This window comes from Choloepus didactylus, chromosome 8 (genome assembly GCF_015220235.1).
Source record: "Choloepus didactylus isolate mChoDid1 chromosome 8, mChoDid1.pri, whole genome shotgun sequence".
In the NCBI taxonomy this organism is placed as follows: Eukaryota; Metazoa; Chordata; class Mammalia; order Pilosa; family Megalonychidae; genus Choloepus; species Choloepus didactylus.
In genome coordinates this window covers 114,136,241-114,258,136 of record NC_051314.1, presented here as the reverse complement: position 1 = coordinate 114,258,136, position 121,896 = coordinate 114,136,241, and the positions used below count along the sequence as shown (strand labels likewise).

The window sequence follows — 121,896 nt, the reverse complement described above, 5'->3', positions numbered from 1 at the left end:
CTAAAAAGCAATATTACAGAGAAAAGTATTTAGGAACATGTGAAGTCAAATACCTTTGGAAACTTTAAAAATTGCTTCACTCCAAATACTTTTAAACTAAGTATAAGCCACATATGTTGAATTTAACTAAGAAATTAATATAATGTCTCATTTAGAGAAGCTAAGGGATTTCTCACATTTCTTGACCTTATTCTCTAAAATACTACCTTTCAAGCCACCTTCTGACAATTATTTCATTATTTCATTTCATTTACATATTTGTTTTCTTTCTTGGCAATAGACATAAGCTTCATGAGGACAGACAACTGGTTCACGTTGTTTACCCCTTTATCCTCAGCTCCTACAATATATGCCTGACACCAGATTGAAAAAGATACATGAATTTCTTCCTAAAGTTAGAACTTTAATTCCCTCCAATCATTATTTAATCTAAAGTTTCCAGTTAGCCAAATGTTATTCTCAATAAAATGGAACTTTTACATTTTCTTGCTTTCACCCATTCTGGTAGCTGAACAATGGTCACATATTTCTTGCAGCTACTCCCATCAAAAGGTAAAGTCTAATCACTGCTTGAATCTGAGCTGGCCTTGTGATTGCTTTAACCAGAAGAATGAGGTGAAAGTGATATTATGTGACTTGCAGGCTCAGGCCTCGGGATACCTTGCAGCTTCCATCCTTGCCCTCTTGGAATGTTTCCACCATACTTTGAAGAAACCCAGAGTAAGATCAGATGGAGAGGGAGAAGTCTAGCTGTCCCAGCTGTGTTAGCCATCTTGGCTGAGCTCCAGTCGTGTGGCTGAGGCCATCTTGGAATTCTTGGCCCTAGTCAAGCCTCTAGCTCAGTGCTCTTCAACAGAATTTTCTGCCATAGTAAAAATGTTAATATATCTAGGATTCTATTATGGGCATACAATCACCGCAAAACATAGCAGTTTGAAACAACAGTCATTTATTTGCTCAAGATTCTGCAATTTGGTTGGACTAAGCTGGGCAGTTCTTCTCCTGTTTTCACCTGGAATTGTTCATGTGGCTCCAGCCTTCTAGAGCTGCTCTTTCCAAAACAGCAGCCACTAGCTACATTTGACTGTTTAAATTTAAATTAATTAAAATTAAATAAAATTTCAAATGCAGTTCCATAGCCATGCTAGCCGCATTTCGAGCTCAAGAGACCTCTGCCTTCCCCATTCTTCTTGCTTTGCCTAGATATCCTCAGGAGCTTTTGGCAGCCACCTTGGGGCCATAAGGCAAGAGAATGCTGGAAAATGAAGCCAAAACTGAGTATATGGAACTGAGAAAAGGAGATAAATTGGGTCCATTAAACCCTGGGTAAAGTCTCTTTTGAAGTCAGATTAACCTGTTCTATTCAGTCAGATGAGCTAACAAATTTCCTAGTTTGCTTAAATCAGTTTGGGTCAGATTCTCTGTGTTTGTAACTGAAGGAATCTTACATACTCCATGCCCCACCTTCAAACTTTTGTAGATGTCTTTTCAACAACTTAAGCATCAGTCTCTTTATATAATGACCCCTTTCTCCTTCAGAAAAATTGTTTACAGTTGCCTTGTTAGTAACTCTCAACAAGGGCCTCTCAACCCCCTGAAGCTCTGTTCTCTCCTGTTTAACTTATGTGGTAGTTATGTTAATTTTATAGATAGGTGTTTGAGAGTATATTTATTCTCATGGAGACTAAAGAAAGATCAGTCTAGCAAAGTTGAAGTAGAAAAGGAAAAAAAGAGCTAAGGTATATAATGTAATTAATAGGCAATTGTCTGCCTACTAACCCTTCTTAGTGTCTCAACGATTTCTCTTTGGCAGAGTCCTAAAAGATGAGTAGATGTTGAAGGACTTAGAAAGTTGGGAGTGAAAGATTATGCTTGAAAAGTCTAATTGGAAATACAGATTTAGGATTCATCACACCCATGTAAAATTAAAAGCAGAAAGATCTGGGCATCCATCATTTGCCTAAGACTTCAGATTCCCAGAGGTTGCAAAGGCAAAATTATTTTCCCTATTCCCCCCAAAAAATACTCCAAACATTTCAGTTCAAATTTATTGAACAAATACTGGTCATTAGCTATATAAAAATCACCATGGACCATACAAAGGTAAATGAAAAATGGTCCTTTCCCAAAAGGAACCTAAAAGTTATCAGAGGAGAGACCTCACTCTCTCTAGAGAGTTTGGCATAGCTAAGGGGAGTCTGGACTAGGGATTTGGTCAGGATGTGAGACACTGTAGTATCTAACAGAAGATCCTGTCCAGGTTGTTTAGGACAATATGATGCCACAAACATGTAGGTGTTGTGAATCCAGAGAGCAAATTCTAAACCTGAGCCAAACATGCAGGGACAAGTGGTAAGCAGGACAGAGTTTCTAGAAATCCAAACCAGGGAAATAACACAGGCTGAATTAGCACAATATACAGGAACTGGCAATGAACAGAGTCTAGGCCAGTGGTTCTCTACCTTGACTGCGTATGAGAACAGTGGTTCTCAGAATTGAGCATGCATCTGAATCACACGGAGGACTTGTAAAACACAAACTGCTTGGCCTCACCTTCTGAGTTTCTAACTCAAGTGGTTTGGGGTGGAACTCAAGAATCTCCATTTCTAAAAAATCCCCAGGTGATGCTGTTTTCACTGTTTGGGGAGACAAAACTTTGAAAGCATTGCATTAGAATAAACGGAAGAGTTTTTAAAAATCCCAATGCTCAAGCAGCATGCCACACCAATTTCATCCAAATCTCTGAAAATGGGACTCAGGCATCAGTATTTTTAAAGTGCTCCAGATGACTCCAGTGTACAGAGAGGGTCAAAAATCACTGATTGGGCTAGACTAAGACCAAAAAGAATTGTTGGGTGTTCTAAATAGGTGGCTAGACCTAAAAAGTACACATACAAATCTATCCTCTGTTTGGGTTTAATTTATTGTTTTGATCTGTAATTTACTAACTTCTGCATAGAACTTGTTATATATATTTGTGAGTACGCACGTGCACACTTGGGTGCCTATGTGGGGGTGTTATTTGTGTGTTGGTATGTACAGAAATTAGTTTTAACATTTTAAAGACCCTAATCAGAGCCCACATTCCGTATGTGACTATTCTAAGTGCTTCAAGTCCCTGCCTGTATCTGGAGTATATTAATTAGCATAAGGGATGTAATAATTTTCACTGGTGAAATGAATGGTATTTCAGGATATGTGCGTTGGCTATACGTATTGTTCAAGCACCTCTATACAAGTTTCTAGCAAGCACAGCTGCCCACAGCATTTGAAATAGCATTCTATGCCTAGGACTCCATTTGGATTCTGTGTCCCCACTCTTAGGGAGACTTCTGTCACCTGATCTGATCAGAAGATTGATTTGATACTGTTGTTGGAACAGTGTCACATCTGAGACAGGTAAACCTTGCATATACCTTTCATGCAAACTACTGGTCAGAATGCCCAAAAGACAGCTGGGACTATACAACTTTTTCAGAGTTTGTATTTTCTCAACTTTTTTAGATCTAATTGAAGTACCATACACTGCACATATTCAAAGTGTGCAATGTGATCAGTTTCAGCATATGTATGTATACCCTCCATTAAACCACCACAATTAAAATAATGTTCCATCACTGTCAAGTTTCCTTGTACTCCTCTGCCTTAATTCATTTCTCCTTCCTTCCCCATCCCCAGGCACCCACTGTTTGCTTCATAGTTTGGCAAGTGTTCATGCCTTTGTTGTGTGTTCAGCCATGAATGCATAGTGGTCTTGTTTTTGTCTTGATCCATCATGGTCACAGAATGACTTTGCCTGATGCCTGTGTGCTGTGAAATTGTTTATGTTCAACAGGAGAACACCCAGGCCTAGCTCTGAGTGCCAGGCCACCTCCTACCTGTCACTTTTCTCAGTTGTGTGGAAGAATAAACCAAGGAATGTAACCTAATCTAGGAAATCAAAGATGGCTTCTCTCAGGAACTGATATTTGAACAAAAGTTTTAAAAGTCAAAAGGTCTTCTGTTACCACAGTCCCAGCAATAGATCTAGCCTTTTCCTCTGTTTACTTCCACTCACCAACACTATTTTTTCCCACATATGAATTATGCCTGGAAAGCATGAGTCAAAGGTGGCTTTCCATACCATTCCCACCTTCCTTAAATGAGACAACCTCACCTGGCTGTGGAGTTTCTATGGGTAGTATCTGTTAAGAGTTGGTGTGAAAAAATAAAATAATAATAATGTCAATTCAATGTCAAGGGTGAGGTAAATGATAAATAATGCTCATACATAAATGGAACCGAAATTTTAAAGATAGCTCAAGATTATTGGGCAGGAAATAAAATAATGTTTCTCTCAAAATTGTGTTTCTGATAGGAAGAATGAAATATTAAAAATGAAAGAATGGGTCTTCAAACTTAGGGAAGAGAATCTGGTAGATACCTGAAGAAAGGGGAGTAAGGCAACATTTTTTTTCTCCCTTATTTCAAAACTTGGTGGTGTAAATGATAAATAGAAATTTCTCCCACAGCAGAATGAATGAACTCTGCAGCAACCCCACCTGATCGAAGTCTTTACATTTCCTGGAATTCCAGTTCTTCAAAAGGTCTTAGGAGTTCGATGAAGATTAAAGGGTTGGGTCAATGGGCTGAATATCTCACATGCTCTTGGGCTGAACAATCGATGATTTAAATAAGAGCCGTACACTATCTGGTAAAATGGAAGCATCCGTCTACACATGGGTAGTGAATCCCCACTGGGAAAAGTGAACCTCCTTCTTAAATCCTGAGAGCCCAGGAGAGAATCTGGACCATTATGCCCTGAGAACCCTGGGGCTTTTCTAACTACTTATGGTCTGGGAATTTTAATTCCCAATGGCATTTTTATTTTAAATATTGAGTGCTGAGGATAGACCACTGTAATGGTAAAATATCCTATACAAGTTATTTTGTATTTTTCTGGCCTTCAAGAGGTAGTACATTAATACTGAAAGAAAGAATATTCTTTTGAAAGAAATAGTCATTTTTGTTACCTTAATTCTAATTCACTTTCAACAAATACTCATTGAAAGCCCCCTACTTTCAAACATTGTATTGGATGCTTTCACATCACTACCATGTAACAATGTAGTGGAATAAATACTTTTATTCCTGTTTTGTTTTTTTTTTTTAAGTTAAGGATCCGTATTCTTCTACATATGACATTTAGGAAAGCACAGTCCTGCTGATGGTGAGAAGCTCAGCATACGAAATAACACAGAAATCTCATGTCTGCCCAAGAGAGACTCTCCAAAGTACATTTACTAGAGATTCAGAAATATTTCAGATTGTTAATTCAGAGATCCAAACATATAAGACCATGCAGTAGATCTCTTTTATAGATATGGAGACTGACTGCAGTTTGCATGCAAATCAATTTCATATGCACATAAAAATGTCTGTATAATTGCAGAGTACCAAATCCAGTGCACAGCATCTAAAAACAAGCCTGATAATGTAGGGGCTAATTACTCTCTAGGATAGAAAAGGGCACAAAGCACCTGGAAATCTAATTTCTTCCCCCTAAAATATACAGCAGTGGGTGCCTAGAAGTTAAGATACTTTTAAATTTCACATTTCACTTATACCATTAAATATTTGCCAACATAGCTTCCACAATCATTTATATTTTAAAAACTTGTAAATTCCACTAATTAAAAAAGAAGCTAGCAATGGAGCAGGCTCGGCAGCAAAGGCACAGGAGAAATTGGCTGACAAAATTGCCACTCAAGTTTCTGTTTTCTTTTATCCACTGCTCTATTGGGTATATTTAAAAGTGAATTAGCTCTGTGTTTCTGTTCTTATAAATAAGTATCTTGTTTTATGTTAAAAAAAAAAGCTGTGGACATTCATTTTGGCTGTTTTATTGCAATGTACAACTAATAGTATATAAGGTACTATTAATTGCTATCGGATGTACCAAACATAAATAAACAGCGAAGCAGGATCAAGACTTTCACCAAATCTGGAAAACAGAGGAACACGACGGTAACCTGCAAAGAGAATCATATCTAATTAGAATGATAAAAATAATCAGTGATGGTCCTGATAGTGCTACTGAGAAAGGAGGTATTAGATTTACTAAGCATATGTGAAACCATGACTTAGTAGTTATGTTTCCATCTTGTATATTAATTTTCCACAAAAATCAAATATTTGCAGTTTCTATTCTGGCTTCCTAATGCCTAACATTGAGCACACAATTTGCGCATCTCCTGTATCAAAGCATGGCATGCTCCAAAATTAGCCACCACCCCTCTGCTACAGGAAAACCCTGTTTCCTAGGAACATCTCAGATGGTATTAGAAAAGTGAACATACGAAGGCAAGATAACTGGGAGCACAGAGAAAATCGCCCAGGCAACACAACTCTGCAACATAAAGTCAACCCCAAAAAGAGTCAAGAAAGGACAGCTTTGAGCTCCCTGTCTCTTTTCCTCAGGCAAGAAAAGAGCAAGTCACTGCTTCTCACTTCTGTTTGATTCCCATCCTTCATTTTCTTTATGGTAGTCATGACTACTCTTTGCTGAAACAGAAGAGCTATGATCCATGTAAAGAAATACTTATACCTGCCAAATTTGACTAATTAGTCTTCCTAGCAATCCCCCACCCCATCCCACCTTCCACATGAGAACATATTTCTATAATTCCACAGAAAGAAAATATAAGCCAATACAAAAAATTTCCTTTATATCCAAATTTCATGGGCAGAGCTTTTTGGTATATTAAATGTGTCTATGATAAACTCAAGTTATATTTAAATGTTAACATGATAATCTTATTTTTAGGAATATTACCTTTGTTCATGCATAGAACTGGTAAAGTATATTGCCCGAGAAATTCATTTCCAGTTAGCGTACCTTGATTTTCAACAACAAATCGTATCAGAGCCAATTCTGGCATGTGAATAATAAATGTGAATGTTTCATTCCATCTTGGACTAAAAGCTGTAATATAAAGGAATGGATAAACTAAAAGAATCAAAGACCATCTCTCTAAGGAAAAATGTATAATATCTGTTTTCCAAAATTTTTCAATATATCATTAATAATAATAATAGCTTCTGTTATTTTATCTTCATTTTATTGAGATATATTCACATACCACGCAGTCATACAAAACAAATCGTACTTTCGATTGTTCACAGTACCATTACATAGTTGTACATTCATCACCTAAATCAATCCCTGACACCTTCATTAGCACACACACAAAAATAACAAGAGTAATAATTAGAGTGAAAAAGAGCAATTGAAGTAAAAAAGAACACTGGGTACTTTTGTCTGTTTGTTTCCTTCCCCTATTTTTCTACTCATCCATCCATAAACTAGACAAAGTGGAGTGTGGTCCTTATGGCTTTCCCAATCCCATTGTCACCCCTCATAAACTACATTTTTATACAACTGTCTTCGAGATTCATGGGTTCTGGGTTGTAGTTTGATAGTTTCAGGTATCCACCACCAGCTACCCCAATTCTTTAGAACCTAAAAAGGGTTGTCTAAAGTGTGCGTAAGAGTGCCCACCAGAGTGACCTCTCGGTTCCTTTTGGAATCTCTCTGCTACTGAAGCTTATTTCATTTCCTTTCACATCCCCCTTTTGGTCAAGAAGATGTTCTCCGTCCCACGATGCCAGGTCTACATTCCTCCCCGGGAGTCATATTCCACGTTGCCAGGGAGATTCACTCCCCTGGGTGTCTGATCCCACGTAGGGGGGAGGGCAGTGATTTCACCTTTCAAGTTGGCTTAGCCAGAGAGAGAGGGCCACATCTGAGCAACAAAGAGGCACTCGGGAGGAGGCTCTTAGGCACAACCATAGGGAGGCCTAGCCTCTCCTTTGCAGCAACCGTCTTCCCAAGGGTAAAACCTATGGTAGAGGGCTCAGCCCATCAAACCACCAGTCCCCTATGTCTGTGGTCATGTTAGCAACCATTGAGGTGGGGTAGGCGAATACCCCTGCATTCTCCACAGGCTCCTCAAGGGGGCACTACATCTTTTTTTTCCTTGTTTTTCTTTTTTTTTTTTTAACTTTCCCTTCTTTTTTAAATCAACTGTATGAAAAAAAAAGTTAAAAAGAAAACAAACATACAATAAAAGAACATTTCAAAGAGACCATAACAAGGGAGTAAGAAAAAGACAACTAACCTAAGATAACTGCTTAACTTCCAACATGTTCCTACTTTACCCCAAGAAAGTTACCTAATATAGCAACATTTCTGTGAACATGTTCCTACTATATCCATCAGAAATTAACAGACCATAGTCATTCCTGGGCATCCCCAGAACATTAAAAAGCTTATCTGTTCTTCTTGGATTATTGTTCCCCCTTCCTTAATTGCTCTCTATTGCTAGTTCCCCTACATTCTACATTATAAGCCATTTGTTTTACATTTTTCAAAGTTCACATTAGTGGTAGCATATAACATTTCTCTTTTTGTGCCTGGCTTATTTCGCTCAGCATTATGTCTTCAAGGTTCATCCATGTTGTCATATGTTTCACCAGATCGTTCCTTCTTACTGCCGCGTAGTATTCCATCGTGTGTATATACCACATTTTATTTATCCACTCATCTGTTGAAGGACATTTGGGTTGTTTCCATCTCTTGGCAATTGTGAATAATGCTGCTATGAACATTGGCATGCAGATATCTGTTCGTGTCACTGCTTTCCGATCTTCCGGGTATATACCGAGAAGTGCAATCGCTGGATCGAATGGTAACTCTATATCTAGTTTTCTAAGGAACTGCCAGACTGACTTCCAGAGTGGCTGAACCATTATACAGTCCCACCAACAATGAATGAGAGTTCCAAATTCTCCACATCCCCTCCAGCATTTGTAGTTTCCTGTTTGTTTAATGGCAGCCATTCTAATCGGTGTTAGATGATATCTCATTGTGGTCTTAATTTGCATCTCTCTAATAGCTAGTGAAGCTGAACATTTTTTCATGTGTTTCTTGGCCATTTGTATTTCCTCTTCAGAGAACTGTCTTTTCATATCTTTTGCCCATTTTATAATTGGGCTCTCTGTACTATTGTCATTGAGTTGTAGGATTTCTTTATATATGCAAGATATCAGTCTTTTGTCAGATACATGGTTTCCAAAAATTTTTTCCCATTGAGTTGGCTGCCTCTTTACCTTTTTGAGAAATTCCTTTGAGGTGCAGAAACTTCTAAGCTTGAGGAGTTCCCATTTATCTATTTTCTCTTTTGTTGCTTGCGCTTTGGGTGTAAAGTCTAGGAAGTGGCCACCTAATACAAGGTCTTGAAGATGTTTTCCTACATTATCTTCTAGGAGTTTTATGGTACTTTCTTTTATATTGAGATCTTTGGTCCATTTTGAGTTAATTTTTGTGTAGGGGGTGAGGTAGGGGTCCTCTTTCATTCTTTTGGATATGGATATCCAACTCTCCCAGCCCCAGTTGTTGAAAAGACCATTATGACTCAGTTCAGTGACTTTGGGGGCCTTATCCAAGATCAGTCAGCCATAGATATGAGGGTCTATCTCTGAATTCTCAATTCAATTCCATTGATCTATATGTCTATCTTTGTGCCAGTACCATGCTGTTTTGGCAACTGTGGCTTTATAATAAGCTTCAAGTCAGGGAGTGTAAGTCCTCCCACTTCGTTTTTCTTTTTTAGAGTGTCTTTAGCAATTCGAGGCATCTTCCCTTTCCAAATAAATTTGATAACTAGCTTTTCCAAGTCTGCAAAGTAGGTTGTTGGAATTTTGATTGGGATTGCATTGAATCTGTAGATGAGTTTGGGTAGAATTGACATCTTAATGACATTTAGTCTTCCTATCCATGAACATGGAAAATTTTTCCATCTTTTAAGGTCCCCTTCTATTTCTTTTAGTAGAGTTATGTAGTTTTCTTTGTATAGGTCTTTTACATCTTTGGTTAAGTTTATTCCTAGGTACTTGATTTTTTTAGTTGCTATTGAAAATGGTATCTTTTTCTTGAGTGTCTCTTCAGTTTGTTCATTTCTAGCATATAGAAACATTACTGACTTATGTGCATTAATCTTGTATCCCGCTACTTTGCTAAATTTGTTTATTAGCTCTAGTAGCTGTATCGTCGATTTCTCAGGGTTTTCCAGATATAAGATCATATCATCTGCAAACAATGACAGTTTTACTTCTTCTTTTCCAATTTGGATGCCTTTTATTTCTTTGTCTTGCCGGATTGCCCTGGCTAGCACTTCCAGCACAATGTTGAATAACAGTGGTGACAGCGGGCATCCTTGTCTTGTTCCTGATCTTAGAGGGAAGGCTTTCAGTCTCTCACCATTGAGTACTATGCTGGCTGTGGGTTTTTCATATATGCTCTTTATCATGTTGAGGAAGTTTCCTTCAATTCCTACCTTTTGAAGTGTTTTTATCAAAAACGGATGTTGGATTTTGTCAAATGCTTTTTCAGCATCTATTGAGATGATCAATTGATTTTTCCCTTTTGACTTGTTAATGTGTTGTAATACATTGATTGATTTTCTTATGTTGAACCATCCTTGCATGCCTGGAATGAACCCCACTTGGTCATGGTGTATGATTTTTTTAATGCGTCTTTGGATTCGATTTGCAAGTATTTTGTTGAGGATTTTGGCATCTATATTCATTAGGGAGATTGGCCGGTAGTTTTCCTTTTTTGTAGCATCTTTGCCTGCTCTGGTATTGTTCTGGTATTAGATTGATGTGAGCTTTATAAAATGAGTTAGGTTGTGTTCCATTTTCTTCAATGTTTTGAAAGAGCTTGAGTAAGATTGGTGTCAGTTCTTTCTGGAAAGTTTGGTAGAATTCCCCTGTGAAGCCATCTGGCCCTGGGCATTTATTTGTGGGAAGCTTTTTGATGACTGATTGGATCTCTTTGCTTGTGATGGGTTGGTTGAGGTCTTCTATTTCTTCTCTGGTCAGCCTAGGTTGTTCATATCTTTCCAGGAAATTGTCCATTTCTTCTACATTATCCAGTTTGTTGCCATACAGTTCTTCATAATATCCTCTTATAATTTTTTTAATTTCTTCAGGATCTGCAGTTATGTCACCTTTTTCATTCATTATTTTGTTTATATGGGTCTTCTCTCTTTTTGATTTTGTCAGTCTAGCTAGGGGCTTGTCAATCTTGTTGATCTTCTCAAAGAACCAACTTTTGGTGATATTTATCCTCTCTATTGTTTTTTTGTTCTCTATGTCATTTATTTCTGCTTTAATCCTTGTTATTTCTTTTCTTCTACTTGGTTTAGGATTGGTTTGCTTTTCATTTTCTAGCTTCTTCAGTTGATCCATTAGTTCTTTGATTTTGGCTCTTTCTTCCTTTTTAATATATGCATTTAGTGCTATAAATTTCCCCCTTAGCACTGCTTTTGCTGCATCCCATAGGTTTTGGTATGTTGCGTTCTCATTTTCATTCGTCTCTATATATTTAGCAATTTCTCTTGCTATTTCTTCGTTAACCCACTGATTGTTTAGGAGTGTGTTGTTTAACCTCCAGGTATTCGTGAATTTTCTAAGTCTCTGATGGTTATTAACTTCTAATTGTATTCCATTGTGGTCAGAGAATGTGCTTTGAATAATTTCAATCTTTTTACATTTATTGAGGCTTGTTTTATGTCCCAGCATATGATCTATTCTGGAGAAAGTCCCGTGAGCACTAGAAAAGTATGTGTATCCTGGTGATTTGGGATGTAATGTCCTGTATATGTCTGTTAAATCTAATTCATTTATCAGATTGTTTAGGTTTTCAATTTCCTTATTGGTCTTGTGTCTGGTTGATCTGTCTATAGGAGAGAGTGATGTGTTGAAGTCTCCCACAATTATTGTGGAAACATCAATTGCTTCCTTTAGTTTTGCCAGTGTTTCTCTCATGTATTTTGTGGCACCTTGATTGGGTACATAGACATTTACGATTGTTATTTCTTCTTGTTGAATTGCCCCTTTTATTAGTAAGTAGTGGCCTTCTTTGTCTCTCAAAACATCCCTGCATTTAAAGTCTATTTTATCTGAGATTAATATTGCTACACCTGCTTTCTTCTGGCTGTAGCTTGCATGAAATATTTTTTTCCATCCTTTCACTTTCAGTTTCTTTGTGTCCCTGTGTCTAAGATGAGTCTCTTGTATGCAACATATTGATGGTTCATTTTTTTTTGATCCATTCTGCGAATCTATATCTTTTAATTGGGGAGTTTAATCCATTTACATTCAACGTTATAACCGTGAAGGCATTTCTTGAATCAGCCATCTTATCCTTTGGTTTATGTTTGTCATATTATTCCCCTCTCTCTATTAATATCCTTTATTGTACCCATACCGAATCTCTTTAGTACTGAACCTTTCTCCAAGTCTCTCTGTCCTTTCTTTGTTTCTCTGTCTGTAGGGCTCCCTTTAGTATCTCCAGTAGGGCAGGTCTCTTGTTAGCAAATTCTCTCAGCATTTGTTTGTCTGTGAAAAATTTAAGCTCTCCCTCAAATTTGAAGGAGAGCTTTGCTGGATAAAGTATTCTTGGCTGGAAATTTTTCTCACTCAGAATTTTAAATATATCGTGCCACTGCCTTCTCACCTCCATGGTGGCTGCTGAGTAGTCACTACTTAGTCTTATGCTGTTTCCTTTGTATGTGGTGAATTGCTTTTCTCTTGCTGCTTTCAGAACTTGCTCCTTCTCTTCTGTGTTTGACAGTGTGATCAGAATATGTCTCGGGGTGGGTTTATTTGGATTTATTCTATTCGGAGTTCGCTAAGCATTTATGATTTGTGTATTTATGTTGTTTAGAAGATTTGGGAAGTTTTCCCCAACAATTTCTTTGAATACTCTTCCTAGACCTTTACCCTTTTCTTCCCCTTCTGGAACACCAATGAGTCTTATATTTGGACGTTTCATATTATCTATCATATCCCTGAGGTACATTTCGATTTTTTCAATTTTTTTTCCCCATTCTTTCTTTTATGCTTTCATTTTCCCTTCTGTCATCTTCGAGGTCACTGATTCGTTGTTCAGCTTCCTCTAGTCTTGTACTATGAGTGTCCAGAATCTTTTTAATTTGGTCAACAGTTTCTTTAATTTCCATAAGATCATCCATTTTTTTATTTAGTCTTGCAGTGTCTTCTTTATGCTCTTCTAGGGTCTTCTTGATATCCTTTGTATCCTGTAATATGGTCTCATTGTTCATCTTTAGTTCTTTGAGTAGCTGCTCTAGGTGGTGTGTCTCTTCTGATCTTCTGAATTGGGTGCTTGGGCTTGGGTTATCCATATCATCTAGTTTTTTCATATGCTTTATAATTTTCTGTTGTTTTTGGCCTCTTGGCATTTGCTGAACTTGATAGGGTTCTTTTAGGATGTGTAGACCAATTGAAGTCCTTATCTCTAATTTATCAGATCTACAGCTTCGTGGAGTACACTTTCTCTAACTAATCAGCAGGTGGCGTCCACGAGCCACCTGTTCTCCACAAGCCAGTTCTCCCCTGCTTAGCCTTTTTGGTGAGTGGGGGAGTGAGTCTTGTGGGGTCCAATTGGTGTACCAAGCTTGCGTGTGTAGTTGGTGTTGCCCGTCCTGTATATGCGGCGTGTTTCTGGGCAGTCAGGGAGGGGGGGGTGGCTCTAACAATCAAATCTCCCTGGTGATCCTAGAGTTTTAAAGCTGCTGCAATAGTCTAATCCTTCAGTTCAGTCCTGCCACAGTTTGTCTCTGCCACTGACCCACAAGTCCTTGGTATTGGCGTATGGCTCCTGAGACTTGCAAGTGGGTCCCTCTTCCAGGCTGTGCAGCCCCTGGTCCTCTGTTGAGGGATGACTGTGCTATGTCACAGGTGAGTGCCGTCCCCCCAGGGTGGTTCTGGGCTGCTGGGCTGTGTAGGGAGGCTCCCAGTCTGCTGAAATGATGGCTGAATGGGGCTTTGTTAATTCACACTGCTCCACCTTCCCAACTCTGGGACAGTCAGCTAAGGTTGCAGGGAAGGCTAATGTCCACGCCCAGTTTTGTGGAGTGTGCCTGTTATTTGAAGCACTTCCGTCACACTGGGTTGTGTGGGGCAGCTCTGGGCTATGGGGCTGGCGATGGGCAGGAGTGTTTCCTGTCCACCAGGATGATGGCTGTGAGCGGACACCCTCCTTTCCTTGGGAAGTTGTGGTGTTTAGTGAAATTTCTCAGCCACTGGATTATTGCCTTTTGTCTCAGAGCTCTCTTAGTTCTGCTCTTGTCTTGACCTGCCCAAATTGCAAGTCTTTGAAGCTTTCTGTATTGGGCTTCTTAGGGTAATTGTTTTAGAAAAAGAAAAAAGGATTTAAAAAAAAAAAAAAAGAAAAGGGCCCTCCTCAGAGATCTAATGGGTTATTGAAATGCTAAGAGACAAAGCAATTAGGGCCATTAAGGAAAGGTCCACAGGGCAGAGAGATCAGCTTTTCTTCGGGATTTGCATATGAGCCTGAGGGCCTGAGCTCTGCCCTTCCCCTTTCTATGTTTACCAGAACTCCAAAAATCCTCTGCTTTTATTTTGGAGTTTTTCGTGCTGTTTTTTTCTATGTCTGTCTCCTCTCTGCTGGGCTGGCTACTTTCAGATTCTCTGGTGTCTGGTCTCAGTCTATCTATGGTTGGAGTTTGGATCAGTAGAATGAGTTTCTGATAAGGGCTGCCACTGCAGTTCTCCCTTCTCCTTCCCGGAGCTGACAGCCCCTCCTCCCACGGGACTGAGCCTGGCAGGGAGGGGCGCGGGTCCCCTGGCCGCAAAAACTTACAGATTTCGCTGATCTCAGCAGTTCCACGTTTTCATGAGTGTTGTATGATGTATGCCCAAAGTCAGATTGCTCTGTGGTGTCCAGTCCACGCAGTTCCTGGCTTTCTACCTACTTTCCTGGTGGAGTAACTAAAACATACAGCTCACCAGTCCGCCATCTTGCCCCCAATAGCTTCTGTTTTAGAGCACTTAAATTTTTAATGCACCCCAAAGAGGAATAGCAGTGTCAACAACAATATTTGCTGGGTATGTACTATGCTGGGCAATGTTATAAGAACTTCACAAAGATTATGTCATTTAATCCTCACAACAACTCCATCGGGATTATTATTATCCCCATTTATAGATAAGAAACTGACCCCAAAGATTTACATGACTCTAGGTTTTCACATTTACAAGCATCAAGTGGTGGAGCAAGGAATCAAGGAAGTCAGATTTCAGAGCAGGAACTTTATTCATAATGCAATCTGACTGAAATGTTTAAACATTTCCTTAACAAAGAAACTGAGACATGAAGAAGGTAAGTCACGTCATTTTTACATACCAGGTCCTGTTATTGGAAGACTCCCATAGATAGTTGCTGAACTGAAAGCTAACCAATGAGTGCTCTAGAGCTGGCTGTTGATCCTTCTTTTGACTATGTTCTCATTTCAAAGTCTAACGGTCTAACGTTGACGAGTAATTTAGGTCTATAGTAAAATAAATCATCCCAAATGACCAATCCCTTGCCAAAAACAAAATCGAATTTGTGTCAAATTGTGACCCAAATCATCCAAAACTTAAAGCATAATTTAATGGAATTAAGAAATTCATCCCCAAATCAAATATATCTTGACTTAATGAAGAATCAAAGGTTTGTAGAGAAATTATATGCACTGTGTTTCACATACAAAGGTAATGCTACATCTGCAATGTCAAAACTTATGTTCTTTGAATTACTTTTCCAGGAGCATTGATGAATTTGTGACTGATTATACTGTGTAACATTTCCTATGATGCCCCTGTGGTCACAAGGACATATTTACTAGATGGCAATACAGGATGCAGTCTATGCCCACGGAAATAGTAAGCAGTCTTGGCTTATGCTGGAATAATGACTGTGCTACCTTGACCTAAGAAGAGAAATAATTCCAAGGAGTACAGGGACAGGTTTAAGAGTCAATTTTTTTATAGACACTGCAAAATGTCTGCAGAAAATTCTTTTAACTGTTTTATGCTTCCTGCTCCACCCCCTACCTTACTACACACACTCTTCTTTTTCTGCCCTCCCTCCCTCCTTTCTCCTGTCCCTCTCCTCTCCACAACACAAAATCATGTATTGATTGTAAGAGAAGTACCAACTGTTAGCTGCCAAAGTAAAATAAAAAGTAAATCAGGACTAAGAGAATGAAAAGATAAGTCACAGACTGGGAGAAAATATTTGCAAAACCCAAATCAGATAAAGGACTTGTATCCAAACTACTCAAAGTACTCTTAAAACTTAACAATAAGAAAACTAGGATTTCAATTATAAAATGGGAAAAAGACCTGAACCAAATGTCACCAAAGAAGATATGCAAATGACAAATAAGCATACTAAATCATATCATGTGCTGTTAGGGAATTGCAAATTAAAACAAGATACCACTACACACCTATTGGAATGGCCAAGATCCAAAATTCTGATGACACAAAATGCTAAAGAGGATGTAGGGCAACAGGAACTTCCATTCATTACAAAATGGTATAGTCACTTTGGAAGAAATTTGGACAATTTCTTACAGAGCTAAGTATAGGCTTACTACACAATCCATATCCTAACTCTACTGTGTCTTTTTCATATAATTCTTCTTACCTAATCTGCATAAATAATATCCCTAAAGATAACTGTTATTGTTATATCCTTGTTTAAAAGCCCTAATTTTTTTCTTTTTTTCAGAAAAAAAGTTCCTACCATCTTAGCATGGCCACACTGACTTTCCTCATATAACTTTCTCATTTTATCTCATGCTAACGTTGTTTAAATACCCTATGTTCCACCCATTTTGAACTTTTTGACTTTTCCTAGCACATTTGAGTTTTGACTTCTCCATGCTTTAATTATCATATTATTCCTTCTGCCAAAATTTCTGTACCCCCAATCTCTGTGAAAATTCTACTCATTCTCCAAGAACCATCTCCAAATTAGCCCCTTTCACAAAAGTTCTTTGTACTTTTCTTAAAGCACTGATCAGAACCTATGTTATAACAGTCCTCCCTGCTTCTCATTTCCCATGTTGATCTGTAAACTATCTACATGGAGTTAGGTGGCGCATACATAATAATAAATCTAATAAACAGTGATCTTAAGTCTCTTGATACTTAGCATCAGGCTTTTAGCATAGCAGTGACTCAGTAATGTTTGATGAAGAAAATTGAATTTCTGTAGGAATTTTCCAGTAAAACCCAAGGATGTAACCAAAAGTCTACCAGGAGCTGGAATCATCTTATCATAAGGGGTGCATTAAATAAATAAAGGTTTTTTGCATATTGCCATAAGGATTCAAGTAAGGGATGGAGGGAACAAGAGGTAGGTTACTGTAAGTTCTCTGGCATCAGCAGTTACTGCACCTTGACACAGCTATTGTAATGTGCCTTCAACCTTAAGGCAGGCCAAACAAATCAGTAAGTAAGCCATCACCAGTACCTTGTCCTATTGATAACCTGGGGTGAGGAAGCAAAAACTTCCCAAATCTTTGTTCCATGCCTAAGAGGCCACACTCGAAGACAGCAGAGGGTGGCAGGTGAGGGTACGGGCAGGGACTGTCGACATTGGAAATCGTCAAACAAGAAAAGAAAAAAAATACTAATAAAACTCCACTTGCTCCTCTGTCAATGCTATTTAGCCCTGGAGCATATTTTCAGCCTCTGAAAGTGAGTCAACTATACTTTGGGAATATCCATTCAAAGAATATTGCAGATTCAAGGTTCATTTCCAAGTCGCCTCTGAGATGATCCTGACTACGGGTCGAACCCAGGAACCTGTACTTTTTTAATTTCTTAGTGACTTCAACCAGAGAGGAAAAAATGACAATGCCAGTAGTGTATGACAGAAGATGTCATGGGATGCTGGAAGACTGAAAATCATGACAAAGTCAATTTTTCCTATATTACCCTTCAGGCAAAAATGACTGGATTATGAATCCAACTATTGTATGAGCAGCTTTCTATGGCATCTTTAGACTGGGTCTAAGCCACAGACTTTTGATCTAAAATAATTCAAGCATTGAGGTAAAAATGTGTAATGTTCTGTGTCAGAAAAATTACAAGTTCTTTATTTTGCACAGGGGCTAGGAGCTAAGTAGATTTGCAGCTGTCAAATGTTTCTTAAATCAATGATATAGGAGATGCATGAAAAGGAAGTAAAAGTGAAAAAAAAGTAATAATTTTGCAGGTCAGATAATTCTGTGTATCTGTCATCTGAAAATATACTTAACATTTTCAATTATTACCGAGTTCTTTTTACTGTATATAACCCTTTAGTAATCTTGAACATAATGCAAAACTTTACCTTATAGACTATGAATATATATAAAAAATATATCAATATATATAATTATTTAAGCTTTCCAACAAGAAGTCTAATAGAAGTTCAATAAAATATGTAGGAACTCACCATTTTTTTTAATTACACGAGTCTGCTGTTTCACTCGATCATTTGGAACACCAAAAATTTCTATTATCACCAGGGTGTCTGCTTTGTTGGTTGATGAGTGATAACTAGGAGGCAACTGGATACCACTGATGAGCTGTGCAAAAGCATTTTGAATACAAGAATTTAGCAGAATATTAAGCTGCATCATCACTTAATTTCAAAATAAAAACATATTTAAAGAAAAGTTGGTAGATCTAAGGCATTCCCCACAAAAATTTAAGCTGGAAAATAATGCAAATTTTAAATTTTAACCCTTTTATCCTCAAGTAGCAGTACATGAATACTGAGAGTATGTCTAAATACATTTTACTGATATGTAATTATAGTGGAATACACATTGTCTAAGGCTTAAGATTCATTAACATATTTTTATTTTAAAAGCAGTAGTTATGAACAACTTTTATTGTACTTCAGGCTGAATTAGTCTGATAATGTGTTATTTTCAAGTTCATGTTATGTATAATATAAAGCAGAAAATTAGAAATAGTATGAACAGTACTCCTAAAATATAAAAACAATAAAAATTCTGTAAAATTTCCTATGATTGCATTTTCTGATAGAATTTATGTTTGAATTATTTATCGTGAGACTTGACATTATTCATTCCTGTCTACATTATCATGAAAAGGAACCTGAGTCTGACAAAATCAGTTACTCCATATGCATATTAGGGACTGAGTATCAGAAAATGGTTAACAAATTAATTAACAATATTTCCATTTAGCCTTTTATCAGCCAAGCTAATTATTGAAGCTAAGACTTGTTTTATTTTAAGGAATAAAGTGAGCACAAAATAACAAAAACTCTATTTGAAATGTACTAATCTCAGAATAAGAAATGGAAGAGATAAGATTAAAAATGCAGTTGTAAAAAATGAGGCATAATTTGAATTTCTGAAGATTATAATACAGAGGAACAAATAAATAAGTTTAAATAAAGAAGAAAGGAAAGAAGAGAAGGAAGGGAGGGGAGGAAGGGGGGAAGGTAAGGTGCAAAAGAGGAAGGGAGGAAAAAAGAGAACAAGAAAATGAAAGAAAAGAAAATAAATCTGTTAATGTGTAACTTTTCCTTTCCTAATTCCACACATTATAGCATTAGTTAGAAATCAGAGTGATAGAACAAATATTTAACAAGTATGGCAAGGATAGTGATCAATCAGAACAGACATCAGTGTAATTAGAAAGAGCATTGGCAATAAACAACTGGTACACTGATACCAGCCCGTAACAGCTGAATATCAGCTCTGCAGGCAATCGACCTTTACCAGCAAGGAGAAGTTCAGTTTTGGTTCCTCTTGTGCCAAAAAACCTTTGTCTGGTTAACAAACCAAATTTAATTTGAGAACTGAAAGAGAATTCAGAAATTACTCCGTCAAATAATTTGCAAACGCTGATTCATAAAGCCCTTCCCAGGGATGCCATGGAAGAAGGGATGTCAAACAGAAAACCTTCAGCAGTCAAGCAGAGTAGCTCTGCTTTCATATATTGGCCTTATGCATAGATTTTGCATTTAAAAGATGTTCCATGGTTTTAAGAAGTTTAAAAATAACTGGCCTAGTCCAAAACTCATGTTGGTGATGACAAACCAGAGACATTGAATGGTTTGAACAGGGGCATAAGAAAACTAAAGATAAAACTAGGCCTCTTGATTCCAATCCAGGCCCTCCGCAATTCTCACCAGCCATAAAGTAATCATAAAGCTCCCTAGAATGATCAATGCAAGGGAGAAAGACTCATATAGCCATGGCATCAGCTTCCTGGGAGAATCATTACCCTGCCTAGTTCATTCCATGCCACTGGAACCACACTCACCACACAGCTCTCCTCAAATACAACATGTGGCATTTGTAAACGTCTGAGCTTACTTCCTTCACTTCCTGAATAACAGAACACATATGTTCACTTTACTATTCACAACAGGAAAAATAAATCATTCATTCATTTAACCTAAATATACTGAGCATACACTTTGTGTCAGGCACTGTGAATGAGGGTTGAACAAAACACAGTTCTTATCCTTAATGAATTTTCAGACAAGTGGAGAAGAAAGTCAAGTACAGCAAGAAAACAATTATAATATAGAGTGAGCAGTAACATAATGTATACATGTATAGGGTTTTATGGGAAAACAGAGGAAAGTTACAGTAGAAGCACAAATAACTCAGCCTGCAAGAAAGCTTCTAAAAAGAGGTGACTTGTGTCTCAAAAAATGACTCAGCTCACAATAAGCCAGTGAAGGATGGAAAGATAGTCTAGTTAGAGGAAATAGCATGTGTGATACGTGGAGGTGTCATCATGGACAGAAAAGTCTCCTAGGTCCACATGATTACAGAACAGGGTGAAAGGTTAGGAGTGGGGAAAGACCGAGCTCTAGAGAAGGTGGCCAAGGCCTGACTGTGAAAGCAAGCAGGAGACACGAACAAGTATCAGGTAGACATGATAAGATCATCTTTGTAGCAAAGCCTCTCCAGTTGAATTGTGGACGATGGACCAGGAGGAGGGAGACAACCTTTGTGAAAACTCTTTAGGAAGCCAAAGGAATAGACCCAATGACTGGTAACACGTTCCTAAAACAGAAAAGCAGCAAATGGGTTCAGACCAAGGGAATAAATAAGAAAGACATTTAGGAGCAGGATCAGAAGAACTTAGAGATAAAGTGAATATGGGAAGTGAGGAGATGCAGAAAAAAGAATGACTCCCAATTTTCTAGCTTGAGCTGATTGAGTGGATTAATACTGCCACTCATGAAATTTAAATAAAATAGCAGAAACAGATTTGACTAGTTTGATGTTTGATGTTTCATATTTTAAGTTTGACAGAACAGTGATTAAATAGGTAGTGATGTTAAGTAGAATGTTAAAAATAGATCCCCTAAATGGGGTCAGATCAGAGATTTGAGCATCATTGATGTATACATGGTGGTTAAAGCCATGAATGTGTATAAAATAACCCAAGGATACTATTTAGTCTGAAAGGAAGTTTAAGAAGAAAGCTTTAGGCAACACAAATATTTTAGGGGGAGATAGAGAAAAAGGAACCCACAAAAGAAAAAGAGAAAGGATATCTTTACAGGTAGGAAAAAAAAGGAAAGAGTACAGTACAGAAGCACAGCAAGGAGATTTATGTGGAGTAGAGAGATCTTACAAAGTGGCTGATTTACCCTTCTTTTCACTAGAACAACCATTAAAAATACCAAAAGGATGCCAAATACAATACATAATAAAGTAAGCTTAAAGGTCAATGCTTCGTTTGCCAGATCATGGAAGGAATGCCAACTAATCAATCTTTGGCTACATCCAGTGTTGTAGGAAATTTCTAACAATCCACAACATGCTCCTACCTTAGAGTCACACAATCTGAAGAGCCAGGAGAAAAGTCACCCACGTAATTCACCGAAGCTTTTTCCTGCAATGACCAGGATCATTTCAGTACCCTTCATCTTTGCTATTCCTTCTTTTGACATGAATTTCTGTAACACTGTTCCCCAAACTCCATTTTCTGCCATGGTTAAGTGGCTAGGGGCTGAGGTGCCTGAGAGTGTTCCCCAAATGATGCTATAAGAGTGGCAGAAGAAGCTGAGCTAAGAAGAGTCATGGGAGAAGCACACTCTGGATGTTTCAGCTTTCCATGTGCTCAGACAGCTGATAATGGGAACAGGAAAGCTCTTATCAGCCAGCAGAACCAGCACAAGGTCATAATGTGAGACAGGATAAAACTGGCCAGGGGCAATAATATGAGCATTTTCCAAACTTCTGGACTATCCAAGATCTCTGGTTCCTGGAGCAATGAGTTAAATGGAAAGAGGAACCAAAGACACCTTACCCATTCCATTTATTTGAAAACAACAGATATAGATACAGTTTAAATAGGATTGTTACAAAAAATAAAATAGGACTGTTCATACTATAAGTGGAAAGAAAAAGCATCTAGGGGTTTTCAAAAGATTCCATGAAATATTGATATTATACAAAATACTTTCTCAGATCATAATGGAATGAAGTTGGAAATAAATAACAGGCAGAAGGCTGGAAAATTCACAAATATGTACTGAGGCTGAGCAATACACTCTTAAACAACCAGTGGGTCAAGGATGAAATTACAAGAGATTTAGTAAATATTCTGAAGGAAATGACAATGAAAACACAACATATCAAAACTTATGGGATGCAGCAAAAATGATGCTGAGAGGGAGATTTATTGCCCTAAATACCTATATTAGAAAATAAGAAAGAGTAAAAATCGAGGGATTAACACCTCACCTGGAAGAACTAGAGTAAGAACAGCAAACTAACCCCAAAGCAAACAGAAGGAAAGAAAAACAAAGATTAGAGCAGAAATATATGAAATTGAGAACATGAAAACAATAGAGAGAATTAAAAAAACAAACAAAAAAAATCCAGAAATGTTTTTTTTCAAGGTGGTTCTTTGAGAAAATCAATAAAATCAGTGGACACCTAGCAAGGCTAACCAGAGAGAGAGAGAGAGAGAGAAAGAAAGGAAGGATGAAAATAAAAAATGGGAAAGGGGATAGAACCACTGACTCCACAGAAATAAGGGAGATAATGAGAGGATACTATGAACAACTATATGCTAACAAACTAGACAACTTAGACAAATGGACAACTTCCTAGAAAAGCATGAACAACCAACATTGACCTGAGAAGGAATAGACAACCTCAACAAACCAATCACAAGTAAAGAGATTGAGTCAGTCATCATTTTTGAAGAAAAGCCCAAGACCAGATGGCTTCACTTGTGAATTCTACAAAGCATTCAAGAAAGAATTAGTACCAATCTTGCTCAAACACTTCAAAAAAAAACTGAAGAGGAGGGAAAGCTACTTAACTTATTCTATGAAGCCAACATCACTCTAATACCAAAATCAGACAAAGATACTACAAAAAAAAGAAAATTATAGACCAATCTCTTTAATGAATATAGATGCAAAAATCCTCAACAAAATACTTGCAAATTGAATCCAGCAGCACATTAAAATAATTATACACCATGACCAAGTGGGATTAATTCCAGGCATGCAGGGCTGGTTCAACACAAGAAAATCAATTAATGTAATACACCACATCAGTAAATCAAAGTGGAAAAATCACATCTCGTTTGATGCAGAAAAGGTAACTGACAAAATTCAACATCCTTCCTTGTTGAAAACACTCAAAAGGATAGGAATAGAAGGGGCCTTCCTCAATATGATAAAGGCAATATATGAAAAATGCACAGCTAACATCATACTCAATGGGGAAAGACTGAAAGCTTTTCCTCTTAGATCAGGAACAAGACAGGGATGTCCACTGTCATCATTGTTATTCAACATTGTGCTGGAAGTTCCAGCTAGAGCAATTAGGCAAGAAAAAGAAATAAAAGGCATCCAAATTGGAAAGGAAGAAGTAAAACTTTCACTGTTTGCAGATGACATGATCCTATATGTAGAAAATCCATAAAAATCTACAGCAAAATTATTAGAGCTTATCAATGAATACAGCAAAATGGCAGGGTACAAGATCAATACACAAAAATCAGTTATGTTCTTATACTTCAGTAATGAGCAATAGAAGGAAATCAGGAAAAAAAATCCATTTACAATAGCAACCAAAAGAATCAGGTATTTAGGAATAAACTTTACCAAGGCCACAAAAGATGTATACACAGAAAACGACAAGAAATTGCTGGAAAAAAAATCAAAAAGGAACAAAAAAGGGGGGGAGTGGAGAACATACCATGTTCATGGATTGGAAGACTAAATATAGTTAAGATGTCAATTCTACCTAAACTTATTTATATATTCAATGCAATACCAATTAAAATCCCAGCAACTGACTTTGCAGAACTAGAAAAAACAATAATCAAATTTATTTGGAAGGGCAAGGTGAACTGAAAAGCCAAAAATATCTTGAGAAAGAGGAATGAAGTGGGAGGTCTCACAATACCTGACTTTAAAGCATATTACGAAACTACAGTTGTCAAAACAGCATGGTACAGGCATAAAGATAGATATATCAAGCTATGGAATTGAATTGGGTGTTCAGAAATAGATTCTCTTGTGTATGGATAATTGATCTTTGATAAGGTGGTCAAGCCATTACAGCTGGGACAGAGCAGCCTCTTCAATAACTGGTGCTTGGAGAACTGGATATCCATATCCAAAAGAATGAAAAAGGAGCCTATCTCACACCTTATACAAAAATTAACTCAAAATGGATCAAGGACCTAAACATTGGAGCTAAGACTATAAAACTTTTAGAAGAAAATGTAAAGAAATATCTTAAAGATCTTGTGATAGGAGGTGGTTTCCTAGACCTTACACCCAAAGTGTGAACAACAAAAAAAGAAATAGATAAATGGGACTCCTCAAAAATTAAACACTTTTGTACATCAAAGAACTTTGTCAGAAAAGTAAAAAGGCTGCCTATGCAATGGGAGACAATATTTGGAAACCACATATCAGATAAGGATTTGATATCCAGAATATACAAAGAAATCCTACAACTCAACAACAGACAAACAATCCAGTTAAAAAATGGGGAAAAGACATGGATGGACACTTTTCTGAAGAGGAAATATGAATGTCTCCAAAACTTATGAAAAGATGCTCAACTTCACTGACTATTAGAGAAATGCAAATCAAAACCACAATGAGATATCATCTCACACCTTCTAGAATGGCCATTATCAAAAAAACATAAAATTACAAATGCTGGAGAAGATATGGAGAAAGAGGCACACTTATTCATTATTGGTGGAAATGTAGAATGGTGCAGCCACTCCGGAAGGCAATTTGGTGGTTCTTCAGCAAACTAGGTATAGAATTGCCTTATGATCCAGCAATTCCATTACTAGGTGTGTAATCAGAAGAACTGAAAGCTAAGACACGAGCAGACATTTGTAGACTGATGTTTATTGTGGCATTATTCATGATTGCCAAGAGATGGAAACAGCCCAACTGTCTATCAGTGGATGAGTGGACAAACTGTGGTATATACACATGATAGAATATTATGCATCTTCAAGAAAGAATAAAGTCACAGAGCATATAACAACATGGCTGAACCTTGAGGACATTATGTTGAGTGAAGTCACCCAAAAACAAAAGTTACAAATACTGTATGGTCTCACTAATATGAACTAACATTAATAAGCAAACTTTGAGAGTTAAAGCTGAGAACCTAAGTTATCAGGAGGTAGAAAGAAGGTAGAGATCAGGCATTTGATGTTGAAGGAGTATAAAATGTTCAATAGGATTGCTTATATAGATCCAGAAATGGATAGCATAATACTATTTGATGGTAGCACAATATTCTGAGTATACTGAATAAAGATGTCTGTAAGTAAAGTTGAAGAGGAAGGCTAGGGACATGTATGACATTAGAAGGAAAGACAGAAGATAAAGAGTGGACTCTATAACTTAGTGAAACCTAGAGCGGTCAATGATGGTGATTAAATGTACAAATATAAGAATGTTTTTACATACGGGAGAACAAATGAATGCCAACTTTGCAAGATGTTGAGAATGGGACAGTATTGGGGACAACATATAATCAATGCAAACTAGAGTCTATATTAACAGTAACATTGTAATATGATTCCATTAATTGTAACAAAGGCAATATACCAAAGCTAAATGTTTATAAGAGGGGTTATGAGGGAGGAGAATGGGATTCTTGGTGGTGGTACTGTTGTCTGATCTTTTTATTGTATTGTATTGTATTTTTATTTTTATTTTATCCTTTTTTATTATTCTTATTTCAATTTTTTTGGAGTAATGAATGTGTTCAAGGGCTGATTGTGGTGATGAATGTACAACTATATGAAGATACTATGAACAATTGCTTGTACACTGTGGATGATTGTATGTATATGAATATATCTCTATAAAATTGCAGTGAAAAATTTACACAGAGGGATACAAGTTCTGGAGAAAATGTGGAAAGAGGGATGTACCTATTCACTGTTAGTGGGGAAGTAGAATGGTGTAGCCAATCTAGAGGGCAGTGTGGTGGTTCCACAGGAAGCTAAGTATGTGGGTGGCATAAGGTCCTGCAACCTCATTATTGTGTATATACTTGAAAGAACTAAGAGCAGGGATACGAATGAACATTTGCACACTGGTGTTTATGGAGGCAATATTCATGATTTGCAGTGGATGGAGGTGGCCTAAGGGCACAACGACTGATGAACAGAATGGTGAACTGTGGTGTATGCATACAATAGAAAATTGAGCAGCTGCAAGAAGGAATGAAGTTGTGAGGCATGCAACTAGGTGAATGGATCTTTTTTTTTTAAATTCAGTTTTATTGATATATATTCACATACCATACAATCAACCACAGTGTACAAATCAAGTGTTCACAAAACCATCATATAGTTGTGCATTCATCATCACCATCAATTTTTGAACATTTTTTTACTCCAAAACAAAAAACAAAAATAAGAATAAAAATAAAAGTAAAAGAAAACACCTATAACATCCCATCCCCTCATCCCACCCTATTTTTCATTTAATTTTTGTCCCAATTTTTCTACTCATCTGTCCATAAACTGGATAAAAGGAGTATGATCCACAAGGTTTTAGGTGAATGGATCTTGAGGACAACATTTTGAGTGAAATAATGTACCCCGACACATCCCAAAGTAATTTGGACAGAGAATAAAAATGTATTTGCAAAGCCCCCTGATGGACTAGGGGAAAATGTGGAAATATTAAACTATCCCACCTGGAGAACTACTGATATTCTCAGAAGCATTGGGGACTACTGATTTATAAGGCCAAACCCTTGATTTTGGGGCCTATCCTTATGAAGCTTGTTACTGCAAAGGAGAGGCTAAGTCTACTTATAATTGTGCCTAAGAGTCTCCCCCAGAAAACTTCTTTTGTTGCTCAGTTACGGCCTCTCTCTCTTAGCCAACTCGGCAGGTAAACCCACTGCCCTCCCCCTACATGGGACATGACTCCCAGGGTTGAGCCTGGACCCGGCATCATGGGACTGAGAAAGTCTTCTTGACCAAAAGGGGGAAGAGGAATGAAAAAAATAAAGTTTTCGTGGCTAAGTGATTTCAAATGGAGTCAAGAGGTCATTCTGGAGGTTATTCTTATGTGTTATATAAATACCCTTTGGAGTTTTTAGTATATTGGAATAGCTAGAAGGAAATATCTGAAACTGTTGAACTGCAACCCAGTAGCCTTGATTTTTAAAGATGATTGTGTAACTATGTAGCTTACACAGTGTAAGTGTGTGATTGAGAAAACCTTGTGGCTCACCCTCCCTTTATCCAGTGTGTGGACAGCTGAATAGAAAATGGGAACAAAAATTAAATGTATAATAGGTGGGTTGGGGGTGGGATTTAGTGGGTATTCTTCTTCACTTGTCTTTTTATTCCTGTTATTATTTTTTTGGAGTAATGAAAATGTTCACAGCTATATGATGGTACTGTGAACAACTGATTGTACACTGAGGATGATTGTATGGTATGTGAATATATCTCAATAAAATGGAGTATTAAAAAAAAAGATTCGGTGACCTTAAAAAAGGGAATAAGCATAGCACTTAGGTTATAGACAAATAAGAAAGAGCTTTTGAGGTATCTATTACTGGAAACAATAAATTTTAAACAACTATTTTTGTTCTCAGTGAAATTATACAAGGATGTTATAAACAAAAAGTGACAGGTGAAAGAATAAAACAATAGCTGGGGATGGGGAATAGTGCTGGGTCTGATACAGACAGAAATAAAAAGGTAGCAATAAGAAATAAATAACATTTAAGGGGAAAAAATTAATAATGCCAGAGAAAAATTCAAATCTACATGAGAATCAGTACAAAATAAAATCAACAACAGACGCTGAATCAGAAACAGAGAACAAATGTTAAAAGACAAAACAAAACAAAACTCTCCCAAAATGCAGAGGAAAAAGGAAAGGGATAAAGTTGACACAAATAGGTAGACATGGAGGACAGACACTGGAGAAAAACACATGGATACTACTTAGAGTTTCTAAATAAGTAAAAGACATTCAGAGACATAATGGGGGAAGTTCCTGAATTGCAAAAGCCTAATTCTGGGGCTTAAAAAAAATAAATAGCTCCCAGAATTTCCAAGTAAAATTCTTTAAAAGGGGAAAGATGCAGAATACCCACAAAGTAAATATTGGGCTGAATTTAGACTCTTCTATCACAGTATTAAATCTCTAGACAGTGGAATAATATAAATAGACCTTTGAGAGGAGAGGTTTTAGCCTCAATATTTCTATTTACAAGCAGGTAATTGTTCATGCAGGAAAACAGAAAGAGATTTTCAGACATGGAAAAACGCTGAAATACTGCCAATCTATAGTGAATGTAAACAGTAAGAGAAATTTTAAAAGCATTAAAGGAAATCAGTGGAACTCAAGATATTAACTTTTAGTACCTAACTTATATTATAAATAAAAAAATTAAAATAATGTTATTTAACATACCCTTATTGTAAGTGTAACTGGATTACTGTCTTTTGGTTTTTCACTTGGATTAAAGTTTGATTTACCATCTCTTAGGAATTGTGGTTTCAAAATATATCCAGAACCACCATTATCCAAAAATTTCCCATTTTGCAGGTCCATAGGCAGACCAGGGGTCTGGAAATTTAAGGCCACTGTGAGAAAAATTATTTCAACATTTTCAGGAAACAGAAGGTAGAGTTAAAGAAAACATACCACTAAACAAGTCACTGAAATCTAATCATGGATTATACATCTTCAAATGTTCTAAGAGCAAGCGCCATTAGCCTAATAGTACATGATTTTTAAACATTTTCCTCTCACCATGTCTATATTAGCATATGAAACTAAATTGCATAGTTTAATCCACAGATTAAATTGTTTGAGTAAAAATCAAAATGGCACACCATACAGATTACAGAATAGCAATGCACATATCATGTGACATTGAAGAATATATGAGAATGTTAAAAATCAATACATCAAATTCTGAATGGAAAAACACTATGTCACAAACATTCAGATCCAAAGAGCTGCTGCTGTCACTTGAGAAGAAAATGGGAAATAGGTAGAACAATAATGGTTATTAAAATATAGAAATACCTCCATATTGACTAATAAATAGCCATGGCATTCACTACCATCCCCTGTCCCCCTAAGCCCCACACCCCATCCTGGGCTTCACACCACCTCTCTCCTCAACCCTATGGCCTTTGCCACAATCCAGAAGCAAATGGGTTAAAGCCTGGAATTTTCAAGTTAGTGCTATTGCTATACCAGCTGTTCAATTTGGAATAGGAAGAGTCTGATAAGGACAGTAGCAAAGCTACACAGTCTCGTTCACTTTCATGACAATGTATGTAGAAGCCAGTATAAAGTACAAAAGAGAAATAACTTGATTTGGAGAGGCCTTTAGAAATCTTTAAAGCAAAAAAACTTAGTCTTCAATATCCTCATACGTCCAATTTTGGTTTCCTTTTGCCTTTTATCCACCATACACACCCTGTACTAACCCCTCAGGAATTTAATCTCCACATCCCCAACCCTTAGATTTACTGTCTGAAAGCCATTTAGGAATGACTTCAATTCTTGAAACCACCATTATTGCCTGGCCAAAAAATCTCATAAGAAACTCCGTTCCAAATCTGTAAAAAAACACAAAAAAACAAAAACACAAAACACCTTATTTTACCTTACTTTGGCAAACAACTTGAGATCTTATGTAACATACCCATTTGACAACCTATGTTCCAAAATTCTTGAGGATTATAATTAGAGGAGTCCGTTCTTGTTGCCTTGGGATATATTCTGGTAATGAACTTCCTGGTGTGAATAATAAATTCGTGGGCTAAGAAAAAAGCCATTAAAACATTGTGAAAGTTTTCAAATAAATTAGACTACTATTTCTATATATTACGTTCAATAATTCTGACGTATTTTCTTTCCAAAAATATTTGTGATTAATGAAAATCTGAGTAAATCTATGCTGCTTCACAGTGTAATTCACTGTTATTGAAGAGTCAATAATAGTTTTTATTATGCATTTATGTATAGTGATAATTCACAATAATTCACTTGAGAATAAAATGGATCAGATAATTAACATTTTTTTCCACTTCCAAAATGATTTCACTTTGATATAAGAATATATAAAATTCCAAATTAAGTGTAACCATTTTTCCAAAGCAGAAGTAGTATCTTTTCCCAATTTTATTCTTTTTTACTTTGATTTTCACAGTAGTACAGAACCACATCTAAGTCATAAAAAGCTATATGATGACAGTCAAATTAATCACGTTGAATATTTCACAGATTCTTAGGGCTGAAAGAGATCTGAAGGTTGTCCAATTCAATTCCCAACCCCTCGCCCCAGAAAGTTCCCCAAGAATTCAATCAATCTCTGCATCCTTTTGTTGAAAGAGAACTCTATACCATATAAGACCTCTGATTATTTCATGGGTCTTCCTTACTGAGATAATGTCTATGTACTTATAGTATATACACATATAGACATACTCACACACTTATATGTCTATTTAAGCTTCTAAACAGATTCCTTATAAGTTTCTACCAACATGTTTTCTATTTAAATGACTCGAGAACCAAAACCAGTTTACCTCCTTTACCTTAGGAGAACCCTTCAAATTTCTGAACAGATATTTTTCTGACCCAGCCCAACACCACATGCCTGTCCTTAGATAAAACATTCTCTGCATCTTAATTTTTCCCATGTACCCAGTGATAAATGTGAATTATCTCTAAGGACCCTTAACATAATATGACTTTGTTACTTTAGAAATAAAATATGTTTTTATTACAAATGCATTTCATATTCATTTTAGAAAAATGAGAAAATCAACTGAGAAAAAATACTACATAATTGTAACAATTGAAATTGTAATAATTGTTACAATTGTGAGAAAGGTACCACATTAATGCAAAGCATTAATAACAGGCAAAACTATGCTTGTGAGGAGGTATACGTTAACTCTATATTTATCAGCATGATTTTTCCCTAAAACCTACTTCTCTAATAAAAAAAATTTTTTTAAGTCACATGTAGTCTCATCACTCTAATAATTAATGGTATCTCTCTTTCCATTCTTTTGTTGTATGTATATAATCATTTTTTAAAAATTGAATCATATTGTTATTCCCTTATACAAATTACCAACATGCAAATCTTTCTATTTGAATAATATTCACCTACTACATTACATTTAAATGACAAAAATTTTTACACATTTGAAAAATTTTGATTTTTCACTATTATAAACAATGATGCCTACTGTGTTAATAATAACAATGAACACCCTTGCAGCTAAACCATTGCTCACATCATCAGTTATGTACTACTGACTTTTGGTGCAAGAAAAACCTTCCACGCACTCTCCAAGACCTGGATGATGCTGTACATCATGACTCTACTCAAAACTACCCAATCCCTTTCCAAATTTTTTGAAAGTGTTTAATATGATCAACATTGAGAGAAATATAATTACATGTGCTATGCTGAGTAGTTCTGTCCTCATGAAAAGCAACTAAAACCATCCAATAGTTTGGAGGACTAGAAGTCTAAAAAGCAGGTCATTCAAACTCTCTTGACCACATGCCAAAGTAAGGAACACTTTTAATATCACAACCCAGCAAATGTATACACATAGACACACAGACACACACATTCACACAACACACAACTGTTTCATAAAACAATACTTATTCTACTACATACAAGACATTCTTCTCTATTCTACTCTAGGCCATTTACTCTACTCAACTCAATTCTACTCTACTCATTATTTTAACAGTAGTCCAGACTTACTTAATTGAATTTTTTTGTTACAACCCGCAGTTTACAAAAACAAACAAACAAGAAAGGCCCTTAAAGTATCCAGGGTCTAGCAGGCAGTTGTGGAAGAGATAAACTAAAGTTAACCTCAAAACCCCTGAGCACTAGTGGCCAGTCCAATGAGGTCAACCAACAAATATATGACAGTCTGCATTTCCAAACAGCCAACAGCTTCTCTCATGTCGATTATAGCTGCCTCTCTTCTTGCCATGGTGTTTCTACATAGGAACACTTATGGTCAATTGCAATGTTTTGAGAAGTGTTTGGAGAGTCCCCAGCTGTTGAGTTCATTGCCTGTCCCTTTTTGGGGGGGATATCCCCCACCATATGAGTCTAAGAAGGCGGTATGGTCCACTTTCCATTTTCTCTCCCAGTCCTTGTTCCATCTTGGGCTCAACCAAACAGAACAAGCCACCTCAGGTTTAGAATCAGAAGACAGTGATGCAGAAACAAGACGCAGCAACAGAATGGTGCCTCCAGAGATGTACGGTGCACACTTTGCTTTCTGGGGGCCTGAACTGGGTGCCGTTTCCTCCCTCTCCAACATGCTAGACATATAGCCCCCAGGTCTAATGAACTTTCAGAGGACTACTGAATCCACAACGTCCACCCCGTCTCCACTGTCACTGCCATAAGCCTTCCTCATCTCCTTCCTGCCTGAAGTCTTGCCCTTAGGCTGCCATCAGAGGCATCTTCCAGAAATACACAGTGCATCATGTGAAGCCTTAGATGTCAGTCTTTCTCCTGCACGCCTTTGCTTCTCTGCCAACCTCTCCAGCTTTGTCACTCATTTTTCTCCCATGGAAATTGCTTATGACAGACAGTCCACCAAAATGTCCATACTGGACATTCTCAATAAAAATTTCTTGACTTAAAGAAGTTAATGATTAAGTTCTGTAAAATCATACTTAATGTAACCTGAGGCATATAACCCACTTTTTACTTAATGTCAAAATATATTGAAATGTTATGACTCCATGGTATTATTGACCAATTTTGACACCTTAGCAGTGAATAAAACTTGTTTAAAAACTTTATCTGTTTGAATCATAAGAATTTACCTCTCAGCTTTAAAAGTTTTCGGGCTCGTGCCTCCCCAATAGAATTATTTTCATTAAATTGCTGATACATCCTTGAATGTTGAAAGGTTCTGAACTTCTCAGCTTTAGTATAAATGACAAGATCAGATAGAGCCAGAGCTATTTTTACCTTCGAGGTCTAAAAATACAATACAGTAATTTTGCATTTTTGCATTAATTGTTTGAAAAATTTCTTTTCCAATAAAGAAAATGTCCTTTCAAATCTATTATTTTAGGTTTTCCATAATATTGTCTTCTCAAAAACTATTTGGGTTAAGTCACCATATTTATTTTTAATGACTATATTATTTAATGCTAATATAAAATAGTCTAAGTCTAAAACCCCATATAATGTAATATGCATTGAGGATGGCAATTATTACTATATCCTTCTCTTCTAAAGATACCAGTTTATCCTCATGACATAGAAATTTAAGAGTATCAATCATGAGTAAGTGTATTTCCATTTTTATCTAATATCTTGGAATAATTTCCATGATATAGTAGACATTTCCTGTTTTACAGCCCAGCATCCGTTTCTTCTACACTTTGGTGAACGTGGGATCCCCAAGTTTTGTTTTAGGGAAACCACTCCTTGTTCATGCTCCATCCATGTGCTTGGGTACAGATCATGCAGATCAGGCCTGGCTAACCATAGTTTTGCATTCCCCTAGCAACAGTAATGGGTTCAAGGCTGTGCACATCACTGATCACAGTCAATGCACAATAAAAAAAATCACTGGGTTTGCTGGGAGATAAACAAGCATTCCACTAGATTTGAACCTGAAAGGATATAATGCTGAAGCTTCTACAACAATCTTGGCAACAACGCAGAAACAGTGTGGCCAACCTTGGGAAGACAGTTGCTGCAAAGGAGAGGCTAGGCCTCCCTATAATTGTGCCTAAGAGCCTCCTCCCGAATGCCTCTTTGTTGCTCAGATGTGGCCCTCTCTCTCTACCTAAGCCAACTTGAAAGGTGAAATCACTGCCCTCCCCGCTACGTGGGATCAGACACCCAGGGGAGTGAATCTCCCTGGCAACGTGGAATATGACTCCCGGGGAGGAATGTAGACCCAGCATCATGGGATGGAGAAAGGAAATGAAATAAGCTTCAGTGGCAGAGAGATTCCAAAAGGAGCCAAGAGGTCACTCTGGTGGGCACTCTTACGCACAATTTAGACAACCCTTTTTAGGTTCTAATGAATTGGGGTAGCTGGTGGTGGATACCTGAAACTATCAAACTACAACCCAGAACCCATGAATCTTGAAGACAATTGTATAAAAATGTGGCTTATGAGAAGGGACAGTGGGATTGGGGGGGCCATGGGGATCACACTCCCATTTGTCTAGTTTGTGGATGGATGAGTGGAAAGGTGGGGGAAGGAAAGAAACAAACAAACAGACAAGGGCGCCCAGTGTTCTTTTTTACTTTAGTTGCTCTTTTTCACTTTAATTATTATTCTGCTTATTTTTGTGTGTGGTAATGAGGGTGTCAGGGATTGATTTTGGTAATGAATGTACAACTATGTAATGGTACTGTGAACAATCAAATGTACGATTTGTTTTGTATGACTGCATGGTATGTGAATATATCTCAATAAAATGAATAAAAAAAAAAAGTGTGGCCAAAACTGGAGACAGAAATAAAATTCTGTTGGTCTTGTTTGAGACACTATGCCAAGTCATGCATGAAATTAGAATTCCTTCCCCTGAAGTTTTCACTTACGTGAGCTGGTTAACTCCCATTTTACTTAAACCACCTAGATTGGTTTTGTGTCACATGCACCCAAACACAACTTTTGTCATGTTGGATGATATGCCCAAAATACTATCAATTATAGAAACTGATTTTCTCATACATCTCTTCCAGAGACCTGATGCCATTCATCTATATACACTGCAGAATGCCTACTATATAAGGGCACATACGAAATGTTTCTCAACCTTAGAGAAAAAAGTTTAAAACAACTAACACAGGAAAAGAGATAAGTTTTTAAATTTCTTTTCCACTGCCAATTTTTCTAAGTATAATTTAAATTATAGACTAATTTTATAAAGAAGAAGATTTTTCTTTCCAAAATATTATTCTGCACCAAGAATATTACAAAACTCTTCAATCACGTATAAGATTTTCATAAAGCATCATCTCACCTTTCTCTTGAAAAGTGTTAATCCACCTGCCTTTTTTGTATCTCCTTCCTTTTCTTGAGTTTCTTTTACCAGAAAAATATCAGATGCATCAGAGTCTTTGTATTCATCCTCCTCCTCTTCTTGTTCTGTTTCTTCTTCTTCGCATTCCCCTACCTGGCCATGTGTATCAGAACCTCTCCTCTCCCGGGTTTCCTTTAAGGTTCCTATTTTTTTGTTTTTAACTAATATTTTGAATTTTAATGCCTACAGAAACAATTTGGTAGAGAGATACAATTACATATTTATGGATAAGTTTGTATCGTAACAGTCATTGTGAAGTGTTTCATCCTATTTTCAATTAGCCCTCAGTAGTAAGGTAAGTGAGAGCCCCATTAGGATAAAGACATCTTTTTTCCATACCCCTTATTCATACCCTAATAGAAACCAGCAATATTATGGCATTGACCAAAATTCACTAAAAAATAAGCCTACTTTGAATAAAACCTACAGTAGCTCCATTTTCTTTTCTTTTTTTTCCCCCACATTCCACAAATAGCCACTTTTCCAAAAATGTGAAATACATGAAAAGCATATATATGTTTAAAATGCCTGCCATGTTGTTGAAGCTGGAATTTTACAACTTCTAGTAGTAAATGCTTCAGGTCATCATTCTCTTACTCACCAGGAAAAAGTAGTAAATGAGTTCAGGTTTATAAAAGTGTCTATCACAGTGTCTGGCATCCAGTATAATTAAATTTAAATTAAACATTTGTACAACCCCCTTCCAATTTCAACTATATTACATTGAAGCATCTTTAACTTAATATTCCCTGCAATCAAAATTAGGAGGATGGCAAAATTGATCATCAGTATCACCCGTTCTAAATCCAAAGCTTTCTGGATCCCTTCTTTCACTTAGCTACCCCTGTCCTTTTAAAAAATTCATTAACAAATATTTAATAAATACACTTAATAAATATTATTTAATAAATATATAATAAACATAATTTAATAAATATATTTATTAAGAACCCAGAGGAAAGGAGTAGAGAGGGAAGAAATGCAACCATTCTCTGTCATATATAGAATAATTAAACTCCTCTCCCACTTAAAAAAAAAAAGTTCTCTCTTTCCTAGCCTTTGCCTGCAGGGCCTGGAGTCAGGGAAGAGCCTGGGGCTGGATTTCAATTGCCCACAGCCATAGCACTGCTAAACTATAGATAATGATGAAATCTGGATTTTGAAGCAAAGTCCTTTCCTTTAAGGAGCATGGACCATCTCTTCCCTTTTGACAGCCTCAGATAGGCATTCAATTTACTGCATTATCTTGGGCCTTCTTTCTTTTACCATGTCCCTCATGTTACTTTCTAGTATGGAGCTTTGCAAAGTATGTTCTGCAACTACATGCATCAAAAGGACCACCTGGGTGACTGTTAAAGGGACAGATTCCAGGGATCTACTTCAAAATTAGGGTATCAGAATCTTTAACTGAGGGGCTGGAACTATGCCTCCTTCACAAGACTCCAGGCAATTATTTTGCACACTTCTACTTCAATGAAAGCTAAATATATGAATGCTAAAGAAAAAAAAAATAGATGTATATATAATAGGAGGAGGGATTCTATTCCTGAAAGCTAAAAATTATTATAATATCCTGAATTAGACCATGACTCTTAGATTTTATCTTGGATGGTTTGTTCCCAGCATTTTGCACAAGTTCTTTAAAATATCCTTTCTATCACAATTAAACACATTTGTCTGTCAGCATTCCTATAAGTAAACAACTCACAGGTTTTCCATTTATTCAGTAATTTACTTTTGTCTGTCTCAATTATAACATGAGCCCTACACTTCTTGTTACTAGTATCACACTTTCATTTTCACATTTTCCACTTATTTAAATGAAATGAGGGAAAATATAAAGAAATAATGGTAAGTTACAAAAATATGGCTAACATATCAAAATGATGGCCTTGTCAAAACAAAACTATTGGTTGTTGGACAATACTATCATGCAAAAGTCAAACGTTCATTTATCACCTGATCAAATTTGGGGTAAGGAGAATGGACCAGCAATGGAAACATGAAGTCATAGAATGAAGAAAGCCTAAAGAATGTGGTGTTACTGAAGAAAATATTTCAAGGAAAGGAAGAAGGGGTCCACAGTATTGATTATTGCTGAGGGAACAAGTCAGATGAAGCCTGAAATAGATGCATTAGGCTTATCAGTAGGAATGGCATGGATAGCCACAGTGAGAGAAGAGCCTGTGCAAGAGGAAGGCTGATTGGGCAGGCTGGGGGGAGATGAGGGGATAGAAATGCAGGCTGTGAGAGGGAAGAATTGAAAAAAAAAAAAAAAGATGTAGCTAGAGAGGACATGAAATCCTGAGCGTAGGGGTCAGGTACTTTTTTAAACCAAATACTTGAGTGTGCTCAAATGAAGATGGAAAGGAGTCAGTAGAGACAGAAATTGAAAAAAAAAAAAAAAAAAGCAGTAGAAAAAAGGGAACCTGCCACCCAAGAGATGAGAGATTAGGTATGGACTCTAATCTGTTTATAGCTAGGATCTTTTCCCTCTTTCTTAGTCTTTTGCCTACAAAACATAACACGTCTTACAACGTAATATTAATTGACTTTAAACTTTGGACTCATGAGGCATGGTACACAACTAAAATGTGGATTTCTACATATATCTCCATATTGTCTCTTTCCCAAAATATATTCACCTAAATGCTCACAGGAACATTTCCTAGGCAACACATTGCAGTGATACATCTTTAAAAACTATCAAAACTAAGCATTTTCATTGATCTTTAATTCCATTTCATGGGCCAATATAATAGGGACATGCTTTTTGTTTTTTCTTAACCAGAACTTCTCAGACCAAAAGTTACCTCTGGTGAAGGCAGTTTGTCTGGAAAATCATCAAGTATATCAGAAAGCAGAGTATCTCCCAAAATAGTCTGCAAATTGTCTGCCATCACTTCTTGTTGGGAGGGGGAGCAGTGATTTTCTAAAGAGAGCACCACTGGGTAGTCAGATGTCTAAAAAATTAATCATTACTAAGGTTATCGATCAGAACTTCTAAATAATTTCAATGCTATTAATATGAGCACTTAATCAATGTTAAAACTTAATTCTAATGGTCAGTAGCTTTGCAAAATAATTATGTATTCTTTAAACTGCAAATACTTTTTGAGTTTGACAAAACAGGACCATTAAATCTGTATAAAAGGAAAACTATTGCTATTTGCACTGGCGTTACAGGCAGCAGCTGAAGCATTCCTACTTGTTTAAATGAATCATGGTATACCATAGAAAGGAATGATGTAGATCCATTTAAAAGGTGGTAGAGCTATATATACTGCTATAGAAAGTTATTTATGATATAGTCTTATGAAGAGAAGCAAGTGGCCAAAGAGTAAGATTCTCTATTTTTTTTTAAGTACATATATATGTTTATGTAGATATTTTAAAATATGAAGATGTTAACACTGGTTAGCTAGGGGAAATTTTAATTCTCTACTTCATAGCTTTCAGTTTTAAGTTCTACAATCAAAATGTATTGCTTTACAATTAGAAACAATGATAAAGATAGTTCCAGTTTTTTATAATAAAGGAGGGGTCTTAAAGTGAAGGTGATTCTTTACAAAGGTATTTTCTGCCTTTTATCACTACTGTAACTTCTCAATTTATCACAAAGTAGAGAAAAAACGTATAGTGGGGTCCTATTCAAACTTTTTTCTTTGATTTGTTTTCATATGTAATTATCAGGACTTAAATTTATCAACTTGTAAGCAAACCAGGGAATTGCAAGGCCTGCTATGTTATCATAGCCCCTGGATCAGAGACATGATATGACGCCTTTTTAAAACGATGACTGTATTAATTGCCTGTGGCTAATGTAACAAATTACCACAAATTTGATGGCTGAACATACCAGAAGTCTCTTCTCTCATAATTCTAGATGCCAGAAGTCCCAAATCAGTTTCATGGGCTGAAATCAAGATGTCAGCTGGAGACTAGAGAAGTGTCTGTTCCTTGCCTCTTCCAGTTTCTGGTGACTGCCAGCATTCCTTGGTTTGTGGCTGCATGGCTACAACTGTGTATCCGTCTCCACATTGCCTTCTCATCTCTGTGTGTATCAAATCGCCCCCTACCTCCCTCTTATAAGAACACATGTGATGGCATCTTGAACCCATCCAGACAATCTAGGATAATCTCCCCATCTCAAGGTCCTTGACTTAATCACATCTGCAAAATCACTTTTTCCAAAAGGGGATTAGAACCTGAGGTTTTGGAAGGTCCTTATTCAGCTACTCTAACAACTTTCCCATCTAGTCACATACATACACACATTGAATCCCTCTCACATCAGCAGATATTTCTAATATATATCATATTTTCCCCAATATAATAAGTGGTTTTGAGAACAGGCAAAGTGATGGCCTACCTAGCAGGTGGATTCCTTGATTAGACCCTGATTTCACTCTTTAGGAAGAGCTCAATATTTTGTCTTCTGTAGTCCTTGACTTCACCCTCTGGAAAGGTCCTCTTATCCATTATCCTCCTTGAATACATCTAAAGCATTGAGGAGACTGCTTTCCTTCAGCGCAAGCAGATTTTGCAGCCCACTCCTTAACCAAGGATTGTTTTAAGTTTCACTCAAAAGTTGGGCTTATGGTTTGCTTGGCATGATAATTCCCTCAAAAACTTAGTGTATTTCTTATATATTTGTTTCCAGTAAGTTGCATGTGCCAATAACTATACCCAAAGTTCTTTACTACTCATAGTTCTCAAGTCTATTTTACTTCATTGCTCCCTCATCTCCATGCCTCTTTCCCAAATTAATAAGAACTATCAAGAGTTCAATCTGATCTTTGCTGCAAAACTGATTTCCCGTGTTCAACTGAGGGGTCTGATTGATGTTTGTTGTGCGAAGCCTTTTTTCATCCTATGTCTTACCCTTTGGAACCTAGAAGCTGTAGGCATTTCCATCCCTGCAAAGCCTTTGTATTTTTAGACTGTCTCTAGTTCCTTTTATTTCCTTAGTTACCCAACCTGAATGACGTTAGGGAGTTAGCTATGTAAACATTTTGGGGAAGAGTATTTCAGATAAAGGGAATAACAAGTACAAAGGCCTTGAGATGTGCAAGCAAAGAGTATGGAGGAGAGAATGGCCAAGTGAAGAAGAGAGAGAGTAGCAAGAGATGCCAGAGTGGTGACAGGAAGCCTGGTCATCTCGGACTGTGCAAGCCATGGAAAGGATTTTAGCTTTTATTTTGAGTGGGATGGCAAGACATTGACAGTTTTGAGAAAGAGAGTGACGTGATCTGACTTACCAAAAAAGTCACTCTTTTGATACGTTGAGATGAATAAAGGGAGAAATGGGTTCATCAGATAAGAGTCCTTTTGAGATCATCACGGTGAGAAGTGATAGTGTTTGGCCAGGACAGCAGCAGTGAATGAGGAGAGGGGTTAAATTCAAGATATATTTTGAAGGTAGAGCCAACAGTATTTACTGAAGAACCACCTGAGGAATTTGAGAGAAGGGGTGGAGGGTTAAAATTGATCATGATGATTTTAGCCTGAGCACATGGACATTGCCATCAACTGCGATGGGGAAGACTGCAGAAGGAGCAGAGTTTGGAGAAAGAGGAATATTTGGAGCTTAAATTTAAGCATGTTAGGTTGAATATGCCTGTTAAATATCCAAGTGGAAATGTCAAATAGGTAGCTATATTTATTGATGTTGAGTTCAAGAGAGAAGTTGGGGCAGAGACACAAATTTAGAAATCAACAGAAATTAGACACCTAAAAGAATCAATACCATAGTATTATATTTCATATTGATAGAATTTTTTCACATTTGATATTTATGTTTTGTGAATATTTAATATTTTATACTCCATTTATAACATGTAAAGGAACAACTGATTTAAAATTGTGATTTTAAGTTTATGTTTACAAATTATGTAATGTATTGAAACACTTAAGAGAACATTAAGTTCATTACATTTGTAAGTTTATTAGATGTACATTATTTAAAATCTCAAATTTTGTTTAAGTGAGACAACTGAAGTACCTACGAAAGTAATCAAATATATTAAATTTACAAAACCAATTTATAATATCTGCAGATACTTCATTTTGTAAATGGAACTAAATATTATTCAAAGCCCTCTTAAAATTGAATGACTGCTAAAACCTGTTCAATTTAAAGAATAGGATTTGTGAGGTGAACTTAGATTCTCCAGGAAGAAGTATATCTTTGAATCCATAACTTTAAAAATTTGAATAATAGTTTTAAAATGGAAAGGAAACTTCTGAACGTTCTTTGCTGTACCACAATTTCTGCTGCCATAGTCACCGAAAATGTTAACACATTTTATGCCTTGAGAGTGAAATAGATAAATATTGGTAAAATATTTACTGTCATCTATACCAGTATTTCTCAAACTTTTTTATCATAATGCATGGTAAGAAATATATTTTACATCGTGACATAGAACATACACATATCACATATGTGTGTTTGTGTGTATATATATGTATATATATATATATATATATATATATATATACACACACATATATGTACACCCTTACTACATGAGGTTAACTTTGATCAGTTGTCCTTTAGCTACACACCACTTTTATTTCTTTCTCAACTAAGAGGTCATGACTCAAAATTTGCAATATCATTGATCAAAACAAAAACCAGGCATTACAGGATTTTAAAGCAAGTAAATTATAATTGATTCCACATAAATAACTACAATTTAACAGACATGCACATACCATGAACGCATATTTGTGTATCACTTGGATAACAGTTTTAAACAGAATCTTGCTGGTGAGTGTGTAGCCATGGTATACAACAGGTTCATTTTGGGCTCCATCCCAGCAGTCGATTTCTAGACAACGGCATCCTTTCACAAGGGCACTACCAAAATTTAAACAAAATAAAGCGTCACTCCTAGATCATTAAACATGTAAACCATTGTGTCAAGACATTCCAAAGACAATTTGTGATTTTGTAATAAATGCATAAATGAGTCCATGATGAAGACAAGATTTGAATCTTGAGATATGAATAACATAAAAAAGAAGGAAGAAGGGAGGGAGGAAGGGCAAACCAACTGTGAGGTCCACAACTCTGCTACTCCGTTCTAGTCAAACGCTCTGTTCTTTACTGCTCTCCAATCAAGGCTTGGTTTACAAGTAAGCAAAGACAACATGGCCACCAAGTTGGCGCTTGGAAATATCCCTACTCCCCACCCAGAAGCCTTTGTTTATGTGGTGTCTCCACTGTTAAAGGCAATACCACTGAAATGAGGTAACACTCAAAGCCTTCTCAGAATAATGAAATGTCTTAATGAAATTTTATCTGATTCTTTCCTCATATCAGGTTTTGGGGGGGTGGAATATGAGGTAGGAAAGGGAGAAAAGAAAATAAAACAGAAAAATCATGACAATACTTGTTCCATGGAGAAGATGTTGGAAGCTAAATAGAGAATCTGATGGCTCTAGAAACAAACTATCTACTTAACCATTTTATGTAAGGCCATCTCTAAATCCCATCCAAATAAGAGCTAAGGAAAGTTAAGATTTATGCACAGGCAGCCTGAATTCCTGAGAATCTATGTCTGCCTGACTCAGCTTCACTAGGAGAAAAGTGTGAAGTGGCTGCCTTAGAATGCAGTTAAGTTCACAGCCTTATCAGGACTGCAGAAAAGATACTTTCTAGTTCTGCTAATATCTAAGACTGGATTAGATTTTTCCACCTATCAAATAAATCTCAGTTTCTTGACCTAGATATAAATTCTAACCCAGGCTCATAAATCAGTGTACCCACTAATTTTAATGGAATTTTCCTTGTTCTTAACTGCAAGAGTGCTGTTGTAGATCTTTGTTAACACAAACTTTTATTACTTAAATTGAGTCAATTGGAGCTAATTGCTTTCAGATTTTTCACTGACTTTAACACAATGAATGCACACAAATAAAGATGCATCAAAACCCTCATCAACAACCCAGAGCAAGTCATTGTATGCCATCATGAAATAGATTATTTTTTGCTACAAAATACCAAGAATTCACCAAAATTTGTAGAAGGCTAGAAATGGTTTTATTAATTTGTGTAGAGGTATATAAAGTCATAAGATGAATATTTTTATTTCATATATAATGTGTATGTGTGTGTATATATATATATTTCATACATGCATACAGTTGTTATGTTGAACTGAACACACCTTTCTTCTCGTCTTATTTTCTATGTGAACCCAGCCTTACGTGGAGCTGTGTGCCAGTCATAGTTCCCATACCCACAAGATGTTGCAGCATTTAGGATTGTGGACTCTGAATCCTGCAAGGCCTAGTTATGCCTTATGCTCTAAGTTCTATCGGAGCAGGAACTGAAATTTCCGTCTTATAAAGAATTTTTCAATTTTAGTAGAGTCTCTAAAAATATTGTGTTCTTATTAGAAAAAGAAAAAATGAGAATTTTATGATGTGGGAAGAAAAGTGGAAGGCAGACAATTGATGTTCATCCCACAATTCAACCTTGGAAGAGATAGAACTGAATCAAAGGAGGGCTTACTTTAAACACCAGGATCTTAGAATTGATGTTCATATATGAGGGAAGAGGGGAAAGAAGTCCCTTACCATACATAGAGATATTTTCCCTTAGAAAATCAAGTTAACACTTATTTTCCAAGAGGTATATTATATACTAGGGCACTTTCGCCTTCCAGAAAACATTTGGCTATGTCTGGAGACATTTTTACTTGCCCTAACTGCAGAGAGGTATGCTACCGGCGTCCAGGAGGTAGAGGCTGCTAAACATTCTCTAGTATACAGGAAAGCTCCCACAACAACAACAAAATGATCTGCTTCAAAATGTCAAGAGTTTGAGAAACCCTGCCCTGAGCTGTAATAACCCGGAGACCGGGGTGCTGTCCCAGCATCAAGCACTTGATACATAGTAACTCTTCCAAACAGAAGCACAGAATTTCAAAATGGACCCTAAGAGCAAATGGAGCTCTTAATTCCAGTTTTTCTTTTGGGATCATACTGAGTCAACTTTTTAGGGAGTTCACTAAAGCATGATTTAGGCAGGAGTGTAGCTGAGAAAAGATAAAGTAATTATGACAGCAAGTCAAGGTGCTGAATTCAGAAAAAAGGGGCTGTATGTTCTCTTGGGAACAACACAGATGAGAAATGGAAGGAATCTGAGGGGATAGGGCAGTAGAGAGGAAGAGAGTTGATGAATCTTGGGGGCTTCACCAAGACAATACGAAAGTATAAAATTAATTAACTAATTGGTTCTTCTTTCAGGTTTTTTGTTTATTTTGTTGTTAAGACCATTTTTGTTTTGTTTTTTTAAATGCATACTGCTTTACTCAGGCATTGTAGCCATGTACTATAATATAAAACTTCAGAGCTTTGCTAGTCCACTTGTCCTTGTGTTGGAATAATGGACCTAGGACACTCTGATAAGGAAATCCTGCCTGGTCCATAAATATTTCCAGGGAGAGTAAGCTGGTCACCTTATTTTAGGCACAAGTCCTAAATTTGGCTGTTTTTATAGAATTCTAACTGAATGTATTTCTTAGATGGTAGATTAATTTATTTAGATTTTAAATTGGATAAGATTCAGTTTGTTTATAAAGCTTGTTAATTGCAATGAAAGGACGTTTGCTTTGCCCTCTCCTTAGTGCATTGTCAGAGTATATTGCCTTGCCCTTATCATTAATATAGAATTTTGTTACTCTAGGGTGCTACAAAAGAATAATCTTGAACTCACAGCTAGAAAGAGAGAAAAAAAAAGAAAATGTTATAAAAACTTGGTTAGGGAAGAAAACTTTTCATGAAGGACAACCTAAGTAGTACTGATTCTTGCTACTCTTGCAGATAGTTTTAATTTTATCCTTAGATGGAGCCAATCTTACAAAACTGCATATTCGGACTACATAGTTTAGTCCCCAGCAAAGATGTTCAAAGTGGATTGCACACTGTCATTATGCAAACTGTATTCAGAGGTGTTCTCTACTGGTGGTGTTGAGGCCTCACTCCACTATTTCACACTGAGTCATCTTTTGAAAAATGAAGAGGGGAAATTTCTCTCCCATTGGGTAAAAAAATGCTCCACTTCTGAGCAACTGTTTTGTTTTATATTGTCATTGTAAATCTTATAACTAACCCTGTTTCTCTCTTGGCTTGGGCTTTAAGAAAGCTTAGAGGTGACTTTCTGGCCCCATTCTAGAAATTGTATAGGACTTTGCAGTATGAAATCCTTACTATTAATTGTATTTCTTCTATTTATCATTAAAACCTTCCTCAAATTCTTCCTATAAACTATCAGTGTATAGAATATCATTTTTATTAATGGTATGTTTCTTTAAATTGTGTATGTTACATTAGTTTTTCTGGTTGAAGTTTAATTTCAGCTGGCAATAAAACTGAGGGGACCTTCATGAATTAAAAGGCTTAATCCTATGGGGCAGGTAATATTTGTTTTCTTCTGTTAAAGGTGAGGAAGTCAAGACACAAAGAGGTTGTATCTGTCACATAACTAAAAAGTGAGGGAAAAGGGAGGAAAGATGAGTGCCAAAGACCAAGAACTTAAAAACTGGATTATAGCACCTCCCACGAGCAGAGAAATTTTGAAAGACTCACATTCTAAGACTATTTCTTCCTCAGGTGGGCTAAAGAAACAGGGGAATAAATACAATTATATTTAAATATAAATTTGCAGTTAGGTAGAGTATTTCTTCAAATTTAAAATTAATTTTCTGTACTTACAAGTAGATCTGTTTTAAATGTATATTTTCTCTCTTTTAAAAAATTAAGATACAAAAGTATGAATAGAAATTTCTACAATTAAATTATGGCTGTAATTTGGGCTGTCTTCATAGTATGCTAAATGGATACATTTCTGAGCTTATGGAATTATTATTTACCTAGATTTTAAATTGGAGAAGTAGCAATGCTTATTCATACTGTTATCATGAGATTACAGGATATTTTTCTATCTATAATTTTTCCTCAAGTAATATTATCAGGACATATGGCTTTATATATCACCTATATGCTGATGACTTCCAATTCTGTTTTTCCAGTCTAGGTATTACTTCTGAATTCCAGAGGCATATACCCAATTGACTATGTGACCTAACCCTCTGATAACTAATTGATATCTCAAGCTAAATATGGGGAACAATGAACTCTCACTTTCGCCTCACACCGTGCAATGTACTCTTAGCATCACCTTCTCAGTCAATGGTAGCAACATACATTTGATCAGGCTAAAAATCTTGATTGTTTTTTTGCCCCGACACCTCTCTTGAAATCAGTACAAAGTATTTTTGGCTCTACCTCCTCCAAATATACTAAATTCAACCACTTATCATCATCTTGAATGCTGTCTCGTAAATCTAATTCACCATCATCACCTGGACTACTACAACATCTTCCCAAATCGTCTTCCACCTCCACTTTTGCCCTGTCAGTTTTTCCTCTACAGTAAAGAGTAAATGAATTTATGACACTCTCCTAAGGAAAACCTCTCCAGTGGCTTCCCAATGTTACTGGAATAAAATTCAGTCTCCTTTCTACAGTCTATAAGACTGTCATAAACTGATCCCACATAACTCTGCAGACTCATCTCCCTTCACCCTCAGTTTGCTTGTTTGTGGTCACACCTGCTGTCTTTCTCTCAGATGAACCTGCCAAGCACTCATTTCTTCCACTTAGTATGATCTTCCCACCAGATCTGTCCAAGGCTTCCTTCGAAGACAGGTCTTTCCTGACTCTTCAAGGAATGTAGCACCCTCCACTCCATCCCATAGTCACTTTCTATAGCATTACTCTAGTTGGTTTTCTCCTTATGGCTCATCAGTCCCTGAAAATATTTATTTCTTTATTCTCTGTGTATTCACAAAAACACATAGCAAATGACAGTAGTGGCTTTGCTAATCTTGTTCACCACTGTATCCTAAAACTAACTAAACTGAAGCTCAGTAATGGCATGATACATTGTGGAATGTAAAATTGGTGATGCAGGCATGGATTATTTTTAATCTATATAAATTATTTTGACATATTAATCCATATAAATCATTATTTGTAAGTGCCAAATCACATGATTTTCTTTATTTATTATGCATTGGCTTTACTCATAGCATTGTGCCCAGGATACCTGGAAATTAGTTTTAATATTTCCAATTTCCTGCAGGAAGTATTCAAATTTTTCAGGAAACTTCAGAGGGGAGAGGGGTTCAGCAAGTGGGATTGGAAGGAATAGGTATGATACTAATACGTAGAATAGATTATGTTGCCACTTCATCCAAAAGTTGAGTCTCCAAGATATGCACAAATCAAAACCTATCATCCCCACATGTTTGGGTAAGCTCTTACTGTCCACTCCTGTCTATTGAGGTAAGACACAACCAGAAGCTTCCAAATGTTTTAAAATTTAATATATTTAAAAATCAAAATAAATACCTTACATATCCCCAAAGGTCACTTCTTCCCAATAACTGATCAGATATCAAGTATGTATTATGTGAACTTGAGATAAAATAATCATTTAATGGCTGAGTCATATCTTGATAAACTTTTTTACACTCATTTTTAAATAGTAAACATTCAGTTGAATCCATGTATCTTGTAAAACCTTCAAATGACATCGCCTGTTGTTTCTTCACTATAAAAAAATCAGCAAAAAGAATACAGGAATAGCATTAGCAATATAAAAATTGCATCTCACTTATAAACTTATTCAGTAGTAGATCATGTTTCTAAAATATTCATTTACAATTAACATTAACACCATTTCTAACTTTTCCTTGGAAACAAATTTTTCTAGTGAATACTCAGTTCTCCATATCAACATTCAAGTAAAGAATACATCATATAGTTATTTCTTTTTTATGTTTTAAAAACACATATGAGAAAAGTACACATTACATAGATCAATGAATTTAGACAAACTAAACACCTGGGTAACCAGCATCCAGATCAAAAGAAAGAACATTGTAGCATCCCTACCTCCTGCTAATTTTCCAGTCCCTTCCCCCCAACCCAAAGTCTATCTACTCATCTGGGTTCCAACAGCACAGATTAGTTTTCTCTGGTTTTTGTACTGTATATAAATGGATTGATAACCGTATGTACAATTTGTGTCTGGTTTCTTTTTTGCAACATATTTCTAATTTTTATTCCCAGAACTGCATTGTTCACTCCATTGCTGTATAGTTTTCCACTGTGTAAGCATACACCATGTATTTATCCATTCTGATGACATTTAGATAATTTCCAGTTTGAGGCCAGTACAAACAGTGCTGCCATAAACAATCAGTATATGTCTTTTTTCCCTTTAAAATATATACAGTTCATTTTATCCAAATAATATATGTACATGGTTCAAAAAGTCAAATAGTACTACAAGACTTATGATGAAAAATAACTGTCCCCTGCTTTACCCCTTCACCTCCCCCATTAGTATATATATTTTGTGCTTATTTTATTACTCATCTGCCCATACATTGGATAAAGAGAGTGTCAGTCACAAGGTTTTTGCAATCATAACTTCCCATGATAAATGCTATCTAGTTATACAGTCATCATCAAGAGTCAAGTCTACTGGATTACAGTTCAATAGATTCAGCTATTATAATACACCACAAACTAAAAAGTAATATCTATGTAATGCATAAGAATAACCTCCAGAATGACCTCTCAACTCCATTTGAAATCTCTTATCCACTGAAACTATTTTGTTTCATTTTTCCCCCTTTTGGTCAAGAAGATTTTCTCAATCCCACGATGCCAGGGCCAAGGAGTCCTGTCCCATGTTGCCAGGGAGACTTGCACCCCTGGGAGTCATGTCGCACATAGGTGGGAAGGTAGTGAGTTTATTTGCAGAGTTGGCTGAGAGAGAAAGGCCACATCCAAAACAAAAGAAGTTCTCTAGGGATGACTCTCTTAGGCATAATTATAAGTAGGCTTAGCTTCTCTTTGCAGAGATAAGTTTCATAAGTGCAAGCCCCAAGATCGAGGGCTTGACTTATCCAATTGGCAGTTCCTAATGCCTGCAAGAATAGCAGGAATTCCCCATGTAGGGAAGTTTAATATTTCCACATTTTCCCCCAGTCCTTCAAGGAGACTTTGCAAATATTTTTTTATTTTCTGCCCAAAATATTCTGGGGTATATTGAGGTATTACATTAATCTGTACTGAATAACAAGATCTCATTCTCTATTCTAGTTTCCATGTAATTATGTTGTTCAGATAAACTGACTCTACAGGTTAAATTAGATAGTGTGCTACAGACAATATAAATTTTATGCCAAATGAACATCTCAAGTAAAAGTTAAAACTCAGGAATATATGTGACTGGTGTAAGAGTTTACAATCTAGGAATCTTTACAATATGCCTTATTGAATATTCCGTACTCCTGCATCGTCAATTGCCCAATCTCTGTCCACATTCTATCCCCTGATGACCTACGCTCTCAAATTCAATTCTCAGCTTTGCTCTTTAGAGTTAGTTTATATTAGTGAGAACTTACAATATTTGTCCTTTTGTTTCTGGCTTATTTCACTCACTATACGTAATGTCCTCAAGTTTCAATCACCTAGTTGCATGCCTCACAACTTCATTCCTCCTTGCAGCCCTTGATATTCCATTGTATGTATATACAACACTTTGCCTTCCATTCATCCATCCATGTACCCTTAGGCCACCTCCATCCATTGCAAATCGTGAATACTGCTGCCACAAAAACCAGTGTGAAAATGCCTATTCATGTCTCTGCTTTCAGTTCTTCCAAGTACCTACCAAATAACAGGGTTGCACGATCATATATATGGCAACCCTATACTTAGCTCCTGTGGAACCACCATGCTGCCCTCCAGAGGGGCTGCACCATTCTACTTCCCTACCAACAGTGGATAGGTGCATCTCTCTCTCTCCACATCTTCTCCAGCACCTGTATCTGTCTGTTTATTTTTTAAACAGTTCTATTCATACAACCTACGATCTATCCTAAGTAAATAACTCCCAGTGTAATCACATAGTTAGGCATTCACCACCACAATCTTTATGAAAATGTTTCCATTTCTTCTGTGAAGAAAGAATAGGGAAAAAAATAAAAGAATAAAGAATTTAAAAAATTAAAAAGGAGAAACAACAATAAGAAGACTCCCACACCTCTCCCTTATATCCCCCTCTTACTGACATTTAGCTTTGGTATATTGCCTTTGTTACAATCAATGGAAGAATATTACAATTTTATTATTAACTGTAGACTCTAGTTTGCACGGATTGTATTTTTCCCATATATCATCCTATTTTCAACACCTTGCAATGCTGACATTCACTTACTCTCCCTCATGTAAAAACTTTCTTATCTTTCTCCATTTCATCACCATCATTGTCCACTCTAGGTTTTGCTAAGTTATACAGGCTCAGGTTTTAATCTCTATCTTTCCTTCTAGTGTCATACATGCCCCTAGCCTTCCTCTTTTAACCATACTCACACTCAGCTTTGTTCATTTTACTTACAATATGTGCTACAATCACATAGTATTGTGCTATTAATTTCTGAATCTTTCTACCTCTGATAACCTGTGTTCTTAACTTTAACTCACAGAGTTCACACCTCATAGTTAGTTCATATTAGTGAGACCATACAGTATTTGTCTTTTGTTTCTGGCTAATTTAGCTCAGCATAATGGCTTCAAGATTCATCCACATTGTTGCACGTGTCATGACTTTATTCTGTCTTACAGCTGCATAATATTCCATCATACGTATATACCATAGCTCGTTTATCCACTTTTCCATTGATGAACATTTAGGCTGTTTCTCTCTCTTGGCAATCATAAATAATGCCACTATAAACATAGGTGTACAAATGTCCGTTTGTGTCCTAGCCTTCAGTTCTTCTGAGTATATCCCTAGTAATGGGATTGCTGGATCATATGGCAATTCTATACTTAGCTCCTGAGGAACTGCCACACTGCCTTCCAGAGTGGTTACACCATTCTGCATTCCTGCCAACAGTGAATAAGTGTGCCTCTTTCTCCACATCCTCTTTGGCACTTGTAATTTTCTGTTTTTTTGATAATGGCCATTATAATAGGTGTGAGACAACATCTCATTGTGGCTTTGATTTGCATTTCCCTAATAGCCAGTGAAGTTAAGCATCTTTTCGTATGTTTTTGAGCCATTTGTATTTCCTCTTTAGAAAAGTGTCTGTCCATGTCTTTTGCTTATTTTTAAATTAGGTTGTTTGTCTTTTGTTGTTGAGTTGTAGGATCTCTTTATACATTCTGGATATTAAACTCTTATCTGATATGTGGTTTCCAAATATTGTCTCCCATTATATAGGCTGCCTTTTTACTTTCCTGACAAAGTCCTTTGATGAGCAAAAGTATTCAATTTTGAGGAGATGCCATTTATCTGTTTCTTCTTTCATTGCTCGTGCTTTGGGTGTAAGGTCTAGGAAACAACCTCCTATTACAGGATCTTTAAGATATTTCCCTATATTTTCTTCTAAAAGTTTTATGGTCTTAGCTCTAATGTTTAGGACTTTCATCCATTTTGAGTTAATTTTTGTATAAGGTGTGAGATAGGGTTCTTCTTTCTTTCTTCTGGATATGGATATCCAGTTCTGCAAGCGCCATTTGTTGAAGAGGCTGCTCTGTCCAGTTGAGTCAACTTGACCACCTTATCAAAGATCAGTTGTCCATAGATAAGAGGGTCTATTTCTGTACACTCAATTTGATTCTATTTGTCAGTTTACCTATCTTTGTATCAGTACCAGGCTGCTTTGACCACTGTAGCTTTGTAATGTGCTTTAAAGTCAGGTAGTGTGGGACTTCCCACTTCATTTTTCTTTCTCAAGATATTTTTAGCTGTTCAGGGCACCCTGCCCTTCAATATAAATTTGATTATTGGTTTGCTATTTCTGCAAAGTAGGTTGTTGAAATTTTAATTGGTATTGCACTGAATCTATAAATTAATTTGGGTAGAATTGATATCTAAACTATATTTAGTCTTTCAATCCATGAACATAGTACATCCACTTATCTAGGTCTTCCTTGATATCTTTTAGCAATTTTTGTAGTTTTCTGTGTATAGGTCTTTTACAGTACATGTCTTTTAATGCAAATATGTACATATATCTTTGGAAGTATGCCTAAAAATGGAATTGCTGAGTCATTTGTGTATGTTCAGCTTTAGTGAATTATTTTTTCACTCAACATAATAAGTACCAAAGTTATCTATTTAAGTGGACACTGGCTCTGGAATCAGACAGCCTGGGTTCAAATTCAGTTACTTGTGTGACTGTGAGCATAGTTAGTTAATCTCTCCCCTCTACGACATGGGGATAATCAGATCAGCTACCTCTGTGTTGCAAGGATTAAATGAAATTATCCAAGAAAAATGGCTAGCATCATAGCACTCTATAAACGTTAGTTGCTATTATTGTTGCTGATGATGGTGATAATTCGGTTTAGTTCAAAAGAATACTTTTGTGAAGTATTCACTTTAGAGAATAATTCTTGGCAAGGAATTTACTTCCTGAAATGTGTCCTAGAGAAGTAGAGATTCAGACAAAGATTGAAACACAAGAGTGCTCACACTAGCATTATTTATAAAAGCAAAATAAGCAGGGATAGGAAACAAATTAAAGCTCAAAAATATGATGCAATTCTATGCAGCTCTTAAAAATAATATATCAGAAAAAAAATACAGTGGCATATGTAATTGTTTATGACATCATAAAAGTAAAAGGTCAGCGTTCAAAATGCTATTACAATTTTGGTTTAAAAAATAAAAGCTAGAAGAAAACACATAAATGTTTATTATCACACAAACCCTCTATTTCAAAGCCATGCAAATTTAGGAATATGGGAGTTTATGAGACAAATGCATCATGTATTGTAACAGTAATGATTTGCATAACTTTATTCTTTGTCCCTGTGCAATTACCAATGGTTGGCTTATAGCCCTTTCCAGCTATTGAATAATTAAGTAAATATCTTTGATAATAGAACAGAAAACAAATACACTTAGAAACTACCAGACTGAGATGAGGATTAATCTCATTTGGTAATAGATTTTTGAAAACCTCATTTGGTATACATAAGAAATACTAATGTGGAATGAGATTGAGGAACTTGGCAGCATTTAGGATTATAAAACCATAATTCAAATAGACCTTAGTAAGGCTCTAAAGTGATCAATAATGATGTAAATAAAACACAAGGTCTCGGCTATGTGTGTGAGTCTCTGAGGCATGTAAAGTTCTGAAAAATGAAATGGACGAACAGTACTATTATAGCTAAAATGCAAACAAGATTCCAAGATGTCACTGTTATCATTCTATCATCCCTTTGGATCTTTTAATTTACTACCTGCAGGTGCCAGTGTCAAGTGCTTTTTTTTTTTTTTTTTTTGGTAATAGTCACTAGCTTAGTGCTGCTTAAAGTGCTCATTTGTGAACTGCTTGCTTTCAGTCTGCAATGAGACAGAGCTTGAGTCAGACATAAATCGATAACTGCATCTTTAGAGAAAGTCTTGCCGTGAAAAACAACAACAAAAAGTCAGCTGAATTCATCAAGAGTGCTTAGTGACATAGCTGCTAAGCTCATATCCTATTGCAAACCTGCACAAGTGAATGGTGCACAGACTAAACTTTGAGTAGTCCTATATTCAGTCCTATCACTACGATGCTTACAGCCCTCCTAAGTCTTTACAAAGCACTTAGTCATAAAGTCAAAATCTTAATGATGGCCTACAAGACCCTTTATGATTTGACCCCAGCCTACCTCTCCAAACTCATCCCCTTTTATCCTCCAAGTTCTAGTCACAATGTCCTCCTTCTCGCTTTGAATTCTCCAACTCAGGGCTATCACTTATTGCCTCGCACCTCCCCCATTTTGTCCCACGTAGGTCATTTAGGTCAGAGCTCAAATGTCACACCCTCAGAGAGGACACTCCAGAACATTCAACGTGATTTCCAGGCCTTTTACTTTCATCATCCCTGTTCTTTTTTTTTTTTTTTTTTTTTTTAAATAAATGCTAAGCAACACTTTTGCAGTTATTTGCAGTTATCCTTTTATGTATTCAATTACTTATTGTCAATCTCCCTCCAACCCCCAATCAAGAATGCCTGGTTTGCCTTTTTTTCCACTAATATTCCTAGTCCCTAAAATGGTACTTGATTGTCAAAAGTAAACATTTGAGTGAATTATGAATGTACAATTAACTGAAGGAATAAACTTGATTTTAGAACACATACGATCCTATGTTAAACATAGGTAGCCCTAAACTAACTTTCAAATGCAAAAATTTGGACTTTCATACTCTGCTTGTTAAGTGAACATTTTAAACTATCCATTAGTTTATTTTGGTAGGGTTAAACTATTGTGCTTTAACAGTTTTTTAGGCAGTTATGTGATTATTTTGTTGTATTATACCTTTATTATTATATTTTAAGTGAGGATAAATAAAAAAATGGAAATGTTCATACTCAGTGAAAAAATGGGACAGAGTTCAAAAATCGTATGACAAATCGAGAGGTCACTCTGGTAGACATTGTTATGCACTATATAGATAACATCTCTTAGGCTTTAATGTATTGGAATAGCTAGACGTAAATACCTGAAACTACCAAACTCCAACCCAGCAGTCTGGACTCCTGAAGACAATTATAGAATAATGTAGATTACAAGGGGTGACAGTGTGATTGTGAAGACCTTGTGGATCATACCCCCTTTATCTAGTGTATGGATGAGTGGAGGAATGGGGATAAAAACTAAAGGACAAATGGGGTGGGATGGGGGGATGATTTGGGTGTTCTTTTTTCACTTTTATTTTTTATTCTTGTTCTGGTTCTTTCTGATGTAAGGAAAATATTCAGAGATAGATTGTGGTGATGAACGCATAACTATGTTATCATACTGTGGACAGTGGACTGTATACCATGGATGATTGTACGGTGTGTGAATGTATTTCAATAAAACTGAATTTAATAATAAAAAAAAAAGATAAACAGCAAGAACTTCAAAAAAAAAATCATATGACAGAGCATTAGCTTAAATGATTCTTCAAGTATAAACCAAATGACTGTGTTCAAAAATGAAGGAAAAGCAAAAATTTTTAAATGTGTATGAGTGTTGCTGATGATTTGTCTAAAAACCGAGGTGAATTTAGTGAGTATTTTCTCAGAGTTATTCTCATTTAGTATAATTTTCATACATATTTTCAATAATGCATAAAGTTGGCAGACTGCCTATAACTCAGTCTCTATCTTTTTCATGAGATCGAGACACTTCTTTCTATTAAAAGTACATGTAACTGCATCCTCATCTTATTTTCCATGACTGAGCTCATCTCAGAACATTTGATGGATAAAGAGACGCAATTAGAAGGACCCAGACAATGCAGAAAGACAGCATTCTATGGTTATACAATGTAGCTTTTTAAAATTTACAGAAAGTAAATTATAATCTGTAAACTACAAAAAAACAACTTCCCAGTATTTTATATTTTCCAGGAGAAATTTGACCCATCATAAAATTTGAATTTCATAACCTTAATTCATAAAAAATGATACTTTGCTTTGTAGGTAAATATTCTGATAAAACTTGGAAATGCAAGCATACCTTCTTCAATGGGCTCATATTTTTGAATGATTTCATAAACCAAAGGTGTACTTGTCTCGACTGCATACTGTTCTTGCATCAGAAAGTCAGTCAGATTTTTTGCAGAAAGAATTTTCCGGTTCGAGGAATATGTGTTGAAAATCTCAAAAACTTCTTCTCTGTGTGCAATAATTCGATAAATTGCTCTAAACTCTTCTATGGTGATTTTTCCTTGCTTCAGCCTGTCATTATCCTACTAAAAAAAAAATGACTGGTGGGCTCACATTGTAAATATAAGAAATGCATAAAATTAGTAAGTTAGAGTATTCATGTAATATATAATGAAAATTATACTTGAAAGAAGCTGAAACTCACATTGAATCCTTATTTCAGATAAAATATGTAAAACTATGTGAAGTGGTGTCAAAGTCAGGAAAAGGGTACTAGATCACCACCTATTGCAACTAGTGGCCATAGTGGGAGTGGAAGGGGTGTGGGAGAAGATAAGAATTCTAGGCTGTCTTTCCATTACAAGTTTCATTTTTGTATCCACTCTGCTTCACTACCTTCTTAAAACCCTTCCAGGTAGGGTCTAATTCCATGATAGGGAGTGTGTAATCCCACAACAGTGAGTGTAATTCCATGCTGACAATGTACAGCTTATACCATAAACACCAAAGTGAATCAGAGACATTAAAGATCATTGTAAAATGCAGAAGCTGGATGGTTATGGATTACCTGGAGAAAGTGGGATCTGAGTTATTGAAGGATTTGGGGCAGGACAAAAAAAAAAAAAGATGAGTTCCAATAAGAATGATTGGATTCATCTGGCTGTAGTAAAAAAATTCATATTTGAACTTTATGAGGTAAGAGACCACAAAGTAGGCTAAGCCCAATTATTAAAAATAACAGAACCACTGTGAGGTTCTGAGGAGGAGAATGATTAGCAAAAGCAGAAGTTTAGTATGATTAGTTGCACTTACCCTTTAAAAGAGGAGAGAGAGAACAAAGGGAGCAAAAAAGATGCAATCCAGGTGTGAGGTGATGAAGGTCCAATCCAAGAAAAAAGTAAAGAACAGATATCAGTGAAATTATGAAGAAAGAACTCAGAAGGATTCAAAAAGAATTAAATATTTAGGGGCATGAGGGAGAGAAGTCAAGAATGCCTAGAATATAGGGTAGTAGAATAACTGGTAGAATTATAGTATTGCCAAAAGGGATAAAAAAAACTAGGGAGTAGAAAGTGCAGTTTAGAGAGAAATTTAATTGCAAAAAAAAAAAAGCTATTTTTGTATAAATGGCCTCTTTGCTTTATTGGAAACAGTCTGAATACAGAGAATATGTGTTGAAGGAGCACTGTGTTATAATGAAAGCTGACAATTTGTAGAAAGATCTGACATTATATTCTAAGCTCCAGAGTATGTGGGACTTCGAACGCATGATTCAATCTCTCTGAGCTTCATATTCTCCATCTGTAAAATGGGGATAGATAGTATTACCTACGTCAGGAGCTTGCTGTGGGGATTGGGGATCTATAATAAATGGTAGCTGTAGTGTATTTTTATGTCTTATTTTTGTCTGTTTCCCTCACATCATCTAGCCTATTGTCTTATCTTTTGACAATTTTGCCTGCAATGTATATACATCATTGTAGATACCTTAGGGTACAACAGGAGACAAGAATACTGAAAATAGTTTCTTCATTTAATTGAGAAAACTTCAGTGGTGGTTACCAGAGTGTTTGATATCAGGGGTCCAAGAAGCAGTCTGAGAGAGAAACCAAATATGGAGCATACAGGTCAATTCAAAGAGGAAACTAACCCAGCCATACGGAGTGACTTGAAAAAAGTAAGAACTGGAAAGAAGTCCCAGGGGAATGGAATGGAGATAAGCCTGGGAAAAAAGCTGGGATCTGTGGCTGTCAAAACAGAATTTGGGTCTCCAGAGCTGATTAAAGAATAATAGCACCTTAAAAATATGTAACCTTACTTAAGGAGCTTACAGTAACTCATACATTTTAACAATTATCATAGTAGATTTACATCACATAACTTGCTGTTTTTAAATTCTGGATTTTGAGGTTCACAGAAGTGGATGTTTTACAATTAAAATTATTTTCTTTGAGCCCTGTCCAACTCCTAATTTGTCATATGATCTTAAGCAAGACAATAATAATCAAAGTGCACCTGTAATTCCTGAAAAGTTCTATTATATAAAATCATATAAATTAGAACTTATGGTCCTTTTGAATAGCAATATAAAATGTAATATACATTATCCACTGAGCAATAGAAGTTTTATTACTTTCAAGCAAGGTATAAGCTTATCATCTAAAATGTCCTCTGCTAACTTTTTTCCAAAAGATCAAAGTTGTTAACAGATACTAGAAAGAATTGGAAAAATAAAGTCCCTACAAAGTTCCATGAATCTAAATAATACTATAGTTGATCAAAACCAAAGAAGACTTAAGGTTTAAAAAATAATCAAATTGCCAAAAAATAAAAACTACACAAAATAGGTAAGAATAGTATCACATACCCGAAACTATCATACTACAACCCAGAACCCATGAATCTCGAAGACAATTGTATAAAAATGTAGCTTATGAGGGGTGACAATGGGATTGGGAAAGCCATAAGGACCACACTCCACTTTGTCTAGTTTATGGATGGATGAGTAGAAAAATGGGGGAAGGAAACAAACAAACAAACAGACAAAGGTACCCAATGTTCTTTTTTACTTCAATTGCTCTTTTTCACTTTAATTATTATTCTTGTTATTTTTGTGTGTGTGCTAATGAAGATGTCAGGGATTGATTTAGGTGATGAATGTACAACTATGTAATGGTACTGTGAACAATTGAATGTACAATTTGTTTTGTATGAGTGCGTGGTATGTGAATATATCTCAATAAAATGAAGATTAAAAAAAAAGAATAGTATCACAGAAGATGGAAAGATCTAATTTTAGGAGAGAAAGAGAAGGAAAAAAAAAGCTATAAGGAGTAAATAATGATGAAGAAAGATGACAATTGGTGCACATAAAAAACAAGGGCCACAGAAAGAATAAAAGCAATGATCAAGATTCAAGCTAAAAGTGTTGAAGCACATCATAATACCTGAAGTTCACAGAGTGCTGATGTCTTACTATCTCCCCTGTAAGAGGAAACCAAAGCTCAAAAAGCTTATGCAAATTGCTCCCATTCCCATAGCAGTGGTAGACCAAGATGGAACTAACTCCAAAATCACAAAGAGGAGCAGTGGGAAGAAAGAAAAGTCAATACACCATTATAGATATTAACATGATAGATGCAGAAATAAATTCTGTAAAATGCAAATCTGATTCCTTCAACTCTTTCAAATTTCTTGGGGTTCTCTTTTGCCGTCAAGATAAAACTCAAACTGTGTGTGGTATCCAAGACCCTTTAAAATGCCAGTGCCTAGAATATGGTGGATAATGAACAAATATTACCATTTATGTGGTTTTGTTCAAAGCAGAAAACTAGGGACTCATTCCTATTTAAGTAGTGGTAGCTCTTACCCTTTCCCTCCTTGCAACTCATACATACTTCAGGTGCTCTAACTTAGAGTACAAACACCAAGTTACATTTTGCTATTGTGCACGATGTTTTTAGTGTCAGGAATAAAATTTTTACCTTATCTCTTCCTAAGTCTATGTTGGATACCCTTTCTATGGGTTCTTTTAGGACTCAGTACCTTCTTTTCTCATAGGATTTCTTACACTGTAATGGAAGCCTTTTTCTATTTCCCTTCTAGAATTGCCTGGGATGGGGAGTTTGTCATTTGTTTCTTGTATCCTCAGTACTTAAAAGAGTGCCCAAGTGAAGGTATTATGAACATGGTCTGTCACCCAATTTGATGATTCTGGTGAAAGAGAGGCATTTAAGCAATATTTGGATAAAGAAATTAAATATCTTCCTATATGTGGGGAGAATAGGAGAACTTTCTTGAAATATGTACTACAGAAAATATGCAAAATCTCAGACCCTACCTCAGAATATACTACAGCTTTTAAAAAGGTTACATTTTATCATTTAAAAATACAACATAAAATAAGAATGATAAAATCATTTTTCTCCTGTTTAAAAAAAAAGTTCAAGTAATTATTCCTTGCAAGGCATTACACAAAGATCTTTCCCAAACAACTCATTCACTGTTTGTGTATAATTTTAAAATATGTATCTAATAATTTATCTTAAAACCATGAACCCCATGAAGGCAGATATTTCATTCATCTCTTCATTCCCAACATCTACTACTCGGCCCCACCCTAGAGTGGGAGCTTAATGATTATATGTTTAAATGAATGGGTGAATGAATGAGGATAAAAGAACATCTTAAATTAATTCTGATGGTTGTTCTGAAAGTTTACTTTCAGGAAAAAGTATCAAAGCTTTTCATGGTGTCACCATTTTCTATGGTTCAATTTGCTAATAACAATATGAAATGTTATCATGAGAAAACTAATCCATCAAAACAGAATTTGCTTTTAATGTATGATACAGTATTTCAAACTTTATTGTCCTTGAAATTATGATAAGACAAAGCATTAAAAATATTTTTGAGAAAATAATGTGATCTGCCATTTCTTTTTCCCCAAATTCTGACACACTAATTTAAACTACTTGGCAAATTTGTCTTCTCCTTTTCTTTCTTCCTTTTTCTTCCTAACAAAATATATGAGCCAGATACTATATTGGGTACCAAAGATGCAAAGATAACACATCATCACTGTCCTCTGGGAGCTCATAGTCTAGAAAAGCACAGACACTCACAATAAAGTAAGTTGGGCAACTCTCCCTGGAGAGTCAAAGGAGAGTCTTTACAGAAAAAGTGATCCAGCAGATGAGTCTACAAAGGTGAGAAGATGTTTGCCTGGAAGTGGGGAGGAAATGGGTTCATTCTACTTATTGGGATCAGGGTGAATAAATAAAGGTATGAAACAGAAGAGTCTGATCAGAGGGGATGTTAATGAAGTTGGGGTGAGAGATAAAACTGCAGTCAAAATTTGATCATAGAGGCCTTTGCACATCATGCTAAGGAGCTTAGATTTTATTCTGTAACAACAAGGAGTCACTGGTGAGCTTTAATGAGAGAAATCATATAGTCAGATTTTTTAGAACAATCAGTCTAGCAACTGTGGAGAAAAATAAAGCCTGTGATTGAAGGTAAAGAAACCAGTGTGCAGGGCTTTTCAAACCTTACTATACATATGAGTCAGCTGGAGACTTGTTGAATGCAGAGGCTGCTTTAGTATGTCTAGATGCTGCATTTCTAGCAAGCTCCCAAGGAATAGCAAAGACGCTGGTCTGAGGACCACACTTCGAGTAGCAAGAAGTTAGACAGCAATTGACTCAACTATAGCAAGGAGGTCAAACTGAAAAGACAACTTGATGTGCAGTTAGGTAAGAGAAGGAGTCTAAGGATCTCACAGGTTTCTGGCTTGGGTAATGGAGGATGATGTTGCCATCACCCAGAAAAGAAATAGAGTAGGACAGACAGTTTGAGAGAAAAAGATAAGTTTCATTTTAAACATTTTACATTTGAAGTTATCTCTGAGGCTTCCAAGCAGAGATGACCAGCAAGCAATTGAGGGGCAGGGAGGGGACAAGGTGTTATAGAAGAAAACACAAGGACTTTGGAGACAGAAAGACCCAGGTATGAGTTCCCACTGTGATATGCAATGTGAACAAATTATAGCAACAGTCTTATCCTCAAATATCCTTATGTGTAAGGACTCATACATCATAACATTGTAACTTTCTTGAATGTTTGTTAAGATAATGTGTGCAAAAACCTAACAGAACCTAGGATATGGGAAATGAACAAATTCTCAAATGTATATGGCTCTGTTGTTCAGAACGGAAACCTTGGGACTTGTTCTCATTTAAGTATAGTTGAAGCCATTGAGGGTCAATAAGATTGCTCAGAAGTTTGTAAAGTAAGGAAAAAAATGAAGAGGCAACTTTAAGAGGAGGGCTGAAGGGATGATCACAGGACAAATTGAAAAGGAAATGGTCAGAAATTTAGAAAGAGAACTAGGAGAGTGATGTTTTAGAAGTTAGAAAAGGGAGAATTTTAAGAAAAGAGGGATAAATAAAATGGACGAGAGGCTAACTAGTGAACTAAGCATCGTAGACATAAAGATGCATTCGAAATAAGTATGAAGGTGAAAACTTATTCTCATGGGTCATTGAAGAAGTGAAGAAAGAAATGTAAAGGATTCTATCAGTTTATTTATCAAAAGAAAGAGAATGTAGCATTTAGAAGAGGATATGGTGCTATTTATTTTTTTAGATGATACTAAAATCAGTTTAGATTTTGGAGGTCCAACTGAGGTATGGAACCATAACTTTAAGGTGGAACCAAACTGAATAATTGTGTGATTATGGGAGACTATAAGTGGTTGAATTGACCCCAGGTTACCTGTTTGTAACTTCTAACTTCCAAACCATCCTTCCTTCTTACTTCCAATACATCCGATACTGTCGCCAGATTCTTTATCCCAAAATACATTTATATTTCCCTTCTCAGAAACTTTAGTGGCTACCTATTGCCTACAAAAGGAAATTCAAATTCTGTACTCGACCTCTCAAAATCTCCATCATCTGCCTGCAACAGGTATTTGCAGCAATTTCTTACCACCCCATCATGCATCCAATACTCCAGTCGTATTTGATTACCTTGCACTCCCCAAGCACTCCTTGTGTTTTACTGTACACATATCATTTCTCATTCTTCAAGGCTCAGCCAGAATGTCACTTCCACTATGACATCTCCTTTAAAAGCCCAAGTTACACCTCAGCAAAAGGTCCTATTTACAGTGGGTTCATACCTACAGGAAGGGATTAAGATTAAGAACATGTTTTTCTGGGTATTTGGCTCCAAACCACCAGACTTCCGTAGGTGAAGACTTCATGTGGGGAGGTAAGACTGATCTACATTTCCTCAGAAACATGGCTTTCTACGTTACCTTCTCTAAAACTTCTTGTATTTCCCTAAGCCTAACAGTACAGAAAGCAATGAAGATCTTTATGTCCTTCTTCTTCTCGGAAGAATGGTCAATTTCATTGTACTTAGACTGATACTTACACTGGTTTACTTTGTAGAAAGTTCTGTTCTCAGGTGGCTACAATGAACTCCAAAGACATGAATGGGAACTATTAGAATAAAACATTTTAGCTGAAACTCTTGCATGAGTTGCTCTTAATAACCATTTTTCTGAATAGTTCAATGTTCCTGTGCTATTTTTTTTTTTTTTTTTTTATAAAAGGGGGTTTATTTGGTTACACAGTTACAGTCTTAAGGCCATAAAGTGTCCAAGGTAACACATCAGCAATCGGGTACCTTCACTGAAGGATGGCCAATGGTGTTCAGAAAACCTCTGTTAGCTGGGAAGGCATGTGGCTGGCATCTGCTCCTAAGCTCTGGTTTCAAAATGGCTTTCTCCCAGAACATTCCTCTCTAGGCTGCAGTTCCTCAAAAAATGTCACTCTTAGTTGCTCTCGGAGTGTTTTTCCTCTCTTAGCTTCTCTGGAGCAAAAGTTTGCTTTCAACAGCCGTCCTCAAACTGTCTCTCATCTGCAGCTCCTGTGCATTCTTCAAAGTGTCCCTCTTGGCTGTGTCAAGCTCGCTCCTTCTGTCTGAGCTTATGTAGTGCTCCAGTAATCAAGACCCACCCTGAATGGGTGGGGCCACACCTCCATGGAAATGATCTCATCAGAGTTATCACCTACAGTTGAGTGGGTCATATCTCCATGGAAATACTCAAAGGATTCCAATCTAATCACCTGTGCTATTTTTTAAGATAATGTTTTCAGATCTTTTTTTCTGATTGTAAAAATAATATTGCTTATTATAGAATATTTAGGAAATAAGCAAAGCAAAAAGAAGAAAATAAAAATTGTCTCTGAAATCTCAAAAAAAAAAAAAAAAGCCCAAGTTACAGTCCCTATCTTCCCAGACCTTGTGCTAGTTTTACTCGTGAGATTTATTATAATCTAGTAACTTGCATGTTCCTTTCCCTCCTTATAAGAGATCACACTTTATTCATTTTTTACAACCCACAGTTCCTTACAGAGCACTTTGCATATACTATTGATTTAACAATGGTTGTTAACTGCTTAGAGAATTTGAAGACTTAAGAAGCCCGAAAAAATAAATTCTTGAAATGATGAAGAATTCTATTTCCTGATCAACCAACAATCAAAAGTATATAATTTAAGATGAGCTGTGTGTGTAGAAATAAAATAAAATATTTTAAATGCTAAAAATGAAAGACAATGATAAAAGCAATAAAGATTGTTTAGTAAAGGGATAAAACAATCTAGGGAATTGCTGTTTAAGCCATAAATCAATACTTAATTTTATAGATAGAAATTTAGTGTATATTGCCAAGGTCTTAAAGTTCTATGTTTTTACTTAAATTTTATAAGAAAAAGTCCCCTCCTAAGAAAATAAATTCATTCTAAAGATTTGTTAAAAAGCCAGCTTCATATAATCAATAAATTTAGTGCAATTCCCTATATATTCTTTAACAACTATGATTGAGCCAATTTATTGAGTGCCTACTTTTTGCCTTGCCTGGTTCTAGACACTTTCACACATAATGTCTTACCTAACATTCAGAACTCTGTGAGATAACTATATTAGTATCCCCATTTTGCAGATAAAGAAATATGCTCAGAGGTATTTTTCACTTGCCAAGTACCACACAGCTAAGATCTAACAGAGCCAAGAATCTTTATACCCATTCATCTGTCAAGTAACCCAATTCTGCGACACTGGAAGGTTTAGGTCCCCAAATAAAGATTCATTATGGTTCACTTTATTTACTCAGAACAGAAAGGTATATTGATAAATTGTGGAAAGATTTGAAACAGAAGTTGAAGCAAAAGTAGGATGTTTAAGAGGCTTACTCTTCAGCTACCCAGAAAATTCAGTTAGCCAATACATCTTCCCTAAGTATTCTATTTAATAAGCATTTTAATGCATATACAGCAATTTAGCCTACGGCCATAAAGTATTATTAGGGGGCCTAGGAGAATTATTTTAATAAATAACAATGGTTTTTCACCATCATCAGACTTGTTTACATGTAAATTATGCTTCTAAAGTGCTTGAGGTCATTTGAAAGAGGCATCTGATGTATTCAAACTCTGCCCCTTTAATTTTTATAATCAAAATTGTTTTCACAGTCATTCCTTGCTAAACAAAGTAGACCTTCAGAACTGCCAGTGTCCAAATAATCCTAAACTCCAATTAATTAACTATAACTGTGCTTTTATTTGTTAAGCATTCTGTTGAGCATTCTACATAATGCTTTTCAACCTGGCATGAATATTATTCGATTGCATCTCAAATAGACATCTCTGTCTTGATGATAATTCAAGCAACCTGATAATCACCAAATAATATTTACATTTCCCATTTGATACCAACTTTAATATATTTCTACCACTTTCTTGTTTTGATGTGACTTTTCTTAAATCTGGAAGCACATCGCTGTTTCTCCCTGAATACCATTGAGGGGAGAATCCTACACATGCAAAGTTCTTCCACAAAACCTTTGTGCTCTTCAAAGGTGGTGTTAGACATGAATTGATTGAAATTCTAATAGCTTATGACAGCACACACTGCTTGGATTCCACAAACAACCCTGAAACTCTAGTCTTTTACTGCCATCTCCTGAGAAGCAGAATTGTTTTTAATTTTGTTTTTAACTTACTCTTAGTAGTTTGTAAACTTAGGGGTTAAATTTTGAGAGAAATGGTTGTTGGGAGACATTTCTCCATGAGTGTCAGTTTCTGCAGGGCTTCTGAGCAGAAACAGGGGGTGCCTTTCTTTGGAACGATCTTTTCGAGGATGTTTGCCCTGGAGGAGATCTGTCTCCCTCCAGAGCAACAAGCTGGTTAATTTACTATCCTACCCTTCACAGCAAAAGTCAGGAGGCTCACGGCCCCACATGGGAGACCTGGGTTCCTTAGCTTAAGGTTCCTCTGTTGGAACGCAACCCACCGAGTGTGCAGGTGACACCTGGCCCAGCTCACATCACTCTTCAGGAATTGGGGCCTGGGGAACTGACACCAAAATGCTGATCTGGTAACTGCCATTTTTGTAAGTGATATCAATTGTCCTTTGTCTCTGTCCCAGGAACCTGCCTTCTGCCAGCATCTGTGAAATAGTGGCAGGCTGACTTGCTGGCTTGTCAGTAGGGTAAAAGCTCAGACCCTTTCCACTTTGTGAAAATAAAAACTCCTTACTGTAGATTGTATAATCTGGGTACTCACTCTTCAAAAAACAAAATCATGTTTAGGATTCCTCTTTTCCTGGCCATCGAGACTGGCTAGTCTAGCATTCTTGCTTGATTCCCTTAAGAAATCTACCATCTTCCTAATCCAAAACTCAGATAAAATATGCGGCTTTTTCTCATTTTATTTATGACTTGACTCCCTGGCCACTGGACTGAGTCAGATTCCCCTCTACTAATTCTTCTTTAAGCAAAGAGATTTTTTGGCATAATTTTCTCCTTTGGGATGAATAAAATATAACTTCTCTCAAGATTGTCCATTCCTTCTATAAATTACTAACATCCAATCCATTTACCATTTGATCTTCCATGAGATTTTGATGTAATTATACAATGAATCCTCAATCTAATGTGAACAGATTGCTCTAAACTGATAAACTGGTGGGTTTTTATCAAATTTTTATCAACAACTATTTTTATTTCCTAGCTAAATTTCCCCATCTTGATTGTAAATATATTTAGCATAATTAAATTCATTAATTCATAAAAGACTAATTTTCATACATACTTTTTAAAGAAACTATACAAAGACCAAGTAGCTACTGACATTTACTTATGTTGGATTAATTCTTTCCTAGAGTGGGAGTGGGAAGGTGGGTATCATCTCACCTTAAAAACATATTTCACATGAACAACATGGCACCGGATATCTAATTTTTCAAGTAATTTCACAGTTTTATCTAGATTAATTTTTCCACCTCTAAAGTCTTCCTGGATCCTTGATAAAAACCACGTATGGAGCACAAAAATGAAGTTAAGGAAATTCTCAAAGAAGGTGATTAAGTTCCTAAAATGCTTAAAGAAACATTTGATCTCTCTTCAGTTTAATGCATTTATTTTTATTTTTAAAAGAGAGTCTATCTCATGCATAAAGTAAATGACAAGAAAATTTTATAAGCAATATTTAAAAAAATAAAATTAAGTGGTTACTACTGTGCAGTAAATGTATGAAAGGGCACAACACAAATAAAAATAATAGGAAAAAATAAAAATAAAAATTTGAGAAATAAAGTTACTACTCAGGAAATATATTAAAACATTATTAAAATCTATTGCCAAAAACATAGAGTTGGAAAGCAGCTGGACTTAGAATCACCCTGAGTCACTTGCCCTCTCTCAGCCTCAGTTTCCTCATCTGAAAAGTGGGTATTTTAATATCTAATCTTAGGGAAGGGGAGGCATTAAATGAGACCATAATATGTCAATGAACACAGTTTCTGCTATATTTTCAATAAATAGTAAGTGTTCAATAAATATTCCCTCCAATAAATAGTAGTCATTACTAATATAATTATTAATACTACATTAGTCAAACGTGCCATTCTAAGAAAATGCATCCTCAAAAAAGCAACATTTTTAGCACCATATGAAATGGTTAACAATACCATGTGAGTATATACTTGGAATGAGAGAGAAAGCTAAAATAATCAAGGTTATTTACTGCATACAGATAAACTACAAAAATTGGGGCACATCCATTTGAAAAACTAAGGTTGAGATGAAATAATATGACAATCTATAAAATAATGAAAGGTTAAAAACTGCAAAACTCCACCTGACATCGGATTGTTAGAACTCATGAGAACCCCCTAAATTTAATGGCTATGACTTAATATAGCAAAGCTTATGTTCTTATAAGAAAAAGATACATAAAGCTAGGAGAACTCAGGAAAGCTCAAGTCAGATGTGGAAGGAAGCAGTTTAAAAAATCTAGTAAAGAGTTAGATAAAATCAAAAGAATGAAGAGGAAAGAGGAACAGAAGGGACATCTGAGTGGATATTTGGTCTCCATAGTTTCATGACCTGTTGTGTCGTGTCTCCTTGCTTAGAAGTCTCTCCCTGTTAGATGTTGTCACAGGTTGCAGTATAATTAGCTCTGCCCCCTTGCAGGAATCGAATTTCTTGATACTCATCAGTTGCTGCCACGGCCACCACTTTTCTAGGGAGAAAGCAGAGAATACCCAGTGGGTTGCTGCCTGTGTGCTTTGGAGACAGCTCACACTTAAATCCCACAGAAACAGTGCAAAGGCTATAGAGACTACATTCTCTTACCCTTCACTCTTTCTAGCTCCTTGCTCATGTTCTGACCATCTTCAAACCCAAAAGGTTTACAGATGCAGCATTCCCTGCTGCCTGCCATTTTTCTGTGAACTGCCACTGAATCTCATATTATTTCTACTTTTTTGTTTGTTTGTTTAAAGCCCTCAAACCTTTCACTATATTGTGCTTCCAGTAGGTTTAGAACAACTATTCTGAGGGCGTGAGTACAAATCAACTCCATATGGTCCCTGAAAGTGCACAATGCTGCCAAACACTCTCTAGAAACTCTAGACTGCTTCTCTCAACCCCTGACACCATGGAACACACACACAGACACACCATTTTTGAAGAAGACTGTTCAGGAGGCTAAGCTCTTAAAACTTTCAAAGCATGTTTAGCTGGTTGCCTGCATAACATGGTCAGGTGACATTTTTTTTTCTTTTAGTCTGAACACCCATTGTGATATCATCAAAAAATCCAGACTTCACAGAGAAAGCTTCTTTATGACTTCATCAGAAGACTCTGAGCTTGCCAGACCACCTGTTTTCATGGCTAGGCATAAAAATCTTAAGCTTGAAGGTTTAACACCTTGATGGGAAAGGTGTCTTTTGGAATGTTTGCTCTTTCTTTTGAACACGCTCTATTTCAGAAGCTTTGCTTCTGCTGCAACCAAACATGTCACTTACCTTACTGAACAGGAAGGACAAAGAAAGAGTAATTCGCAGACTGCTAATACAGGCTCCTCCAGGGGAATTTGTAAATGCCTTTGACGATCTCTGTCTGCTGATCCGTGATGAAAAACTTATGCACCATCAAGGTGAATGTGCAGGCCATCAACACTGCCAAAAATATTGTGTACCACTCTGTATCGATGGAAACCCCGTACTCCTGTCTCACCACAACGTAATGGGAGACTACAGATTTTTTGACTTCCAAAGCAAACTTTCATTCAAATTTGACCTGCTTCAAAATCAGCTAAAAGACATCCGATCTCATGGCATCATTCGGACAGAGGCAGAATACCTGAGAACTGTTGTTATGTGTGCCCTAAAACTGTATGTGAGTGATCACTTTCCAAGGGGAAACTGCAATGTGCTAAGAAAAGCTGTGAAAAATAAGGAATTCTTGATAGCCTGCATTGAAGATCACAACTATGACTCAGGAGATTGCTGGAATGGCCTTTGGAAGTCTAAATGGATTTTCCAAATAAATCCATTCCTGACCCAAGTAACAGGAAGAATTTTTGTGCAAGCTCACTACTTCAAGTGTGTCAATCTTCATGTTGAAATCTCCAAGGACCTGAAAGAAAGCTTGGAAGTGGTTAACCAAGCTCAACTGGCTCTAAGTTTTGCCAGACTTGTGGAAGAGCAAGAGAATAAATTTCAAACTGCAGTCTTAGAAGAATTACAGGAGCTATCTAATGAAGCCCTGAGAAAAATCCTACGAAGGGATCTTCCAGTGACCCGCACTCTTATTGACTGGCAGAGGATTCTCTCTGACTTGAATCTGGTGATGTATCCTAAATTAGGATATGTTATCTATTCAAGAAGTGCGTTATGCAACTGGATAATATAAAGGATTGCTCCTGTTAATTGTCTTGACCTGTCTTTGGTGCGTTACTGGGAATGGCTATTTTCCTAAAGTTAAGCATCCGCTAGAGATGCCTATGGCATAGCAAATGCAAGTTTAAATAAGGAAAATTGTAACAAGAAATCTTATCAGAGAATATTTACCCATGAGGTAAGAAAGACTGGAGCAAATGTGTTCCATAATAGTGGCCATCATAAAGCAGGCCTAAGGTTACTTTACAGAATGTGCCACCCCAGAAATATTATAGAGACAACCAGAGTTAAGGGTGTGTGTGTGTGTGTGTGTTTGTGTGTAGGGATGAATTTTAACTTTCAAGGCATTTAACTCATCCAAGCACATAATAAGTGGCAGATGAGTCTGGCAAGTTTTTATGCTCTTAACCAGCAAGCTACCGCAGCTCTCTATGGTGACCTCTTCCATTAAGAGTTGTGACTTTCTTTGCAAGTGGAGATTTAGGATACTATTCAACTAAAATAATATCCCAAAGGTAAAGGAAGAAGGGGGCTTTTTGTGTCCTAAGCTAAGACAAACCACCTAGACCGTCACCCTGCCACTATTCCTAGCAATGTGAATGACACTTAGGCCTGTACTTTCAATGAATTCCAAATTTAAATCTCTAATAAGATTTCAGTAGAGTAGTTGATAAGCACCATCTCCTGATTCTGATTCATCTGGGAAGCAAAGTATTTTGTATGTTGGAGCCATGCAATTGACAAAAAGTCTAATTCTATTTAATAAATATTGGAGCAGACAACATCCTGTGAAAGAATTTCTAGACCTCAAGCCTCTCACCGGCAACTTGGTAAGTCTTAGAGAATCTCAGGAGAATTATCTGGGTGTTTATTAAAAATACAAATTTGGGGAGCCTACCCTTAGATTTTGATTTAGTAGTTCTGAAAGCCTACATTTTGAGAAATACTGGCATAAGCTTAAACACTTCTTTGCCATCTACTTAATTAATTTTTCACCCAAAATACCACTGCCCATGATGACCATTCCTTCTAATTCAATGGATTCACTCTGCACAAACTAAGAATAGCATTCACCTGTCATGTGAAAAAATAAAAGGAAAGAAAACTTTCCAAAGAAAACCATAAAAGAAAATTGCTCCAATTTCACTAAAATATAGCCATCTAGTGAAGTCTTTAGCAGAAATTTTCATTGATATGATAATTTGATGGGTAAGTGTTGATTTTCCAGAACATTCCAGAGGAGGACTCAGTGCTTTATGAAATAATTACAGAAACATTTAGTTCCTGCTATAACACAGGCTTTTTAAAATAATATTTATTGATATTTCTCTATAAAAATCACAAATACAAATTGTGGAAAATGTTTAAAGTATAAACCAGTCTGGCCTATTTCCTTCCATCCAATCTTATAGAATTTTTTTAAATATTAAGAACATACGGCATATAAAATTTTTCCATTTTTTACATAACATCACATATCATAAACATTTTCCCATGTCACTAAAAACTCCTTGAATACATCATTTTAATTATTTACAAGATAGTCATATTACAGATGCCTCATAAGAAGACAACCATTTCTCTATTCATGCATAATTTAAATTTTAAGCATTTTATTTCTGTTATTAATTAGTATCTAATGAGAATCTTTGTGCATAAAACTTTACCCACATTTTGGATTTTTTCCCTTAAGATAGATTCCTTAAAATTGCTCTTTGAAAGGATATAAGCATATTTATGCTCTTAATACATATTGACAAATTACTTTCCAGAAAGATTTTTAACAATTTATACTCCCATCTGTTGATAAGACAGTATCTATCTCACCACAGTATTCTTGGAAATATCAAAACTAAATGTTTTCTTTGACAGGCAACAAACAAAAAAATCCTCAAAACAATACAAAAAAGTTTTTGTATTTTATTTTGTATTTTATTAATTGATGCCATAGAGCAAAATTTAACACAATATTATTTGGTAGTTATTTTCCTTACATGGACACTGGCATGGCAGGAAAATCCAGTTATTACCCCCTCCCTCTACACACACACACACACACACACACATATACACAGATGCCTATACTTAGGACCATGCTATGTGTTCCGGTTTGCTAGAGCTGCCATTATGCAAAATACCAGAAATGGATTGGCTTTTATAAAAGGGATTTATTAGTTACAAATTTACAGTCCTAAGGCCATAAAATGTCCAAACTAAGGCATCAACAAGAGGATACCTTCACTGAAGAACAGCTGATGGCATCTGGAACACCTTTGTCAGCTGAGAAGACGTGTGCATGGTGTCTGCTGGCCCTTTGCTCCCAGGTTGTTTCAAAATGATTTCTGTCAAAATGTCTCTAGGTGCCTCTCTCTAAACTCCTGTGTGTCCTTGCTTCTTTCTCCCAGGGCATTTCTCTCCAAGCATCTGGGGGTCCTCTCTTAGCTTCTCCGGGACAAACTCTGGCCTTCATTTCTTAGCTTAGCATCTCCAAATGTCCTTCTGTCTGCATCTCCAAGCATCTTCATGCACAAGCAAGTGTCTGTGTTGGCTCTTGAGTTCTCTTAAGTAATCCAGTGAACTAATCAAGACCAACCCTGAGCGGGCAGGGTCCAGACCTCCATGGAAATAATTTAATCAAAGGTATCTCCCACAGTTGGGTAAGTCACTTCTCCATGGAAACAATCAAGAGGTTCCACCCAACGAGATTGGGTTAAAAGATCATGACTTTTATGGGGGACATAATATAGCCAAACTAGCACACTGTGGCTACACGTATATACACACACATACACAGGCCTTGGATATACACATACATTCACTTAAAATGCTTCAGATCCTGAGAAGTCAGCGTGGTATATCAGAAAGATGAACTTTTTTGATAGTCTATTGTCCCCCCCACCCACTCTCAACTGGATTGTATGCTCCATCAGAATGGGGACCTTGTCTATTCTCAGTACCTTGTCCATTGCCTGTCATATGGTGGTTACTCAATAAACAAAGGAAGGAATCAACAAGGATAGTAATGATATGAGGCAATGTAGATTTAACTAAGATTTTGCAAAACATCTTACCTTCTGTCCCTTAGGAATTATGTAGTCAATGCAGATTCAGTGCTGATGTGGTGACCCCTATTTTCAAGGTGGTTAATTCCACTCTCAAGCAGCCATTGGCAATTTCCTGCTCTGATAAAAACTTTGCTCTTTTCCTACTCCAAATAAAAGCAATTTCTCCAAGTTTAAAAAAAACAGCTTCTTCAAAAGTCATATATTTCTTTCAATTTCACATGATCCTCTGTCAAAGATTTTCTACCATTTCCCTTTGGGGCTGGTCCAGAGAGCTATTTGAACGACCATTCTACTCAAGCAGAGGTCCATCAGGGGGTACATGTCCTTCAACTCTCCCCTGTATCAGAGTGAGTCCCTGCTCTTCTGGCATGCCTAAGTCCACGCTCGCCTTGAGGTTAAAGCAGGTTTCATCTTTCCATCTTTTTCTGAACCTTCATTACAGTGTACTAACCTGAATATTCCCTTCTATATATGACCCAATTTGGTAATAATCAGACAAATAGAGCTCCTGTCAGCCTCTTTTGACCTTCAAATTTATGAAGGCCCCTCCCTACAGTTAATTAAATTTTAATTAGTGAATCAATACGAAAAGTACTTCAGGTCACTGCCACTTGCCAATTTTTAGCCTGTTATCAATTTATATCACCCTCTCATCAACCTTCTCATCCATGACACACCTTTAGATTGTGGCCCTTTTACTTGTAGAATTCCAGCAGCCTCTTAAGACAACTATTTTTAAAGAATGGATACCCAGACTACCTCCTCCTAAATTCCAGTGAAATTTCTCAACTCTGCTTTATTCACTGGTCTCTTACTCCCTAAGAGCAATTAATTTATTCTTCTCTATCGACTCCTTTTGCCGTCTTCATGATGTTCTTCCAAATTTTTCCGCTCTACTTAAGCTCTACTTCTGCAACATTCTTTCACTTTATAAATGACTGCCTCTTCTTTAAGAAGACACATACTTTAAAAAAGAGCTACTTCAGCTTCCTTCCTCTGCACCTAAAAATGTATTTATCTATTTTCTTCTCCTTTCAAATAGTCTCCAAAGAAGTGTCTGTTCCTTTCTAAGATTATCTCTTCCTCCTGTGGGCTTGATTCTAAACTCTTTTGTCTTCCTCGTTCTTCATGCATCAGTTACCTTTTTTTACTCACTTTTTCTAGCCTGTCTATCCTAAGATAAAACCTTGACTACCCTCTGCTAGTATAGCTTTGCAAAACGTACCTCTCAGTGTTACTTGATTTCCAAGAATGCTATGCATGCACTGCCCTCCCTTGGAACACACTCCCTCCCACCCCATCCAATTCATCCAGACTGTAAATTTGGAAATAAGATAGCCACTCGATAGTCATACAGATGACTCCAACCCAACTTGACTTTTGAGCTTTGCTTACACATTGCCAACTGCCTACTAGTCCAATATATACATCAACAAAATGAAAACTTCCAGAACTAAGCTCCTAATCTTTTCTGCTCTGCTCCCCTACGCCATCATGAAGCACATTACTCTGATTCTTCCTTTTCTGCTCATGGAAGCACTATCCTGCCATTAACTCAAGGTCAAACTTTTAAGCCTTATTAACTATTTTTCCCATTTCCTAAAATACACTCTCCTTTTATTTCTCTCTTTCCAAGTATTTTCCTTGTTCATTCCTTTAGCCAGTACCTTATATCTAATCTTTATTACATCTCACTTAACACAGGTTCTAACAGGTCTCCCTGCCTTCATTTTAAAAAATTTCTTTAAAACCTCTAGTCTATTTTATGAAATGCAGTCAAATTAATTCTCATAAGTTTCAACCAATTACTCACAATACTGATTATTCACAATTTTGATCAAACACTTTCATAGCATTCCAAGTTCCTGGTCCTCCGTGATCTGAATGTCCCCTATCTTTTCCATATGTCTACATGGACTAAACTGGATTTCCACTACCTTTCCAAAGAAGTCTATTCTAATCCCTTCACCAGAAGTACTCTCTATGTTTCCTATAGGTGAACACATTTCATCTCCAAATCTCCCTTGCTACAGGTCCACTCTATTTTAAATACCAGGTGTGTATATTTGTCCTGCTTCCCTTGTTAGACTAAAGGAAAGTTTTCTTTCATTCATATGCAATGTAGTAGAAATCTATGGAATTTTGAGTCAAAATACCTAAGCTCAAGTCTTAAGTTTAAGACTCTACCAATTACTAGCTTTGTGATTTTAGGCAAGATTAACATATATGACTTCTCTGATGTCAATTGTCCTATCTGTTAAATGTGGAGGATTGTTGCAAAACTAAAATGAGAATAAATTGTGAAAGCACTTTTCCAACTATAAATCTCCAGCACCTAGCATTGTAGTTGACATACTTGGTGAATGAATAAGTGTCAAAAAAAAGAAATATTTTCCTTCAGTCTCATAGGTTGGCCAAGCTGCACATGCAATATTCCCCCAAAATAAGGGAAGATTTCTAGGAGCAGAATTCCTTCTTATAACCAAGCTCTCCACTTTCCAGGAATTCAAATTTACAGATGCCTCTAAGTGAGAAGTATAGCTTTGTATTTTCAAGATCTTTCATAGTGCCTGGCACATAATAAGAATATAATTTCCACACTCAAGATTTCTCTGACAATTCACTCTTGATGTCTTATTATATGCCAAGCAGACACAGATTCCTTAAGGAAGCTCCAGGGACAATATTTCTCTTCCAAATTTAATTGGTCAGGGTCCCAACAGGAAACAGTAGACAAATGCAAACTGGATAACTCAAAAAAAGTAAAATTAAGGGGTTATCTACAGAAATCTGGAAACACAAGAGACAGTGAAGTAACAAGAGGGCAGTTCACATCTTTAGGCCCAGAGAGGGAAGGACCACCAGAACCTGGAAGGAGGAGTCAGTATAAAGGGCCACCTTAAGAGGGGCTGTCGGCTTCAATGCAGAGGCACTGCCTGCCTGAGGAGGTCCCTCAGGGAAGGAGCCAAGGGGATCAAGTCTCCCCTCCTCCATTCTTCTGACAGAACTCTCCACTGGCTAACCCAATCAAACTAGAAGGCAAGGGTTCCCACCAATACACACACATCCCGCACACATCAATCCCACACATATCAGCCTCTCCAGGCTAATAGTTGGGTGGCAAAAGCTGGAAAGTGGATGCGAAGGGGCAGGTGGAAGATACAGGTACACATTTGTTCATCTGACTGTGGTTTCTGATGCCTTTCAGGGCTTTTATTTTAGTAAGATGATCATCTGAGTTCCACTAAATATATTTCATTCTTTGGTTCATTTAAAAACGTCATTAATTCAAATAAATATAATGTTTGTTTAATACTACATAAAAGATGTTTCGAGAAGGAGTTTGGCTAATTTTTCTGTATATTTTAGTCCATTTTAACTCCCCTGTAAAGGGCAACCTTCCTGGGTTGTAAAGGCAGCAGCTTTCCCGAATTAATTGTGTTACACAAATATCATGCTTATCATACAGTTCTTATCTCCCTAGTGACTTTTTATTCTTATTTTAGAATATATAAAGTGTCCTTGCTTTGCAAACCCCGTGTTCGTGCTCCAAATGTACAAATAAAGAAGAATTTATGGTGTGAAGAGGCTTTGCTAATTGGACAGATTTATTTTTTCATTCCCTAGGAATGCAATCTGTGACCACTAATAGCATGTAAATACAACCCTTGGTCCAGAGGCAATCATGGCATGGGAAAGCATGAGTTAATTTATTGATATGTAGCAATTCTCTCTTATCAAACTTGCGAAAATCACTCAACTAGACAACTCAGCAGGCTGACTGTGAAGTAGCACAAGAGGCATTTATTTTTGAAGAAAGGGGGAAATTCCATAAACATTACACTTTCGATAGGGACACCTGAACTGTATTCCACTGTTTCTTAATGAGTATTTCCCACATTCACTTCAGTACTTCTTTTCATAACTCATGCTAGGATAAGCAGTCTTCTATCCAACAGCTCAAATTCCTTTATATGTATATAAAGAGAAATCAGGGTCCTTTTTTTAAACTATTAATACAGTGTAACTAATGCCTAAAGCCCAAGAAGGGTCTGTGGTGTCTCTTTGGAATTAAATTAACCAAACTGGTCTTTTCAGAATTTCAAGAAATCACTATGGAGTGCTATAATCTCTAACAACAAACCTCAAGAAATAGAAGAAAATCTGATAGTGCCTGTCCTCTGTTCATTAAAGTTATATCGTACCACTCAATGCATTTGGTTGGAACTACCACTGACTCCCAGCTCAAATCTATTCACAGAATATTTGACTACGGAAGACTTGAATTAACCTGCATTAAGTCAATCAGGGATGTACTTCTAACCTACTAGCCAACATCCGTGGTCCTATTGCATTTATTCTACCCATGATGACTCATGTCAAAGCCCTCAGGACCTTGTGGAAAACTCTGGCCTGGCTACACCAACCCTTCCAAATATATGTCTCAGCTTCCCGCTTCCTAAGGGACTGCAATCCCAAGAATCTTTCTTATATTGCTGATAATTTCTTTCTCTCTCCCTCTGACCATTAATAACTCTGTCTCCCTTTGCCTTTCCATCTCCCAATTCCTCTTAACTAGTTTTCAAAACATGGTTCTTTATACATGTATTTCTAACATCATACTACAGCTGCCTGAGGGGAAAGGATTCTCTCTTATTTACCTTGCTGATTTTATCACAGAGCCTGGAACATGAGTGTTTAGTAGATATTTGTCGAATATGAAGATGGGTGGTTAAATAGATGAAAAAATTAAAGGAAGGAAATAAACTCTGCTGCTGTATTGAGGATTGAATCATGTCCCCCACAAAAGGTGTGTTCAGGTCCCAGTGCCTGGTCCTCTGGGTGTGAACCCACATATACTAGGACCTTTGAAGTGTGCCCAAACTGAGTAGGGGTAGGCCTTCATCCAACAGGGCTGAAGTCCTTACACGCAAAGGAAATTTGACATGGAAAGAGAAGCCATAGGAGAAGCAAGAAGCCAGAAGTCAATGGAACCCTGAAGAGGAAGGAGAGGATGTCACCACATGACAGAAAAGTCAAGGAGTCCCAAGAATTGCCCACAGTCAGCCCCAGAGCACCACAGTCTCCAGAGAGAAATCGCTGCTTTGCTGATGCCTCAAGTTTGGACTACTCCTAGCCTCAAAACCATGAGCCAATAAATTCCCATTTGTTTAAGCCAACCCATTGTATGGTATTTGTTTTAGCATTCAGGAAACTAAGAGATGCTGTTTCATTTAAATAGATACCATTTCCACTAAATATTTTAATCATCAAAGCAACAAGGCTCATGTGCAATCTAAAATTGCAGGCACAAAGAATGCCTTATGGTTAAAATAATATTAAAAGTGGGGTTCCAGACACAAACAAGTTTTACAAATACTGTATATCCTCTTTTGGATAGTCTCAATTCACATTAATGTATTAAAGGCTCTGAGAAATTGTGCCATTAAGAAAAAAAAATTGAGTTTCATCTGGGAAACATCCTTGATTCCTCCATTTCCCCCTCACCAGCCATATCTAACCAAGAAGCAAGTTCAACCTCCAAAAGGGCATCTGTCCACTTCGCTCCATCACTCCTGCTATCACTCAAGCCCACGGCACCAACCTTTTTCATGGGAGTACTGCACTGTCCTCCTAATTAGTCTCTTCGCTTCCATAGCACCTAGAATGAGCTTTTAAAATCATAAATCAGATCCCCTGCTCATTCATAAAGCATATCAATGGGTTTACTGCTTCTAAAGGCCAATCTTCCTATCATGGCCGACAAGGCCTTATGACCTCTTTCTCCAACATTAGCAACCACCACTCTCCTCCTTGCTGACCTCTATTTTGTCCACTAGACTTCCTTTTCTGCCTGTTCCATGCAAAGCCCTCTCCTACATAAAGGCCTTTGCACTTGAGGCCTCCTTCAGCCTTCTCAGCATTAGTTTCTCCTCATCCTTCAAGTCTCAGCTAGAATGTCATCCTTCTGAAACAAAAGATAGCTTTCCCCAATGGTGTAGTTTCCTACATCTGCGTAACACCACACCATAAACTGGCTGGCTTAAAGCAACAGAAATGTGTTGTCTTATGGTTCTGGAAGCTAGAAGTCTGGAATCAAGGTATTGGCAGGACCATGCCTCCTTCAAATGCTGTAGAGAAGAATCTGTTCCACGCCCTTCTCTTGGCTTCTGGCAATGGCTTGCTGGCAATCCAGGGCATCCTCCCATTTGTCTGTCTCTGAGGTCACATGGCATTTTTTCCTCTGTCTCTCTCCTGGTGTGTGTCCAAATTTCCTCTTCTTATTAAGACACCAGTCATATTGAATTAAGAGCCCACTCTACTCCAGTATGGCCTCATTTTTAACCTGCCTACTTTATTCTGTAATAACCCTATGTCCAAATAAAGTCACATTCTGAGGTACTGGGGACTAAGACTTCAACATATTTTGGGGGACACCATTCAATTCATAACTCCTAGTTACTTCTCACAATATCACTTACTTTATTTCCTTCAAAACACTCATCACAATTTGAGCTTTTAAAAATTCTGATTTCCCACACCAGAATACAAACACTGTATGGGTAGCAACCTTGCTTATTTTGCATACGACAATATCTCTGGCGCCTAAACAATGCCTGGTTCATGGCAGGGAGTTTTTGAACAAATATGTTTAGCCACAGGACCCTCTTTCAAGTAAAACTTTCTAACATGCTACAGAACACATTTTGGGAAAGTCTAATATAGGCTGAAAAATTGTTATCATTTTATATAACAGGTCCACAAATATCTTCAGGGAGTTAAGAATTTCTCTTCTTGTATAATGGGCTTTATAATCCTGAAGAATAAAGCAACATATGTGCTCAAAAGTTCATTACAGAGTTTATCTCTAAGCTTCCAGGTAAAAGGTATGTATCTACCATGTTAAAATATATTCATTAGCCATTATTTTTCTAATTTCTACAAAGAATTTTCCCTTTCCTCAAGTATTTCTTTATGACTGTTTCCAACCTTACCTTGAAAAATTCATGTGCAAGGCTTCTGCAGGTAATCTACTTTTAAGCTTATACATAGGTTGAAGAGTTTCATAGGGTTTTTTTTGTTGTTTGTTCCTATTTTATTTTTTTACCTTTATTTTTGACAAAAACACTGTAACCATCATTCAGCCTAATGTCTTCATTTATTCTTTGAAAAACTGGACTGAAGCGCAGAGAATTTGAATCGTTTTTCCATGATCACACTTTAATTAGTGCTATTTTCATTTTTTATTCTATTTTCTTAATTGTTCCTAAGTCCACAGCGCAGGTCCTAGAAGGAATATATATAGAGAGGCTAGGCACAAGCAAAACCTATCTAATTTTCAAGAGGATGCTTAGCAAGAGAGGCACTTACTCAAATTTCCATTATGGTGGAGCCTTCTGATTAGCTGTTCAACATGAGGGAGGTGGGATTATATGCCAATCTTATTTCTCTTTTATCTTCTTTATTTTCTTAAGCTTCTTTATCATCTTAACCTTCTTTATCATCTTAACAGCTCCATTCACATTTATATTGCCATGTTGCCTACAAGTGGATGGTAACAACAACAAAAAAGAATCTTAAATTTCTTATTAACTCAAGTTTTGCTCCAATACCTTTAGAATTTTTAACAGTTCTTTAAAGGTTATTTTCATGTGGCTGATAAATGGTAAAGTTACAAAGGTCTTGAGTGGAAAACTGTAAGGAAGAGAAATTCAATCCTTTCTTCTGCTAATACACACACAGTTTGAAACAACTAACAGCTCAAATCAATCAGAAGATAGCAACCTAATGAAAATTGGGTAAAGTATTACAAAGAGGAAATTTACAGAACAAGCTCCCTGGAAAAAAATGCAGATTAAAACATCCATGAGTTTTATGTTATACCTATAAAAAAGGTAAAAATTAGAAGCTGGTTTAGGTAAGTTGTGTTAAGGATGTGCATGCATGTGTGTGTGTGTGTGTGTGTGTGTGTGTGTGTGTGAAATTTCATACATTGCTGGCGAGAAGTAGACAAAAGTTGCTCTTCCAAAGAGCAATCTGGCACTAGTCAAATTAAACATAGGCATACTCCCCCACGTAGCAATTCCGCTCCTGGAATTCTTCCAAAATTCTCACATTTTTCCGGAAAAAAACAAATTCAAAGATGTTCACTGCAGCATTGTTTGTGGTGGCAGAAGGTTAGCAGCCATGTGGAAGTGCATCACTGTGAGTGAAAAGGTAATGCTGGCAGACACACACCTGAAGCACCACACACAGCTGGAAAGGATGTAGTAAATGTTCCCACAGCAACTTGGGAGGGTCCTAAAAACACACTGCTGGGCAACAAAGAGTAAAAAACAAGGGGCTTTACCATCACCATAACAAATGCAGAAATTAAAAATAGATGCTTACAAATAACAATACACATTTTTCAAGACACATTTTTTTAAAGATACACATGGAATCTGGCCTGTTCAGGAAAGGAGGAAAAAAAATAGGGAATAAAAGAAAATAGATATGTGGGTGAATAAATAACTAAAATAAGAGAGGCAAGGAAACAAATAAGAAATAAAGGACTACAACAAAAAAGGAAACTAAAGGGAAAATAAACAGAAGAAAAAAATTGTTTCACTTCACTGGAAGTAGCATGAACTTTAAACCCCCAAAGAGGAACTAAAATATTTCCCCACCATTTCCCTCACCTCTCCTCACACCCCAGGTAAAATGCAACACACTCTCCAGCTCATTCAACTGTTAATGGTCTGCAGGAGTAAAATAGAGGCTGAGGGAGGGGTAAGGGTGTGCGCTGAACAAAGGTGAGAAACGCCAATCACATATCTCAGGCTGAATTCCTGAAGATAAGCACCAGCTGGAATTGCCAAAGAACAACTATCTCTGGTTTTGCTTAGAGAATGATCAGAAAAGGTGAGTTTGACTCACAGGCTGCCACTGGTAGGAATTAACCGACTAGGAGAGATCAAAAGAAGCCAGGACTTGTAAGGGGGATACAATTATCATTGATAAACTGTAAATTTAATGAATTTGTTACCAGCTCAGTAGATTTTAAAAGCCTGACCATAAAGATAAAGTATACACAGCTTTACCCTTGACCCTTCAAATTGCAACACTTTTCTCTTTATAAAACTCCTTCATGTAGGAGAGCATAAATTACCTGCTTCTCCAGTTTCCCTCATTCTAATCCCCAACTTTGTTCAACTGCATGTTGTTACCTCACCTAGTTTCCAGATGGTGAAGAAAATTAGCAGAAAGAAGTTTCCGAACTTATTTTTTAGTTTTTAAAAAAACTTCATTTTAAAATTTTTATTTATTATAGTTCAATGCATATGTCAGAAAAAGCAAAACTTCAAAGCTAAGAATCCATTTATCTTTAAACAGAGTTCTGTGTTAGAATGAAAAGATCTGTAATATTTTCCTGTGAAATGACAGTATAACAGAAAATGAGTTGGCACTTTTTGAATAGGTATTGACGATGCTTTGGTGTCCTTGACACACGATCACAGGTATTCTCAGGAAGCCTTGAAGTTTCTGGCACAAAGAACAGACAGCACAAGACTTGATACAAAACATCTACCCCAAGATAGGTAGATCTGTGGAATATAGTGCATTTCTATAGTTAATACTGTGGCAGTAGAAAATATCATGGGCATCACCATAGCCAAACTCAAAATATATAGAATAACATTTAAGGCATGTAAGTAAAACTCAGCTCTTTTGTACCAGAGCCCAAAGGTGTTTGGATTGGATAATGCTGGGAAATATTCTATGGAGTCAGTGGAATGCAACAGATTCCCTCGCAGCTCTTCTGCCACAATCCCTCCCCTCAATCTAAATCTAGAACTAGAAATCTAAGTTTGCTATCCATCAAATGAAATTGTTGCCCTCTTCTTCTACGTTCCCACCTTCTTAGCCGTCTCCTGGGGAAGTGACCATGGACTCCTGGCTGTTATGACAAATACCACACACTGTGTTGGCTTACTGGGAATTTATCAGTTTATGGTTCCAGAAGCTAGAAGGCTTGCAACCTCCCAAGGTGGGTCACCTTCCGGCTGACGGGCAGTCCTTGGGTTCCCATCACAGGATGATGTCCTCTCTTTTCTCTTCTGGGTTCCAGGGATTTCTGGCTTCCAGTTCTTCTCTGTGGCTTTCTCTGTCTGAATTTCTTCTGTATACAAAGGACTCTAGTAATCAGATTAAAGCCCACCTTGTTCAGTTGGGGCACGCTCTAGGGAAAATATCTTCAAGAGGTCCCATTTACTGTAACAGTGACTTTTTAAAACATAATCATAAAACTGTCAGCAATCAGGAAGTTGTAAAGTAGCCTTAAAATGTAACCTTCAAAGCTAAAAACCGGCTATAATGGAAGCTCTTTTCTCACAAAGGAGCAATATGTAAATATAAAATCTGAAACAGTATGTAATGTAAAGTTTACACCTTTCACAGGAGTCACCTAGTTCCTGAAGAAAACAGGAAATAACTAAATTACTGAAGTTATCCAAACCTGTTACATGTTAACATAGCTAACTCCCTTTGTCTCGAATGGGTTTAGCCAATGAAAGAACCACTGGGAGATTGCCCCAAACCTCCCAGATATAGATAAGCCTTTTGTCTATCACTCTTGTTGCATGTTAATTAAAGGATTATCTCTCTCTGTCTCTGAACCTGGGTATAAAACCCAACTGAAGAAACACTTTGGGGAGCAGATTTGGGAAAACTTCCCCTGTCTTCTCACTGGTGTAAATAAAACTTTTTTCCTTCTCAGCCTCTTTCAGTGTGACTGCTATTGACCGTGCCAAGCGAGGAACCAGATTTGGGAAATGCCCCTTCTACGTTACCATGGGCTCATACCCACAGGAACACAGACTAAGATCAAGAACATGTGTTTGGGGGTGTACATAATTCACCCTACCACAGACTTCTACCTTAAATGATGCCAACAGTAAACTCTGTTCAAAGGTCTACATAATGTGGGAAGATTTGATCAAACTGAGTTCATCTACCATTTTTTGGAGCAAAACATAAACTCTAACAGGTACTCTTCTATAGCATTGGATTTATGACTTAAAGAATTTACTTTGAATTTATACCACAAATCATTGTTCTGAAAACACCCCTGAAGTGTTTTCACTGTGGATTTGGAAAGGCAATGTGAATTATGATCCCTGATCCCCAGAAGCTGAAAATCTTGGTGCAGTGATAAGGTAACAGAAGACTGATTATATGTCAAATAACAACTGTCCTTATAAAGTAGTGATTATCATTGCTATTTAATAGTGAGACATTAGGTATTATCTTGTTTCTTACCATTTGAAGGTAATAATTCTATAAGAATGAATTAGTCCTGTATACAAAGGACTATAATGGAAGCTCTTTTCTCACAAAGGAGCAATATGTAAATGTAAAATCTAAGAAATTAGTATGTTTGCTTTTTGTTTCTATAGAACCAATCAATAAAAAGAGTGAAAAAGTAATATTCCCCTTCACCAGAAGCAGGGTTTTGAGTTCTGGGATCCCTTGTCCTAGAATTAAATTAACAATTTTTTTTTTCTGCTTCAGGTCCAGAGGAGAGGCAAATTAAGTTGGCTTGTTCCAGCGTGACAGGAGATGATGGGTTTTGTGTTTTGGAGGTAGAGGTAACTGAAGCTAGGGGAAGTCAGATTCCCTAAAAGTGGGAGGGGGCAGAGTGGTTCCATAATTGGCAGGGACATCCATTATCGTTCCTACCACATGCCAGGAATCATCAGGAGCTCTGTTAAGGGTGGCTAATGCGACGAGCAGAAGAATTACCCCAAATCCCGACTATGTGGTTGAAATCGGACATTCTACTTTTCTTGCATTCAAATGCCATGAATCCACTCATATCTATTTCATGAAAACAAAGTAAGGTGTTGTTTACAAGAAATCTCGGTTTCAAAATGTCATTTTTTATATCTTAAGCTGCAAGAATGTTATGTGGAACTGAAATTAAGAGTTATTTATTAAGTGAGGAGTATGATATCAGGTAGAATATTCCTTTGGTAAATGGCATGCATATATTAAACTCTAGTGTACAGCATTTGGGTATAATTAAATATGAACTATGTATAAAATATAATTAATAAATCCATGATCAAAATGTCTCTCTGCATTTTATTAAAGAAAATAGATATACTGCTAAAAATTACTTAGTCCAGCAGTTAACATACAATTGTATTTTTTGTTAAAAGGAAGTAGAAAATATTAAATATTTTATACATGAAAAGGGATTAGGCTGGCTGAAATTGGAATAAATATTTATGAAATGATTTGAGAAAATCAGTTTACTTTAGCAAATGAACTCCAATCTAAATGACATCACATAAAATGTTTGTTTGCAGTTTTCAATCAGTATCTTAAAAAATGTGATCATCTCAGAACACTTTCCGGTTACATGTTAAAGAACCAGCAACCTAATTTTTACTCCTGTGGCTCTTCAGAAGTGCTTTTCTTTCAAGCTAATGGCACAGCTTGAGTATGACTATTGGAAATAGCTAAAAAGAGTGCTTACCTTTAAACGTGTGAACTGTTCTTAAGGCACTCTCCCTCAAGAATGCATTCTTCTAAGCATACAAGGCAGTGGAAAAGGTGAAGTCACACTTGTTACTGCACTCTACAAGCATCTGAATTCAGAACATGACAATACTCAACCGAAACTCAAACATCCTTTTGTTAAGCACCCTAGAACTCTTTTGCACTCTGAGGAAGTGTACCACTGGAGGTAAGGTTTGGGTTAGTTGGTGTGCTTTTATTTTATAGAGAAGAGGAAAAGCTATTATGAAAAAGAAGGCGGCAAAAGAGAATCTGCTTGAACATGCAGGAGAGTTCTCAGGCAGATCTGTGTAAGAAGAAAATATAGAGAGAAATTGAGGGTCCAGAAAATAATCCTCTTAACTTTTTTGCAAAGTCACAAAAGTACTCGTAGCCCAGTCTGAAGACTGCTACCATAGGCTGGTGCAGTCTATTTCTCAATAGAAAGCTAATACTAAGGGAATGAATGAAAGCATGAGACATCTAGCAGGTTTCATGTCTTACACAATGTCATAAGAGATTTTGCATACTCACTTCTTTATAAGATTTCTGTTAATGACCAGGAGTCCAATCTTTATGTCATAAGCAAAAAAGGAAAAATTGTAATTGGGAGTCATTACTCCCAATCATCTCAGGTGTAATATAGAGAAGATGGTCACCTCCTCCCCAGGTAAGTGGCGACAAATCTGTCCCATAGAGCTTGCCTCATAAGATAAAAGATGGGCGTGGGATGGGACTGGGGATAACTGCTGGGGGAGAGCAGCAGGACCATCTTCATGGCTCAATCATATGAAATAACTCACAGAAAGTAACTTTCACTATGATGAGCTTTAAAAAAAAAAAAACCCCAAAAAATCCAGTACAAGAAGTATCTACTAATTGCTTCATATTTTTGACAATAAAATAAAAGAGACTTTATTGAAAAACTCTTTAGACTGATAATATCTGCTTCTTGGACTTTGAGTATTTCACTGCCTTCCAAATAGAGGCTCAGTAATTCATTTAGGCCCAACAAAATAGAGGGGAGCCTCTCTTTGGCTTACAATTTATCTAAGATAGGTAACGTATAATTTTATATTTTCAAAATCATTTTATATGGATATGCAAACATGAATAAAAAAGAAAGGAGTTTGGCTTTTTAAATCTTTGAGTACTTAAGTATCCTTCACATTTCCAATGATGGAAAAAGTAAAGAAAAAGATAGAAAGAAACCTTTCTAAAGAAAACCTAAGAGAAAAACTGCTCTAGCACTTTAATTTCCATTAAAAAATTTATCTTGCAATATTTTATGCAAAATCTTATAACTGGTTCTATAGTTAATTAAATTTTCATTACTGAGCAGATCTGAAAAGCACAGCTTATTTGAAGTATTTATTATTCCTTCCTGAATTGCTAATGAATTAAAGCCTCCAGTGCATTGGTATTAAAGTCATCTTCCTACACATCTCTCTACAGGCTCAGAGAGTAATATGTTAAAACCAAAAGGGCTCCATATATTTGGTGCTATTATTTTTCCTGCTTAACTTGTGGATGTAAATTTATTCTATGGCACTTCCTGAAAAATTAACTACTGTTTCAGCTAGAGTTGCCTTTTCCAGTCCAGTTATTTCAGTAATTAAGATTCTATTTGAAGTACATTTTCGTTTAAGCATATTATAACTTTTGTCAACATTTTTCTCTTCATCAAAAGGTTGGTTCAAAGTCACATTGACAGTGTTAACTGTTCTGACCTACAGACTAGACTCTTCATGAAATAAAATGCTCTTTCACTTGGTGGGTCTTGGTTTCTCTTTAATAGTCCATTTAGAACAGATTTAAAAGAAGCCACTCATTAATAAACAAAAAAACAAACAAACAAACAAACAAACAAAAACCTGTGTTCTTGAAAACTGTTTGGATATTTCTTAATTACAAAAGTCCTACTATGAGATTGATTAAATTATCTACAAAGAAAACTGCATATAAGCAGATATTTTTATAAGCAGGGAATATTATTAAAATCTGGTTCTGGATTCAGAAAACCAGGTAACATTCCTTAAGGGTTTAAAATATTTCTTTTTATGAAAATCTCTCACTGTTAATGTACTACAAGCCAATAAAACTAAATAATTATAACTATGAACATTAGAGTAGACTTACCACTATAAATATACGTTTTCCCACTAGTATAGCAAGATAAATTTTTCCCACCTGAAGTGAGAGGAAAGCCTTTTGATAAGGGGTGTACAGCTTTTGGTATTCTCCTATCTTTCCACAGCAAAAAAATCTATGTAGGTCCTAAAACCCAAGGCAATAGCCTCATTAAGAACAATCAGATGCAGCCCCCATCCCCATACTGTTGACATCCCCTTTCAATATGAAAAGTTAGAGTCCTTACTGTCTAAACACCCCTGAAGATGGAGAAAGAGATTAATTGAGAGGAAGGGGTAGCAACAAACAAGGTAAGATTTAACAAAGGTCTACGAATACTGAAACTTTATATAAATATATATATATTTTTAGATGCTGGAGTGTTGGAATAGCTGGAAGGAAGTAAATGACATAGCGGAACTATAACCTATAACATCCTTTGAAATTTGCTCTATAGCTATTCATTGAATTATGCTTTGAAAGTCTTCACCTTTCTGCTTATACCCTATATTGCATAATAAGGAAAGAACTGAAACTGTGAAACTGGAACCCACAATAATTTTTGAAATTACCTATATAACTGCTGGTTGAGCTGTATGTCAAACGTTAACACCTTTCTGTATGTGTGTTATATTTTACAGTAATGGAAATAACTGAAGTTGTGGAACGGTGATCCATGATATTCTTTGAAGTTTGACAACTACTTGTTAAATCATACTTGGAAAGTTATCACTGTTATGTATACATGTTAAAGTTCACAATAAAAAATGCATTAAAAAATATGAAGGGGATAAATTCAACAGAAAGGTACAAAATAAAATTGAGAAAATCTAGAAAGTAGAAGAAGAGAAAGATAGAAAACAGAAGAGAAACTTTAGTAAGAGATCTGTTCCGGAAGTTTCTGGATTAACAGGAATTCCAGAAAGAGAAAGCAGGAGAGGAAATTATCAATGAGAAACTGTAAGAAAATTTTCAGAACTAAGCACAAGAATTTTCCAGGTTGAAAGATCTGAGTGTCCAGAGCAATTATTTTTTTAAGAGACCTGTAGCTGGGACCCATCTTCATGAAATTTCAGAACATTGTGGACAGATACAATCCAAAAAGAAAAAAAAAAAGAAAACCAAAAAAAACAGGGGACATATATAGGATTAGGAATCAAACAGCATTGGACATCCCAACAAGATCCAAAAGCCAGAAGAGAGTGGAGCAATGCCCTCAAGCATTTGAGAGAAATTCATTTACAGCCCAGTGTTCTAGACCCAGCCCAACTATTAGTCAAGTATAAGATAAGTATTTTCAGACACACAAGGTCACATGTATTTATCTCCCATGCATCCTTTCTCAGGAAGCTAATGAAGAATGTACTTCACCAAAACAATGGAATGAAGTAAAGAAAGAGTAAGACTATGGCATCCAGGCAATTAGAGACTCCAACACAAGAGACAAAGGAATATTCCAGGATGATGATGAAGAGCACTGGGCAGTAAACCTAAAGAGCAAGTCCTGAGTAGGTAGAGTCAGAGGGATATTTCCAAGGAGAAGAAAAAACTGATAGATTATCCAATGTATTTGAATGGATTCACAGATTTTTAGTTCTGCCAGGGTTTGGGGATAATTTAGTTACTGGAAAATGAAGCAACCAAGAAAGATAAAATTAAGCCAACATTCCAGGAAATAAAAAAAATTACGTAATAATTAATAATAAAGACTATGTAGGCCTCAAGTCCTAAATTCACTCATGGGACTGATAGGAAGGACGGAAAGGGGGAAGCTCTAACCACACTCAGCCTATGAATGAGAATGGACCATATGAAATTGCTGATGGGCAACCATTGTTGAGCTGCAGAAATGCCAGTTTCATAAAGTTCATCCCATAAAGTTGATGTTCATTTTTAATCAATTTTTCTGTGGTTTCAGATCCTGTACCCGTTAGGGATTGAATCATGTCTTCTGCAAACAGCATGTTCAGATTCCAACCCCTGGTTCCTGCGGATGTGAACCCATTTATAAACAGGACCCTGGATGTTATTAGACAGGGTATGCTTAAACGGAATTAGGATGTGCCTTGATTTATTATGGCTGGAAGTCCTTATAAGCAAAGGAAATAGGATAGAAAAAGAAGCCACAAGGAGTAGCCAGAAGCCGGGAAGTCAATGCAACCCGGGAAAAGAAAGGAAAAGACACCGCTACATGCATTGCCATGTGACACAGAAGCCAAGGAACCACAAAGGCTGCCTGCCAGCCAGAAGGTATTGATCCCAGGAGGAAGCTGGCCTAGTCCATGAGCCATTAAATTCCTCTTGTTAATCCAACCCAATGTATGGTATTTGTTTTAGCAGCCAGGGAACTGAAACAGTTCCCCACAGAGGTCTGTGAAAGTGCTACATCGCTGTTGAAGAAGGAGTAGTAGACTAATGGGGCATGGAGAGGAAGCCTTCCCAGGAGGCCTCTAGGACTTTATCCTTGCTTCAAACAGAGAATCTGTTTTATATGTTGGGGTTCCCAGTAAAACATTGTTTAAAAGAAAAGAGAACTTTACTTCTAAAGATGATTTGGAAAAACCAGAGATATATTTCAGTAGCACAAAAAAAATATTTAAATCATAGTATTATAAAAACACAGACGGGCCATGGAGGATTGAATTATGTACCCCAGTTTAGACAGGTTCTTAATCTTAATATATATCCCATTGTAAATAGGATGTTTTGAAGATGTTCTTTTAAATTAAGGTGTGGCCCAACTGTGTAAGACTGAGTCTTAATCCAGATTAGTGAGGCCTTATAAAGAGAAAGAAACCAGAGGCCTGAGTCAGAAAGGTTGCAGGGAGAAGCTAAAAGTCAGCAAAACCCAGAAGAGAAAGAAGACATTACCACGTGATGTGAGACAGCAATATAAACCAAGGAACCCCAAAGATCACTGGCAAGCCAAGACCAGAATGTTACAGATTTGGGGAGAAAGCGTCACTTGCTGATGCCTCAAATTTAGACATCTACTAGCTTCAAAACTGGGAGCCAATAAATTTCCATTGTTTAAGCCAACCTGATGTGTAGTATTTGTCATAGCAGCCTAGAAAACTAAAACAGGGGCTCTCATCCAATACCCTCAATTGCACAGGATGTAGAGGCACTGAAAGAGTGAATGCTATCCACAGGGCCATAGTTCTACTCAGTGACAAAATCACTACTAGAACTCAACTCACTTCAACTTAAGTCTAGTATTATCCTCAATATACCATTTGTGGAGGTTTGAAGCTGTATGTAACCTAGAAAGACATGTTCTTAAATTTAATCCCTTCCTGTGGATGTGGACCCATTTTAAGTAGGATCTTTTGATGAGGCTATTCAGTTAAGGTGTGACCCACCTCAATCAGAATGGGTCTTAATCCTCTTACTGGAGTCCTTTATAAACAGAATGAATACGGAGAGACAGGCAGAAAGCCACAGAAGCAAGAAGCTGAAAGCAGTGAAACCAAGAAGAGAAAGGAGAGACCAGCTATGCTGGTTTGTATATATTATATCCCCCAGAAAAAGCCATATTCTTTAATGCAGTCTTGTGCGGGAAGACATATTAGTGTTGATTATATTGGAATCCTTTGACTGTTTCCATGCAGATGTGACTCAATCAACTGTGAGTGATATGTCTGATTGGATAATTTCCATGGAGGTGTTACCCCGCCCATTCAGGGTGGGTGTTAATTGGATCACTGGAGTCGTATAAAAGACTTCACAGACAGAAGGATCTCAGAGCAGCTAAGAGTGACATTTTGGAGAGCAACTGAGAGTGACATTTTGAAGAGGAGCTGCAGCTTAGAGAGACATTTTGAAGACAGCATTGAAAGCTGACAGTGACATTTTGGAGAACACCATTTTGGAACACAGCATGGGAGCAAGCAGACACCAGCCACATGCCTTCCCAGCTAACGGAGGTTTTCTGGATGCCAGTGGCCTTTCTCCAGTGAAGGTACCCTATTGTTGATGACTTACCTTGGACACTTAATGGCCTTAAGACTGTAACTTTGTAACCAAACAAACCCCCTTTATAAAAGCCAGTCCATTTCGGGTATTTTGCTTAATGGCAGCATTAGCAAACTGGAACACCAGGAGACACTGCCATGTGCCTTGCCATGTAGCGGAAGAGCCAAGGATCACTGACAGCCAGTCTTTGGGAAGAAAGTATCACGGTGATGATGCCTTGGTATGGACATTTTCCTAGACTCTCACCATAACCAAATTAATTCCCATTGCTTAAGCCAAACCATTTTATGGTATTGCTTCAAGCAGCCTAGGAAACTAAAATAGATTTGGTACAAGAAGAGTGGGGTGCTGCTATTGCAAATACCAAAAGCATGGAAACATATCTGGAATTGGGCAAAGGGCAGAGGCTGAAAGAATTGTGAGGTGCTTGATAGAAAAGATCAAGATCACTTTGAAGAGACTGTTTGTAGATATATGGATGCTAAATGTACTTCTGATGAGGTCTTAGAGAAAAAAATTATGAATGTGTAATTGGAAACTGGAGGAAAGGTGATCCCTGTTTTAAAGTAATGAGAACTTGGTGAAATTGAGTTCTGATGTCAGATGGAAGGCGGAATTTGAAAGCAATGAGCTTGGATATTTAGCTGAGGATATTTCCAAGCTAACTGTGGAAAGTGCAGCCTGGTTTCTCTTTGCAGCTTATAGTAAAATATGAGAGGAAAGGAATAAGCTGAGGGCTGAACTCCTGGGCAGAAAGAAATCAGAAATTGATTGGTTTAGAAAATTCTGAGTTTCTGAAAATTGAGTCCCCGGAGAACAGTGTTCCAGATGAGGGTTTAACTGAAAATGGATCGAGTCAGCCATTTCAGTGCAAGTCAGGACTGGAGATGCAGTTATCCAGGAAGGATCTGTGGAAAGTCCTGCTGTCTGACGGATTGGATCCTTGTGTACTATATGCAAAACTGACAAGTTTTTCATGAGATCTGTATGACAGAATCACTGCCAGCCTGTATTAAAAGGGATAGAATAGGGACAGATTGAAGGAAAAATCACTTTGAGAGCAGGACAATGGAATCTAAGGTCTGGACCAAAGACATATTCTCAGATCGAGACAGCATGCCCACCCAAGTGTGTGTAAAGGGTGACTATGCCCCAGCACTTGGAGAGGGTGGGCCTTCTACCCCACTGTTCAGGAAGAGTGTTACTGCCCCAGTTTTCTGACATGCTTGGGGCATTGCGGAGAGTCTAGCCCCACCTCAATGTTTGACAAGAATGGAATCTTCACCCCAGTATTCAGGGAGTGCATGCCCAATGCACGAGCACTTGGTAAGGGTGGGGCTGCCACTCCATCCAGCCTGGAGGACAAAACAGCATTCTATAGATGACCCTCAGAACTTGAAATCTAATGGAGTATGCCCTGCAGAGTTTCAGAATTGTTTGGGACTTGTGACCCTTGTTTTCCTTCCAATTTTTCCCCATGGGAATGGGAATGTTTATCCTATGACTGTTGTGCCAGTTTGAATGTGTTATGTCCCACCCAAACACCATTATCTTTGATGTAATCTTGTGTGGGCAGAGGTATTCGTGTTGATTAGATAGTAATCCTTTGAGTGTTTCCATGGAGATGTGCCACACCCAACTGAAGGTGATGAGTCTGATTGGATAATTTCCATGGAGGTGTGGCCCTGCCCATTCAGGGTGGGCCTTGATTAGTTTATTAGAGCACCATATAAGCTCAGACAGAAGGAGCGAGCTAGCTGAAGCTGAGAGACACATTTTGAAGACAGCCATTGGAGGTTGACACCGACATTTTCAAGAATGCCATTCTGAAACACAACCTGGGAGCAAGTAGATGCCAGCTACGTGCCTTCCCAGCTAATGGAGGTTTTCCGGGCACTATCAGCCATCCTCCAGTGAAGGTACCCTGTGTTCATGCCTTTCCTTGAACACTTCATGGCCTTAAGACTGTAACTTTGTAACCAATTAAACCCCCTTTATAAAAGCCAATCCATTTCTGGTATTTTGCAAAAGGGCAGCATTAGCAAACCAGAACATCTGTCTATTCTCTTTATATTTGAAGCAGATAACTTGTCCTCTAGGTCCAAAGACAGAAGAGAATTGTACCCCAGGACAGACTACACCTGTAACTGATTTTGATAAGACTTTGTAGTAAGCATTGTAACTGTAATGACTTAAAGCTTTTAGGATATTGTAATGGAATTAATGTATTTTGCATATAGAATGAACCTGTCATTTTGGGGTCCAGAGGGTATAGTGTGGCGGTTTGATGCTGTATGTACCTCCAAAAGATATGTTCTTAAATCTAATCCATTCTTGTGGGTGAGAACCCATTGTAAGCAGTACGTTTTGAAGAGGTTACTTCAGTTAAGGTGTGACCCACCTCATTCAGAATGGGTCTTAATCCTACTACTTGAGTGCATTATAAATGGGATGAATACAGAGAGAGAGAAAACCACAGAAGCAAGAAGGTGAAAACAAAGAAACTCAGAAGGGAAGGGAAAGACTAGCAGACACTGTCATGTGCCTTTCCAGGTGGCAGAGGAATGAAGGATCTGCAGCAGCCAGCCTTTGGGAAGAAAGTACCACCTTGATTTGGACATTTTCCTGTACTCTTACCATAAGCAAATAAATTACCATTACTTAAGCTGAACCATTTCATGGTATTGCTTTAAGCAGCCTAGGAAAATAAAACATCTTTCAATAATATTATTACCTCATAATTATGGAACCCAAGCCTTCCATTTTCTAGGCTATACCTCTCTAGTTCCTTCATCTATGCACCATGTGCTGTGCTGTCTAGACACTTCACCATCTTCCTGTCTTCTATTGACATTCCAATTTTTCAAGTTTTCTCCTAATAAAAACTACCCAGGATTGAACATATCATAACGAGGTATATTTTGAACATTTTCAAGTATGGTGAGACCAAGGCCCATTTGTTCTAGGTACAATAGTTATATTTTTAGTCCAATATTTCTTTCACTATTTTTTTGGGTGACATGAAAGTGTCAGAAGCTACTCTCAGAGTTGTTTCCAAGCTTTTGCCACTTTAAGAATTATAGGAGCAAAGCCTAAGAAATGTTACCTCTAAGTCAGCAAAAGAAGACCGTAATGACAGCAAAATGACGCATTCTGGCTAGAGAAATGCACTGTATCATCATAACAAAGCTCTGTAGGAAGTCCTTCAAGGAAGAAAGCCCCTCTTGTTTTAGTGTTCCTGAGAGAAAGCCTACTGTATAGGAAAAAGATACCATCTTTAACCTTTTAACTATCTGGTTTTATTTTTCTAATTTGTGTGAACTTGAGATCAGACTGTTTTTTTTCTTGCGCCCAGAGTGCCAATGCCTTTTGAGGGAATATCCTTGCCTTTCCCATTAATTGAGGGGGCCTTCTTTTATGATATAATAAATTCTTACATATACTTATGTCTGTTTCCATTCCATTTTTTTATTTCCTCTACAAATCCTATTGCATGTTTTCATAAATGTCCCTTTAGAATTTTGTTATACTCATTTTTTTTTTTTTTTCCCAAATGTCTTGCCAATTCCTCCCTGGTTATTTTCCTCTAGATTAAATTTAGAACTTTTGTCAAGCTGCCCCTAACAATCATCTTTCCATTTGATTGGAATTCTGTTAAATCTATCATTGATTTGATGAGAAAATTAACATGTCATTCTTACATTTTGAGCCCTTATAATTTTCAATAGACCATTCTAAGAGCTGTACTAAAATTTGTGGCTTTTTATACGCACAAGAACCCTAGGAAGCAGGATTATTCTACCAATTTATAAGTAGTTTAATTAGGTATTGGGGACTTTAGGCAGCTAATAAGTGGAGTAGCCAGAATCCAAGGCTGAACTAGTCCCATTTTAAGCTCATGATCTTAATTATCATGATATACTGTAGTACAGTACATCTCTCCATACATTCAAGAATCCTTTCATATACATTAGTAAAATGTTAAAGCTTTCTTTATATTCCTTTACATTTCTTAAGTTAATGGATAAATATGTTATGATTTTTTTTTTTTTTTTTTTTTTTGCTGCAGTTGTGAATGGGATTCCCCAATTGTTTTGTCCTAATTGGCCATTACAATAAAACTAATTATTGATTTTATATAATTTTCTTGAGTCTAGCCACTTTACTAGGGTTAATTACTTCTGGGATATCTATGATTTTAATATTTACATCATCTACAATTATTGATAATTTGTCTCAATCTTTTAAAAATTCTAGTTTTATTCTGTTACATTGAACTTCTGGAATATCTTTAAATAATGTAAGTTAAATAAATGGCAACAAAAGATGTTTTGTTTCACCATTTAGGTTGTTATAGCTTTTAGTTTGATGATTTTGTGTCTTGTTTTTAAGTATTTGATTGTTTTTAACCAGGAATAGATTAGATTTTATTAAATATCCTGTCAGTAGCTATTATTTTTTCTTATTTAATCTATTGATGTGAAATAAATGCATTAATATCTAACTATCTTTGCAGTTTTTGAATAAAAACTACTTTATTTTCTTTTCCATGAGAAATGAAATTGGATTGTAATTCTTTTGTGCAGTATCTTTTAGAGGTTTTGATATTATATGTAATAATTCATGAAATGATTTGTTTATTATACCAATCAGGGTACCCGCAAGAAACAACTGTCATAGTCAAATTAAGATATAATAAAATATTAACAAGTTAATAAAGTCACCATGTAGAGAGAGATGAGCATGAGTATAGGGAAACCAAAACTATACTGTAGTACCTTAGAACTGCCAACACACCTAGATCCGAAGGAGTGAGGGGAGGAGCAGTTACCAGGACCTGGGCTGAGAAAATAACTTGGAAACAACCACCTTGAGAAAACCTGTGGCCTTCAGTTGGGATCTCAACCAGCCAGAGGAAAGGTCTCAGGAAGGGAGCCAAGGGGATAACTGCAGTTACCTCCATATCCCCCTCCAATCTCCTACAGGGAGTTCTCATTTAGCTGAACCCAACCCTAAAGCAGAGGGGCAGGGAGTGTGGTCCCTACAGCATCTGGGTGCAGAGGGCAGGGTGGAGAAAGGTGGAGAGGAGCTGGAGCAAAGGGTATGCTGTTGAAATGAGCTGTTCCTACAAAATTTAAATGGTCAATTTTCAAAGACTATAACTCTGGAGTATATATTTCTGGATAACTGGCACATTTTTAAATTTTGTTCATCATGATTGCATTAGAAAGTTTTTCTACACCATGAGTCAGTTTTGAAGGTTTTTTTTTTTTTCATGCCTAAAATACAGGATTCCCATACAGCACTCCACCAACAACTACTTTCGTTGGTGTGGAACATTTGTTATAATGGGTGATGGCACATTTTTATAATTGTTCTATTAGATAAAGCCCATGGTTTAAGTTAGGGTTCACTGTGTGGTGTACTTCCCTGGATTTTTTAAAAATTTATATTCTGTAACCATATATACAAACTAACATTTCCTCTTTTAATCATATTCAGATATATATTTCAGTGCTGCTAATTATGTTCATGTCATGCTACCATCACCACCATCCATTACCAAAACATTTCCATCATTCCAGATAGGAAACCTATACCTCTTAAGCCTCAACTTCTCATTCCCTACCCCCACTCCACTCCCTGGTAGTCTATACTCTAGATTCTGATTCTATGAGTTTGCTTATTCTAAATTGGTTCAAATCAGTGAGATCACACAATATTTGTCCTTTCGTGCCTGGCTTATTTCACTCATCATGATGTCTTCAAGGTTCATCCATGTTGTCACTAATAGCACGACTTCATTCTTTTTTACAGCTGAATAACATTACATTATAGGTATATGCCACATTTTATTTATCCATTCGTTGGATGATGGACTCTTGGAATGTTTCCATCTTTTGGCAATTGCAATTGTAATTGTAATAGTAATGCCACCATGAACATGAGTGTGCAAATATCTGTTTGAGCCCCTGCTTTCAATTCTTTTGGGTATATACCTAGTACTGGTATTGCCAGGTCATACGGTAGTTCTGTACTTCCACAGTGGCTGCACCATTTACACTGCCACCAACAATGAATGAGTGTTCCTTTTTCTCCACATCCTCTTCAACACTTGCTATTTTCTGTTTTTTTAATAGCAGCCATTCTAACGGGTGTGAAATTGTATCTCATTGTGGTCTTGATTTGCATTTCACTTCGGGCTAATGATGTTGAGTATCTTTACATGCGCTTTCTGGCCATTTGTGTATCTTCAGTGCTGTTAATTACTTTGACAACATCGTGCTACCATCACCACCATCCTTTACCAAAACATTTCTATCATAGGAGATAGGAACCCTGTACATTTTATGCCTTAACTTCCAATTCCGTATCCACACCCTATCCCCTCATTACCTATACATTTTAATTCTCTCTTATTTTTAATTCTATTCACTATGTCTACTTTTACATGTACATTATCTCCTATTCAGTGTCCTTAAGTTTTGTTTCTTTCTCTTGTTTTATGTCTATCTTTTTATATTGAATGTTTGCTTCATTTATTTTTCACTTTTCTTCTCTCTCTCTTTTTAGAGTGAAAACATGTGAAGGTATTTACTTCTAAGTATAACTTCAGTCAAATCACATAAGTTTTCATATGACAATATTTTTTATTTCCTAAGCCACTGAATTTTTATTTGCTCTGTGATCCTATCACAACTTGTCAAAATTTTTTAAATATCAAAGTGATTGAAAAATTTTTGTTAAAATTGTGTTAATAATTCAAGTTTTATTTTGGACAACCAAAGAATATGGCCTATATAATTATTTTTTAAAATAAATGTTCCAGATGAACAAAAAACAAAAAAAGTAGATATAAATATAACAAATACCTTTCTTTTTTTCTAACACCATTCCATCCCTAACCTTCCAGGATATAACCATTATAATTCATTTAGTATTTGTCACATCCATTCATTTTTTTAAAAAATTTTATGGTACATGTATGTGTCAATTAACAAAACATAAAGTTACATGCTTTCAAATTTATATAAATAGTATCAGATTTTGTATATCTTTTTGAAACTTGGTCCATTTTTTATTCAACTTTCTACTTTTTAGATCTATCCATGCCTGCATACAATAGGCGATTCATTTGAACTGCTATAGAAGTGTTACATTGCTCATTTAATCCACAATTCATACTTCTATTCTTCCACTCATTCGTCTATTCATGCATCTTGAGGGACACTTAAATTTTCTGCAAATGTGAACGGTGGCACAACAAACGTTTTTGTACAGATCTCCTTGTGCACACAAGGAAGAATTTCTATAATGTACCTGGAACTGTAACTGCCAAATAATAGGCTATGCACATCTTCAGCTTGATAAGATATTGCCAAATTTTTTGCCAAATTGCACTCCAAATTGCCAGACTGCACAACAATCTAGATATTTCCTATTATTGAAATTTGAGGGTTATTTTTTTTTACCTAGTAAAGGTTTCATGTTGCTAAATGCTCCCTTAACATTGGAAAAATAAACCATATTTTCTGCTTGTAGATTACAAAGTCAAATACCCAACTGTTAATTCAAAATTATTAATTCATGTAATAATGAATATTAAATATTATATGATTAGTAACTCATATGATATTTAAAATATCCAACTGTTAATTCATATTATTCAAATGCATCTTTTTTCAATCTTCTTGATCTACTATAAGTATATGGAAGTCACCACTATACATTTTATGCATTTATTTTTTACTTCTATCAAGTCTTGGTCTGTGACTTGTAATCTTATATTATTGCAAGACTTTTTGTCCTCATTTGTATATTATAGCTTATAGCTTTTAACATTATGAAATAATTGTCCTATTGAAAGTATTTGCTGTTATTTCTACTTTTTTATATGAGTAATGCCATCCTTGCTTTTCTTAAATTTTTTTTGAAAATTTTGCCTTATTTTTCTTTTGCTATTTTGTTTAATTTTTCTGTTTCATTTTATAATGGTCTCTTATGTTAAGCATGTCCCTTTTTAAAAAAATACAGTCAGATGTTTTCCATTATTCATATGGAGGTTTAATCCATTTACACTAAACATCATATTGCTTTGGCTTTTGAAAACTTATTTGTTGTGTTCTATTCTTCATTTCTTTTATTATTGTGCTATTATTCTCTGCAGAAATTTTAAAGAAAATATCCAAGTGATTATAATTCACTTTATAAAGTGAATCCCATAAAGTATTGCAAAGACCTATATTAAATTAATTACCAGATTCAATAATACAGCAATGTTGTTTTACTTACCTTTTTGAAAAGCAGGGATTCCTACTCTTGATCCCCATCTCTCTTCCCAATCCCTGTAGATTTTAATGTTTATTAATTGCTCACCATGGGCCAGCACTTTATGTGTTAACTCATCTCAGCATTGCTACAACTCTGTGGATGACTCAGGAAACCTCCCCATCTCCAGATCCTTCATTAATCACATCTGCAAATCCCCTTTTTCCACGTAAGGTATGACATTTTTGGGTTCCCAGGATCAGGACATGCACATCTCTGAGGGGCTGCCATTCTGCCTACCAGGCTGAATCTTCCAAATTCTTCAAAGTGAAACATAATTTCTGGTGATACTGCCTGTGTGGAGTGAGAATTCTCCCAGCTTGGAGCAGTACTCCTTCTGGCATTTTAGTAGCGGTTTTACACCGCTGACCCTCTTATTGCTGCAGACTCGGGTAATACGTCTGCATTTTAGCTGGTGCAAGTATTCAAAACAACGCAAGCCCCTTCCTGCAGGTTTCCTATGAAGCCAGGATGTCAGAGGTCTATTCACAGCCATCTTTGAATACTGGTATTTCTCCAGAACTAGACTACAGCCTTCCCTGAAAATCTGTCTCTCACCCTACCCCTGACTACACTTTTATCTGAGTGGCTCTGTTACTGAATTTGGCTTCCGAACTGTAAGCAAAAATCTTTTTCGCCACAATATGAAATAAAATATACTTATAGTAAAATGAAGGGGGGTTAAGAACAGTAAATGAGAGCACTGTATGATTTCAAAGATGTAACCCATTCTGTGTATGGGTTAGGAATGTGTTCAGCTGCAACTAACAGAAAACCTCCTCAAACTATAGTGGCTTAAAAAGAAAAAGTTTCATTTAAAAAACAACAACAACAACAACAACAACAACACAGAAACAGCTCAATGATGTCAGAAAACAAGAAGCTGTAATTTTTTCTGCTGTGGCATTCATAGCATGTGGGTAGCATGGAATATATTTTTCAACAAATATTTTTGTTCATTGAGCATCTATTGCCAGGCACTCGTCAAGAATGAGAATCGAGTTGACAAACAAAGATGCACAATATCCTTGAGTTCATGGAGCTTACATTCTAAAGGGAAAGGTTAGTAAATTAACAGACAAGCTTGTTAGTGATAAATGCCATAAAGACAATAGAATAATATTATCTGGGAGAGAAAGAGGTAAAGGGAGTGGCCAAGGAGGGCTTCTCTGCAAAATACTGAAGGGAAACATTCCAGATGGGGGGCATAGCAAGGGGCAAATGTAGGAAATAAGGGGAGTGTGAGTGGGTTTCAGTGAGCAAGGGAGAAAGAACTACCATGTTCAGAGTCTAAATAGGTGGAGATCATGGCAAAGATTTTGAATTAAATTTCCCAAGCAAAGCAAGACACTGGAGGATTTTGAAACAGGATAAAAATATAACTTAATTTATCTTTTTAATATGTCACTCTGACTTCTGTGGAAAAATAGATTATCCAAGTCAAAAATGGAAGCAGGGAGACCAGTTAAGAAACTATTACATAGAAACAAAGAATCAAACATTATAACACCTCACTAATAAGGACTAACTACAATATGCAAACTCTGAGAATTGAATCTTAAAGTATAGGTTATTAGGGGAAGGCTTATTGTAAAGGCCCCTAGATTGTAAGCTCTTAGAGCAGTCATATCTCTTCATGAGTTGTAATCGTTATCTCTAAATTCTGAGATGCTGAGCTCTTTTTGTATAACCTGGTCGGTCCCTGGAACTTCAACTATCTGTATGACACCTGAGACTCAGAGGTAAAGTTTGGCACCTATGAATGTCAGTATTCCCCCATACAGCAACTGTTAAGAAAAAGCTGATAAAGAGTTCAGACTTCAATTAGAGATGTGAATGAAGCTGATCTGGTTAGGACTAAGGTAAATCAGACTAAAGGGTAAAGGATGATATTGATGGTATTTTAAAATTTCAACTTCTGTGTGAGACCAAAAGAAGAGATGTTTATTTGGTGCAAAATTTATATTTTCTGTAGCACACTATATAATTTAACTTGTATGGTCAGTTTAGTCAAACACCGTAATTACACAGAAGTTTGAATAGAGAGTAAGACCTGGTTGGTTTGTCTAGGCTAGTGTAAAGCCCCAATACACCCCAAGGTAATTTGGACAGAAAATAAAAATGTATTTGCAAAGCCCCCTTGAGGGGCTGGGTGAAAATGTGGAAATAGTAAACTTCCTCACCTGGGGAATTACTGATATTCTTGCAAGCCACATTGGGGACTACCATTGTAGTACCATTGTAATACCATTGGGACTTGCCTGTATGAAGCTTTTTACTACAAAGGAGAAGCTAAGCCTACTTATAATTGTGCCTGAGAGTCACCCCCAGAGAACCTCTTTTGTTGGTCAGATGTGGCCTCTCTCTCTAAGCCAACTCAGCAGGTAAACCCACTGCCCTCCCCCACTACATGGGGTGTAAATCTTCCTGGCAACATGGGACATGACTCCCAGGGATGAGCCTGGACCCAGCATTGTGGGATTGAGAAAGCCTTCTTGTCCAAAAGGAGGAAGAGAAATGAAACAAAACAAAGTTTCCGCGGCTGAGAGAGTTCAAATGGAGTCAAGAGGTCATTCTGGAGTGTATTTTTATGTGTTATATAGGTATCCCTTTTTAGTTTTTAGTATATTGGAATAGCTAGAAGGAAATACCTGAAACTGCTGAACTGCAACCCAGTAGCCTTGATTCTTGAAGATGATTGTATAACTGTATAGCTTATTCAGTGTGACTGTGTGATTGTGAAAACCTTGTAGCTCATACTCCCTTTATCCAGTGTATGGACAGATGAGTAGAAAAATAGATACAAAAATTAAATGGATAATAGAAGGGGATGGGGGATGGGATGTTCTTTTCTATTTTTATTTTAATTTTGGGGGGAGTAATGGAAATGTTCAAAAATTGATTGTGATGATGAATGCACAACCATATCATTGTGCATTGAATGTACTGTGAACAATTCATTATACACTGGATGACTGTATGGCATGTGAATATATTGCAATATAACAATTTTTTAAAAAGAGGCTATTGCAGGCTTCTGGGCAAGAAATGAGGGTGGATTGAACGAAAGAAGCAGCACAGGCCATGGAAGGGGTGGATAGTTATGAACAAGCTCACAGATAACAGCACTTGCCTATGGATTAAATTGGGAGGGGAAAGGTAAAGGGAAATGTCAAGAACAACTCATGAGTTTGGGAAGTTAGCAACTGAAAGAATTATGGGTCAGTTATGAAATGAGAAAGACAAGGGAAGAAACTGTTTTGGGGAAGGGATGAGGCTACTATTAAGGGTTCCACTTTGCACAAGTTAAGTTTCAGATGTTAGATTTCCAAATGAAGATGTCAAGTAAACAACTGGTCTGTGAGGAAGAGAAGACAGCCAGGACAGACACTTCTCTGGGGGAGTTTTACAGTGAAGGTAAGATAAGTGGGATAGTATCTTGAGCGGGATGGTATAAAAAGAGTTTGTTTTGTTTTGTTTCCTTTATTCAGGTGGGAGATGCTAGAGTATGCTGATGAGAATAACCCAGTAAAGAGGAAAAATTGATGATGCTGGTGAAAGAGGGCATGATAGCAAAATTCTTAAGAAATGAGAGGAAATGGGGTCCCAATCTAGCAGTTCTTGGTACATTGTAGGTGTCTGGTAAATACTGTGGACTCTGTAAAAACATGGTATTCTCAATGTTTCTACTCCTAATTTACTTAAGATACCTAAAGACAGAAACTTGATGTGGTATATTTGCAGCCCTCATAGTAAAATTAGGCAAAAAAAACCCAAACTTATCCAATAATACAGAAATTTAAAATACCACTTTAAAATCTTAGGTAAGAAAGCTAGAGGATAAAACATGGGGCTGTAATAACATAGTGAAACCTGTGTGGACGATGACTGTGGCTAATTATACAAATATAAGAAAATTCTTAAACAAACTAGAACAAAAGTACATCACTGTTACAAGGTGTTAACAGAGTGGTACACGGGAAAAATACAATTAATGCAAACTAAGGACTATAGTTAACGGTAACACTGTAATAGTCTTTCAGCATTTGTAGCAAAGGTACTACATCAAAGCTAAGTGTCAACAGTATGGGAGTATAAAGGGTATGGGATTTGCTTTTGTTTTGTTTTGTTTTGTTTTGTTTTGTTTTTATTTGGAGCAATGAGAATGTTCTCAAATTGATTGTGGTGGTGAATGCATAACTCTGTGATTATACTGAGAGCCACTGATTGTACACTTTGGATGGATTGTATGCTGTGAATAAAACTGTCAAAAAAAAATTCTATTACTGAGACAATTTCAATCATGGGCTTCAATCCAGCAACTGTTCCTGAGATGACTGTCAAATGATATCACTTATTGTCAGTATCATGGCTGTGTTAGAATTATTTCAGGGGCAAGGTAGAAAGAAAATAAATTTTAGATATTATATTAATGTTATATACATTTATATATGTGCCTATCATTTGCAATTGAAACACACTACAGAAATGTTATCCTAGTCAAGTTAATAATCAAGAATATGAGAAATAAAAAAACAAAAAACTTATATAAGGAAAAAGTAAGATATCAAAATATCTGTGTGATACAAATCTAAATAATACATACAAAAATTCCTAAAATATCTCCAAAGTAATATCTAAAAGAACATATACTTTTTCTGAATACATGTTAAGTGACTCTACACTAAAACTTGGGAAAGAAACAAATTATTAAATCAAATAAAGTTAGAAAAAAGAAATGATACAACTAAGGGCAGAAACAAGCATGCCTGGGAAAGGGGAACTAAAGATGCAACAAAATTGATCACCAGAAGTAACAATTAACCAGACAGAAGGGGTTAAAGCAGCCGGCCTACAATTCTTTCATGGGGTAGAGGGACACCCCCAGGGGAAGGCAGATGACCTCCTTGTAACTGGACCACCAGGTAAACAGACTAGAGACATTTGTTAGGAAGAGGCGAACTTGTTTCTGAAATGCTTTTAGCAGGAAGTCTCCAGCTAGAGATTACTTACAGAAATACAGCCCAAGGCCTATGAGACCTGGCTTCCTGAAGAATGTCTTGCGAGCTCTTCAATTCTCTGGGGTATAAACTAGAGACGTTTCATAATTGAATTGTTCCGCTGTCTGAGGTGATCCTGTGAACCTCTCATATGGACCCGTTTTGGGCCAGTCAGTCATGTTCAATATGGAAAAGGTCTCTCTCTGCTGCATCTGAATTGATTGGCTGCCTGTATCTTTGACCTTACTTGGTAAAGCTTATCAATAAGTTAAGATCTCTGATTCATGTGAGTTTGGTCTTTCGATCCAATCTTGTGTTTTGGTAGCTCATTGACCAACAGCAAAACAGCATAATTGATTAACCATTGGCTCAATTAAAAAATAATAATCTAATAAATTATATTTTAAAAGATCATTTACATTATAACAAATATTCTCAACAACATTGATTCAAACTGGGGAACCAAGTGGCAGTGATAACTGTTAACAAAAATAGAAGATATCCAAACTAATATTTTTTAAAAGGCCCACATCAATGAAGTCAGTAAGAGGCAGAAATGTAAAAAGTTACCACAAAATTACTACCGTAATAAGAGTATTACACTGTCACAGATTCATTGAAGAACTTTTTCAAAATTTCAAAGACTAATAGATATATAATGTTAACCAAACAAAAATATTTAAAATTATAACGTGTTCCCAAACCATTTCTATGATGTAAATACTTTTAATTCAAAACCTGAAAAAGAAACACCAAAAAAGATTTATTAGGTCAATTTCAATTATGAAATGATATATAAATACCCAAGTATTGTAAAAACTGCCAGTGACTTATCCTAAGATTTCAAAGTGATATGACACAGAGAAAATAATCAATGTGACTCATCACATTAACAAGAAAAGAAAAAGCTAAAATCTTGTAAACTTCTCAGTAAATGGCAGCACCACATTTGACAAAATCTAAAATTTAAGTCTAAAAAGTTACTGGGGATTTCTTAAATGATATATCTATTTCGAGTCATGGGTTTATGTATTTATTTAATACAGATTCATTGGGGTCAATTCCTTAAAAAATAATGCCCCCTTTTAGTACTTCCTTTTAGTATATTAATAATACTGACAATTCATATATTAATATTATTGGCAATCACCATTCAAGCAGGAAAAGAAATAAGTCATCAAACATAGGAATGAAGATATAAATGAACCTCATTTGTAGTTGGCATGAATATACATCTGCAAAGCCAAAAGAGAAAAAAAGAATGAAACTATTATTAGAGACAGTAATCCAGCAAGTTTCCAGACTGTAAGATAACCCCACCAAACTTAATTGCATTTCTTTATAAAAATGATAACAGAGTAGGATAATTTAGAAACAGAGTTAAATTCATTGATAATAGAGGTCAACATATTTAAATGCTGGAATAATCATTTAATTTAGGTCAGAAAGGTTTTTTGGTATTTTTTAAAGGCATAATGGAAAAGACATGAATAGATGTAGCAATAAAAGTAGAAGAAAAGATGTCAGTATTTCCATGGCTGTTATATATAATACATCAATGGTAATAATAATTAGCATTTATTGCTATGTGGAAGTTTTTATGGAAAGTGCTTTAGCTGCATTTTCTGTTTAATTACTAACCCTATGATGTAAATTCTATTCTAATCCCCACTTTACAGACAAGGAAATTGAGAACAAGAGAGAGAGTAGTGTGTCTACAATCAATAGGAAACAAGTGACAAAGGCTGGACTCACATGACTACACAGGATACCTGATAAAAACTGAAAAATTGTTAGTGAAACTTATTGAAGAGGCAAAAAGTAGTTGCACATTTTCCTCCTTAAAAACATGACGGGAACTCATTGTACCAGACTGTAAATATCTTCAAAGTGATAATTATATATTTGTACTTTTTAAAACCTAGTTCCAAATGGTTTATATTATTTAAAAATTAATATATAAAAGTAATTTGTTAGCATGTAATCCAAATGTGGGTTTCTGCCAAGTATCTAAACTACTCTGGGCACTGAGCCCAGTGGAGCCCATATGGCCCAAGACTACTTTTGAACTGGCGGCTGCCCTCGTGGGCCTCCGGACACACCCGCCGTTCAGAGCTCGGGCGAGCACCGGGGGCCACGGCCGCGCACAGCATGGGGCTCCGAACCCTCAAGCACTCTGGAGATGGCGGGAGCGGGAAGCAGCAGGAACCCATTTCCAACTTGGAGAGCTCTTCAAAAATGATTAATAAATACTTCAATCATACCTCAGTAAAGTTGGAAAAAATCTTTAAAAATCAGGTGAAATTAATCTATACCACTGGAAGCAGGAATAGTGGTTCCATTGGTGGGGGTCTTTGGGGGCTGGTAATGCTCTGTTCCTTGAACTGGTGCTGGTTACACAGGTGTGTTCAGTTTTTGAAAATTCATTGAGCTGAAAATTTATTTGTGAACAGTCCTCTATATATTAAATATAGTATCAGATATGTAATATATATTATACATATAATATATGTTATGTATTATATATTACATATATAATACTTCAATTAAAAAGTTGACAAATGATTAATAATTTCCTGTGTTTTTTCCTCTTCTTTTAGGTTTTATTTCACATTTTATAGGTCTAAAGAACAGCATTATTCTCATGTATTCTGTTTTCTGGTTAATGCTGATTTCCCCCTATTTGATGATCCAGCTCTATTGATTTTTAATTTTATTTGCTTTCTAAATTTTTTAATTAAATATTTTCACATTTTTATTTTTTGCCTTTCCTCAGCCTAATTTTACTTCATGAATGCTCATCCCATTTGCTATAGTGCTCAACATTTTAGCTCTCTAATATTAGCTAACTGTTTATTTTTAATTTTTTTGAAATTTATAATAATTTATTTATATATTTTTTTTACTTCATTTTATCAAATGATTCCTTAACTTTTGGTAGAAATTTGTAGTTCACAACCATTTTCAATATTATAATTTCTAACAATTTTTTATTTTTCTTCTTTTACTACTTTAAATAGAAACATTTTTCTACCTATGCATGAATTATTTTTTCTCTCATGATGTGTTTTCATAATAGCTGACAAAAGACATAGTCAAGATAGTAGTAACAGAGAGTCCATTATAAACAGGAAAAGCTGAAGACTCTTTTCTCATTTCCCCACAATTCCCTCCTACTTTGCCTCAATATTCAACTTTCTGGCTCCCCCAGTAGTCTCCCCAGGACTTCTCCTTGGGCAGCTCACAGATTCATAATCCTAGGTAATACTACTCCCCATTTATATGTCACACAATCCTTTATGATCAGTGTTATTTCCTTAAATGAATATTTCATTCATTATTTTTATTTATCATCCATTATTTTATTCACTATTTAAAAAACTATGTATTCAAAAATCCATGCTCTCTAACATGTATGGATTTGGAACAAATCACACCACCTTTATGGCACAGAATGGGAGGGGCATTGGGTCAGAGATCACACTCTCAAAGATGTGTTCTGACTTTGGTGGAAGAGCTAGCAAATGTTGAACTTCTGGTCAGCATTCATAGGGAAATGTTAAAGTTCCTAAGTCTGAGTGATAGCTGAATAGTCGGAAAGATGCTCAATATAATCCTTTAGCTGGAAAATGCTTAGTATGGTCTTTGGTAGCTAGCAAATGTTGATTATGATCTCTTTGCTCAAGCAGCTTTGATTCATCTAAAGCCTAAAGCCCTTGCTGGAATAGCTTGCTGTTGACCTAATCTCAAAAGTTTACTCTCTGTTCCCAGTTACATTAGCCAGGCTTTCTCAGTTTTACTAGCACGAAGGAGATAACATCCTAAAGCTGGATGGAAAGATGCCAGGAACACCATATGGCCCAGTAAATCAGCACCTTCCTGCCTTGTAGGATTGAGATCTGAGATGCCAAGATGGTCAGCAAAGAAAGGAGGACTGGGTCTCTGCACATAGGAGATTTACATCAATGTTGTAACCCACACATGGTTAAGAATACAACTGATAGATCACCAGAGCTAGGGAAACAGGTTTGACCTATAGATTAACAAGACATGCTGACCAAACAAGAATGAAGCAGGTCAATTTTAATGAATCCTGTGACCATTACTTGGTTTTTTTTTTCTTTCTTATTTTCTTTTTTTCTCTTGACCTCTGCCCTTTCTTTGTCTCCTTGGGCTATAAAAGCCCAAGTCCCCTTTATACTTCAACCTGGTCTTGGAAATATATCCTCCAGCTCCTTGCATGTACATCTGAAATAAAACTCACCATCTCACCAAAGAGACTTGTTTCTCTGTTTAGTGTCGGATGGGACAGACCCAATTATTGAGTCATGATTTTATGGTATCATGAGGCCCCACTTTTGGCACCTCCAATCTGTAATATTTCTAGCTTTAGCTTTTTCTACCTTCTTTCTCAGCTTGGCTCTTGGAGGATTCTTCTGCTACATGGGTCTGCTCCCATCCTTCCTTCGTAATGGGGGACAAGTTTATGCTGGCTAGAGCTAGGGCTTCCCCTAACAGTTTTAATGCAGCTGTACCTCTGCTAGTGCCTCCTATTAGCACTAAAAACCCTGCCCCAAAACATTCCATGTTGCCAAATCTTAAGAGAAGAAATCCTATTTTACTCTTTGATATCAGGTCCCATATACAGGTAGCAGCCACATGACATCTCATTCTGGATGTCATTCTGGATTGATTAGAATCCTAAAGGGTAACCAAATTCATCTCCATAACTCAGATCACAAAGTTGATTCTCTCAATGTCATGCTGCTTTTACCCATATGCCCTTTGTCTGTTCCACTAGGAGAACCCAACTAAGTGAAAGCACTCACCTTTAATGGAGTTTGTCTGATACTGTATGACTTGTATAAAAGAGTTGATTGTACTGCTATTTATTACTGTTAATAAATTACCCCAAAGGTTGAGAAGCTTGAAACAATAGCCAATTTATTATATTTCACCATTCTCTACAACAAGGATTTGGGCAGGACTCAGCTGGTGATTCTTCTGCTCCAAGTGACATTGACTGAGCTTACCTCAGCTGGCAAATGGGCTAGCATGGAGGGTCCATGACAGCTTCTCTCACACATCTGGATTTTGGTGGAGATGGTCAGAAGGCTGAGCTCAATGGGAAGTGTCAAACAGGGCACCGCATACAGTGTCCTAGGATGGAAGTCTCTGAGTAAACATATGTCTTACATGGTGGCTCAGGGTCCAAGAGAAAGGAGAGGGAAATTGGCATTTGCTTACGACCTTGACTGGGAAAACGGCACAGTGTCACTTCTGCCACATTCTATTGGTCAAAGCAGTCAGAGAGCCTGCTCAGATTCAAGGAGAAGGAAAACAGCCTTGTAGCCTTCCTACTACAGGGAGTGTAATTGACCAAGGGCTCCAGGTCCTAAACTTTGAAGGCAGTCCCCCCTCACCAGTGATTAAGTATGGCAGGGATAGTGTTCTGGTTTGCTAATGCTGCGTTATGCAAAATACCAGAACTGGGTTGGCCCTTATAAAGGGGTTTATTTGGTTACAAATTTACAGTCTGAAGTCCATGAAAATGTCCAAATTAAGGCATCAACACAAGTATACCTTCACCGGAGAAAGGCCAATGGCATCCAGAAAACCTCTGTTAGCTGGGAAGGCACGTGGCTGACATCTGTTGATCCCGGGTTGTATTCCAGCTCCTCTCTCAGCTCCTATGCTTTCTTCAAAATGTTGCTCTTGAAGTGTTTTGTCCTCTCTTAGCTTCTGTGGAGCAAACACTGGGCTAGCATCCCCAAAGTGTCAGCAAAAGTCTGCTTTCATGGTCATCTCCAAAATGTCTCTGTAAGCTACAACAACAAGCTCCTTCTGTCTGAGCTCTTACAGGGCTGCAGTAAACTAATCAAGACCCATGCTGAATGGGTGGGGCCACCGCTCCATGGAAATAATCTTATCAAAGGTATTACCCACAGTTGGGTGGGTCACATCTCCATGGAAACAACGTAAGCCAAAGATTCCATCCTAATCAACATTAATATGTCTGCCCCCACAAGATTACGTTAAAGAACATGTCACTTGGGGGACATAACACATCCAAACCATTGCAGATAGTAAAGCAGACCAATTCCTGGGAGTCACAAGTCTCCTTTCCAGCCACCTTTGGCCAGAAGACACCCAGCAGCTTTGCCAAAACTTCCTTAGACTGCACAACTATCTGGGATGCTTTCACCTCTCCGTCACTCTGTCCTTCACTCAAGGTCAGACTTGCATTGCTATCTGATGGCTCTCTCAGCCTTTTCTGGATGTCTTCCTATTTGTTTTCACAAATGCATTTCCTTTAATAAAATCCTGACACATTTAGTACTATTTAATTTCTAATTCTCAAAAGCCTCCTACTAACATAAGACTTCACCTCAGTGAGAGAAGTGGAAAAGAATTTGTGCCGCTTTTCAATCACCTCATCATTTATTTTTCCATGCCCTGCCACTGGAAACTTCTCAAAGTATCTAATTTCACCTGGAGTGTACAATCCTTGGTCTGAGATCCTGTCCCATCTCCACCCCTAGCCACAGCTGATGAAACCCCAGATGGACTCCTGATTCAGGCAATCCACAGGCCAGGACAAAGCCATCACAGCATCCCTTGTCTCTCTTAAGAAAGTTAAGTAAGAGAGACAGAGAGCCCACTCAGTTAGTTATCAGGAGCTGTGCTTTTAGAATGTAGCCCCAGAAAATAGTCAGTACCGTAACAAACCGAAGTTACAGAGGAACAGAAACTAAAAGGCTTGCAGAGGAAGATAGTTTGGAGAGGAAAAAAAATAGAACCCACATGCAGAAAGAAGCAGAGAAGGGGACTATGTGACTCTAAGGCAAAGTGACAGAAAAGCATTCAGGGCTGCCAGATAGATGTCCGGTTTCTGGCAGACCTGGTTGTGCATTGTACATCTGTGAAAAACCCTATAACTTTTCAAGAAACCCCCATTTACATGTGAACTAATTTGAGTGGGTTTCTGTTCTCTGCAGAAATAAAAAGTGGTATTTATAAAAAAGCCTGACTCATCTCGCTTTGCTCCGAGCAGAGGGAACACACTCTAAAAAAGCCAGGAGTCTTCTCAGAAAATTCTTCTAAATCTCCGCTAGGGCCTAGATCAATGGATGAGCAAGGTTTAAAAGTCCTCTACTACAGAGCATGGTCGAAATAGTTTTAGCCTGAAAAACTTTAAAGGCAGATGAAACCCGAGTACTGCCTTGGCAAAATAAACTCACAATAAAGCAACCCCAGGATGCCTAGCTGTGAGCAATGCCATTCCCCAGTATTCCTTCCAAGATAAATTATTAGCCAAATATATTAACAGAGTTATAATCTAGTCATTTTTATATGGAATTGTTATTCATTACCCAGTTAAATTATGAAATAAGTCTTTTAGAAAAGATGATTAGAAGTCCTTCTTTGGCAATAATTAATTAATGAGGTCATGTTGTCAACATTTAACAAATTTTTTGATATCTTTTTGTTTTCCACAGTGAGCATATGCATCCAGCTCATCCCAAACTGGCACTAGAAGATGAAGATATAAATTTAAAATAGGTGGGGAAGGGTAGGAATGGGAAGCCAAAAAACACATCCATGTATTGGAGATGTATAACTCTTCTACATGGTAGTAGTCATTAACTATTTTAAATCCCACAGAAGCATAATGACTGAATGAGTAGCTATAAAAACCAAAAATTATATCATATTGTTCCTGATCTACTAGATGGTAGAGCAATCATATATAAAACCTGACTGTTACTCTAAGACTTCTAAGCAAGTAGCAGACTTGGATGGAATATACCATGAGTTAATTCTGGCTTCAGTAGGAGAAGTTGTTTACTTCAAATTTGCTTTCAAATTGGGTTTCTAGAGATAAGCATACCTAGGTACTGGCCTTTGTAATGTAATTTAATATTGTATGTTTGCTGAAGACTAGGGTTTTTAAAAACTCATCACTTCATATTAAAATATTGAAGACTTTTTATTTTCTTCCCCCAAAAGAAAAAAATTGTCTAGAGAACGGTCACACAGATGTCTATAAATCTCAGGGAAATATCGCCAAGTGCCACAGCTTCTCAATTAAGAATTTTTCTCCTATTCCAAATCTTCATTTCACTCGTAACGTAGCTGCTATTTCATGGGAAATTGTCAATCTTAACAATATTGGGTTCTCAAATCCATACACATGATAACTGTTTGTCTTCCTTAATTTCTTTCAACAGTATTCCATCATTTTCTTTGTAGAGATTTTACATATCCCTTGGTAAATTGATCCCTCTTGATGCTATATATGAATGACATTTTTATTTCATTTTCCAATTGTTTGTTGCTAATATATAGAAAAAAATTGATTTTACATATGTTGATTTAGGAAACAGCACTTTAGCTACATTAACTTAGTTCTAGTTGTTTTTTGGATTCCTTAGAATTTTCCACATTAAAAAAACATATCAACTGAAAAATAAGCAACTTTGATTTTTCCTTTCCAATCTTAAGCTTATTGTTTTCCTTTTCTTGCCTTATTGCCCTGGTTAGAGCCTTCATTACAGTGACAAATATAAATGATTAGAGCAGACATCTTTGCTTTGCTCCCAATTTTGGGGGGACAGCATTCAGTCTTTTACAGTTCAATATGATTATTAGCTGTAAGTTTTCCATGGATACTCAATCTTTTTAAAATGAAAATTAGATCATGTTTCTTTTGCACAAAATGCTCCAATGGTTTCGCAAACAAAGTATCTTCCAAAGTCATTAGAATGGACTACATAATCTGAACATCTACTTCTGTGAGCCCATACTTTACCACTCTTCCCCATTATCACTCTACCACTATCATCTACTGATGACAGAGCCTTTTTGCTCTGTTTTGAGCATTACAAACATGCCCCACCTCAGTACTTCTTGACTACCTTGCATCAACTAGATACACCACCCCACGTTGCCTAAGTATCCCCTGCCTCCCATCCTGCTCTATCCTTCTCCACAGACCTTATCACTATCTGGCCATCCACACTATCATGTAAGACCTTAAGAACAAGGACATTTTCTGTGACAGGCCTGAGCACATGGTTTGGGTTTTAAAACTATGTATTGTCCATCCACAGATGAATGGATAAACAATTCAGCCATAAAAAGGAATGAAGTTCTGATACACGCTACAACATAGATGAACCTTGAAGACATTATGCTGAGTGAAATAAGCCAGACACAAAAGGACAAACATTGGATGATTCCACTTACATGAAATATCTAGAATAATCAAATTCACAGAGACAGAAATAGATCAAAGGTTACCAAGGGCTGGGGTAAGGGGCTTGGGGCATTAATGCTTAAAGGGTACAGAGTTTCTATTTTAGTGTGATCAAAAATGTTTAGTAATGGTAAAGGAAATCGTCATTATCATCAGTTTAGTGCAGAAGAATTGAGAAAGTATCTCCCTAAAATCTTATCTAATTTAAATCATATTACAATCTTCTCTGTATTCTTATATAAGGATCTTGTTTTGGCAATTAAAATATGTGATGAGAACAGATTCTGGGATATAATTATCCACAGCATAATTCTCAAAACTAAGCTCATGGGAGATATCATAATTGATATCATGGAGACCCATCTTTCTTGATTTATTAATCCAAGGAAAATGGTTCTGAACTTTGTTAACCAAAGATCAGTTTTTAATTGATCATAAGCAATATTTTCACCCATGTAGAGTTGATTGAAAACTTTAGATAAAATAAAGATGTTTCTTCCTGAAGAACTGTTAATGGCCCATTCTTGCAAATATTTACCAATTTGCTCACCCTTATAAATTCTATAAATCTGGTCTCATCTAGATGGATGTATGGATCTAGGATATACTCTATTCTATTTTTTAAAAAGTGATCTCTGTCCAAAATTATAGTCTATTAGTTTAACAGTTTATTGGACATATCTTCTAAGCTTGTAGAGGATGTAATGAGGACTCCCCAAATCTTGGAAGTAGAAGAAATAATTGTACCCAGGGAGGAATGTTGTACAGATATAAAAATGGATAGGTTCATCAACTATTGAAGCAGAGAACTAGGCAGGTTACAAGGGTTGACGTTACACCTTTCACAGGAGAAACCCCTGGCTCCTGACTGGGTCTACTTTGTTCCAGAGGTAGGTGTAGTCCATTCATTGTGGAAATGAATGATTTTAGATATCTTAGACTGGTATCATTAAATAGTGAATCATGTTACTAAAACTGTCCAATAACAATAGTGTGCAGGAAAGAATAAACTGGCTAGAAAATGCAAGTGGTCTTTTCCCTTGGTAATATTTCCTCTATTCTTCCCCTTTTTCCCCCTCACATAACCTTACAGGATTTATTGTTATGGCCACATCATGGGAGTCAAGGTCTGAAAAAGTGTCACTTCTATCCCTAAATGGACATTCTGAACAAGGCTTATATAATACATAGAAAATCTCATATTCCATTGCAACAGGCCCAGCTTCATAATAGATCTTAGGGGCTCCTAAAAATGTGACAGATTGTCAAGTGAATTGTCATTCAAATGAGTTGGATTTATAAGGCCCTTCCCCTGGAAAGTAGTGATCTGCTTGCAAATCCATGGCCGCAGTCCTGGTACTAGTTGCCAGGTGACTAGAGTACCAGAGAAAAAGGCCCCTTCTTCAAGCAAGTCTTAACATCCAGTGTACATGTTGAAAGTATTTAATTTGACATATTCTCTATTTAAAACCTTCTTTATTTAAAACAACCATTTGCTAATTGCTCTTGATTGCCAGCCTCTGCAGCTGATTTAACTTTCCCAATCTGCATGGTATATCATCTCACAGGAAGGATTGTAAATTTTGTTTCATCTGCTGATGACATCAATAAAATACAGAGTAAATAACCACAACCATTCCTTTCCAGGAAAGTATAGTAGTGTAGTCAACAAAAACCATATCATGCACTATCTTCTTTGTTATTTTTACACTGTAATTGGATTAGAAAATATCAATATTTAATTGGCTATGTGGAATTTAACATATGTCAGAATAATCGTGACATGTAGTGCTAAACTGAAAACAATACTGAAACACTTTACCCTTGTTCCACAATGATTAATAAAAACATTGTCTGTTTAGACATACATAAACCTTAGTTACCAGCCTGATTCTAAAACGCTCCTAGGGGAATATCTACACAAAATTCTTCAGGAGAAAATGTGTCTGAGAAAACTGAAATACCACCTAATTATGAAACAGTTCTTGGCCAGCTTGAAGCTCTAATTTTAATGCAAAATACAAACTTTAGTCACTCTCACATGTATGATTAAAGATTTATCCCACACTAATTTTATTTTAACAGAAATAATCTTCATAAAGAATGAAAATGTAGCCCAAAAAGACCCTTTAAGAATAATTTGAAAATAGATATCTTCGTAGTGGGAAAGAAAATATAGTTTTTATGTAAACATCCTTTGAACATTTCTGTATAATCAAGCTGTAGTGGGAAAAGTAATGGCCTAATAATAATTGAACTGACTGTTGAATGCTATTTCCCTAAATACAAAATAAAAATAGATGTATTATTTCTCCATGATAGAAACTGGTTTGGCTCTTTTATTTTTATTCATTTTTTAATTTATGTGCATTTTCCTTTACCTCATTCTACAAAAGAGTTGAGGCAGACAATCAAGCTGAAATATATAACTACAGAATGTTAAAGCATTTTAGGTTCTGTATTTGAGAATGTATCTTTATTAAACAAAATTACTCTAGTAATCTTGAGTTCAACAAAGTTAAATTAAGTTCAAATTATGTTCAAAGTTTTGGAACATAATTATATTCTCTTGTCTTTGTCCAGTCAGAAAAGAACACTAACTTTTAGCATATAGACTTTCAACTAATTTTTGGAAGAGACTTGATTTGGTTTCAAAGCTTCATAATCAGATTAGCTCCATCATCAGATACGTTTTTGATGATTCTTACTTCTATTAATTCACTTTCACTTATCATTATATAGATTTACTGCTTTATCCTTTGTGCTTTGCTGGGGTCTAGGACATGCAGTTATCACCTAAACTGTTCGATGTGAATTTGATTATAGAAATATGGCAGCACATCTATAGGATGTGTTTACCCATAGAGCCACATTTTTATTGTAGCAGTTATTTAGTTCATGCTAGGGGAAAACTTCCAAACATAATAAATTGCAAATATTTGACAATTTGGACAGTTGAAACAGAATCAGAATCCTAATTTAACTTCGTTTTTGTGTTCATACAAAGACTCAAGAGCTAAAAATTAATCTAAAATTTTTGCATCCATTATTCATATCCAGTTAGTGCTCTGCTATTGTGTCAGAAGAAAGTGATTAATGCGTGTGAGTGTCCAAGGTCAAATTTATTTGGGGTGCAACATAATATACTTCTGTGTTTCAAACTATTGCCATGGCATGAATTCCCAATGTCCTCATAAAATTAACTTTATGTTCAATCACAATTTACACATTATTAATGCTTATACCATATTAAATTGTAGAACCAACAGGGACTGTAGAACAACAACAGCAAAAATGCCATCAACTAGTTATATTTCAAATAGTGTGTGAAAAAATGGTTATACATTTTTTTAAATATTTCAGGTTCATACTAACTTTTCTCTGTCTCAGTAGCATGGCCTATTTTCAAATAACCTTACCATAACACAGTTTTAACTCATTAACTATAGACATCCATCACTTTTCAAATTATATATGCTTCATTGATTTCAGCTACAATGTGAATTTATACAGAATAAATCCTATATTTTTCAGTGACCACCCAAATATAATAGAAAATGTGATATTGAAAAGGGCCCCTCTATAAACTTTGGGCATGAAGGAGGTTCAAGGGGCAGCAAGTCCGTGGGCCACCCCCCATGTGGACCACTATGTGGCTCTGACCATCCTCAGTGTTAGCTGCCCCAAGCCCTGTGTCCCCTGAGGGGGAAGGACACCCCTGGCTGTTAGCAACTCCTTCTCAGATGACTCCAAGGAGTCCCACATGACTTAAGGAAAAGGACTCAAGGATACCCTATGAGACCCTGAGATAGAGGCCCAGTTTCCACAGTTAGATTCTGGTCCAGGGCCCACCCCAAATCCCCGGAACAGACTCAGGCAGGATGATAATCAAATAGCTGCCCCTTAACCGCATCCTGAAATCCAAAAGGCTCTAAAAGCCAAAAGATTTAGCAGCAAAACTGAGCTGACCTGAATCATTTGGCTGCAAAATCTGACTTGAATTAGTATGAGACCATTTATTGACTTTGGTTTATCTCACTTCAGGTGAATATTCATGTTTCTCTGACAAAATATTAATCCGTTTCATTACAGAGAGTCCCATACCTTGTTGGGAATGTTTGTGTAACAAATGATATTTGTATTCTATTGCCTTCTAAATACTGAAAAATTCTGATTTTCAAAATACACTTGGCTCTAAGAAGTTTGGATAGAGGATAGGAAAATAATGTCTTATGAAGTTGTACCATCATGAATTTAAATTCTAAGTCTGCTATTTAATAAATGTGAGATTTTGGATAAATTATTTATATTTCTCTTCCCTGAACCTGGTTCTTCACCTATAAAATTAGAGAAATCAACTAGTGCTACAAATGCTTTGATGTTACTTGCCTAACTCAGGAATCACTCTTTCAACATCATCTTTCCCTAAAAAGTCAGTCTTTTTCCCTGCTCCTGCTCTCACCAAACATCAGAGATTAATGGCTCACTTGGAGATTATTCCCCACATGTACAATGCTTTAAATGTTGCTCATATCCTTCCTCTTCTGTCAAGATATTTACAATGTCTAATAGAGCTGAACCTAACATCATACTTATTTATGAAGTACCACAGTCTAGGTTTTGGGCTCTTCAAGAGCAAGAACCATGCCCTTTCCTTTCCATGGAAGCACATGCACAGGTTGTGGGGGAGAAAAAAGATCACAGATTCAGAATGTGAAATAAAACTAAATCATTTATAAAAAACATAGGGCAGGGAATGAGAAGAGAAGTGAGTCCCTTCCAGAAGCTGGGACCACCTTGACCTCGTTCTTTAATCCATAAAGATCACAAACTTATCTCTATAGTGAGCTAAACCCAAGTCCACATCCCTCCCACGGTCTTGTCAACAGGGGATAAGGGGCTTCATGATACTCAGGTTAGGAGAGGAAACTTAATGCTACTCAGCAGGGGAGGGTAGTCACAAGTAGGCAAACATCAAGAAGATTATTTGAAAGAGGTTTCCAAAATTGAGCATGAAAATATTGAACATCTATAAAGGTTCAGCGTTTCTGTCCAGGGAAATCAAACATTATGGATCTCTTTGGCATTTGAGATTTTAACCAGCTCTGTGAGCTATGAAAACTAATTTCTCCATCACACACTGGTAGGAAGTTGCCCAATAAATCCCCAATACATGTAGCATGTTCAGTGCTGAAATGCATAGAATAAAATCAGAATCTGAGTGTTTGAAGAGAGCTTAGAGAATAATCTAATTTTCTAATCACTTTATAGGTAAAGAATGCAAGCCCAGAGAAACTTAGTAACTTGTTTAAATTTGATACAGCTGGAAAAAGGCAAGCCAGAAGGCCTCGAATCCTCGTTTCCATTAAGAAAATAAATAACAGACTCCATCTCCATCACTTAGTCATATATAAATAATTTTATGTTATACTTAATATAAAAAATTAATTAAAGCTGTGGAAAGAGCATGGAAGATGGGAGTTGGAGACAGTTCTAGCAATGGTTCTGCCACTAACATAGGCAAAAAACCTCAGTTCCATTGGCAGTGCACAGAAACCTAGAATCTAAGGCCCTTCCAGCTGCAAGATGTTATGATGCTAAGGTTCTTCCCAAGTGACTTGAAGGAACTATAATCTTTAAAGATAAGAACTACAGAGAAAATTTGATCCTGGAAGAATCTGATCCAGTGGTTTTAAAAATTAAGCTTGAGCCCAAGAAGATGGTGGCATAGAGAGGAGTGGAAGTTAGTCAGTCCCCTGGAACAGCTAATAAACAACCAGGATCAACTAGTAACTAATTTGGAATAACTGCTGGGGGACAACCGTGACTGTCCACACATGGTACACCTGGATTGGGAGGAATGCCTGAGATCACAGCATAGAATCTGTAAGTGGAAACTTCCGGGAGCCCCCTCCCCCCATGGCAGCCCAAACTGCAAAACCTCACTGTAGTAGAAAGCAGCACTCTCTGAACAAGCAAATATACCTCAGTCCGGCTCCAATTAACAAATGTGGACTGCTCAATACAAGCTACAAATCCCCAATAAACAGACAGAGGCTTTTAGTGATGACTGACCTTAAAGAGCCAGAAGACTTCTCTGTTCTGGGAGGGGGAGCCAGAAGATCAGGTGCTATCTCTGGCTGATGGGTGAAACAGGGCGAGGGGGGGAAGCATGGTCTGGCCCTGAAAGGGGACTTTCTCTCCCTTTTTCTCTCTCTCCACCTGAGCAGTTCAGTGGAGAAAGTGTCAGCCATTTTCACTTCTCAGCACTCTGAGGCAGACAAGGGTGAACATAGCAGAGTCAGAGAGACAAAGAATCTATCTAAATGCAGATAACAACTCCCTAGGGGGTATATCTTCTAACCCTAAGAGGAAAGAGGTGGTGCCAAGCTCTACTGCCAGCCTTCCATTCAGAACCAGACCCCAGAGCCTGGGAGGAAACGGTCAAAACACAGACTAAGGGGGCCACACCTCCTTATACCAGTGGGCAGCAACAGGCTGACAGGCACCACCTGCTGGGCAGGTTAGGAAAAGCACAGCAGCTAGAGACCTCACAGGGTATGTCAATCTTCTAAAACACACCCTCAGGGAAACCAGATACTGAATATTGCCCCCTTCTGAGATCTGAGCCAATTCTGGTCTGGGAAAATCTGATTGGAGTAACCAAGGAAACCAGATGCCTAGACAACATAAAACTACAACCTACACTAAGAAAAACAAAGATATGGCCCAATCAAAGGAACAAGCTTACACTTCAACCAAGATACAGGAGTTTAAACAACTAATGCTAAATCAATTCAAAAAGTTTGGGGAAGATACAGCAAAAAAGATGAAGGGTATAATGAAAACACTGGGCAAACATGAGGTAGAAATTAGAAGTTTGAAAAAACAACTGGCAGAATCTGTGGAAATGAAAGGCACAACACAAGAGGTGAAGGACACAGTGGAGACTTACAAAAGCAGAAATCAAGAGGCAGAAGAAAACACTCAAGAACTGGAGAGCAAGGCACCTGAAATCCTACACACAAAAGAACAGATAGGGAAAAGAATGGAAAAATATAAGCAACATCTCAGGGAACTGAATGACAATGTGAAATGCATGAATTTATGTGTCATGGGTGTCCCAGAAGGAGAAGAGAAGGGAAAAGGGGCAGAAGCAATAATAGAGGAAATAATCAATGAAAATTTCCCATCTCTTCTGAAAGACATAAAATTACAGATCCAAGAAGCTCAGTGTACCCCTAACAGACTATATCTGAATAGGCCTATGCCAAGACACTTAATAATCAGATTATCAAACGTCAAAGACAAAGAGAGACTCCTGAAAGCAGCAAGAGAAAAGAGATCCATCACATTCAAAGGAAGCTTGATAAGACTATGTGTGGATCTCTCAGCAGAAACCATGGAGGCAAGAAGGAAGTGGTATGATATATTTAAGACACTGAAAGAGAAAAACTGCCAACCAAGAATCCTATATCTGGCAAAATTTCAAATAGGAGGAAGAGTTTAAAATATTCTGACAAACAGACAATGACAAAGTTTGTGAACAAGA

General features: G+C 36.6%; 2 protein-coding genes across 2 annotated transcripts; one reads left to right on the top strand and one right to left on the bottom strand.

Annotated features, from left to right (window-relative positions):
• Nucleotides 1-5,925: 5,925 nt before the first annotated feature.
• Nucleotides 5,926-68,723, bottom strand: PLCZ1 (phospholipase C zeta 1). The gene is made up of 13 exons (XM_037847489.1): nucleotides 68,653-68,723; nucleotides 67,052-67,229; nucleotides 56,135-56,366; nucleotides 47,957-48,158; nucleotides 42,248-42,392; nucleotides 38,341-38,490; nucleotides 35,468-35,710; nucleotides 33,299-33,455; nucleotides 30,120-30,236; nucleotides 28,871-29,043; nucleotides 18,365-18,497; nucleotides 6,815-6,964; nucleotides 5,926-6,011 (listed from the first exon to the last, which is right to left on the bottom strand). Exons 1-13 carry the CDS (start codon nucleotides 68,721-68,723, stop codon nucleotides 5,926-5,928), a joined length of 2,037 nt encoding a protein of 678 aa, XP_037703417.1.
• Nucleotides 68,724-69,157: 434 nt separating this feature from the next.
• Nucleotides 69,158-70,057, top strand: CAPZA3 (capping actin protein of muscle Z-line subunit alpha 3). Its single transcript, XM_037848329.1, has one exon. It carries the CDS (start codon nucleotides 69,158-69,160, stop codon nucleotides 70,055-70,057), a length of 900 nt encoding a protein of 299 aa, XP_037704257.1.
• The last annotated feature ends 51,839 nt before the right edge of the window (nucleotides 70,058-121,896 follow it).

Bases quoted from the DNA above. Each gene is read 5' to 3' on its own strand.
- PLCZ1 (XM_037847489.1), bottom strand. From the start codon at position 68,723: ATGGAGTTGATTTGTACTCACGCCCTCAGAATAGTTGTTCTAAACCTA. The intron at 35,711-38,340 runs GTAACTTTTGGT...TTGTTTCTGTAG, and splicing joins ACAAACTGCCTTCACCAGAG to GCATTAAAATTCAAAATATT. The intron at 6,965-18,364 runs GTGAGTTCCTAC...TTTATATTACAG, and splicing joins TCGTGTAATTAAAAAAAATG to CTTTTAGTCCAAGATGGAAT.
- CAPZA3 (XM_037848329.1), top strand. From the start codon at position 69,158: ATGTCACTTACCTTACTGAACAGGAAGGACAAAGAAAGAGTAATTCGC.